At 40.7% G+C, this 144,179-nt stretch overlaps 7 protein-coding genes across 11 annotated transcripts in view; 1 reads left to right on the top strand and 6 right to left on the bottom strand.

Annotated features, from left to right (window-relative positions):
- Positions 1 to 43,703: 43,703 nt before the first annotated feature.
- Positions 43,704 to 68,240, bottom strand: mst1rb (macrophage stimulating 1 receptor b). Of its 3 annotated transcripts, none has more exons than XM_050037893.1 (21): positions 68,042 to 68,240; positions 62,322 to 63,617; positions 57,271 to 57,447; positions 57,016 to 57,138; positions 56,220 to 56,390; positions 55,957 to 56,117; positions 55,523 to 55,658; positions 55,251 to 55,387; positions 54,859 to 55,038; positions 54,641 to 54,740; positions 54,288 to 54,506; positions 54,012 to 54,158; positions 50,366 to 50,519; positions 50,109 to 50,198; positions 49,197 to 49,412; positions 48,995 to 49,075; positions 48,596 to 48,777; positions 48,374 to 48,483; positions 48,092 to 48,257; positions 46,830 to 46,966; positions 43,704 to 45,549 (listed from the first exon to the last, which is right to left on the bottom strand). In XM_050037893.1, exons 2-21 carry the CDS (start codon positions 63,525 to 63,527, stop codon positions 45,318 to 45,320), a joined length of 4,125 nt encoding a protein of 1,374 aa, XP_049893850.1. In that variant the 5' UTR covers positions 63,528 to 63,617; positions 68,042 to 68,240; the 3' UTR covers positions 43,704 to 45,317. The 3 variants fall into 3 exon arrangements, 2 of the variants coding, with proteins under 2 accessions (XP_049893850.1, XP_049893851.1); XM_050037894.1 differs by having other exon boundaries at positions 49,197 to 49,409; XR_007569454.1 differs by lacking the exon at positions 48,092 to 48,257 and having other exon boundaries at positions 45,409 to 45,549.
- Positions 68,241 to 70,194: 1,954 nt separating this feature from the next.
- Positions 70,195 to 78,366, bottom strand: mon1a (MON1 secretory trafficking family member A). The gene is made up of 6 exons (XM_050037904.1): positions 78,212 to 78,366; positions 77,570 to 77,721; positions 73,967 to 74,350; positions 73,085 to 73,850; positions 72,821 to 72,968; positions 70,195 to 71,684 (listed from the first exon to the last, which is right to left on the bottom strand). Exons 2-6 carry the CDS (start codon positions 77,691 to 77,693, stop codon positions 71,544 to 71,546), a joined length of 1,563 nt encoding a protein of 520 aa, XP_049893861.1. The 5' UTR covers positions 77,694 to 77,721; positions 78,212 to 78,366; the 3' UTR covers positions 70,195 to 71,543.
- Positions 78,367 to 79,360: 994 nt separating this feature from the next.
- On the top strand, positions 79,361 to 84,448 carry traip (TRAF-interacting protein). Its single transcript, XM_050037905.1, has 16 exons — positions 79,361 to 79,548; positions 79,780 to 79,898; positions 79,989 to 80,046; positions 80,143 to 80,226; positions 80,331 to 80,370; positions 80,461 to 80,588; positions 80,693 to 80,787; positions 81,210 to 81,323; positions 81,451 to 81,538; positions 81,628 to 81,717; positions 81,803 to 81,891; positions 81,993 to 82,148; positions 82,857 to 82,902; positions 82,981 to 83,085; positions 83,187 to 83,237; positions 83,826 to 84,448. The coding sequence occupies exons 2-16, from the start codon at positions 79,801 to 79,803 to the stop codon at positions 83,931 to 83,933; spliced, it is 1,350 nt and encodes a 449-aa protein (XP_049893862.1). The 5' UTR covers positions 79,361 to 79,548; positions 79,780 to 79,800; the 3' UTR covers positions 83,934 to 84,448.
- A 176-nt stretch (positions 84,449 to 84,624) lies between these two features.
- On the bottom strand, positions 84,625 to 108,794 carry grm6b (glutamate receptor, metabotropic 6b). Its single transcript, XM_050037897.1, has 11 exons — positions 108,434 to 108,794; positions 106,308 to 106,900; positions 100,164 to 100,380; positions 98,159 to 98,294; positions 97,838 to 97,992; positions 95,993 to 96,133; positions 95,669 to 95,869; positions 94,762 to 94,901; positions 92,522 to 93,145; positions 92,132 to 92,443; positions 84,625 to 87,432 (listed from the first exon to the last, which is right to left on the bottom strand). The coding sequence occupies exons 2-11, from the start codon at positions 106,842 to 106,844 to the stop codon at positions 87,193 to 87,195; spliced, it is 2,703 nt and encodes a 900-aa protein (XP_049893854.1). The 5' UTR covers positions 106,845 to 106,900; positions 108,434 to 108,794; the 3' UTR covers positions 84,625 to 87,192.
- Positions 108,795 to 109,415: 621 nt separating this feature from the next.
- On the bottom strand, positions 109,416 to 119,236 carry comtb (catechol-O-methyltransferase b). The gene is made up of 6 exons (XM_050037915.1): positions 119,079 to 119,236; positions 117,755 to 117,926; positions 111,634 to 111,751; positions 111,337 to 111,530; positions 109,820 to 109,951; positions 109,416 to 109,740 (listed from the first exon to the last, which is right to left on the bottom strand). The coding sequence occupies exons 2-6, from the start codon at positions 117,923 to 117,925 to the stop codon at positions 109,561 to 109,563; spliced, it is 795 nt and encodes a 264-aa protein (XP_049893872.1). The 5' UTR covers position 117,926; positions 119,079 to 119,236; the 3' UTR covers positions 109,416 to 109,560.
- A 767-nt stretch (positions 119,237 to 120,003) lies between these two features.
- Positions 120,004 to 134,515, bottom strand: LOC126385875 (SRSF protein kinase 2-like). 2 transcript variants are annotated; one of them, XM_050037901.1, is made up of 15 exons: positions 134,389 to 134,515; positions 132,140 to 132,444; positions 131,952 to 132,060; positions 131,769 to 131,856; positions 129,950 to 130,037; positions 129,574 to 129,680; positions 129,259 to 129,424; positions 129,046 to 129,071; positions 128,874 to 128,930; positions 125,835 to 126,201; positions 125,587 to 125,684; positions 121,079 to 121,186; positions 120,915 to 120,984; positions 120,738 to 120,830; positions 120,004 to 120,496 (listed from the first exon to the last, which is right to left on the bottom strand). In XM_050037901.1, the coding sequence occupies exons 2-15, from the start codon at positions 132,369 to 132,371 to the stop codon at positions 120,312 to 120,314; spliced, it is 1,794 nt and encodes a 597-aa protein (XP_049893858.1). In that variant the 5' UTR covers positions 132,372 to 132,444; positions 134,389 to 134,515; the 3' UTR covers positions 120,004 to 120,311. The 2 variants fall into 2 exon arrangements, with proteins under 2 accessions (XP_049893858.1, XP_049893857.1); XM_050037900.1 differs by lacking the exons at positions 128,874 to 128,930; positions 134,389 to 134,515 and having other exon boundaries at positions 132,140 to 132,453.
- Positions 134,516 to 136,381: 1,866 nt separating this feature from the next.
- ccdc120b (coiled-coil domain containing 120b) overlaps positions 136,382 to 144,179 on the bottom strand; it is a 21,864-nt gene continuing 14,066 nt past the window's right edge. The window contains exons 8-10 of one of the 2 annotated variants that reach the window (XM_050037902.1): positions 143,824 to 143,925; positions 142,450 to 143,487; positions 136,382 to 139,585 (exon numbers count right to left, since the gene is read on the bottom strand). In XM_050037902.1, the coding sequence (XP_049893859.1) occupies positions 139,489 to 139,585; positions 142,450 to 143,487; positions 143,824 to 143,925 (1,237 nt within the window). In that variant the 3' untranslated portion in view covers positions 136,382 to 139,488. The remainder of the gene's footprint in view (positions 139,586 to 142,449; positions 143,488 to 143,823; positions 143,926 to 144,179) is intronic. The other variant, XM_050037903.1, reaches the window with a different exon arrangement.

The following is a 144,179-nucleotide window of genomic DNA, read 5'->3' as shown; positions in this document are numbered from 1 at the left end:
AAGGGCTAACAAGGAGATTGCAGTGAAGAAGACCAGGAGAAAGCATCCTTGGTTTTATACGAGCTTTATGCTGGTTCTTTACTTGTAATGTTTGAAGCTTTTTAATCAAAAAGACTGATTTTCTTGTGTTGCTGCTGTGCACACAGGCCTTCTTGGCTGATGACCTCACTTTGTCTTGACTCATTGTTGATGTATTGTCTCATATTAATGAGTTTCATATTCTGTTTACTGATTAGAACATTCTATTCACTATGTGACAGCTGCTTCTGGATAAATGTTACTGTGGTATATTGTAAAGGGAGCAAACGGCCTTCTAATTGACCATAGCCCCAGGGCCAAAGTAATATTAAGACGCCTACGACTGTGTGTGTATTAGGAAAGACGTCATAAAAAAAGGAAGTAAAAATTGAGAGTGTAACAGTGAGCATGATTGGAAACATCAATATATAAATGTTAACTGTAGGTAAAGAGAAGCGCATGCAAACACCATCCACCCACCTCTTAAATTCTCATGTAACATTTATGAAATCCTCCTGAGTATTTTCACACACTGAGTAAAGTGGTAGCGACTAACAATCAGCCCTCTGACACAGTTTTTTGATAACTGTTACTTTGACCATGCAGGTTATGTTGCTTGTTTAGCTGCTTATTGTGTTCTGTCTGTCACATAAAACTGCCTTTTTGATTGCTTTCAAAAAACACACAACAGGATACCTCTGCCCTGACGTTAATTCTTGACACGGTATAATTATGTATGATTGCCTTTAATAGCCAGTAATGGTACCTCCATTTTTCCACCTGAGCGTACAAATGTAAGGTTACATTACAGTCCCTGCCGTCATGCTGAATATAATTATCGATGTCTTGATCCCATTTAACCTTGCGCACTGTTCCTTCGTGTGCTAAGTGAGGTGCGTACCAGCCTTGTATCTCCTCTCAGTAGAAAGATAAATCACTGAGAGCAGAGACTGTAGCACAAGGGAGCGGAGAACACAATGGCTTAGTTAGCAAAAGCCCCAGGGTGAGCAGTGTCAGTCACTAACTCCCTGTAGAGACCCACTGGACCTCAGAGCGCTCCCCACTGAGAATATCAGAGAAACAGACCTTGTGGCTAGACGTGCATGTACACACTCGCACACACACATACACACACCTCCACTCATGGAAGAGGAATAAAATGATTATTGTCAAGGTTTTGTAAGAAATGGTTTTGGTGAATTTGGGGTGAGACATTTGTGATCTTATTCATCAGAAGGCTAAAAATCATCACCTTTCTCTCTCCCAAAGAATCAAAGGCTGTCTCTGCTTGCTTTCAGGCGATTACCTCAGGATCTTCTAAAGCTACACCGAACAAAACCATTCATAATGCAGGTTGTGGGAATACAGCAATGTTATCACACATTCTTCAGGGAAACATCATCTGTTATCCAGTGTATCTCTTCCTATTGCTCTGCTCTTTTCCTCATCTATTTCTGCCACGAGCTGTGCATGCAACACCAACATACAACATCACCTCACTTATTTTTCTGACTCCGAGCTCCCTTGCAGAATCTATATTAAGCCTCAGTTTCACTACTGTTCTGCTGATATTAAGACCCAGTTGACTTGTGTTCTTCTTTTGCTTTTCGTCTTCTGGTCACAAATGGTGTTAACCCCTCAGGCTGTCCAGCTGCTCTGTGCCTGGTGTTGGTGTTGTGGGGAAAAGAATTGCCCCGCCACTCTCTGCAAACATATTTTTGCTCACAGCACAAGTCACATCCTGTGAGTAATCTGCTGAATCACTGTTTGTTTATTACATTGCTCAGCACTGGGGAAATGCAGATCATGACAGCACACTGGAAACATATTGATGCAAACATTTAGCAACAAATGAACTCAAACATTGCCAATGTTTCACCGTGTGGGACATCAGGAATGCAATATCACAATAAAGCCAGCGAATTAAACCCCACACAGATGCTGACCATGAAATTTTAATGCCAGCGATCACGTGCAATTTCCGTTTTTTGTTTTACCTCAGAGGCAAAAAGAGATGAACTGATGAAAAAGATTAGTGTGGGATGTTGTGTTTCTGTAATCATCACATGTTTTATATGTGTTAACAGAATAATATTAAACCTTGTCTTCAAAGCATGTTGTACTAGTGTTGTAGACACACAGTGCAGACACACCAAACCATGAAGAAGCATCTTATCTCCTTTAACCAACTCTCCGAAATAATAAGCTTAAAGCTGTTAAAATGTAAACCACAAGCATTTATAATGAGGAAAACACAAGTGGCTCCAGATCTTAAGTTGAAAAAAAAAAAAAAAAATCCTGCCTGTTTAATACCTAAGACTAATGGGAAAATTGTTTTCATGAGACAGTGCCAGACTCGTGGGCAGGAGATAAGGATTTGAGCATTTGTTTCACTGTTGCAGCAAAATTCCAGCTAAAAAAAACAGATTTGTTTGAAAAGAAATAGTAAAATATTTAACATAAAATAAATATTGATGAGGCAGGTGGAGGCTGAGTTTAATGAGAGTAAAACAACAATGATTATATCTGAGTCACACGGCACTGCACTAACCTGCATCACTGCATACACCACCCACTCTGCTTTGACCTTTGGGTATAATGTATAATTTCAGAACAGCAAATTTTTATGTCTCTTGTATGTCCACTCTTCCTGTTGCAAAGAAATTACCCGACATTATATTCCAAATCTGCGCTCCATACATTTGTTGACATCAGTGCTGTCACTTTTAACCCTGCAGGAGAAATGCCAGCGACCTATTAAGATGAGCAAACACACAAATGGCAACCACAGGGGGTGCTGTCTTCAGGTATGGGATTTGGATCCTGTGGTGAACCTCCCTGTGTTGAGCCTCTAAGGATGTTTGTGTGGTATAAACTGGGGGCACAAATGTTGACAGACAAATTCCACCAGGAGGTTCTCTTCTTGACAAGTGGACCCCCTACCACCTGTGAGAGCTCTCATGTGCATCAGTGGCTGAATGTTACCAGACCCCTCTAAGCATGGACAGATTATGAGACAAAAGGCCTCCCGTCCTTTCTACACTAGAGTGAGACGCTCAGACTGAAAGAGACACAAAATGACTACAAAGACACATTGTAGCAGCTGTGCATCTCTTTTATGTCTCCTTTCAGTCACTTTGCATCTACAGTCATTTTGTGTCTCTTTATAGACCTTTTGAGTTTCTTTGAGTTGTGTGTCATTGTAGTTGTTTTGTGCCTTGTTGTGGTGTTTTTTTATGTCTCTTTTAATTGTTTTGCATCCCATTTTGTAACTCTCACTTTGTAGTTGTCACAGCCCTGGGTCACTATGTGTCTCTTTATGGTTGTTATGTTGGACACCGTCTTGCTTGTATATAGAAAGGTTTATTACAAGAAGTCCAGCATCAAATCAAGCACCTAGGATTGCCTGAGAGAGGGTTCGAAGCCAATATGAACTACTCTTAATAACAGCTCCAACTACCCTGCTTATAAAGGTTGGTTGTTTTTGTGAACTTTGAGACAAAATGAAACATATAACAGCGAGACACTCTAGTTAAAATTCAACCTTTCAACCTAGCTAATCAATTCTTGACCTGGGCCCCTAACTGACCACATCAGACCCAGGACGTCAAATACCATATGGAACTTCAGATACTACAGTTACACCTCTTTGTGGTTGTTTTACAACTCTTTTTGGCCAGTTTGCATCTCTTTGTAGTCTTTTTGCACATCTTTGCAGTTGTTTTGCTTCACTTTGTTGTTATGTCACATCCTCCAGTGGTCATTCTCTGTCTCTGTGTGGTTGTTTTAGATCTTGTGGTCATTGTACACCTTGTTCTGGTTGTTTTGCACCTCTTTGTGGTCAATTTGCATCTCTCTGTAGTTTTTTGGCATCTCTTTGCAGTTGTTTTGCATTACGTTATTGTTGCGTCACATCCTCCTCTCTGTGTCTCATTTTTGTTCAAGATGATCCTTGTGGTCATCTTTATACCTCTTTGTGGTCAATTTGCATCTCCTTGCAGTTGTTTTGCATCACATTATGTTGTGTCGCATCCCTCTGTGGTCATTCTGTGTCTTGTGGTTGTTTAAGATGATCCTTGTGGTCGTAATGCATCTCTTTGTGGTCATTTTTACACCACTTTGTGGTTGCTTTGCATCTCCCTTGTTGTATTTTGCGCTTCTCAGTAGTTGTTTTGTGTTTCCTTGAGGTCTCATGCCCAGGGGGTCAGTGGCCCCCACACCTCTGGGCATGCACCTGGTAAAACAGTTCAGGAACCATTTACTGCACTGTAAGTGCTCAGCATGTTCACTCCCACTGTAAAAAACAGCTGCAGTCCTGTAACAACTCAGTGGGTGAATGGGTGGGAATGTTCACATGAAATGAGAGGCAGGAAAATTGACATCGTAGGGAGATGAGATACATTGTAATAGTGAGTGGAAAGCGAGCTGGGATATGAATTAAGCCTCCTGAGCTAGCCTGCTGCTCGCTGCACCCCACACAGTGTCTGCATTACAAGCAGCTGGTAGGTGGTGAGATGTGGTTGACGTCTGCTTGTGGGCAGATTGTCTGTAAGTGTTTTTCAAGGAGATGAGAGGCTCTCCATTGACTGGGAAGATGGACTGCCTTACACAGCCAAAAGTCACAAGTGAACATCTGCTGCAAGAAAACATTAGAAAACATTTTTTTTCCTTCCTTACAATAGACCCAGAATCTCCTCAAGACTTTGCGGCTGGTTGCCATAGTTATGGCAGGCAGTAAAAAAAACACAGCTGAATGATGAAATTATTAATAAATGAACAAAACAAGTCTCCTGCGTTGAGCTCGCCTGTGCACATGCACAGCAGAGTACGCTAATAACATCCTGTCTAAAAAAACAACAGTAGACGGTGGATGAAAAAATTACATGGCTGCATGAATACACCACTTGAGTTGTTGTTTTGGATGCTATCCATTTAGTATTTCATTAATAGATTAGTGTATTTTTGGACATGGATGGTGCATTTGCTGAAAAACAAGAACTCTAAATACCCTCCCTCCACTGAAATATTTTGGCTACATTTTTAACTGTGTCCTTAATCCAAGATTCAAAATGGCATGATTCATCACACAGTGCCCAGTGCCTCTTTTTATTTCAGGTTTATGTTTAAAACTGATAACCAAGCCTCATTGAGAACCAATTGTTCCATGTGTGAAATGATATAACAATAGAGGAATCTGCAACCCAATCCTCTTGACACAGATACAACATTGTTTGATAAGGCAGATCTGCAAAGCTGGGGGTGGTCAGCATGAACACACTTGTTCTATTTTTTATTTTATGTTTTTTTGGGATGATGTATTTAGTAATTTAAATGTTTTAAATGTTTAAATGCTTTGAATTTATCAGGGAATCTGGGATTATTGAAGTATCTGGGGGAAAAACAAAAACCTTTTTAACATTTCCCGAAATGAGTGCGTTCACTTTCTTCAAACAGTTAGATGAGATCAATACCTCTTTAATGTCTGTGCATGAAGTATGGAGCTGGTGCCAAGAGAGACTTAGTTCATCTAAGCATAAAACAAAGAAAACAGGCTCTCTCTTAAGTTAAAAAAATGCCTACAGACATCCTAAATGTATTCACGTTATAGCAAAAAAACAATGTTTTCGTGCTGTAGGTTCTGTATCCCTCCTTCATTGCTGGGGGAGCGGGGGACTCTGTGCAGGTAAACAACAGTTTGTAAATACTCTATGTTAGTTTTTTACTATTTGCTGCTCTGTCTGTCTGTCTCAACATGTTGGTGATTTTATTAGTGTATAATTTCGTTCTGAAATGTTGCTTTTAATTTTTCCTCCACTTTTAATTTCTGCGTAATAAGTAGCCCTCAGTCACTGATTGGACTCACAAAGATCAGCACAGCCATGGGTTCGCACAGAGCAAAACCAAAAAAAAAAAAAAATCTAGTCAGATTTTCAGTTCAGGTAATCAGTGTAAATCTACTGTTGTTCTCAGAAACATCACTACAGTTTATATAACTAAAGCTCTACTGTAGCACACAATGACATCAATGCACATACTCTGACCATCATTAGCATCTTAATATCTCTCTGGTTCACTCTGACATCACCACAGTTCTACTGCAGCTCAAAATAACTCACTGCTTTTCTACTGAAGCTTACAATGCAGGCTGTTCTCATTAACTGTCCATATGCTTTCCTGTGAAAAGTAATGCACACAAATTCGTACTTATCCTACATAATCATGAGCCAGTAATTCAGAGACATGTATAACTGCAGAAACATTCCACTTCTACTGTACACAAACTGTGCCCGCCACAAAACGGTTATCTGAACCCTGCAACAACGTGATTCTGTAGTGAATAAATATAAGGCCAAAAGTAGCAATAATCCAATTTGTAATTCATTGTACATTAAGATGTGATTCACTTTATAAGTAACGAGATGTAACCCTTACCATTATCCTTACCCTTCCCTTACCCTCTCTTTAACTTAATAATTCATTAGCTAACTGCTAACTTAGCATTTTTGTCAGGGCTTCCATTTTAAGGTTTAAACGGCAAAGGGGGCTGATGGTGGAATGACGTGTAGGTATGGTAGGCAAGCCATGTAGCTAGTGGGCGTGTCACGTAGCTGCTCCAGCTGCAGCTTTCATAGGATATCATATGACGTTGAACAATGACATCACTAGAGCTCTAGTTTACCTCTTGATAATAGACTACAATTCTACTGCAGCTCTTCGTAACATCGCTACAGTTCTACTTTGGCTCACAATAACTCACTAGTATTCTACTGAGCTCACAACTATGTCATTGATGTTCTAGTTTACCTCTCAGTGACTCACTAGACTTCCACTGTAGCTAAATTCATCAGTAGGGTTAATCTCAATAACTCACTAGTGTTCTGTTGTAGCTCACAATGACATCATACAGCACATTTACATGTACGTAAATTACCCATTTATGAGGCTAATTCCAATTATGGTCATATTCAGGATATGGTGTTTACATGAGCACAGAGAAATCAGGTTATTAGTAATCCTCATATGATGATTTTATGATAAATACTAGTATCCTGGTTACTGATTACTGCATTGTATTTGCAGGTACTTTGCTGTTTACAAAACAAACTGGCAATTTTGTAACTGTTAGTCTGACATTCTTACACCCTGTAACTGTTAAAATAATTTGGCTGTGGCTTAAAATGAATTTACCTTTGCTTTTATCTGTCTTGGCATTGTTACATACCAACAGTGTTGCATACTTGGCTCCTCTACCTGGAAGACAAGACAAGTCCTCAAGGTGTACTGGTGTCTGCCTGTCACTTTTACTTGCACCACGCAGAGCAAGGAAGCAGTGGATGAAGATCCGCATCTGTGACTGGTGGGATGGAGTTGTCATGATGGAGTTTACTGATTCCAAATTGAGACAAAATTTCCACTATAGACTAGAATGGGTCAGCATTTTGATCCCTTTCACCACCCAAGCTACTAACTATATTTAAGTCTTTCATCAAAGAAACACAAAACTCTGTTTACTCGTCGCTGCAGAAGTGAGATACATTTGCCACTTCCATTGCTGTTACCATGTAACCAAAGTAACAGCTAGATTTGTAAACAGGATATGAAGTTGACATGCTCAAACACATGAACAAGATACTCCAACAACCTCTTAATAAACAGGTAATTCATGTACATGTAAGTACACTGATAGAGTTCTAGCTGGCTACATTCATCTTAATTACACCACTAGTGTTTTACTGTAGCTCACAATGACATAGTGTATTTTTAAACCAGTCATATTTATGCTCAGCTAATCACCTTGACTATACGCACAGACATATTCCCCAAAATATTGACCTTTGAGACCTTATTAGACTCAGCGTTGGACAATCTATTTTACCTGCCACTGATTATTCCCTGTCAGATGAGAGACTAAACAAACTGTTTACCACACAAGATACAGTGTGCACCACAAAGTGAAATTCAAAGCAAGGCAATATACATTGCCCTCCTAACCCAAGAGATCTAGGGAAGTAAAGGTTGACTTTGCTGAAGGTTAATCACAGTAAACTATATCAAAAAATGTCAGCAGTGGTTATTGTCCAGTTTTCATTTGCTGTTGCTCTTACAAACAAACATCTCCATACACAGCAGTTCATAATCTCATCAGCAATCACTGACGTGTTTCATGCGTAGGTGAACATCTCATTTCAGGAATGATCATTTATTTTGGACGACTCTTCCAGTTCCTCTTGTGCACACTGGACCACCTGGGGACTCCGCGGCCCTTCACAGTGACCTCTGCTGTACCATTGGAGAGGCATCTGTAATCAAGGGCTCTAAAGCTGCTCCCAAGCATCAATTTTCGGTGATGATTTTCTCAGTTCACAAGAGGCTCTCAGATCTGCCCATAATAAAGTGGCCACTCACAAACAGCAGCAGATGAGTGTCATCTTAAGCCCACATATAGAATAAGAGAAGAGGATGGTGGTAATGATGATGATGAGCGTGAAGATAAATGTGATTGGGATCAATAGATTCCCCAACAATAGATTTCAGGTTGCGTGCAATTTATTGTACGCTGCCATGGAAACAGCTGACATTGGCGAGGTCAAAAATGCAAGGAGGTGTGGGGTGGGTGGGCAGGTGGGTGGGGAGTGGAACTGATGGTAGGCAGACCTGTGGAGCGGAGGTGGTGATTGTGGTGCTAATGGTTTTTCAGGAGGGGGAAGGGTTGGTGTGAGGGCCCTTCATTGCACTTGTGTCAGTTTAATGACTCCACGGCATGATTACTCAGGTTAGTCCACACAGTTACATAAATCAGCACTCAGGTTTTCATGCTAAATGTGGTGGTCCAGTTGCTGTGAAGTCAAGCTGGTGACATGAATTCGATATTAATAGTAAAGTTAGCTAGTACTGTAGCAATACTGCATGACTTTGGAATACATAATCCATTAACTGAAATGATCTGTTCACGAGGAAAATGTCAAAAGCAAAAGCATTTCAATTATTTGGGCAAAATATGAATATTTTTTACCAACTGGTGCTTAATGTCTGGAATCCAGATAGCTCTTGGTTTAGTAATAGGACTATGGTAATGTGATATATGAAAGCCACATGAAACATTCATCTTATTCCACAATATTCTGCATAAAATCTATCTGGAGCTAAGACTAGTATGATTGAACAGGGAGTTTATGCTCCCTTCAGTTCCCCATAATTATTTCCTGCCATGACAGTCCTATCAATCATTTATTTTTTATTTAGCGCCTCCAACACAGCTTCCTCTAATTAGCAAAGTAGCACATATTTGTGATACGTTGTTGCAGTAAAAATGTTTGATAAATGCCTTCCACTGCAACTCTTACCCCTCTTTAGTTACATCCTGCAACCATCGATACCGTTTCAGCCATGTATAGAGATAATAGATGGTATATTGATTTGCCATTACCAGATGGGGTTTTTTCACAGCAAAAATTGCCATTTCATTTGTCTCGCTTAGGATGCTAATTTATGAGCTGTGATTTGTGCTGTTAATGGGTTTTTAAAAGATGTAACCCGGTTTAGCCTTTAGATATTCACTGGATGATGCATCTATCTGTCAATCAGCACTGCAGTGAGACATTGAGGTGTTTTTCTTAAGCTTTGTCTCCCACACTTAGATACATTTCGAGGAATTCAGAAACACATGATTTCAAGTTCCTCTTCAGGTAGGAATTAACATTTTGTCAAAAACCACTGTTACTGTTTCTGGTACCTCCATCAATTAATGTTTTCTGAAAATATGTGCGCTAGAATCTGGTCCTGGTTTAGTTAATTTTATGGTGTCTTGTAAGCCTGTGCAGGCTGGGCATAATTATTTGCATGACACATTAATAAAAACTTCGTCATTCATATCTCTATAAACTATGATACATGGCTCTTTCCAACATGATAGTTCATTAGCCACTCATAATAACAGGATGTATTTTGTATTGATTTTGGCTTTATTCAAATCTTTAAATATAAAACAAGTCTGAAGAAGAGGTGTGTGGCTCGAAACATCACTCTGCATTAAAAGCCTTCTAAACGGAAGCTACTTGTTGTGTGTCTTATATGTTTTTTATTTGCCAGATGTTTCTTTGGTCCAGCACCCACTCCATTAGACGTTGGGATGTATGCGTCTTTTGTACTGTGTTCAAATCATGACCAGGTTTTGTGGTATCACCCGCCCCAACAGTCAGACCTGCACTGCATGCCAGCACCATACATTTCAATAGGAAACTGCATCATGGCTTTAATAGGTACAGATTCTGTTGTTGCTTCATTAACTATTGGTCTTTTTCAGTTGTATTAATGAGGATGTGATGTATTTTTTTCTCTGTTGTTGGGAATGTTTTAATAAATACAAAATAAAAACGTTCATCATCATTCATATAGTTTGTCTACTTTAAATATGTGTTAGGATGGATCTATTTCATCACAGGAAGTCTTGAAAAGATATACTGCCATTAAGGGAATCTAAGGAGGCAGATATAATGGTAGACACAACCTTAGGATTTGCCTTTCACTAACTGTGGGCACATGTGGCATGTCACACAAGAATACTCGGTGTGAGTGGATTCAAACATCGGAGCTGACGGTTAATATGCCTTAATGTAGTCAAGGGCAGTATCCCTCCATGTAATTTTAACAGGGCTGTGAGAGACTAGGCAAGGGGGGACCACTTTGCTTGTCACTCTCCAAAGGTCGACAAGCTGAGCGCCCAGGAAGCTCCAGCACTCTCCACTCACTTTAATTAAAGACTTCTACTGGACAAGAGTTAGCAATTAGAGTGTCTCCTCAACTACTGTATGTCCCCAGGGAGGTGCCGAGAGGAACTCCCACTCACCCATTAATGTTTAAACTGGCCTGATTGTGCTGAATTATTCAGTGAATCGCTCATCCTCTGTGGGTACCTGCTTGTTGATTTGGACCGCAGGCCTGAGTCTATGTGATTATATGGGCAGCTGCAGTAGCTGTGGTTTAGTCAGTGGTTGGTGTTGTCACCAAGGGGTTGTAAACACAGATGGATAATGTGAATTGGGAATCTTTTTAAGCATACACAGTTAAGGCAAGAGTCAAAAGTATACTCCCATATTTCAATGTCATCTCCCAGGGCCCTCTTGTTTTGTTGATTCTCCCGAGAAACTCCCGTAGCACCCGTAGGAACTCAAACTTTATTATGAATAATTATCATACATGGATCCATTAGTTTTGTGTGTATGTCTGACATCACCCAAGTTGCAGGACTGTCAATGAAACACAATCTACTCACACAACCCTCACATTAACTTCAAGCCATCTTTCCCTACAACCTGGCAATCTGGCAACCCACAACCTGATTCAAGCACAGCTGCTCTCTGGGGAGGCAGTCAGATCAGCTAATTTAACTTAGCTGTTAGCCTTGCGGGCAGCACAGTGAGGTGATTAGCATTGTCGCCTCACAGCAAGAGTTTGCATGTTCTCCCCAGGTCAGCGTGGGTTTTCTCCGGTATACTCCGGCTTCCTCCCACAGTCCAAAGACATGCAGGTTATGTTTGTAACTCTAAATTGCCCATAGGTGTGAATGCGAGCATGAATTTCTCTATGTGTCAGCCCTGCGATAGTCTGGCAACCTGTCCAGGGTGTACCATTGCCTCTCACCCATTGTCAGCTGGGATAGGCTCCAGCTCCCAGCAGCACAAAGAAGTCTGTAAAACAATAAGTAAATGATTTAAATCTGCACCATATTATGGCTTCTGGGCTGTACCATAATAAGGCCAGTTCCTTTAATCACTGTTACAATTGTTGTTTTCCTCAGTCCTAATAATTCATGAACACTTCCAGGAAAGAGTGCAACAAAGCAATCATTACATGTCAGCTTCTTGGACTGCTTTGTAATCTTTGCCATTTTCCAATTTATTCTACATTTGTTGGGAAAAATGCATTTCATGACCCAATGGAGCTTATGTAACATCAGCATTTCAGAAGAGGTGCATTTTCGCCAGGGGTTCAGATTGTCCAAGCGCACACAATATACAGTCTCATACTGATCCTAATTCATTATTCACAACATCTCTTCTCACAGAAGCAGCCAGAGCAGCCTTTTTTGATCTGTTTTGAGCAGAAATTCCTTCACAAGTCAACTGACTTGGCTGCATGTCCTTACTATAACTGGAGCCATTTGTAGTTCATATCCATTTTTTACAAATCTGTTGCAATGTGCAAGTAAAGCCTGGGTTATCTATATTGAACCAAATTCTGGCATTGCTTCTGGCATCCTACACATTCCCATTGTGAAAACAGCAGTTACCTTGGTAACAAGCGCACCACAATAAGGGCATCTTGGGAGACAAACAAATCGTGCTATGCCGTGGAGGCTGGGGCCGTGTGATAGATTTACATAATCAAGGACATTTACTGTACAGCCACTCTTACTGTGATCTCGAACATCTCCACAGCAACACCCATGGAGGTTGTTCTGTCAAATGGACACCTCTGTCTTTTCTAACACCTAGCTCACAGAGATTTAATTCTCACCAGCCGAGGCAGCTTTACATCACTGGAGTCTGTCCAGAGTTTAGCAAATAAAAGAATAAATTAATAGCGTTGTCTGTAACACATGTAGGGAAGTTTCCTCAACAATCTAACTGCACATCAGTGTTTTCCCCATGCATATATGCCTGAGGCAATCTTTATGGGGGTAATTGGATAAGTTTGTTCTGTTAAGCCAACAGATGTTCCTCTGCAGTCACAGCTGTTAGCTTTATTTGGTTACTGAAGACTTCAGACGAGATCTCAAAGCTGTTATCCCAATAGAAAAAAAAAAAATCACAAATCTAAACATCTTGCTTTGCTTCACTGGGCTGTGAAGAAAGATGGATCTGCATGTGCAATTTGCATATGTCAGAGCTTGTACTGCTACAGTATGTTTTTGTTTTTGGTGACATTTGTTACATACAAGTAGTTGGAGTTGTCTTCCTAGGTTTGGATCTGTCAGCGTTATCGAGCCAGCAAGCTGTTCTGGTTTCTACTCAGACCGTCTTTATCAAGCTCCAGCTCCAGACTACTGGAACATGTGCTGTATAGTGGGCTTCATTAGAGGCCCATCACATAGTGTGGACTGTGTGTGTGCATGTGTCCCAGTAACAAGGGAGCAATGACAGTGGCCACACACCAAAGAAACAGCCTCGGACAAATGTTGACGACCTACATTCTGTATGCCTGAAGGAACAGAACCCATCCAGTATCTAATTACCACCAGCCTTGTTCCTCTGTGCAGCAAACAGGATTTGGTCTGTGGCCACTCCATCATAGAGAAAGTTCATCTTCGGCCCATTATCATCTTCCTGCCATGAGGAGCAATTTTTCTTTTCTTTCTGAGTTAGAGGCCTGTTTTAACATAAGCTTTGCTACCATATTCATGTTATAACTTATGCTTCCCAAGAGGGCTAAACAGGCATGTTACCATAATGTCAATACATTAGTTCGCTTGCAGTACAAATATTATCTAAAAAAATGTGCATTTGGATATATTTTTCTTTCCATGCACACACTACATAACACCATTTTAAAGGGGCCAAAGATCTGCTGGATGTTACTCATCAAGATCAGTTTACTCCTCGCAGAGTACTTCTCAGGCTATGAAAACAGTCATTGAGTGCCTTCTGTAGCTCTGGAGTGAGTCTAAAAAATAACCCTGAAGTTGTTTGTCAGGGTTATTTTTCATTTTTAATGGCCTCGGAGACTTTAAATTCTTAACAGAAAGCTTGTGTTACAAGGCGGGAGTTTGTAAGATGTAGGGAGATGCAGGGAGAATCACTATTAAGTAGCATTGTGGGAATTGTAGTATCTAGCTTATGGATCTTGACCTATACTAGGGACTAAAAGTCAGGATAATTTTGGCTCTGCTGCACACATTTTTTACTATGCTTTTTTAATACAAGTCTTGTTAGTCCCAAACTTTTAGGGAAGTGCAGGTAAGTGTCCATTTTAAGGAGGAGTAAGTAAGATTTAGAGGGATTTAGTGGCACCTAGCAGTGAGGATTGAAGATTGCAACCAGCTGAAACTTCTCTCTGTTAGAATTCCTTCAGCATTCATTGTTCAGGAGGTTTTTACAAGAAGTGGAATTATCTGCAGATATCCCTCCCTCCTCGAAACAAACAAACCAGGTGATTTAAACATGTAAAAACTCTGAATAAAGCAGTTTTACATTACAAATGTATGCTATTCGGCTTGTCACAGCACTTGCTAATGTGTGCTGACCTTTTTTCTGAGCCAGACGTTCAGGTTTTTAGTGGGAGTCGCTGTAGTATTTTCCAGCGCTGCTTGTCGTGAAGGGGCTGCTAACTGCAGTGGCCTCAAATTTGTACTTGAGTACTTGAGTAAATGTAGGCTATTGGTTAAATTCAACCACTGGTGAGCAGAGGGATACACAGTAACTGAAATGATGGTAATTGGGATCAATGGACCAATATGGTGGTATTTGGTGGGTTATATGGTGGTTTTTTTGCATTTTTTTGGCCCTTTGATTCTTAATTTTAGGTAATTACACACTAAAGAAAACATACTTATTGTATTATATTCCATTTATGCCAATATATCCCCTGAAGTCCTACACACTGGACCCTTTACTGTTGTGTATGAATGTTAATCATTGTTGAAGAACACGTCGCAAATGAATAACCAGTATTTTCAAATAGATATTTATTTGTCTTTAATCATCCAGTGTTAACTACAGACTGTAAAAATAATGGACATAGTTGCCGTGACGTCACCTGTTAGTTGTGGACTCCCGTTTCGAAGCCTCGAGTTCAACATTACAGCTGTTGCCATCTTGATTTTTTGGAGCCAGAAGTGACCATATTTGGGTGGGAGGCTGGCGCTGTGGAGGAGCGAGGGGTGGATCTGACTGAGAAGCTGAGGACACTATTGGCAGGCAACCTGTCAGTCAAAGCGATTCGCCCTTAATTATTCTTCCCTTCCCTGTTGGCTTTATTTTTCAGCCCTTAAGGTTGCCACTCGATTTTAACTATTTGCCAGACATTTCAGTTGAATGTCTGTGGTGTAGTCAATATGTTTTCAATGTGTGACCTTAAATGTGTCTTGTACAAACCACTATGTGATTGCCTACCTGCTGATCTTGTCACTGAAACACACCCATTAAAGCCCAATAGTTAAATAAATAATGTAATTATATGATCAAATACATCGCTATGAAAATGACATTTCAACAGCATTGTGGTCTTAACTCGGGGATTTGTCTCTGACACGGGCAGCCACACTTGAATGCATCTTACAATCCCAAGATGTATCTCAGAAATCAGGAGCTTCCACTCTGAGGAAGTAAAATGATTTACAGTCTGAGCCTCAGCCCCTGAAGACGTGACTAAACTGGTTTTATCACAATGACAATATGTAGAATTACTCGCTGCTAATGCTGTCACATAATGCAATCATGTCATGGTGTGCCCTGACCCCATCTCCATAGGGGTCGCAAAAGCATCATTGAGGGACACAAGGCCTGCTTGAGTTTAAGGCAGGGGTGTCAAACTCACTGCAGTTCATGGGCAACATACAGCCCAATTTGATCTCAAGTGGGCTGGACCAGTAAAACCATTGCATAATAACCTATGAATAAACCCCTACCCAAAATGTGTTCCCCTTTTCTAGTGTAAGGAAGTACAAGTGCATTCTGAAAATGCTCATCCATTTACAAAACAAATGATGAACAGCCCGTGATATCCTAAGAAGAATATGTGCAAATTCAACAGTATGTATCAGTTTTTCCACATTCAGTCAGTCTACAACTCACTTTCATTACATTTGTGTACATAGTATGTCTTCATTGTTATTTCAGGGAACTGTATTCCAGTCTGGGTGGAAAAGCCTCCAAGGCAGCATTTTACATGAAGTATACTTTACATGAAGTTCTGGTCCCCAGGCTGTATGTCCGACACCCCTGGTTTAAGGGATATGAGAAACCTTTTTTTTTTTTAAATATACAGTATATTCATACAGCTTATATCTCAGCATTTCATCCTTTTCTGTGAAGAAAACTAAATTGAATAGTTACTTTTACTTTACTTAAGCTTATTATTCAAAACATAAACACATCAATTTCACAGGATAAGGCACAGTGAAGACCTGAACACAAGCTATATTCACAGCGCCTTCACTCTCTGCTGAACAGCCTTGCCCTGCATTAGAAAAATACCCAGGTAAACAACAAAAGAGCTGGTAGAACAATGGCCAAGTGTCAGGGAGTAGGCAACTTTGTCAAAAAAGAAGAAGGAGCCTAGCAAGTGTGTGTGACAGCTAAATAATGAAAAGAAAAAATACATAATATTGACAGAATCATTTCAAAAGTTCCCACAAATATCAGGAAAAATCATCTCAGAAGCTTAAGATCTGCTTAAAGTTCACCCAAAGCTCTTGTTTTACACAAACTTCCTGCAGCTGTTGCGTTAAGTGTTGGGTTAATAGTACAGTTTTATCAGTTTTCTGTACTGATATTATCATGCACTGAATATATTATAAAATATCCATAAAATATATCACTTCGTGAGGGGTCGTCAGTTTAGTTGGTGGTAGAAAAGGGGTTCCTTGAATGAAAAGATTGAAAACCATTTGTATGCAGCATGTTTGTGTGGTGAAAATACAACATTAGCAAACGGGCCAATTTTATCAAAAAGCATAAGAGTGAGGAGATTACTGAAAAAACTGAATACTATGATTAAAGGTCAGTGTTTCTCTCAGAGGTAATGTTGAGAGAAAGTCTGACGAGATCCTTCAGTGTTGCTGCTGAGTCGATAACAATACAAATCTGCACTGTTTTTCTGTGTGTGGCCCTGTTTTCTGCATTATTCTGTTCTCAGTGTGATCTATTTGTGCTCCTTCCACCAAGTGTCCTGGTGAATCCAACTCAGCACAGCATCTTTTAAGTCACATTTAAAGTCAGGATGTAAATAAATATGCGAGAATTTTTCTATTCAAACTGCAAATGTGAAGAACTCTATAGGCTGTTTGCTATGTGAGTAAACATGGCAGCTGGTGGAAAGGTTGAGTTTACCGGCTGGGATAAAGGCAACATTTTAATTGGCTCGTGTGGAGAACAACAACATTTTGCAAAAGCACAGCAAGCAGGTTGAGCTGGAATATACAAATGAGACCGAGCAGCTCTGTTCTGTTCCTCTGTTTTGTTTATTACCGTCTCATGAGATGTGGAGCTGTCCGCGGTGCTGAACCTGCTGGTGCTGAAAATGAAATCTGTTGGTCCCATTATGGCATTTCCTGTGAGTGCGAAAGAAAAATCATCACTTGGAAAAATGGATCACTGGGCGAAGAGCAGGAATTTCATGAATGTTAATTTAATTTGTACTTTCAGTGAGAAATGTAATTTCTGTTTTCTTTATCAATATTGTGCCAGATGCTCATTGTGGGTTTCTCTGTAATTCATTCATTAGTCCCAATACAGCCTGTTTATGTGGACTCCTTTCGTGCTGGAGGCGATGCACCAGCACTGAGTCTCTAAAGAGACAAGATGATCACCTGAGTAGCTAAAAGTTACAGTAAAGGGAGCATTTAAACTGCACATCTGCACTTTATGACAGCTTATTTTTGGTACATATGGCTCACTGACGCAGTGAGCAGCAGGAACCACATTAAGGTTTAATTAAGAAAATATTTACTGCACACACTTCGTTTAGAAAAATGTCTGCAACTCCTTCAGATGAAAAACTATTCAGGCAGATGCCAAACTGCACTGAAAGTAACAGATGGGGCCTGGAAATAGAATTTTAATCCTTGGCCTGCATGTCTTTCATGTGTGGATATTGTTGACTATACAATTAGTGTTGGACTGAAAGTGAGAAACAATTTAAATAGAACAAAAGAAAAACTTTCAGACATAGTTTCAAGATATACTGAGCACGATTTTCCTAAAAAAACAATGTATAGACTCATACAGGAAGTAATGCCTCTCAGTCATCACTTATGACCCACTAGAGGTGTGTGATGGTGGATTTTGTCTGCAGAGACTCTGCCTCTGGAAATATTTTATTATTTTCTTCTTATTTTATGTGTTTGTGATGTTTATGGGCGTGTACCCCCACAGCGCTCAGATGAGGCTGGGGCTTTATAAAAAGATAGCGACCACGTGGCAGACTGTCAGCAGCAGTCATCTGGGAGACATCCAGAGGACCTCAGACTGTCTGACAATATATCTTTTTAATTGCTTACATTAGTACCTGTTTTTGTTTTTTACATGTTCAGTGATCATGAGTACTTTGCTTTCTAGGTTTCGGGTCTTCAGTTTTTCCTTGTTGCATTCAGTTAGTTATGGAGAAAGAAAAAAATTAAAACAACAAATCAGTCTCCAGGTTGTGGAGCACAAGTCTGTCACCCAGCTCCCTCATTGGACGCCCCCTTGCCTCTTTGCCAGTCTACAACTGGCCTGCAGCCACATGACCATTTATGCTGCCCACCTTTGTAGATACACCACTGGCTATGTGTGTTTCATGATGAAGGCCACAAGCTGAAATGCATTGGTCTTGTTCTGTTGCTGAAATTCCAACGCCTTTGATTTTATCTCCTCTCTCTGTGCACACTGGAAGTAGGTGAAGTTGCACAGGAAACCCTCAGCCTGCTTCTACAGTTGTTTTGTGTGTTTTCCACCACACCTGTGTTCCATGAGTTTATTAGTTCCACCTGTGTCTAATCACCCTGCTCTCTTTGTGTAATGTGCTCCTATGATGGTCCCATTTCCTTAGTAAAGAAGTTGTTTTCTGACTTAAGTCAGAATGTGGAAACAACATGAACACTACAAAGACAATGTGTTGTATATTATTGCTCAGAGCATTTAAACGACACAGTGATAACAGTCCAAAGCTGTATATTACAAAGGGATTTTATCCTAGACTTGTTGCTGCACCACTTTATCCCCCAAACTCCTTAAACATTGTTTTACCAGACTAATGCAAATATAAGACTTAATCTAGGTCATTCTATGTGTACAGCAACTAATGATTACAGATTACATGTGAGCCAAGATCTGACATCCAATTTATGAAATAATAAAACAGATTATCACCATCAATAGATCAAGTATGATGTCAACAAGGCAACTCATGTACCAACATTTTTGCAGACTTTCCAAATTGTCCAGGGGGCATTCTGTTTTCCTGGCCGGGAACTAATTTATTTCGATTACTCCAACACCAGGTGAATGTAGGGTTAGTCCCTGTGCTCCACTTATCTTTTGTCCCCACTCATTGTCAGAAGAATTTCAGCCTGTTCTAGAGTTAGTTTCCCAATGTTTCAGTGTTCCTGTTTTTCTTTTGGATTTGCCTTTGTTGCCTCCCTGTTTTGGGACAAAATGCTGTAAGTTTATTCTTCTACATTAAATCATCGAACTCTACCAGCTGCCTCGTCATGGGTCCAAACCTGCATTCCCAGATTGTGACATTACGAACAAAGGCCACTTGATTATAGGACTGTCCAAAAGCTGACCATTTCCAGTAAAAATATTGTCCCTTCCTAATCTGTGAATACTGTTCTGAACTAAGCGTCTACAGCCATGCAGGAACCTCTGTGAGGATGCACTATCATCAACATGTTAACAGGCTCACAGTGACAATGGTAACACACTGATGTTTTGAAATATTAACCACTTTTGCCATCGTTGTAACATTCAGTGTTAGAACAAAATGATGTGCCAATCCATCTTATAGTTGTTGAGCTATTTCAGGTCTCAACTGACAGACTGACATTGTTTTCCAGAGAGCCATGCTATTAGCATGGCTAAAAACTGACCATTGTTTCATAAAGTAAGATTAATCTAAATATTCCCACTGTGTCATTTTAAATAGGCAAAGCATCATCAAAGATTAGAAGAGATGGATAGAAAACAATATTAGTCAGAAATCAGTGAAGAGGTTATGAAGAATAAGTTGAGATGACATTTCACATTTGCAGACTGTTTCCAGGGAGCAAAGCCCTCTGGGTACTGAGACGCCCGAATGTCCAAAGCTATTCAGGAGATTTCTTCCACAGATCCATCCTGTGGCAACAGGAGACAAGCAGCTCACCGCCTCCCATGATCTCATCTGCCAGTCCATCCTGCAATTTGGCAATGATGAGCCCCAGGACTGATTCCCATGGGCTCTCTGCACAGAGCTTTTTGATTGAATCTATCAGCTTCTCATAGAAATGTCATTTCATGGTGGAACTCATTTGCTTTTTTGTCTGTCTAGCAGCGTCAGGAAATTAAGTCTCATTTTCACTTGTGGTTAATGAAGCAGATTTTCTAACATTAGTCTGCACTAAGCATCCACATTTACAGTAATCATTACTGAATATAGGGCACACACTCCAATATTGTGCAGTGGCATGCTAGATGAGCTGTAACCACATACTGTTATGCAAAGCTAAATTGTGATTCAGAATGACACATCAGCACCAGACTGGCACTGAAAATATTGAAGTTTCAGCTCATTGTTATACAGAGTCATTCACATGTTTATAGGGTGCCACACCTCAATATACAGTGTGTAATATGAAATCTTTTAACATGCATAACGCACCACAGTTTCCAAATGTAATCTCCTTTTTGGCATAATTCACAATAATGCTGTCTGCTAATATTCACTGAAACTTTCTCCAGTTTAGCTCTCAATTTATTACTGACAAACAAATCTAATAATTAAAAGTCAGAAGTCAGATGCAGTTTTTCAGTCAGAATATGTGAATGATAAGCAGTGTGTCTTCAATATTAAACATGCATGATGAAAGTAAAGTAATAATCTAGTAATAATCTTTCTTTTTTTATGTCTGGCATTGCCTTTGGTGTTGCAGTGTTTTGCACATAATAATTGCTTTTGGTGTGGGAATTTGACAGGTTCTTTAGCTGCGAAATGCGTCACTATTTTTACTAGCTATTCGCAAACTTGGTTTTGTCAGCTGTTTGGTGCTGGGCACAGACTGTGCAGGGGGTTTATGAGAGCTTTTTGATGAAACAGGTTCCTGCTGCTGCTGAAAATGAGGCTGATGAGAAAGGTGAGACTGAATAAAAACAGTTAAAGGAGCAGTGTGTAAAAATTTAGGGGGATCTAGTGAGGATTGCAGACCGGCAACCAGCTGAAACTTCTCCAGGTTAGAATTCCTTCAGTCTTCTTTGTTCGGGAGAATTTTACAGGGAGCTGAATTATCTGGTAAGGGAGGGTCCAAGGAAGACTAGTGTCCCGACAGATTCAAGCACAGTTTACAGTCCAATGCAAAAAAGTCTAATGTGGGTTAGCCAGCTCAACTCCTTACCCTTTTAATATGTTCAATAAATGGTGCCCAGATTTTAGAAAACTTGAAGAGGGAGTTAGACGGAGTGGACTGGATTTCTTCAAGATGTAGACAAAAAAAACCATTTCATTTAGCCATTTTTTAAAGCAAGGAGGGGAAGTGGATTTCCATTCTCACAAAATAGCACTTTTTGCTATGACTTTGCCATACATCACACAGCATAAGAGCTTGCTGTAATGCAGTGGAAAAAGTCGAAGAGTGATCAGAGCAGCCCAGTTTATGTGTGCTCACCTATTTTATCTGATAATTCAGGTTTGTTCACCTTTTTTAACTGATTGAGAGGTCTCCTCCTAAAACCAGTAAACTGAATAAAGCAATTTCATTTTACAAATCAGTGTTTCTCTGGTACTGTTTGGCATGTTAGAGACAGGCTACTAGTCCCGCACCTGCTAATCTGTGCTAACCTTTTTTCTCTGATAACTTAAGATCCAGATGTTCAGGAGGTTTTCACTGGGAGCCACAGAGGTGTCTTTGTCTCCAAAACAAACAGACCCAGTGATTAAAAAGGGGGAAAAAAGGAATAAAGCAGTTTCATGTTTTGTTTTTATGGGTGTTTTTTTATGTTGTCGTCGCAGAGGGGATGTGAACTATGGTGGTCTCTAGAGCCAATGTTTGGTTTGTCCATTCTGGGCTACTGTAGGAAGATGGTGGTGCAACATGGTGATCTCTTTGGAGAGAGTCGACGCTCCCTATGTAGATATAAACGGCTCATTCTAAGGTAACGAAAACATGATTCTTAAGTTCAGGTGATTAAACACTGAGGAAAACATACTTATCATATTATACTCCATTAGAGCCAATTTAGCCCCCTAAATCCTACACACTGGACCTTCACATTGTGGGCCATAAAACCAAAAGAAAGAACAGAAAGATGCTAAAATGTAAAGCTGACTGGAAATGCAGAATATTCGACTCATTGTTACAGTAAGAATAATGAGTAGTGCATCTTAAACACCTACCAAGTTGTAAAGAAAGAAAGCCCATGGTTGGAAAGATCCAGAAAATAGTGAATAACAAGCCAGTGTTCATATTCAACATCCACAGTGTGATACCTTTTGAAGGCAGTCCCTCTCAGAACTGTTTTTCCTCCCTTGAAAAATGTATGTTACCCAGCTCTTTGATTTCCAGTTCCCGGAAGCAGAATCCCGAGGCCCCAGTGAAACTGAATTTCTCCACTCTGGAAGAAGCACCGGCAGACGACTACTGCAGCTGCAATGACTAACACGTATGTCTCGAAATGTACTTCAGATAAACTTGTGTCCAGCAGACCTCATCTTCTGACACAAAGACAATACCAGTTATTAAAATTTATGACACCAATCGGCAGTGCCATTCTTCTGCTTCAATGTCTCTCTCTGGGAAGCGTTACCTCATTAATTACATGTATTGTGTTACAGCTGAATTATTATGCCCTTATCCTATAACCCAGAACTGATAGGCCTTTGTGAAAGTGAAGCTATATTACATTCCTCTCCTTCACACCAAGCAATTTGGAGTGTGGTGAGACTGAGAGACTTCTGTGACAGCTCCAAGAAGGCAAAATGAATCATGACGGTGGGGACAGACAACCTTGTGAAGTCTGCTTTTCACTGGTAGTTTCATTTTCTTTTGGTCTTCTGTTACAAGCAGGAGGTAGAGAACTGTATTGCATTATTGTTACACTTATTGTTTTCTTTCTTTTTTTATTTTTTGGCTTATGCAAGAGAGAAGCAGGCAGGCAGATGAACACAAACTCCCAGTGCTCTGTAAGTAACATATCAGCAGCCAGATTTACAAATTGCTCGAGGCATCTTTGAATTAACAAGAGGAACAGGCTGGACTGCCAACTGTAGATGCCTGTTGCCCTGTCTAGACTCAGTAAAATCATTGTTTACTGTCTTACACCTCAGTTTAAGACCGAGTTGTGAGCATCAGTTTTGGATGTGGCAGACAAAGTGGCAGGACTGCTTTTAAACAAGTTGGCAAGTGCTGAGTTGGAAATCTAATAAGCTTCAACATTACATCCTGTGTGAAGGCAGGATTTATTGCAGGGCTGTTGTATTAGACCATTAGACGTAGATTCGTTTTAGCTAGGTGTACCTAACAAACTAACAGCTGAGTGTTCATCTCTCCATTACTCATTTCTTTGTAATATTTGGTTAGAAGGTGAGAAGGAAACAATAATTTGTTAATGAAAAAGCAGCTGCTGCAGTGAGGAATATTACCAGGCTATTTCATAATTTTTACATACTGTATTGATTTAGAAAGCATGACCTGCGCTGAACTCTCTGTTGATATTATAAAAGTCCTCTTGTCTGAATGCCAGTAGGCTATCTATTTCAAACTGTAGTGTTTTCAAGTTATCTTGAAGAATTATTTAGACAAACAAGGCATATCTGTAAACAGCTGGGCCAGCGATGCGGGCAACATGCACATACGTAGCTTTTAAAGCACATCCATCTCTTAGTAAAATTGTTGTATTTAGTGGCATCTATGATTGGACATCTGCATTTAAATTTGGTATTTATTTATCAGTTCAGTCTGGCAGCAGAGAAACAAGCTACGTTAGCATCCATGAATGCTAAAAATAGTTGAAACTGACCCAAACATTAAAGTTGTGGGCATCTAAACCAAAACAATAAGCTGAAAAAGGCTAAAATACACCTTAGAATATATAGCCGTTTTGCTGGCAAGCTGCGAGCGTTTAGACACACAGAGCCGGATTGGCGAGTTGATCTGAGGGGCCCAATTTTCTGCCTTGTAGGGTAGACATATTGGCAGAACCCTTTTAGTTTAAACAGACCGAGGCAGCCCTCCGCAACAGGAGGGGCTGTTGAAGACTTGTGTTGATGACGACCCACGTGCGACCCACTGGCGGTGGATAAACAGGAAACAGCAGGAATTAGCGAGTAGCTAGTAGCAAGAGGGAAACTCATGATGAGCAACTGAGGAGACAAGGAATTAGGCGCCCTCCTTGCCCTCGCAAACGAAGAGGCCATTAACCGTCAGATGACAGGAATGGTGAAGAACGGGCCGACTTACGAGAGAATTGCCGAAGGACTGACTAGCCACGGCTACCCTCCCACGTCATTGTTTACGTCACACGCTGAGCTACATGTTTTGTTACTTGCTCACGTCCCCCATTGCCCTGAAAAAGGCGCATTCTGTATGAACAAAAGTAGGTAGGCGGCATTTTGCAATACTCCCCAGTTTTGTTTTTATAATGCCAATGCTGAAAAAAGACTGATTGGGCTTTCCTGCAAATTTGCACAATTCCTGTTTAAAAAGGGCTTATGAGTGACTCCTTTCATATACAAATAGTCACAGATCCATTGTTAACAATAATAGATAATAGAAACAATTAGTGCTGCTTTTGATAATGTTCACAGTGGCTTTTTTTAAGGCTGCTAATAGCTCTGCACACTAACTTTGACTTTTCTGTCACTTTTGACTACACTGCTTACTGTAACATAATTATACTGACACCAGGAGGGAAAATTACTTGTCCTTCATTATTAAATTAAGTCCTCAGATCTTTAAATACTTTATTGTCGCTTTGTCGTTGAGAAAGTAAAAATATCAGGATTGCACTTTATGAAAAGCCAGAGCTATATATACGTTCCCCTAAGAATGAAACCAGATGAGTCATGGATCAAACACACACATTCAGACAAATCCTCGCCAATTAGCATGACAATAACCATGAGTAAACCTACTGAATAACTAACAACTTCTTTAGCTTAAATCTGGTACAAAAGAGAAAGCGTCTGAAACCTAGATTAGGAGAAATAATGGGGGATTTTTTATTTGGCTGCTGTTGCTGAGCGCCCAGCTCCTCATCCTTTTGTGATGATTGACAGAAGTGGGAGATAAGAGGTGAGACTGTGTGAAGCAAGGTGTTGGTGGAGCTGGGACGTTGAGTCCAACAGAGACGACAGAGGCAACGCTGCCAACGCAGCTCCCACACAGAAATGCAGCTGGAGTGTCTGTCTGTCCTGCTGTGTAGTTAAATAGGTGATGATCATCACCAATTAATGTGAAACCATCTGGTGTCATCTGTAGCTTAAAGTTAATGCTGGTTGACTGCTGTTAGAAAGGGTTTGCTGCACGTGGTCAGTGACGGGAAGACAAAGTTTGCAACTGCATTTTGTTTGTTAAACTGTACACGACACAGGACATACATCATATTTATGTGCTGACTCTCCTTCTTATGTTTTTGAAAATCCACTTTCCCTCATCCTGCCTCCTATTGTTTGGCTTCAGTTCATGATTTTTACCCAGAATGCCTTTTAACAGCCACCAGAAAAGACATGAGTTTGACGTATTATATTTGTTGGATTATATTTGAAGGCGGAGAGAGTGTACGCCGACGGTGAATTGAGCTTTTCTGGTTGTAAACATAAAAATTTGGTCCTATGGGTATGTGGCAGGTGAAATGCAATCTCCATCTCTACAACAATAATCTGTCCGCACCACCGACGACAAGCCTGGGAAGAAGCCATCACTCTCTGATTCTCTACGGCTGATAGGATCTGACATTTACTGTTGATGTTTAAGGTACATTTTTTTCTGTTGTCAGATTTTTTTTGTACCTCAGCTAGGAATACGCGGACCTGACAACATGTCATCTATATGGCATAGTAAACAACAGACCTCCATGCAAATAGCTTGATAATAAATATACGGGTGTTAACCATATATGGAGGGTCTAATAATGATTCATTTGCATTATGGGAAGTGTAGCAGCATTTCAAACCATGCTCTGGGCTAAAAGTCAGGATACCTCTGCTTTTGATTATTTGATTCTGACCATTCTTTTAAAATCTGCTACCCAAACAGTTAAATGCTGAGTTTCAGTCAGAGCCAGAGTCAGAGATTGCATTTTCCCAGTTAAAATTTCCTTCCAATTTCTCACTTTTAAGCATTCCAGGTGCACAATGCCAAACATATACAAAAAATATGGTTGATCGTGACAAACTGTTTAAAAGAAAAAATTGTGAAATAAATTTTGCTTGTCTTATTGAACATGTGACTGCAGATTTGTAAGCTTGTTGTTTCCTGTGCATGCAGCCTGAATTGAATGGGTCCACAGTACTGACAGCACTAAATTGTGCAAATGTAAACGCAAGGTCAAGTTCTTATTATATAGAATATGCATCCCATTCCTGTTTATTTTTTCACATATTTTTCAGTTGTGTCGGAACAGAGAGACAAGCAGACACATGCGCACACACACACACACACACACACACACACACACAAACACCTACACACCTACACATAGACACACAAGCAGAGAGAGTCAGAGCTCTACATGTGACTACAAAAGAGCAGAGGGGCAGAATTTCTTGCTGACCAGCTCGGAGAAATACACTTCTGGCATGAATGACAATTGACATTGGATTGCTTTCATGTCCAATGTGAACCTGGCATTAGGAACTTTTGCCCTTGGTGTTAATCAAAAAGATAGCCTTTTCATTAAAAACAGACATAAATATACCTAATTCGTTCTCTGTGCTCTGGTCTAGCTACAAAATCTGCAAAAGTCAGTAAATGTATATTTCCTAACGTTTTCACATTTTTGGGCATCTTTACAGCCTGTCCTCACTCCTGACCTGTAAAATATCATCGCTTTGTCAGTGATCTTGGCATCAGACATCAAAGCGGTGGTACAACAGGCACCGGGCAGCAGCAATTGTTGACATGGCAGGCGGCAACCCAACTTGTCAAATACCACTGCTTTGCCAGTGGATGCACATGTCAGACACCAACGCACAAAGGCACCATTCACTGCATTAAGATTAAATGTATCGGGCAGTGGCTATTTGTAATGACACCAGCATCTACCATAGTATAAGGAGCACTACATAGGATGGGCTGGAGGAGTGGTGGGTGGGTCAAACTCTTGACTTTTATGGGGCAGCCCGTAAATCAGTGGAATTATTTTAACAACAAAGTAGTGTGCTAGTACTGAGGAAGCACTGATGCTTCCTGCTACCTCTCTGTCAGCTCCACTAAATTTGTGCTAAATTTATGCTCTTATGTCTATTTTGCCAGCCTTGGTGCTTTCTGTGGTTGGCTTGGACAGTGGTGGCGTGTGGCTGCAAGTCACTCATCAGCATGAGGAAATCAGCTTACCAGTTTGTAAACCCTCCTCCTGCCACCTTCTAGCTGACTAGCTGCTAGCTAGTCAGGTAGGTGTTTTCAAATGTAAACATCAGTGAACATCAAGGAAAAGATGGAGAACGTGCAGCAGCTGAACTAGCATTCTGCTAGCCATTGTACAGACATGTATGAGATTATACTTTGATTCATGGAAACTTGGCTAAATCCTGGGGTGTCATTTATAAACATACGCATAAAATAAAGCCTGAAAGAGGCATACTCCAAAAAGAGACTTGACGGGAGAACCTTTGACCCAAGCTTACGAACATTTTGGAGACGGAAAACTGGCAATGCAGATGGTGAGGGGGAAGCCTGATTGTAGAAACTGTCAAATATTTTTTGGCACACGCCATTTTAGGCTATTGTTCGTACTTACATTTTTAGTAGATCCTATGCATTGATTTATAAATGAGACCCCTGGACAGTGCAATTCAACTAGGTGGCTTCTTTTTTATATGCCAATATGCTGGGAAAGAGGACTCTGGTGAGAGGAGAAGAGGCAAGTATTTTAAGGTAAATAAGGACTGGTGTGTCAGCGGGAATGTAAATGTTCCCGGTCCAGCTGTGAATAACTGCTATAAAATTTCACCATGCAGAGGCACTGCTGTGTTCAGGAAGAGTGACCCTGTGGATCGCCTTGATGAGGTAGGGATGTGTGGACAGTTAGATCATTAGAAGACAAGTTAAAGGAGCTGATGGGATCACATTTCACTGAAGTTGTACCTTGTATAATTCCATGTGACAAGTAAATGATTCATTCATTCATTCATTCATTCATTGTGTAGCATGCTATGGTAGGGACATATGTAACATGAACTATGTCACGTGAAGTGACATGGCATTAGTAAGAGCCATCCTTATTTAAGCCAAGCCATCCTGTTTTTATCCAAATCTATCCACATGCTTTTGTTGCTTAAACCTAACCACGGACTTTTGCTGCCTAAACTTAAGGAAACAAACCTAAGAACAAGGTATTTTACCTACATTGTGACTTTATTTTGAAAAAGACTTTATGCATGTAACGAGCAGAGACTGTACATGTCCTGTGATAATAGAATTGTAGCTTGAAAAAACACAATGCATGTAACAAGCATGAATTGACACACCATCACCGAATGTCAAAAACTGATGCAGGAGGGTACTTAGCCCATTATATTTTGATGTGTGTGTCCACTGATAAAGTGGCGGTATTTGGCGAGTTGGGATGAGAATGTGTCGATTTTTAATGTTTTCCCAAAAACGCTGCACAGAGAAGATAACTTTCAGAAATTGTGTAACCAGCTACCAGATAGCACTGGCAACATATTTTGACATAAACTTAAATGCAGAGCTGGTTTTCCAATATTTCTTTTTTTATTAGATACAGGCTAATATACTTAACATTGCCTTTTAGTTGATGGTTTACCATTTACAATGACTGCCTCCATGGGTGCGGCCATTGTTGTGTGACGTCAGACAGCTATGTCTGCATGAAGTTGGGGTAGATGGGGTAAAACTGGAACATAGTGTTTAAAAGTAGAAATTCCGACTTTGGTTGGCGTTCCATTGTTCTTTTTCTACGAGGAGGTTTTTTGTTTTTTTTTATCTGAAGTAAACTCCATAGTGAGATGGACATCCCTTCAGACACTCGTGGACAGCTGTACTATCAAGTAGTGAGACAAAACACGGAGGCCTGACTCTTTTGGGAAGAAGACACAGCTATTTTTACTGTATGCTGAATTATACTTATTCAGATGGCAGGGGTTTGTTTTGCTGTCCTCCCCCACTGTCTTTGCTATGTTGTAATTATTATGCAAATTGCCATGGCAGGGATTGAAGAGCTTCAGGTTTTCATTAGTTTTGGCGATGAGTGCTAATTTTTTAAGGGGTGGAAGTCTCGTATATCTAATCCTGTGCGGATCACAAATGTCTTTTTACAGGAATGTGGGCAGGCACGGTTGCTTCCAAAGAGCACGAACAACATCTATGGTATGTATATGGTCTGTTCTTGAACCTTTGATGATGCAGATGGCTGGTGTTATGAGGTCAAAGGTCAGAGCAGCTTCATTATTAAGAACATAATGACTTTGTAAAAAGATAATGTCCATGTTTGGCCATAGGTTGTACATGATTGTTGCTGTTGTCCAGGTTTACATCACTATGGTCAGAGACAAAGAGGAAACACAAACACACCAGAGCCCTTTGACAGGTTATTGTCTTTATCTTCCTATTCATGCTGCCTGTCTACATCCACCACTGTTTCCATGACTCCCACTGTCGTCTCTTGCGTCCGCAGCATTGGCTGGCACCTACATTTGAAAGACATTCTTTTTAATTACACTTTCTGTTTTGTGACTATCTTCTTCCCCAGTGGACTCGTTTGAATTCTGTCAGAGTCAGCCAGCTCCAGGCTAAATAACAAAACAAGCCTTAATGTGTCCAAGTATCAGTTGATTTATATGGTGCTATTGATTACGTGCATATTTCCCTTTCTGAGCTTTGTTTTAAGTTCCCTATAGCCATCTCCTTAATGTCTGAGTGAACATGAGTCATAAGCAGAGTGTAAAATTAGCATTCAGTCCTAGTTAATCAATTTACATTTTGGAGGATGATAAACTGAGATAGGCTTTAAGAAATTAGTGAGAACAAGGAATTATTAACTATTTTGACATTCATCATTTTGCTGAACTTTTGCTGAAATAACATTATAAATATCTAATAATGAATAAGAAGTAGGGATTTATTTTCAGAAAGGCTCCAGTGTGCCTGGTGCAGCTGTCACAACATCTTGAACTATGTTCAGTGGATACTGGACCTTTCATCAAGAAGAAAAACCCTCCAGAGCATCACTGTGATGTTCCCGGAAACCACTTTTGCAGTTTGTATGGGAGCATTATCATCTGAAAGATGGGACCATCATGAGGGAACAGTGTTTGCACCCCAGGGTGCTACTGCTACTTGTGTAAAATGACCTCATGTTCCTTTGCAGATATACAACCATGCAGTGTAATTATCAGACAAAATGACTCACTAGATGGCTCCCCAAATCATTACAGATCCATCGACATGTTGAACAGTTGGCAACAAACATCGTGGGTTGGAGAGATCACTCTAATGTAAACCTTTATAGTTATTTGAACACACACACACACACACACACACACACAAAATTTGACTTACTGAGGGTAAAGTGACTGCTCTTTTTACCAGCTTTTTTTAAAAAAACTATGCAATCAATCAGTCTTCATCTTCTTTGTGTAGCACTTTGCATCGAGCACTTTGATTGGCTGGTAAACACTACAGGAAACAGCAATGTCACCGCTAAAACAAGACAACAAATTACTGTCTCTACCGCAGCTGCACATATAACAAAACTAACACAGTAAAAACGGAATCGAACGTTTTCTAAAAATCTGTTTTTTGCAGTTGAACCTTCTGCCATTTGAAATGATTTAGATTCTTCATCATGGGTTCGGAAACACAAACAGACAATCAAGAGTTCATTGGAGGCACCACATCAATCACAGGAGAAGAAGAAAACCCACAGTTTTGTTTGTTTAGCCTCACTGAGCTGAAAGAGGGAAACTGCTAGCCTCCATCAAAAGTAAAGACACTAAATACTTTAAACTGTAAATAATCAGTATTTCCATATTGGCAACAGAGCATGTGAATACGTATATGTGACTAGGGTTGCCTGTAGTGATGACCTCACAGAAAATGATCACACAACTCTGCAGTATGCTGAGCTTTGTCGATCTTTCAGCTTAGCTGTCCAGCCCACAACTTGTTTTGGTTCACTGTCACGTCTCCCATAGTGCTCCTAATGTTCAGCCACCGCACCACAGGCAGCTGTTTTCAGTTTGAAAGCTGTAAAACCCAACTGAACACTACCTGCTCAGCACCACATGGCAGAAAGACACAGATAGTAAATTGACTGGTAAACATAGTGGAACATTTAGCAACTAAAGAGCCAAAAAAGAGGGAACAAAAACTGAGCTAAAAGGAGTGAATGTTGGACGTATTTCTTACTGACTACACACATCCACTAAAAAAATCCCAATTGTCACAATTTTCATTTACATTACCCCGTACACAACATTTGAGCTTGAAATTATCAAACACAAACACAGCAATTTTTTCTGTCACAGACCGCAAAAAATACAAAATGGTAAATTGTATCTTAATATTAGTTTAGCAATTGATTTGAATACTGAGACATTTCATATTTACTGTTAAAGAGCTGCGGAGTCAAAAATATGTTAAAATATCTTGCTGCTGTACAACAGAGAAAGTAATTCAATGCAAAACTGAGAAACAGATACCTACATTATGCAAAAACTGCCACAACAAAGACATCAGCCAAAAAGGAAAACTGTTTCAGCCGGAAGAGCTAGACACTGAATAACAAAACACATTTACAGTCATTTCGAGACAGAAATTCAAATTATTTGAAGGACTTGTTAGCATAACGTGGGAAAGAAAGGGCCTGTTGTGAATGCCTTATATAATAGTCACCCAGCACTGCCACTCCACAGATGGTCCAGGAGAGGTAGGCAGTTGTACCAGCACATCTATTTCCACATAGCAGCAGTAAGAGCTCTTATCCCTCTCTGCAAGCCCAAACTCTGACAGGAGGCTGATGTACTTGATGAGCAGCAGCAAGGCCAGATACCATGATTAAAAATGGATGCTGATGCGAGAGAGAATGTCAGCATGATGCTGCCATAACACACTCATATAAAAAAAACGATTTCTGTCACTGAATGTGGTGCTCATTGGTGGGTTATTGATTATGTTGAGTGAGCAGAGTGTGCTAAGAGACAGGCTGGTCCCCGGAGAGGATTTGCATGATTGATGCTTTCTTTACGAGGCTCGTATCCTGTGCTTGTCAACTAGTCAGCTCAGCAGAAAAACAGACACATACTGTACCTGATGATGAATGGGAACTTGTTGAGATGTGATCTCTAAAATATTGAATACCAGTAGACCTACATAAAGTATATGACAGCATGAATATGAAATACTTCCTCATTACCAAATTTTTCCATGTGTGAGATTTGAGGAGAGGACAGCTCCCCATGCATGAGAAATACAGCTGGTGCTAGCTGTTTGTGTATGCAGATCTCACACCCTCACAGAAAGTTGTTCTGATTAGAGGGAAACATCAGAAAATGTGGTGCAATGCTGACTCAGACAAACATTATACTGATTTCTACAGATATTTCATATTTGCAGCACTGGCCTCAAACACAGTGATGACAAGGCTGTGTCATAAATGAAAACACAGACACACCCAGTAGTGAAGAATTTTCCAGATCCTTGCCTAAAGTACAAGTAGGAATAAACAATATAAATTACTCCATCATGAGTAAAAGTCCTACATGAAAATTTTAATTAAGCAAAAGTATTTTTCGAAAATGTACTTAAAGCAGCTATAATCAATATTCTTATAATAGCAATAGATGAAATTACTACAGTATGTTTAATGTGAAAGGGGACACTTATCATGATGATAATGACAATTATCATCCAACAGTAGTTCAGCAGTTCCCTGAGCCTTTACAGAGTTTCGTGTGATAACTTTAAGTTTAATTTTATCCTTTTGGTTTACTCTCACTGCTATTGTCAATGTACACTACCTGCTCAGCACAAGCAGGAGATAGACAACGTTAGTGACTACCTGACCAAAACAGAGCTAACATGACTTGTGTACTTACATTCATCAGGTGGACACAAGCAGCTTAAGATTGACCTGTTAAGTCTTGCCTTTACTTCTATTTTGATTTCTTTCTACGTTATTGTGTTTCTATTCTTCCTAAGTCTGTATTTATGTCCTTCAGGCCTACTTACTCACTTACTTACTTACTCACTTACTTACTAACTTACTCACTTATTTACTTACTTAGGCATACTTGCTTACTTAGCCTACATACTTAGGCCTACTTATTTACCTGATTCGGCCTACTTATTATCTTACTTACATACTTAGGCGTAATTACTCACCTATTTACTTCCTTCCTTACTTACTTACTTTTACTTACTTAAAAACGTACTTATTTTTAGTTGCTACTTACTTAGTACCACTTACTTAGCTAACTATGTATTTACTTACTTACTTACTTACTTACTTACTTACTTAGGTCTACTTGCATAATGATGTAGGCCTACTTACTTATTTACTTACTTAGGCCTACCTACTTACTAATTTAGGTCTACTTACTTACTTATTTACTTATTTACTTAGGCCTACTTATTTGCCTACTTACTGAAGCCTACTTATTTATTTATTCACTTGATTAGGTCTACTTACTATCTTACTTACTTACATACTTAGGCTTAATTACTCACCTATTTACTCCCTTCCTTCCTTCCTTACTTACGTACTTACTTACTTGCTTGTAATAAAAGAGGACCTGCTCTGTATGTAGAAATAAATGGCTCATTCTAAGGCTCATTTTCCTGTGATCAAAATCTAATGAAAACATTGTTATAAATATTATATTCCATTTCTGCCAATAGAAATGCTACATACTGGACTCTTAAACCTGCAATAATTGATAATTGTGATAATTCTATGTAGGTTCATCACAATGTCAACTGTCACAGCATATATTTTTCATATTGTCATTTCGTACATTGTTATTAAAGCCCCTACAAGGAACTTTCATTTTGAGTTGATTTTGGCGACCCTGTGGACAAAAGCGGTAGTGTTTTGCCGGAATGAAGCCTACATTTCCCATGAGCTCTAGCACGTATTGTCGTAAAGATGCTTACCTGGCTCGCGCATGTGTTTGTTTTGGGGATGACTGAAACAACAAGATGGGAAAACTTTGCCCCCACTCCTATCGGGGATCCCAGCTCACCTCTGCCGCGCCCCAGCTCCACCTCTCTGGCGTAAGCGCCACTGCCGCCGGGGTAAACGCAGCGGTCGGCTGGTAGGGCTGAAGGGCCTGTTTGGCGAGCACTTCCACGGCTTCTTGGACTGAGTATGGAGCGGTGCCTCGCCTCTTTATTTCTCAGCACTCTCTGGACCCCGTCGACGCCTGGCTGGTATCTGTTGTCGGCCCAGATGAGGTGTTCCAGCCCCGCGGCCCTGCTCTCCTAGTCCCCGCTGGCGCGGGGTGAATCTGAGCAACCTGCGGCCTCTGTGTGTGGCTCCCCGGACAGCTAACGCCGTGGACCCGCCGGCTCCTGCCAGGATTGGGCTGGTAAATGCTAGATCGCTAGCGAACAAAACGTTTATCCTGAAGGATTTCCTGACTTCCCGAGGATTGGATTTTCTCTGTGTGACTGAGACGTGGCTGACTGTTGGTGAGTCCAGTGCTTTCACAGAACTTTTACCTGATGATTGCTGCTATTTTAACTCCCCGCGGACGTCGGGTCGAGGAGGAGGAATAGCAACTATTTATAAGAGTCACTATAAATGTAAGCAGCTAGGTAAGATGACGTGTGCTGTCTGAGTGCCATAAATTGTTTCGTCCTGGAAGCGACCTGGGGCGGACCCAGAGACAGTTTCCTAAAGGTATGGATATACACTATATAGACATAGCTTATCTTCACACTGATGGTCTCATTTGTTGTTGTAGGTCACGCACAGACATCAGCAGAAATTAGAGACTTTTGCATATCCAGTTAAAAGTTCCTTGTAGCGGCTTTAAAGAACAAAAATCAATTATAGCCAATACAGTATTTATGTTCTTATCAAACACTTTTCACTGCTGAAGTCATCCTTCTCCAAAATCCATGCAATCCATTCCAAGAGCTACAATTTGATATGGTGTGCTTTGCTATTTCCAGACAATTTCATCCAGTATATTTTGAAATGCATGTACAGTACTGTATGATGAGCAAATAGCATATTCCAATTTCTCAGCCCCATCACACCACTTTAAACAAGTCATTACCAAGAGGCTGAATCTCATCCAATAAACCTAAACCAGCCTAATAGCTTTACACATGCACCCTGCTGCCACTGATTAACTGTTATGATGATATGATTACTGGGGAAAATTGGGCTCTCTATCACACCATCAGTTCCCTATAAGATAAAGGGTGTAGAGTGAAAAGAAAATTTAATCAAAGTAAGCAAAGAAGCACAATAGCTGAGAACTTCCATTACCAAGTGTGACAATTATACAGATGAGCCAAATATGTGCTCTCTCGTTTCCTATTGTGTTGCACTGTTATCACCCTGTGCACCCCTAGGCACAAATTAGTGACACGGATGTCCAAAAAGATGGGTTTATCATTCATTTTGCTATGTAAGAAGAAGAAATACAATACAAGACTCAAGGAACAGGACACACACAAAGCCTGCTATAATTGAGCTCTGCCTTCGGCTGCTGGTACCAGACTATTGTCCCACTGGAGGCTATTCTCGGTGACTCATTCCTATATTGATGGCCAAACAAAGCACATTTTAGCCGATTAGAGTTAGTAATGGTGAATGGCTAAATGTTTAACACAGGGAATATTTCTGGATGCTGCTGGGCTTGATACGCAGCTCTTACACTTCAGTGTAGCTGCAACCAGCTTTGTGTCTTTAAGGACACAAAGCAGAGAGACAAGGAAGCAGAGGTTTCTTGAGATGAATGTTGATGGCAGTGTATTTTGAAGAAGACATTATATGTGCAGTTGGAACCAAGGGGCATAACAATTCAATGGCCTAACTAGTAATGAAAATAATAAGCTTTAGCATGAGGGGAGAGGTTGAACTTTCCTTGACCCTGGAGATGGGTGTAATGAGGTAAACACAGGCTGGCAGAGGCTGTGGAGAATTAAAGGTTTAAATTTTCTGTAGGTTGACCAATTCATTATCCTGTAGCCTTCATTTTTGTTTTTGGGTTGTTGTTTTTTTTTGTTTGTTTTGTGAGTCCTTTGCCGGTAATGATGAGTTTCTAACCTGAGCTTTATGTGACATTCTGTTTCTTAAGAATAAGCAGGGACTTTTTTTATTTAGTGTGCCGCATTCAGGATAAGACAACCAAATGAGATGAGAAGATGAGCATGCCTTAAGCCAAAGTCGAGGTGATCCAAGTATTGTTGAAAACAGAACTCTCTAAACATCCTCTGCTTTGGGCAAGGTATCATTAATTCAATATGCTGTGAAGGCTGTGATGTATTATGTGAACCCTTTTGTCAATATTTATTTGCTTGGGGAAGATTTACTGTAGATGTTTTTCAGCATCTCCTTGCATCCCACTGCTTCACCCCCCATATAGGCACAGGCCGGCCCTGCTGAGGTCGGCATTGGTCTGGTAGGATTACCCACTGAGCACCAGCGCTACAGCAACTGATGTTAACCCTCCAAAAGACTACTTATTTCAACCAAGGACAAGGACATATGCTAATATTCAGCAAGAAATTCACCTTTGACCACAGTTCAGGGTTTTTACACTGCAGTGAACTCCTCTTTATTAGGTTCACCTTGGGCGTACTAAGTAGAGGCTACTTTTGCCCTCTGAATTATTTAAAACCTGGATTCAAGGAGGTGCTAGAAACAGGGATTTTCAGTCTACTCGAACCTAATGATCACACTTTTTCCCAAACAGGACACAGGGGATCGATGACTCCCTCTCTGTGTATAGCACAGACTGTATGAATAATGGATGTAGCCACCGTGACGTCAACCATTGGCGTGTGGACTCCTGTTTTGAAGCCCCAAACTTAGCATTTCCCAGAAGTGACCATATTTGAACAAGAGGGTGGAAACCCAAACACTAGCTGCTAGCTTAGTTAGCACAGTGCATTTACAGCTATAGTTACCTGTGATAATGCTAATGGTCATGATTATTTTCACTAACAAAAAACAGGTTTAAAATCACTGAAACAAAATTCACTTACCAGAAAAACTCATACTCTGTGAATCTGGGATTACAGCATGTTACATGACTTTACGAACTTTGTAGCTCTCAAAGGTGCCCCACTCATAGTTGTACATAACTTTAGGCCTTAATAACATTTTTTAAGATTTTTTTTGGGCATTTAATGGACAGGACAGGTGAGCGTGAGAGGGGGAGAGAGAGGGGGGGGGGATGACATGCAGCAAATGGCCACAGGCAGGATTTGAACCCGGGCTGCTGCGGCAACAGCTTTGTACATGGGGTGCCTGCTCTACCACTAAGCCACAGATGCCCCCCAAAACCTTTTTTTGTACCAGGCTGTAAACATGTTTATTTCTGCTGTAAAGTTTGGCATTTGAACATGGTGGTCTGAGGGGATTGACTCATTTTTGAAACCAGCATCAAGTGGCCATTCAAGGAACTGCAGTTTTTGGCACTTGAACGTTGGCTTTACTTTTCAGCCCTGAAGGTTGCCGCTTGGTATTTACACTTACAACTTTTCAGTATTCTTCAAGCTATTTTTTTTCTTTGAAGGACAGCTGTGATGCTTTTGGATATTAGGACATGAAGCCCCTAAAGACTGTTTTGTTGACTCTAATTAACATCAGATTCAATAAATGTTTTGCTTGGGGCAATAAATTATTCAAATAATATGCAGTTATACTAAACCCCATATGGACTTTGTCATGCTTTGCTTACTACTTACAATGCGTTTTTATAGACGTTTTGGGTTGAGAGTAGACGTAGCTTTTCCACTCTCTTATGCTAGAAACCATTTTTGGACATGATATCACAGCTTGGTTTGGAACTCTAGTCCATACATCTAAAATCCAAAATGCTTTAAGGCAGGTGCAGACAGCTCTGCAGGTTGTGTGAGTTGGGCTTATTGAGAACATGGTGACTTGCTTAGTAAAATCACCTTAAAACCATTTCACCCAAGATGTGAGCTGCACAGGAAACCATGTCAGGTCACCAACCACAAGTTGAAGCACATATCAATACCCTATATTAAATGTTGAGAATAATATTTACAGTCATTTGTTCATCTTATCTTTTTTTCTCTTGTAAATCATAAGGTCACTAGTTTTGTCTTTACCAAATTATTATAAGCTCAGAGCATCCATCTACCTGGCATTTGAAACATGATTCCGCAATAATAAATTAGCTGAATAAAAGACAAGGTAAACAGCTATCAGCCTTTCAGCTGAAGTTAATACAGCAGCTGTTGCAGGTGTCTCACTAGAAACAAGATTAGACTGCAAATCCTCAATTATTAGAATTAAGTCAGTTCAAATTGTAGTTTGAGCAACACATTATTGTCATGTTTTTATGGCCAAAGGGCGTATATTCTTGACTGGCCGTGTTACCTGACCTCAACCCAACTGGGTGTGTTAAGGGAAACCAGACTGAAGGCAAAAAGCCCTCAAAGCAAGTCAGACGTGAAGGTTACTGTACTATGGCCATGCAGAGCATCACCAAGGAAGATACTAATTTCTAAGAATGGTTGGCAACCAAATGTTAAAAATGATGACTTTTTATGTTGATATTAATTATTCGAATGAGTTCTGGTTTATGTACAAACAAGACTGAAGAGTCTACAGCCATGCTAGCGGTTTTGTGAGGCTGGTAAACAGTAACACCAGAAAAAGTAAAACTGAAAGCCACCCCCTGCTTTGTCTACTTGGAGTTTTGCCTATATTTGGGCCTCACTTGCATGCCGTGCCCAGGAACATCCCAAACACAGCAAACTAATTAGAAATTAACCAAAGGGTCTCTGCAGATAAATACACAGCCACATACTTCTTGTGGTTCATAAGTGATGATTGAGGGGGATTACTTTTGTATGATGCTACACTGTTTTTTAGGAAGATCAATAAGAAAGAAAGGAATTCTCTTCTATTGTTGGTGCAACCAAAACTGTAATGGCAATCCAAGCCAGTATGCATTTATCAGTCATTTCTGTATTCCAGAAGGACCCCTGACTACTTTAATGCACAGTTCACACTTCAATGATTTAATACACTCTGCACCCTGGCATCGAGGTGTAAATGGACCTGAAGGACTCTCTTCTTTGCTGTCCTGTTTACAATTTACTACTATCTAGGGACAACTGAGAAGCCTGCCACAGCTTGATAGAGATTAATGGGGGCAGGAAATCATTAATCCCCTCCTCCATTTTCGATCAGGACATAGCTGTGAGTCCCACAGAAAGTGAGAAGTAGGGGGCGATCCAATCTTATTTTCAATTATTTTGATTTGTAATGAAAAAGAAGAGATTAGCTGAAAACTGCTGAAGGGGCTCAGCACATTTTTTCCCAAAATATGATGTATACTTACAGGCATTTTTAAAAAGAAAATGATGACCACAAGGAAGAGATAATTTACTTGAACTTGGGAGCAGACAAAATTTGCTTGTGTTTACATTTTCTAATATACCCCTTTTTGGCAGTGGTGACTGAAGTTTGTTTGGAATTGAAAGAAAGATCTTTCACACTTTTCACACTAGTTTCTTCCTTCACCTTCTTCAAATTTATGCAAAGTCCCCCCAGATAAAAAACAAAAAACAAAAAAAACATCAGTATGTCTTGACATCATACTCTGCCTCCTGGGTAAAATAAGTCAGGCATGATGCTGTAAAATCAATAGCTTTTAACATCACTATATTTCAAGCTCAGGTTTTGGACCAATATCAGCTTGATGGAGCGAATCTGCTTTCTGCTGTCAACATAGGCTGAAGAGGAAAAAAAAAGTTTGATTTCTCCCTGTAAAAAAGAAAAGATGATGTGTAAATTATTAATGACTTGTATTACAGATGCAGGCCAGAACTCTCAAGGGAGTGAAGTTTTTCCTCCTGATACAAAACTGACATTGGCCTATCAACAGTTTTCATTCTTCTCATCTGCTGCAGCTTGCAGGGCTCCATTCAGCAGAGCAAGGCATGGCCGCTCAGAGGCTGAGGCTGCTCATGAAAGGCTCATATCTACACTGCCAGATTGTAGGCAACATAACAACTGCAAGTCGCTAGCAAAGTGCTCATGTCGCACAGATTTATATCAAACAGGTCAACACTAAAGGTCAAGTGGGGTTTTAAATGGCTAAGACATTTCAGGAACAGACAAAAAACTGTAGGGTTTTCAATCAAGTCAGCAAATACATTGAAATCCCGAGTTCCCTTATTCTACATTTATCTTTTCAAACCAACTGTTGTATTAATATAAAGCTATTTAAAATGTTGGTGAGCATCTTTCAAATACCCATTTCATATGGTGTTCCACAGGGTTACTTACTTGGTCCCTCCTTTTTTCATTACACATGCTCTGCTTGACAATACACTGTATATTTTCACAGCCATTCAGGCAACACTTAAACTACAAAAACACTTTTATCCAGATTTTCATAACTTTTGTCTTGTACATTTCTTTCTAATATCTCATTTAGTTGAAAAATACATATTTAGTCTGTCTGGTTTTCTAAGAACAATAGAATTTAAAATCTAATTCTGAGGTACTTAGTGCAGCTCATCTTCCCTCCACCATTTTGAGTTTATGCTGTATTATCCCAAAATTACAAAGAGATCCAAAGATAGTAACAGAATGTAATTGTAGACAACACTGGGGGTCCGTCACCTGATGATTGGGACATAGCACTACAACTTAAATGGTTCTAAATGGCTTCCAAATATGTGCGACAGGGCTAGCTTAGAGCAACATCAATAATTTGAATTATCCCACCCTACCCCCTAAAAATTTGTGAATAGACTCTGCTTTGTACAAAACTCAGCTCCCAAAGTTTTACCATAAACATATGAGAGACATCCATACTGTCTCTCCCTCTATACTCAAAGACGCTGCCTTAGACCAGTGGTTCCCAACTGGTCCAGCCACGGGGTGCAGATATCTCTTTAGTCATTGGTTCAAGGTCAACACAGTTTAATATATTCACCATCATACTTGTGTAGGCCATGTTGTGGAGCTAGTTTGCTGTCTCTGTTAAGTAGCTGTCCATTATGCACTTTAAAATAAAAGCTCTGTGCCAGAAATTCATTGTACTTCAAAATAAAGTGTATTTCTTACAAACTTGAAACGTCCGCGACCCACCAGTTGGGAACCACTGCCTTAGACTGTTGAGCGCAATATTAAATGTATGACCAGTAAAGACCAATGATAATTTATTGTTTTGTTTTTTTAGTGCCATTTAACGTGAAGCACTTTGAGCTGCATTGTATGTATGAAAGGTGCTATAAAAACAAAATTTATAATGATTATACTATGAAGAGGCAATATGTAACAATTAACTATGAAAATAGTGCTCTAAACCATAAATTTGCTGCAAGTGAGAGGAACAGCCAAGCCCGCTTACTGGGACATACATTAACCTCATTTAGTGTAATTTACAGAGTGTAGTGTATGGTCCCAGGAAAACCTCTCGGCACACAGAAAGTTGTAAATTGAAATATAGCAATAAGTGCTCAGAGCAGGGAGAGCTGGATGCACCAATTATGGTTGAACATTGTACAAAAATATTTTCCTCTTAACGTCTGCCTCTAACAGCCACTACAAAAACATTAAGGCCCAAAGGCTATGCAGTTTAATTATGCTGAATGATTTCTGTGCACCTCTCATAAATTCACTTATTCACCACGAATATTTGAGGCTGAGAGTGCAAGGTTGTGAAATTCAACAGATAAATTATTTGGGATTATTTTTGCAACGTATTAACCAGTTTAAAGGAGAGCGGATCTTCAACTGAAACGTTATCTAAAAATAGCTTTATCTCACCAACTTAACTGTGATGTCACAGTGAAACCTTTCTGCACAGGATGGATAGATTCAGGATGAATTGTTAAAGAAAAGTGATTCTGACAGTATTCAGGCTGGGTTTCAGGGTTCATGAGGGTAATACCACTCATGCAAAATAAGCTTATTTGAATGCAAATGCTGAATGTGTCAAAAAGAATTCTATTTCTTGTCATTTAAGCAGTCTCCTGCTGCACTGTGCTGCACATATGATGAGAGTCTTGCTTCACTGGTTCCATAGGGTTTTGCACAGGACATCTTTTATGCTGGTTTCTACTGGAACAGATTCCAAGAGTTCCCAGTTCGGTTCCAGCACTTATTTGTGAGGGTCTGCCATCGTCACATAGCAATGGAAATAATTAGCCTACCGCTTTCAAAAAAGTCTTGTTCAGATGGCCAATCTCACAGATTGCTTTCCCTCTCTCCAAACTTGACACAGCACTCGAGCAATGGTTATTCATGTTCCCTCTAATGAGGCTGCCATATAACACATGCAGTTTACAGACATAAATCGCTCACACTCTCTGCATCATGATCAACCAGCATCAACCGTCTTATCTCTGTATTTGAAGTCCACATAAACAATCGCAACAGAAGATGGGAAGGAGAAAAAGAATATGTATGTGTATGGGATACATTAGAAGGCCAACAGTATGGGACCTAATGGTGAACCCAGCTCAGGAGAAAAGCTATGGTCACACAGCTGACGGCAGCACTCTTCACAGGTCTTGCACTTTTTATAGCCCAGATAATACAACAGGGAACAAGAGACACGGAGAGGAGAGAGAGAACGGCAGGGGGGATCATGGCTGTCTTGATTCTTCTCTACTGTGGACTCTGCACCCAGCAAAATGTGGCCTCACACACACACACACACACACACACACACACACACACACACACACACACATTTTGACAACGAAAGCTGGGCTCACTCTCTCTATATCAAAGACCCCACCTCACGGGGATTGACTTTTGTTCGTGGCAACATGAAAAAAGAGAAAACTTTATGATGTTTATTTCGTTTTATTTGACTCCGGTTTTGTTGTGGGGGAAGTGTGCTTGTTGTGTGTGACGTCTGTTTACAGCGCTGGGGGTTGCTACTGTATGTTGGTGAAATGTTTGTTTGGTTTGTTTGCGAGATTGACAGATTGTTTGTCTATGTTGGCTGTTTCTTCAACTCGTTTAATTGAAAAATAAAGTAGTTTGCTCCTGCCAAATGTCTGAAGGCAGAACAAATGGAAGAGGAAGAAAAGAGGTAAACATACCTGCCTGGTCTGTTGTGTTGTTCTGGTCTGTGTTTAATATCTCATGTGGCATCTCGAGGGCTTATTAGTTGTTTTTCAGAGCTAAGGGGAGAGACCTGGGTCATTCATGTTGCTATGCTACAGCAAAAGCAATGCACACATAAAGACTGCTGCATCCATGTTGCTAGAAACATCTTCAGGAGCAGGGCAGTGGCAATGAAGAGGACTTCTAACAGAATGCTGACCTCTAGTGGAAAATGCAACAAAAGACAAAAAGTGTCAAAAATCAACTGCAAATGGTTTGCATAAATTCCCATATTTACTCCAAGTCCACAGCATGAGATAAATCTATAAACAAATAAATATTTTAATTTATTACTCTATCTCAAAGACATTGTGACAGAAATACAAGCAACAGGGTGTCTTTCAGAACATTGTGCCTTCAAGAAGAATGATCCAAAATATACAGAACAATCACGACACTGCAAAAGAATTAAAAGCAAATGTGGGAATGTCACACTCAAATATGGGCTCTGCTGCTGAAACAGTGCACTGTGTTGCAGGTAGCACAAGAAAGCTTATGTGAATTCATTAGATGCTCTGCTTTTTGTGACTCCTTTCCAGAGGTGGGACCAAGTCGTAGGTGTCAAGTCTTTGCACTCAAACCAAGTCCCAAGTCCATAACTTTATGTTTCAAGTCCTGAACAAGTCGTAACACATTCTTCACCAACTGTAATGCCCTTTTAACAACAGAGTAGTGATACATTTACAACAATTGTGAAAAAATAATGACATTTTGTATTTATTTGTATAGTATATGATATAGTTTTTGTTCTCCAACTATGTTTGGTGTCATTTTCTCCAACTGGGGCTAAATAATACAACATTACTCCTTCATGGTTCTCTCCTGCAACTCTTATGGATGATGTCAGACTGGCTCAAACAAAGTATACCTGGAGAACTAAGTGTCAGCTTGCTGGGAATACATGGTGTTAACGTAAGTTGATTCAGCAAATGAAGGGAAATATATTGATTGTGGCACATTTTGTAAATAAAATATGGGCATGGGTGGATTGCTCAGGGGCACAGATATGCAAAGGGCCCCATTACCTCTCCTACATAGGAGCAAGACACACAGACTTCATGGTAGTTAGTTGTAGTCGTTCTGCATCTTTTGTACGTTGAGTGACACTTTGCAAATAAAGGCCCGGGTGTCCCCTGAAATTTTTTATTTTGGCGAGTCAAGTCTAAAGCAGACAAATTTGTCACTCAAGTCCACACCTCTGCTCAATACTGTAGCCAACACTGTTTAGACATGAATATGGAAGAACAGACTTTGCATTTATAATGTCTACAGTAATACCAGCTGAGCAAGAAAGAAACCTGGTATCTGAATAAGACTCATGTAGTGCCGGAACAGGTTAGCTCAGCAATGAGTACGATTTGGTAATCTGGCTCTTGCCTTAGCCTGGGCCTTTATTTGTACAGTTCTTTGGTGTTTAAAAACACTTCAGTTAGCCAAATATTAACAAACTGTTTTTATGCCATTGCTAGCTAGCTAGCTAACATGCAGGCTGATTTAGCAAAACAGTGTAGGCTAATGCAAATTAGCTTCTGATGGATACGTTACAAGTGTTGACTTGTTTCATTCTCTCTAGCTAACACACTAGTGTCTGTAGCTGTGAAAAATAACAGAAAATAAATGTCTGTTAAATACTTTTAAGATGACAGAGTTTGAAAACTCAAACAGCTAGTGACGGACCTCCAATATGGCTGCCCGAGGATGTGCTTTTTCCAGCTGAAAACATCTTACTACCACTTTCATGCACACAAACAGTAAGCAGTATCTCTGTTTCAGATGCTTTGTGGTAAGAGTCACTGTTGTGACCTGGTCCAGTTTTTTTGTGCTCCTGCTGTTAGCACCAATACCAGTTTTAAGTCGAGAGAGGAAGAGGAATGTGGATCAGGAGGAGACTGAGTCCGAGTCTTCAGCATCTGTGGAGTCGTATTCGTCAGCAGACTCTGTGAGGGCAGGGTACGGCCGCGGCTGGTCCAGGTTGACGTAGGTGATATTCAGACTGATGTAGTGTTCTCCCTCTAGGCTGGACAGGATGGTGGAGACAGCCAACACCAACGTAGCAAAGCTGGGCCTCAGCTCTGGATCAGGGTCCCAGCACTGGAGCATAATGCTATACCTGGGAAAAAGAACATGGACAGAGTCTGAGTCTGAGCAAGGAGGGGATGGCCGACTCAGTCCAGTCTGACAGGGAACTTCCTATGATACACTGAGACATTTCTTCTGTCTCTCTTCATTTGCTAACATTCATGTCCTATTCTGCATATCACTATCACACTATAACTGCAGAGATCTGTGTTTTTGATCTGTCCCAAGGCTACTGGACGTTAAAGGCCCTACACCCACTGTCCACCTACCTAGGTGTCTTTACTTATTACACCTGATGAGACTTCTCCTGCATGATTGACATCTGTCTGACCCAACAATTATTTTTCTTGCACCAGAATAACTGAGCATAAGTGAAGACATCTCTGTGGGGTAGCAGCTACCTTACCCAGAATTTTTAGGCAGATTTTGTTACCTTTGGGCATAGCAAGGTCAGCTGTTTCCACCTGTTTACAGTCTTTATGCTGAGATAAGTTAACCAGTCAGTTGTCTCTGGTTTCATTTAACTGTCAGTGGTATCAATCAAACTATCATCAAGAAAGCAAATAAGAATATTTCTCAAAATGTCTGACTATTTCTTTGATGTCCCGTGTTGGCGTTCAACATGGGTCCGTGAGTGACACTTCACCATGAACTCTTAACCCCTGTTGAGGGTACGACAAAGCCTCATGGACATGGGGTATGAATGGTTGATTTATTCTCCATCAATCTTTAAGTTGGTGGGAAGAAAACTCTGTGCAGGGGATTTATCATTAAAAAAAACATGGTGGCTTTTATTTAAGTCATACCAGTGTGTGTGTGTGTGTGTATGTGTGTGTGTGTGTGTGTGTGTGTGTGTGTGTGTGTGTGTGTGTGTGTGTGTGTGTGTGGTTTTGNTGTGTGTGTGTGTGTGTGTGTGTGTGTGTGTGTGTGTGTGTGTGTGTGTGTGTGTGTGTGTGTGTGTGTGTGGTTTTGTGACAGAGGAAGTGTTCTTTTAAGTGTTTTGTAGACATATTAACTCCCAAACTGAATTGCATAACTGTGCTGGAATACCAAGTAGTGGACAATTTACGGGTTTCACACTACTGAGTGACCACTTGTACATCTCGTTATTACTACATGGACTTTGTTCTTCCGTTTCGCACTTGTACATCTGTGTTATTGTAGTATTAGTATTTATCCTAAAGCAGCTATTAATTCAGTTAAGCTTTAAGATAGATGTATGCAAACTATGCAACAGCAACTGATTTACAATTATTCCTCAGATTAATTCAACATAGTGTGCATCATCATGCTATAATTCTTACTACTTACAAAGGGTCAGGGCAGTACTGAGGTTGGGGAAGCCTCCTGCCCTTCATTAAGTAATGTGTCACGTCATAAGGGTCCACCTCAGGGTAGGGGCTTGCTCCTCTGGTCAGCATCTCCCACATTAGCACACCAAAGGACCACTGTATCAGGAGAGGCAAAAGTTCCAGTACACTTATATAGACCAGAACTCCTGATCACACATATTAAGAAAAGGTTAAAAACTTATAAACAACTTTAAAGGTGTTAAACTGAGTGATTTCTGTCTCCCCTACCTGCAGAAGTTTTTGTGCATAATCCAACCAAGTGGCAATCAATGCAAAATACAGTACAATGTAGAGCAGTGTTTCCCAAACTTTTTGGATGGTGACCCCTTAAAACCAAAGCTATGTTAAACTAGGACTCCTCATCGTCATGTATGTATACTGTTTGTAACAATTTTAACCACTTACCCTTGTTTTATTTGAATATTTTTAAAGGCCTTAAGAGCTCAAATTATCAGGTAGTTGAAGAGAGAGAAAATTCAAGTTTAGAAAAAAAAGTCAGACAAAATAAATAAACATTTCTGCAGCATTAAATGTTTGTTTTTCTGCTTTCTTATCTCGTAAATTATTTTGTGATCCCTCAAATTTACCTTGCAACCCAATGGAGGTTCTCAACCCCCAAGGGGTCACTGAGGACAGGGGATCACAGTACATTGATTATAACCATATATTCACACAGTTTTCAGAAACATACAGTATGTTAGTGTACTGTTTAGCTGTAAAATAAGAAAGTTTATGATCCAGCCAGCACGTTGGACATAGTCAAACATAGCACCAAGCGCTGCCCACCAGCCGGACCAACTTTCTCATTTTACAGCTAAACAGTACACTGAAATATGTTTCTGAAAACATTTGAGGAAAGAAATAGGCAATACAGTAACAGAATCTTGATTGATATTTGATCAGCACTAGTCAGCCTAGTTGGATAGTTTGACCAAAGATCATCAAGATCATGATTGACAGCTGCATTAGTGACTCCTCGGCTCTGATGTTTGTTTTAATTCAAGTGCAGTAAGGCCATTAGAAGCAAATCCAGGGGGCAGAGGAATATGATTCCTTTCACAGATAATCTGTCTCATGTGCTTTAATCACATGACACAAGATAAACACATCATGCATTAAACACTGAATTTGACCCCTAGAAACATTGATAAGTGTCCCTCAAAACTTTGATGGATACTGCAGAGATCTCACTTATGCTGAAGTAGATGTTTACTTGCTCACCACATCAGATTTGGAGGTGAATTTCTGTGTCTGCAGACTCTCAATGGCCATCCACTTCACAGGCAGCTTAGCTTTCCTGTGATCCTGGACACTGTAATACTCCTTATCAAAAACATCTCTGGCCATGCCAAAGTCGGCCACCTTGACTGTATACGACTCATCCAGCCTAAAGACAGAAAAAAGTTGTACCATGAAACATCTCCCTCCACTAAATCAAAGAGAAACTCTGGCCTAATGGCAGTGAATAAAGTGCTGATTTCCCCGCACATCTCGGTGACTCACATGCAGTTGCGCGCTGCAAGGTCTCTGTGCACAAACTTCTTCTGGGCCAAATACTCCATCCCCTTGGCAACCTGCAGCCCAAAGCCAATCAGATCCTTTACGGTAGGGTTCTAAACACATAACAAAAAAAACACTGATTTAAAACAGTTGGAAATGTACAGTTTGTTGGTTAGTAAACAGATGTCTGTACATAAATCAGATGATTTAATGTTGCTGTCACACCCTCTTCTCGCAGCGTATGAAGTGCCGCAGGTCCCCGTGTTTCATGTATGGTAGCACCACTAGAGGGAGCCCTTCCTGTGGCAGGAGGATGCCCAGCAGAGACAGCACATTACTGTGGTGGAAACCCTTCATTATGATACCTTCCTTCAGAAACTGCTCCACCTCCTCCACATCTGTTATTCCTGATCACACGCACACACACACACACACACACACACACACACACACACACACACACACACATAAATATTATGGATTCAAATCTAAAGGAAGAAAAATAAGTTTTAAAAGCTGCTTTTAAAGGTACTCAGGAAATATCCTAAATCCTGTGGCAATTTCTTCCACATCAGAGAAACTGAGAAGACTTTCAGGTGCGCTCCTAAAGCAGATATTACTCACTGTTCAAAGACTTGACAGCACAGTGGATTTCTCTGTTGTTGTGGTCTGTGAAGTAGCCATGATAGACTGTGCCAAAATGACCTACAGGGGAAAAAAGGCAGAATGTCACAGGACTATTGCTCTTCCTTCCAGGTAGGACATAGCTTACACAAGGCTCAATAACAAATTTAGTGTTTCAGACAGAGGCAGTGGGGTTCCTTACCCTTCCCTATGATCCGGTGGTGCTGCACAATAAGCATCTCAGCAGGAATTAGAACATCCTTCACCTCCTCTAACAGCTCTGGCCTAAAACTGGAGATGGAGATCTTCTCTGCAGGCATAAGGGGAGTGAGGGTGGGATCTATGCTGCCTGCAGCGTAGCTTAGGCTCGGGAACACCACCGGTCCCATCAGCGGGGTAGGAGGACTCAGAGATGCTACTGGTAAAAGTCCAGAGAGAGGGGTATATTAATGAGAGCGACGAAGGTAAGTGTGTCAAGAGCAAATTTGCTATAGACCAAATCACTGTGACGTCGTGCTTACAACAACAGTCACTTTTGGGTGGACAACTGGTTAATAATTCCAATAGCGGAGATATGTGAAATTGACAAACATGTTTATATCTGTTGTCATTTCAAGCTGTAACTGTAACGTTTAAATATATATAGTTAAACACCGTGGTTCGAACTATGCGGACAGGAGCTGCAGCAAAACTTATTTTAGCCACCTAAAGGCACACTTTGGAAAATTCATTATCAGTTTAAGTGCACGCTATATTTAGAATATTTTCTCCGCTTTCACACTAACCTACCATGTCAGTTGTAGATCAGCAACTCCTGTGTTCTGCGAAGTAAAATTACTGTTTATATCAATGGAGTCTGGTGGCATAGAGATAACGGCTCCAGTTCAACTGTTAAAAAGGGCTGTCTGACAGCAAGGTAAAGCACTTTTTTTTAAGTGGGCCTTTTTTTAGGTGGCTAAAAATGAATCAGTGGAGGCTCTGTTTACTCAGCACCATTTAATTTCATGTACGTGACGTGGAGGTTTTCTACTAAGAATTTATTGTAAACAAACATTGTGATTCGGTCTATACAGTACTACAGTGTAATATGATAAACACTTAGCTAGACAGTCACCTCTCCTGTAGTCCCCAACAGGCGACAGATCCACATTATTAGTAATAGAGCGGTTCGCACTGTGGGCCAAACGGGTCTCTACCATGGAGGCTGAAAAAGATTTCACAACACTTTTTAATCATCAACACATGAACACATGTACATCCTTGGCCACACCAGGGATGTTCCAGTTGAAAGACTGCATAATTCATCCCCACAGCCAGTAGCCTCTGCATAAACAGGTCTGACCAAGGTCCATATGACAAAGAGGAGCCCACCTTTTTTCTTCTTCCTTAAGTGCTTCATGACAACAAAGGCCAGCACCGCCCCGGCCACCAGAGCCGCCAGGATCCCCAGAACAATGCCCACCATGTAGTGGTTGCTGACCCTTACAACCGTGCCAACGTTGTGGACCTGCCCATTGATGGAGATCTAAAGAACAGAGTCCGTCATACACAGTGAATTACAATATAATAGCTTTATTATCTTTTTTCTGTTGTAACCAATGGGAAAACATACAGTACATTTATAAGTTCAAGCTATTTTCACTGAGACTGGCTGTATTTAAAGAAACTCTTTGACATTTTGGTAAATGTGCTTATTAGCTTTCTTGCAGAGTTGAATGAGAAGATCAAAACCACTCTACGTTGATCTACACTCCAACCCTCACCTATGGCCAAGAGCTTTAGGTAGAGACAGAAAGAACATGATTGCAAATACACGTGGCTGAAATGAGTTTCCTCCATAGGGTGGCTGGGCTCACCCATAAAAAGTAGGGTGAGGAGCTCAGACATCCAGAGGGAACTTGGAGCAGAGCCACTGTTTCTTCGCAACAAAAGGAGCCAGCTCAGGTGATTTGAGCATCTCATCAAGATGCCTCTTGGGCGCCTTCCTTTGAGGATATCCTGGCACATCCAAATGGTAGGAAAGCCCCGGAGTTATGACCAAGAATATGCTGGATAGATTATATATCTCATCTGGCTTGGGAACGCCCATGGATCCCCCAGGAGGAGCTGGACAATGTTGCTGAGGAGAGGGATGTCTGGATAGAAAACGGCTCTCATACTTGTCCAGTAAATATGAAGCTACCTGCAGCTCACTAATTAATATGTTATATTTCATTTGTTTAGTCCTCTCAGTCACTGAAGTGTAAAAATGAACATTAAAAACGTGGTTTTTCGAAGGGTTGTGTGCTGGACGCAAATTTGTGAATCCTAGGATAGCAAAGGAATAGCCTCTGATTTAGGGCTGGGAGATATGGACAAAAATTCATCTCTGTATTTTCAGGCTGAATGGCGACAGACGATGTATATCCCGGTATTTTCTACTAAGCGGGCTACATGTTCAGTTGCAAGCTGATCCACAGCTAAAGTCCCCTGTTATTTTTGCACGTGTTTTTCCACAGCAGGGCATGTAAAAGAAGTTTACGCATTGGATGTGACCTGTTGCAGTAAGAGCCTATTGTCTGCAGCTCCTCATCAACATCTCACTGTGGCTGTTTCTGCTTTTACTTGAAGAAAAGGCGCTAATAAAGTTTCGCTAACTCTGTAATAAACATATTTTAATTCCTATAGAGTCCTAAAAATAAAAGTCCCCCCTTAATTTGTTATGTAAAAACTTTTATTGTGAAGCAGCAAAATTAGGAAATGCTGAGTTTTTGAGCAGCAACTTCTAATACGGCTGATAGCGAACATGAAACAGTGATATGAATCAGATATCTAATGTAAAAACAGGACGCAGGAGAGAAACTAAACTAACAAAAAATCGATATACCGCCTAGCCCTACTCTGATTGGCTTACCCTGACATTCTTACCAACCCTAACCAATCCAACTCCTCTTGCCTATACCTAATCAATTCAACCAAGGCAACGAGTACTAGCTAGTCAGAGTAAGGCGGCTCATTCCTTCGCTATCCTAGGATTTCCAAATTTGCAGGCTGAACTACTTCTTGGCCAGGCACAGTAAATTCCTGGAGTCTGACAGGGAAACTATGAAAGAAGGAAAGGACATGACGTCAGTGACAGCGTTCGAGGAGCCAGACTTTGGTGTCAGTTCTATTGAAGTCAAATCAGACTATAACCCATCATGTCTTTGTAGACTCATCTTTGACTAAAAAAACCTTTCCACCAAATTAGAAAACATACATTATGTGATGCTTACTGATGGTTTTTATCTCAATGTGCACATTTGTTTTTCTTGTTATTGGTCTCCAACTGACAGGCCATATCATTATATCCAGTCAGAGCTATTAAGAACGGATCTAATTATAACTGCAGTCTGGTCAGCGATAATAGACCGGACCTGCCTCGTTTGTTTATGTATCCTGATCTAACATTCGCTATCTTGGACCAAACAGGGGCTTGAGACAGAGCCATGATCTGTTTGGAGACCAATAACAAGAAAACAAACAGTCGCATTTAGATATAAATGTCAGTAACCATCACGTAATGTGTGTTTTTTAATCTGGTGGAAGGATTTTTCAATAAAGTTGAAACAACAAATAACATACAGAACATAAGGTGATTTGCCATGCCCTCCCCATTAACTCAAACTGAACTGACACCAAATCTGGCTCCTTGAATGTCGTCACTGATGCCACAATCTTTCTGTCTTTTAGAGTCTGGTCCCAGTGAGGTTGCCAGGCAACCAGTGGAGCACAAATAAAGGCCAATTTCCACCAGATGCGTGTTGGTTGCGTCTCCGCTCCGGCACGGCAGCGGAGCCGATAGGATTCCATTCTAGTCAATGTGTGTGTTTCCACCAGCTGCGGCTGTGCTGCGTTCCGGCTCCGTCTCAGCTCCGGCACTCCGGAGCCCTCCGCAACAGATACGCAGGACTTCTATTTTTGCCGGACGCCGGAGCACAACGCAGCAATTCAGCACAGAGCAGATTGTGCGGGGCAGGAAGTCGTGCACAGAAACACATTAAAACATCCGGTTAATTTTCAAAATGAAATACATAGTGTTCACGGCGGATCATATTTCCCTGCACTACACCTTGAAAACGTCATAATGGGCAGAGGCAGGCCTGAAGTCAACAGGTCAGAGGTTTTCAGACGTCATTTCACCCCGTGAACACCATGGACGAGGAGATATTAATCATGGCAGTGCACCGAGATGTCTTCCGGCGGAGCTGCACCGCACCGCACAGCAAACGCAGCCGGTGGGTATTGACGGACGGCGGAGCACGCAGCGGATAACCAGCGCTGCCGTTCCGCAACGGAAACGCATCCAGTGGAAATCCGGCGTAAGAAATTGTCTAGATTAGTAAATTTTTAGAGGTGCGATCGGTGGTTATTGTTATGGACAGAACCAGACTAGCTTTTCTAAGGTAATGGAAGTAAAACTTAAAGTGATACTACATTTTTGAAATCTGCTTATTTGCTTTCTCGTTGCAAGGGAAGGTAAGAAGTCTGTATGAAAGTTTCAAGACTGACTTTGATTGCAAAAACTAACTGTCAGAATTTCCTGAGTTTGTGAATACTAGAAAATGAAAGCTTTGCAATTAATTCAGCATAATGCCTCAAATATACGCTGTACGTTTGTGTAGTACATTCTAATGTTTTAGGTTATATGTTTAGGTCATTGTTTTATTGATAGTGCTTAATGCCTGTGTGCCTTGTTATGTGCTTTTGACTTCTGTGTTTTTGTATGTTAATTTGTCTTTTTCTTATATACACTTACACCATCAACCTGCCAGGGACTGCAGATGAAAATTAGCCTGTATGGCTAACTCTGGCACATTTACATGACTTAAGTGATCATGTTCATTAATGTGTACTGTCCCTTTCTACATAAAATAAACATAAATATCTTTAATTGAAATATGTATAAGAATGGTTGGTGGTCACTGCACCACCACGTGTGATGTGATGCTCCATCAGTCAGTCAGTTAGTCATCATCAAACCTCCAGCCTGACTAACCTTCACTGGCAGTCCCTCACTGGGGATGGTCATGTTTTTGGGGATCCTGCAGGTGATCTCATTATCCAAGACTTTAGCATCACAGTCAACGCCTGCCACCGTCATAATGATGGTCATACAGGAGCTCACCAGATTCAGCTTTTGATGCTGTGCACAGAGAGATCAAATCAAGATAAGAGAAGACATGAGTTATTTAAAGGTTTGCAATAAATTTTATAAATCCACATTTATTTTGTCACTGATTCAAAAGCCAATATCCTCGGGGCTATCTCTTACATGGAGTGACACCTCGTCAAACCCTGGGTACAAATTCAGCACGTGTCCCTCTGTTTCAAAAGGAATGGGCTCGCCGTAGGGGTGGTAGGAAAACTCTTTGTTCCAAAGTCCCAATGCTCCGTCCATGTCGAAGGAAAGCTCTCCTTCCTCGGTCTCATCCCTGGGGAACACAGGGGAAATACACTCCATCCTCATGGGCAAGGACTTGCCTATGCACTCCTGAAACACAACAATGTAATCATACTTAAATGCTCCGTCCACAGTAAAATGCAAGCATATAACATTCTAAAACTGTAGACTAACAGAATAATGTTTCTGTATGTATCTACTGTACATTATGATGAACAAATTACCGTTGTCACAGGTTTCAAGTGGCTCTCATTGGGTTTGAAGCGGATGATGGTGCGGTAAACGGAATCCAGGTTCTCCCCCCTGATGACAATCTTTGACCCCCTACAATTCAGACAAATGTGAGACATGGATATGTTTTCATAATGTCAGGGGGAATAAGAATTTCTGTTACAACTGACGAAGAAAAGGATGGGAAAAGGAGGAGGTCTCACTGGCCTACCTGTCAAAGCTACAGTCAGGCAGGACAGCTGTTATCCTCGGGTTTTCTCTGTAGTAAAACACCTTTGTAGTGAGGACAGGAGACTTGTCGATAAAAACACTCAGGGGGACGTCCCTCACCTCTGAGATGGGCTGGGACAGACAGATGATGGAGGACACATTGCCTTTGGGCTTTGTGACTCTGTAGAGGCAGAGGTATGTGAATTACATGCCATAACTGGTAAACTGTAGAAGATCAAAAGGCTTCATGCAACATCTCCAGTAGACAATAGTTCAGTTATGAGTCAGTCTTTGGCTGTCTGCCTTCACAGCCTGCAGTTTCCCAAACCATAATTATACTACAATCATTTTGAGGTTAGTGTGATGAAAACAGAAAAATAGATATTTCCAGACCTCTTTATAGGGCAGGGCATGTCATTGAGGGTGACCTTCCTGGTCTTCCCAGCATCCAAGTGAGGTCCAGTCACGGTGATGAGTGTGCCCCCAACACGGGGCCCATAGTTGGGCTGGATTTCTGTAATGTTGGGAATCTGGAGGGACAGTTTATTACAGTATTTTGATGGATGAGCGTGTTTGAAAAGTGGTTCCATAGAATTGTGTATTAAATTATTCATAGTTTTGATGATGTAATGAGGGTTTCAGAAGATGATAACAGCAAAGATTACCACAAATGTGAATCCTGACATTTCTGCCTTCCCGTCAATAGAGTAGCGTCCCTCCACCTTACCCTCATGCACCTCCACTGTAATGTTAACAGGTTTGGACAGCTCTGTGGCCCCAGAGCGAATCTTACACACCAGGCTGAAGAGCATGCACCACAAAACACTTGTGTCAGTAGGTCAGTGGTAAATACAGTAATTGCAACACCAGTGACAAATCTGATGAACGAAATTATTAAACTGTTGAATTTTAAACAGCATCAGGAGACAAAAGCTCCTAGTAGGCTTTCCTGCTAGAATACAGCTTTCAAGTTGAATCAATCCACTGCTTGTATCTGAGATTGTCTTTATAGAGTTAGTATGTTGGTGAATCTATCAAAGAAAAAAATACTGTAACAGATTGAACCTGGAACCAGTACAATGCCTGCATGCATACTCACTGTGTGTTATTGCTTTTGACTGGAAGCACAGTGCAAGCAGTCTGTCCCAGTCGGACCTGGTGGGTTCTAGAGGTGATGGCAGGTCTTAAGGGGGACTGGAACTCCCATCCACACACTGTTAACTCTGTTTGACCATCAGGAGGAGCAGTCCGTGGAAAGAACTGCGTCAATAAAGCAGAATATATAGTGCCACCTTGAAATGAAATGTTTTTGTTACATGCACAAAGAGATGTCTGTACCCTGGATTACAGAACAAACCTCACCCCAGTGATTCCTGGTGGGCAGGACTCGTTCCTCCAGCGGCTGTGACACTCACTCTCCCACGAGCACACCCCAGAGCACCAGCCACAGCCCATGAACTTAGGGGCTGTCAGGCACATGGCACATGTCAGGAAGTGTTGACAGCCCGGCCCTCTCTGGGGTACCTGGATCATCTGAAACAGAGATAAAATTTTAAAGGTAACATATTCAATCTTAGGCGTGTGCTGATCCATTATTAATGAAGCTATTAACATGTAAACTGATATGGGCCTCATTCAGCACAAGGCTGTTTGGCAGTCACATTAACAGCTCCTGGTGCTGAAATGAAGTCCAATAAAATGTCCCAATCTCAGCAACACAACATAACACTCCTTACGTCCCATAAGACCCATGTGATGATCCAGTGCTAGCTTCTAATATCCACCTTGCTCCAAACTGTTAAGCAATATCAAGTTTATTGATTTCCTTTAGCCATTTACTCATTCCCAGGGTCACAAGGGTCGCAACCTATCCCACAATGCACTGGGCAGAAGGCAGGAAAACACCCTGCACAGGTCTCTAGAGCACTAGGATCAATGACAGACAATCAGTCAGAGGCCCAGCTCATTTGTAATTGTAATGTAACCTGACCTGCATGTCTTTGGTCTGTGGAAGGAAAAATGACTCCAGGAGCATCCTGCCATCAGATGACAGTAAGATCCACAGAGCCATTGAACACATTTAAATTTATATATATATATATATATATATATATATATTAGATTGTTTTACTCTCATTTCATGTGATTGCTCTTGTACCTTGTCTCCAACCACAAAGAGAAGATACTCTGATGAGTAAACAGCAGCAGTGGACGAGACCCTCTGGTTCTCTACCAAAGAGTAATTGGCAAAGATAATAGGGCTGGATCTTGTCAATACAAGCTGCCAACACAGACACAACATATAGTTATTAGTAATGGAGCACATACAATGGTCAAGTGAAGACAAATGGCTGTTTAAACAAACAAACAAACAAAAAAAAAAAACAGTCATCTTTTTAACCATGCTGTATACCTGCAGCAGGCGTCCAGTAGAGGTGCCAATATGGGCCACAGTCTTGTTCTCTATGGTTGTGACCAGCAGAGATGTGAGCAGGACATCTGTCATCTGTCTGTTGAAGAGGTCCACTCGGTAATAGGGTTTTGACACCATAGTAGGATGGTCTCTGCATGTGGCATTGTTCTCCATGCTCTAGTATCAAGGCCACAGGCAGCAGAGGATATGAAAATGAGACAAGGAGGAAGAACATGAGTCAGAAAAAAAAGAAGAGTGAGGAGTCTGACCTTCTGTAGTGGCTTTAGTGCAGGGGTCTCCAACATTTTTAAGGCCAAGGACCCCTTAGATGAAAGTACAATGGAGCAGGGATCCTATGATGCGATGTGATGTGATACGATAAGATAGCTTGTAGGATGGCCTAAATTGCCACCTATAAACATACCCTTTCATGGTACATACAATACTAATCTATTAAAATAATAATTGGTGTCAGATTCACATATTTACATATCACGTTTGTTTCTGAGGTGGATGGTATTTCAGAGTCTCTTGCTCGAAAAGGTACAAAATGATCTACTGTGGCTCCAAGAATGTTCGTACACTTGAAATAATAAAACAGTGAATTGGCCAATATGTTTAAGTAGTACGTAACAGTTAGCCAACCAGTTTTCAAGAAGTATTCATGGGTAACAGTTAGGCTATCATCAGTGCTGTGTACTGTAAATTAAATGTAGGCAAATTTATCTTTGCTAATACTATGCTGGATTCATGTTAATGTGTATTTTAGGACTTATTTTAACAATAATTTAAAAAAAAATGCAAAACATAAATAAAATGATCAAACAATAATTTGGCAAGCCCCCTACAGTAACTCTGAGGACCCCCTAGAGGTCACAGACTCCATGTTGACGACCCAGACTTTATTGTATTTAAGGATTAGCAATTTCTAAGGTCAAAAACATAATTTATATTAAACATGAAAGTTTATTCTTGACCTTCGATAAAGTACTGAGACAAAAAAATTAAAACTTTAATCGCACAGCAGGTCCCCTTTTTAAAGCTTTCACAACATCACACATGGTCAGTTGTCATGATGATGGATCTGTACGAATAAGCCAGTAATTGAACCTTAAGTTGTAATTGTTTTTTACATATTAAACCATGACCGATCAGGGTGTGTTTATGTGCTCTGAAGAGTTCCACATTCTCAGAGAATAATACATTACCTTCTAAAAAGGTACAGATGTAGTAAGACAGGCCCAACTGTTTGCTTGTAAGGACGTGCTACGAGCTGCACTGGTCACCAGGTAACCATGAGAAACAAAGTCCCTGGCACGCCAGAAGCACAGGGTAAATCTGTCATGATAATATGATCATTTCATAATGTAACAGGCCATGATAGATGATTGTGTGTTGCATTACTGACAGAAGGATTGCCTTGGACACGGAGCAGGGTGGATCACTGTTTGATTAAAGGGAGTCTTCAGGTACACACAAGCTAATATCTTAAGGCCAAGATATTACTAGAATTACCGCCATTAGTTTATATGCCTCCACCAACCAGTCAAGTTGCAGTTTACATCCATGTCTGCCCAGACTTACATAGCCATGACAGTGCTCATGGGAATAGGACAGACACACAGACAATGTGAAAACATAACTCATAATCCTCCTGGCAAACAGACTTGCGCTTGTATAGCGCTGTTCTAGTCGTTTGACCACTCAAAGCGCTCTCACCCTAGTTGTCACATTCACCCATTCACATATACATTTTCACATTAGTGGCTGAGGCTACTGTGCAAGGCGCCACCTGGTACTCAGTATTTATTTATACATTCATACACAATCACGCACCAATGACACAGCCACTGGGAGCAATTTGGGGTTCAGTATCTTGCCCAGGAAACCACCAACCTTACGTTTAGAGGACGGCCCGCTCCACTTCCTAAGCCACAGCTGTTCTACCTCCTGAGCCAAAGCCTCCCCAACTGTTTTCTTGGCATATAAAAATATTGGAGGAAATGCATCCTCTATCATCCTGTCTCATCATGTGAGCCCTGAGCTTAAGGAACAAACATAAACAGCATCGCTATTGCCTGAAGTCATTCACATCCAAACCCCTGAGGAGCATTAAACCTTGGTTATAATTCAGTGTCCTGAACCCTAAACCTCAAATTCCAAAAATACAGTACATTACTTGGGAAGTTTAAGGACACATACAAGGGGCTCAAAATGAGATGGCATTAGCTTAGTCCATGGAGACTTGGCTTGGTAGCTGAAGGGTCGCTGATTCAAGTCCCGGTAATGCTCACGTATTGAGTGTGGTGAACTTGAAGGGGAACTGGACCCAAAAACTGCTCCAGGGATGCCGTACTATGGGTGACACTGTGCTCCCTCCCCTTCTTTAATGTATATGTGTGGTTTGTATTAAAAAAAAAACGAAGGAAACTCCATATGTACATTTCAACTGCCAATTACCTGATAGATAGATAGACAGATAGATAGATAGATAGATAGATAGATAGATAGATAGACAGACAGACATTATTCAATTGATCAATGATCAATTCAATGATCCTCCAATGTCTAAATAATTCAATGACGTACTAAGTAGCAGGAAAGCACAGTGTTTATGAAACACAGATGACGCTGCTGGCGCAAACGGTATTTTGACTTGCTGAGAAATGGAAGAATCAGAATTCCAGCTTGTTGGACAATCCCACTGGCAGGTTACTCAATATACAGACCAGCAGCCAAAAGCAACAAAACAGAAGAAGCCTCAGGAGAAAGGTTCACTAGTCCAAGTAGAAAGTTCCTCTGAGGACAAATAGAAGAAAAGAAAGATCATCCAAAGGAAACATTCCAGCTTAATAAAACTGTTTAACTAAACCTCTTCCAAGTTTTCATCCACTGTGAATGTAACGGCTGAAATCAAATCCAGTGCTGAACAACTTGCATCACCTCAGAGTGTTGTTTCTGAGTCACAGCATTTCCTTTCTACTACTCAACATCCAAATTATGATATCATGGCTGCAATTGCAGTAATAGTAACAGTTCTGGGAATTTTACGTTGTTCTAATAACTGGCACTGACTTTGGGAATAGGAGTCTTAGCACACACACACTAGAAATTCACTCAACTGACGCAGAAAACAAGTTATACCAGCAATAAGCCCTCACTCCCACCTGTCCTCCATCTAATTTACATTCCACTGTGTGTAGGATGTCTTTTTCCAACCTTATTTTCCCATCGAAAAAGCTATTTGTATCCCTCTTTTCTTGGATTAAACAGTGAGTGCTTACTGAATGCTGATGCAAGTGGTTCTGGTTGCATTCCTCTGCCTGCTGAGTTTCAAAATGACCTTAATGGGAGTCTACTTCACAGAAATCTCTGAAAGTTTGATGGTGACAATGTGCATACAACAAGGAATTATTCCACGTCAAACAGGAAATAAAAAGGCCATATGTTTGGATAAACTCAGTCACCATATCAAATGGATGACCACAAAGATTCGCGGTTGTTTTCATGTGTGTTCATGACCTACTCACATTAAATCAGCCACTTTCATCACTCTTAAAACCTCCGCCCCTTCTTGCCAAGAGTAAGATTTGAAGATCTATGTTAGATATGAAGCTAGAGCCAGCAGAAGGTTAGCTTAGCTTAACACAAAGCTGGGGGAAACAGCTAGCCTGGCTCTCCAGCTTCATATTGGTTTCACATTCATTTTACACAATAATCTTGAGACAGATGTATCTTGGAAAACAAACAATAACAACATGCAGCTGGAGCTAAAACAAAACTATGACACAACCTTTTTGCAGTTCGTTGAATTTCATTAGTCATGTGTGGCTCAGTCCTCATCTAGTAATCCTGCTCCTGCCAGTAATGTCAGTAAAGTGTTGCTTTGTTTGGGGGTTTACATGATTTCATACACTGGTTTCTCTAAAATAATCATGAGAAAACACAGGGTGAAGATATGTACTTGTCTTTACAATTTGGATCTCGAATAAGTGCTTATTTACCTGACTCATTTTCCTTGCTCATGTACAAACAAGCAAATTATGGTTTTCATGCAGGCACAACAAGCTCTCAGTACCCTTAGCATCTTTTCAATATTTATGTACACATTAAGACAACAGCCACAATTTACAGCTCCACGACCACATGGTAAAATTTTACCAGGCCCTGTCAGGATACCTTCACCATGAGTAAGCAAACTGTTACCCATATGAATGTGTGCCGTTTGGGGAGATACCTTGGATGTTTTTTTTATTTTGAGTTCTCTGAAAGTGAGTGATGTATTGCATCATCTTATCCTGCAGACTCAACATATGTTCCAACTTATCAGCCCTGCATGAATTGGAAACACACAACTGAGTTTACCATTGTTCCTCACCTGCATCTTTACTACAACCATGTGGTAGTTTTTATATGTTGCAATATCATGAGCAAAATATAGAGTAAACACGTTTGTAAACGTTTGTTACATCACAAACCTTAGGAACCAATCCTGTCAACTTACTGGGTGGAGCTTTCCATAATGCTACAGCAAAACGAGGAGAAGCCAGATGTAGCTAGGTATCATGTTTTGCAAGTTAGGTTTCACTTTCACTTCAACTTGTCAGAACTGGCGAGATGAGATACGTTTTTAGGGGTTTAATCAGTAACCAGAGAGGGACTTTAACCCTTTGAAACCAGGGAAAATTGGGCTTGATTTCTTTTAAAAACATGGGAAGAAGGCAAAGAGCAATGAAAGAAGAAATGACCCAAAAAATTAGCAAGACATTAGGAAAAAAAAATCTAAATCTATTTTTAGGCATTTCTTACAAAGTTGCTCAATGCCTTTTCCCCATGTTTTTGAATGAAATTGCACCAATTTGCTCAGGGTTCAAAGGTTTGAATACCTGCAAAAGGCGTCTGAAAGCAGCACAAGAAAAGTGATGTCGCTCCAGGTTTCAAAGGGACAAAACTGTATCTCAAAGAAAATCAAACAGGGGCTCTTTCAGTTAAGCAAAAGTGGACTTGAGATTACATTAATCACCTTGAATTTCTGTGTGTTTGTAGCTCACCTCATGTGGACAGCTCTCACAGGGCTGGAAATGGCAGAGCCCCCTGGAGAGCTGCTCTGGTCCAGACTCACAGCAGTCATCCACCCCATCTACAATTGCTTTGTTCACATTGTCCATTGGAAAAGCACACAGGGCAGAGTCGTGCTCTGTGACCCCGTTGTCATCAGTAACAGCAAAAACCCCATAGAGGATGTCATCTTCCTCCTCCGCCCCTAACTCCTCTGCCAGCTCCCTGCCTGCCTTGCCAAAATGGGCTGCCTGGACCACATTATACACCACATCTTTATAGGGTTCGCTGGCTACATTTCTCCTCCGGCGTTTCGGTTCAAACCGACACTCCAGGATCAGCTCACGATACCTCTTCATCTCCCATTCATTCCGTGGGAGACGGCCCAAGCGAGTCTGAAATGGAGATGATTCATGATCTGGGCTCTCTCTCTGAACGGAGAGGAAGTAGACAAACTCCTGAGTGAAAAAGCTGTAGACATATTCAATATGATAAGTCCTCCGCAAACCCGGGAGTACAGTCAGTCCGCGCACATCATTGTAGAAACCATCTTCTGTGGCCAGTGGTCGCCGCACTGATAGAGACTTCCTTCCGTAACGCTGGGTCACGCTGTCGTTGACAGTGGTGGCAACAAAGAAGTAGACAGTATGACCCTCTTCGACCATGGTGACTTTGGTACCAAGAGGGCTCGCCACACAGTCAGGACAGTAGGCGGCAGAGTTCGAATCCCTCCTGAACAAACACTTAGAAAGAGAGGGAGACTCTCCATTTGCGTTAAGTTCGTGGAAATAGCATACACCATACTGAGAACTTCCACAAGAGTATAAAGACATAAAGAGAGTATCCAACAGCAACACCTGATTGTCCGTGTCCTCCAGGAAGTTGGGGTCTTTGTCTATGTCACACAAATTGCATATCTGACACTCTGGGCTTCCCACCGGCCCAGTGCGGAGCTCCCACACCTTCTCTAAGCTTCTGTTGACAGCTTCGATCACATTCTGAGAGGCAACATACACCTCCTGGTAAAACGAATTGTTGACTATGTTCTGTATGGGGCCCTGAGCCTTGAAGAAAGGCATGGTGTAAACCACGGAGAAGTTGACAGGGCTGGGGGCAAGTGAGGGACAGTTGGCTGAGGCAAAGGCCAGCAGAGTCTGGAGCCAGACACATGTCCCCCACTTTGTGGTCCAGCGCACCATCTCCTCTCCAGGGTGCACCACACGACGACGCAGGGTTACCTCCAGGTCTGATGTTGGGACCAGAGCATTCTTAACACCAGCCGCTGATACCTGAACGAAGAGAGGAGAGTAAGTCATTAAAATATTGACACTTTCCCCAAAATACAAATGCAACTGAAACCACAGTGTACACAGTTCATTCTTGACCCTGATAAAAGAAATTTACTAGCTTTTTGCCAAGCCGCAACCTCTAGAGCTGAAAAATGAAGCCAACGCGGAAGTGACAACAGGTGCAGTCCTTTGAATGGCCACTTGACTCCAGCTCCAGAGGCCAGTCAATCCCCACAGACCCCCATCTTAAAATGTCCAACTGTACAGCAGTAACAAACATGTTTACAGCCTGGTACAAAAAACGTTTTGGCCTATATAGCTAACTTCCCCCTTTATGACAACTGTGCGGGGGGGTGAATATTCAAATAATTTACCATTTACATTTTATTTAGGCTTAAAGTTACGTACCATAAAACTTAAATTAAAAGACATTAAACACCCAGTCCCTTTTACTAGCCCGGTATGGCTACACATTTTGACAAATATACACCTTGCTCAATTAAACGTCAGGTCTGGTTGCCAAGTAATTCATTGTTTTTACAGATGTTCTTTGCATGTATAAAACCGGGTTGTTGGCTACCTCAAATTATATGTTCATTACTTAATTACCCTGTAAGTTATTCTTATTCCTTTAGTCCGTGAGGGTCCTTAGATCGAAAGAATCAAAAGGGTTTCTCATAAAAGTTAATCCAAGTTGTGAGTATTGTTTTAACAGAATAAAGTGGTGTTGTGTTGGTATGCAGATACCGTAATTCTCAAGTGTTGTAACTCTCTCTGTGATGCTGTGTCTGTCGGAGCTAGACCAAATGAATGATTCATAATTGATATGTTATCTGAAGCCTACTTTTTATACAAGTAATAGTCATACTGGTTTAAATAAACAATTCACTTCGCAATCTTTGCTGAGCAACAGTTTTGTGTGAAAGGAATTAAAAGCCAGTCCCATGTAGACTAATAAAATATATTATAGGCCCATTGATTTCAGTGATTTAAGCAAATAATAGCCCGGGCTATTAATTGAAGTTTTATGGTGTAATTATGGGCAGGCTCCTCTGAGTGACAGGCTGTCTGCTGATAGTGTCCTTAGCTTCTCAGTCAGATCCATCGCTTGCTCCTCAACAGCTCTACCCTCTCCTCTAAGGATGTTCACTTCAGGCTCCTAAAAAACTAAGATGGCAACAGCCAAAAAGCCGAACTCGAGGCTTCAAAACAGGATTATTATAAAAAAAAAAAAATTTTATACAGTCTGTGCTTTTTACATAACTGTCAACCTCATCTTGTGGTCTTCCAAGGTAAAGGAATTTATTTCAAATGCTGAAAAGTGAACCCTAAGGTTTCTTTTTCTTTCACTGACTGAAACAAATGACTGAAAAAAATAATTCATTCAGAACTGATGATTATATCAGTTGTCGTCAGTAATACTAAGCCTCCTGCTAACCATAAAATCATAAATGGTGGCCTGTTACAAAAAAAAACTGTTCCATGGAAGTGAAGCTCAGCATAAGTTAATTCAGGAAGACTATATTTATGCTTCATTCATTCACAGTTATTGCCAATCAGCCAATCAGCTGATTATGGACATTTACAATCTCTATCAGCCACTGATGTTGCTACTGTCAAGCTTTAAATCTGTTCTCCTCTCTGTAGCAGCCAGCCCATCAAAGGTCCACTCCTCATCACATCCAAATCCCCAGCATCCTCCACATCTCACCACCACCACCACAAGCGTCTAGACTCCATAGGGAGGTTCCCCATTCTACTGTGGCTTCACCATCCCCCTTAAAATATGACATCACGAGGGGTCTTATTGCCAGAGACTATTCACATTATTCATACTTCTGTGCACATGTAATGTGTGCATTATTTGTAACTGATTAAAGTTAAAATCAGTGTCAGTCTGCTTAACTATGTTTTGCACTGAAGCCAAACAGAAGATTTGAGGTGACAAATATCATCATCTTGGTTGAGCCAGATGATGATAAAAGTGCTTGTGGTCATAAAGATAAAAGCTTCCTCTGACTCACCACAAACACAGAGAGGAAAGGTTTACATAACCAAACAAAGAGCTATGTTGGTCAGCATAGTGGACAGTGTATAAAACTATTTTTATTGTGACTTCCTGCACAACTCATTCATATCTGTCTGGACATGTTTACTGTGGTTAATCCAACATCCCATCTGTTTTTCTCCCATTGTGAGTCATGTTCCTTTATGCAGAGAAGTGGTAGAAACAAAGCAAGTTAAAGTAGAGTACCAAAACTGAGCATTTTTCTTTGGCTCATCTTGATCTTCAATTTCCTAACAACAACCAACCAGATGGAACCATGTTTCAAACTCTGAGCCTTGTCTTCATTCTGAACAGACGTTGTTGGGTGGATCATTAACTAGAGACATCACGGTGAGGCTGTATTCAAAAACCCCGGCCTCTCTACTTTGGATTCCTGTCACAACCACTACGTGCCTTCCAGTGGGAAAGATGTGCACGGGCTGATGGTCATAAGACGACATGCGCCTTTTTAAGCCCCAAGTGGAGAAAGAACGGCTCGTGCACTCGTGCCACAGAATTTCATCAGCTCTGATTTTTAATTAAGCAGCAGAGAAACTTCATTTTGACCAAAATTCTTACAAGAAAACAGCACTTATTTTTGCAATAAGCAGTCATACGGAAAAGTTTGAATTCAAGTACGGTGTCTTTACATTAATAATTCATGGAATCCCACTAATGTGGTGTTACATTTTAACATGTGCCGCTCCATGTGAAACTGAGGTTAAGGTTCGAGGACATGGGCATACATAGTAATGGCACTGATTGACTTTCTTCATGTTCATGGTTAATAAAGCAAATGGTTGAAATTGAGTTTCCATTCATGGCTCTATAGTGCTATTTACAGGCCGGTCAGCATGCAGGTCTTGGCTGAAGGCTGCAACGGTGTATTTCCCTCACTGATGAATAAAAGAGGCAGGATTTGGATTTATGGTCAGTGTGTGAAATGTACCTTTTCTAGCTTGTGTATTTTATCTTTGCATTAATATGAATTTAACTATTTTATTTTCCAAAAATACAACACAAAGTTGTTTTTACTGTAATTTAAATCCAACAATGACCTGGGAGATTACAATGAGAGGGGTGCAGACATTACATTGGCTGCAGCATATGCAGTACAGCTGGGCAATGTATCAATAATATAGCAATGCTCTAATGTAAAGGTTTCATCACAGTAAAGTGATGCAATTTTCTGAACTTACTGGACTGTTTCAGCTGTTCGATTATTTGCTTTTTCCAACTTAGTCATTATGTCCACAATACTGATGATTATTTCTCAGAAATTGTGTTAATATTTTTTTAAAGGACAAAAAGTTAACCTACAGTACTGTTGCAATATCGATATCAAGGTATTTGTTCGAACATATTGTAATATTTGATTTCCTCCATATCGCTCAGCCCTAATATGCACCAGTTTTGTTGGTGCCTTGCTCACAGGCACAGATCCAGGGGCAGTTAATTAGAGAAAGAAAGAGCACCTCTCTTTCATCAATCACTTGCACAGATATCCACGGGGATTTCAGGAGGCAAGCTGCTGTGCAACAATCAATGGCCCAAACCTATTGGACCCCAAGGACACAGGTATCGATTCAGTGGCAGGGAATGCATTCCTAAACAGTACAGTACCGCCAAAATCCACCAGCTCTGCGTTTACTTTATTTTGATACATTCAGGTATGGATGACTTGAGTTTATTCTTCATAAAACAATGTGAGATTAATCCAAATGGTCACGTCAACATGGCACCCAAATCAATTCTGAAAACTGCACAGAAGCAGAATCATTTTTAGACAGTGCTTATTACTTTCATATTCATGTTCCTCTTTCTTATCCAAACTTAGCCTGAAGTTCAGAGGAATCATGCCAGTAAAGTCTGGCTCCATTCCACATGTAAAATGGCATTGAAATACAACACACAAAACAAAACTCTGCTCTGTGAGCTCTATGAATGGTTATAATCTGGTACTAATATGTACACAAAGTAATTGCAAGTGTACATTTTATAACATTGGCTAAGTCTCAAATTATAAATGGAACAGTATATGCACACCCCCTATATTATTATCAGTGTTCACAACTTTTACACTCATCTTCACACACACACACAAAATGCCATCGTTTTAACACCTCAGACTATATTACAATAAAAACTCCTGTTTAAAACCACTAAGACTGATTTAAATTCCATAAGTGATAGACAGTAATATGTTTAAATTGACTTTAACACGCTTTATTACAACCATTATCTCCTGTTTTAGTATCACTATGATTTTCCAGAGGAATCGTTGTTAACACACAGAGTGGCTGAGCGTTTGCTATGATACCTGAACATGTGCCTACTTACATGGTGCCTGCAGCTGTAAATGTTATGACAGGCTTACCTGTTGTGCACTGTCCGGTTCAGGGAAGCAGCCACTGCCAGGTTTGCTCCTTGTCTTACTGCAGAACAGCGCAGGGATGACTCTCTTTACTCAGGTATATTCAAGATTTCACCATCAAGCTAGACTGATGTTTTAATAAAAGTTAAAGCCTGGTCATCCTTACAAAGAGCTGGTACATCTGACGGGTGTTTGTTTCGGGTTTAACTTCAGCTCTGTGTCTGAGTCGTTGCTCTGTGCCTCTCAGCGGTGCTCCGACTCGCTCCTCCCCTCCTCACTCTGACACCAGCGGCAAAACCAATTAATCCCCATTGCCCACGTACGATGTCATAACATGATGCATGCCAGTGTGTAGTTTAGCACTAACTTGTCTTTACATGTTTGTTACATAGTGCACATTTATCCCCTGATCCATTATTATTCCTCATTAAAACAGAGCATCAGAGACACATGTTCCAGTACACTTTGCTTACACGCTGTTTAGCCAACACACCAACATGTCTACGGGTCTTATATATGTCCCCAGATACTCATGATGGTACACTGTGGAAAGAAAATTCCAAAATATACAGTGTTGAGTTACATGTGACTAGCCACAGGAAATATAATGAGAAAATAAATGCAGGCCCAATAAAAATCAGTTACAGCTCCTCATATTTTAGAAAAGTAATCAAATGTATTATTGTAGTAGATATATTGTGAGATACGCTGTGATAATCATAGCTTTATCTGTGCAGCACTTTTCGAGCTGAAAGAACAAAGTGTTTTCCAGTGTGCAGAAAACACAAAACAAAAGTGACACCAATAAAACATAAGCAATGGCACTGCACTAAAGTTACAACACCTTGGTATGATTTGTGTAACACACTCACTGAAGTTATGGACACACCACTTCCGTTAGATCCAGGACTTTTTCTCCTGGGAAATGTTACAAATTTGAAACTAAATCAAAGCTCCCATTCCCAGGAATTGAATTGCATTAACCTGGAAGTCAGATTCCCCCCTCTCTATATCAAAGTGGACATTAGAAACCATGATTTGTAATTTGTATGCCTCTAAAGAAGATCCTCTATGTCCTGAAAAACAAATATAATGCCATTTTAAACATTTGGCAGCCTTTCATTGAGTATATAGAAACATTACCTTTATCAACTGTAAGCTAATAGTAACATCCAGGTACAATAGATAGATGTGTCCTTACATTGATTTTTTGGAGGGAATAGTTTGTAATGTTTATGCTAAACTGAAAACATAAAATAGAATATTCATAAATAAATAAAACATAAGCATATACGTACACCTACATCAACATATACACTTCAACACATACCTGTAAGCATGCAGACATATACACATGGCTGCAAATACATACATACACTCCCATGGACACAATAAGTCTATCAACTGTCAGGAAAGACCAATCTGTAAAAGTAAGTTTTCAGATGACGTGAACAGAGTCAGCTGATCTAATGCTCAGTGGGAGGCTATCCCAAAGCTACAGAGCAAGAACTGAAAAGTCTCGATCACCCTTTGTCTTTAACCTGGACTCTGGAGCAGTTAGAAGACCCAGACTAGCAGACCTGAGGGGCCTGTTGGGACGGTACAGTTTGAGAAGCACAATTATACTCTGGTGATGCATGTGTTATATGTGCTGTATGTGGATTGTGGTTGTGCCTTCTGTGTTTATAGTGTATTGTGTTTGTATGATGTTTGTGTTTTAGGTCTACATGTAAAAGCCCAATAGGGAAAAGAGTTGAAAATTAGCTATAAACCCTCTGTGCAACACATCAGTACCATACTCTAGTCTGTAGTGGAACTATGTTGAATTGTACCGTCCCTATCAAATAAAAATAAAAATAGATAAATAATAATAGTAAAGAGTAAAAAAATAATTGCATCATTTATACTGGGACAACAGTGGGGTTCTTTAAAAAAAAAAAAAGGTTATAAGTGGAAATACATACATTTACTTAAGTACAATTTAGAGCTTAATTGTGAAATTTATACTTCTACTTCACTACATATCAGAGAGAACCATTGTATTGTTTACCTCACTGTTTATTTGACAGCTGCAGTTACTAGTTACTTTACAAAATAAGAGTTTAATAACAAAACATATGATCGATTTATAAAATCTGATACTGTGCCACAGATTAAACTTTCCAAATAGTATACCAAGTTTTTAAATTGTGCTCCAGTAACTGTAACATTGAAATGCTGCTTATGTGTAAAAGAATCAGTATCACTATTCCAATAATACATATGATCAAGTACTGTAACTTTAAGAGACCAATCTGCCTGACAAGCACTTGTTACTATTAATACTTTTGTACTTTTTGAATGAGACTTTTATATGTAACTGAGTATCTTTACAGAGCAAAACTGCTACTTGAAGTTAACTTTAAGTAACTTTTACCATATCGTACCTTGTACTTAAGTAACTCACTTAAGTTAGAGGTATGAGCACATCTTCCACCACTGACTCTTAGCTCACTTAAAAAAGCAAGAAACACAAAGGTCACAGGCAAACAAGACAGAATCTAATAGGGAGTCTGTTTTATTATCAGCCATAATTTTATTTCTATCTAATAATTATGGAATTGTGCAGCAGCCACACTGGCTTTGTACAAAGACCATTAGTTAAGGCATGATTAGTGGAGGCAGAAATGGCAACTTTGGATTCCCGAAGCAAAGCAGGATCCCGTGAAATACAGTGAACCTTCATGATTAGACACAAGCAGGTAAAATCTCATACAATACTTTTCTTGATTAATATGCATGTTAAGGCAAATTGAGGAAAATTCTAACGGACACTGGAAGATTAATGGACTGAAATTAAGATTCCTTTACACTGACATAAACAAAACATGTAAACAAACAAATCACAGCAGTAAACATACCCATGAACACATTTCTTTTGGAGTGCGTTTTGCATAAAGAAAATGCATCGAGGTAAAATGATGATGGTTCTTACAGTTATTGGTCATCGTGTAAAGATAAAACACAACAGGAATGTGGTTAACCCATATGTTGAAATGAGAATACATTCTACTGCAGGTCCTCAAAAATTCCAGTTTTTAATTCAAATTTTATTCTTGATTCTTAAGAACTGAGCATCTATAAAACAAAGACAGTATTTTTCATATTCTCAGAGGCATAATAGGTCTGTTACAGTAAAATAATCATTTATGAAACAACTTCAGCTGCATACAAACACCACCGCTCATGTTGTTATTGTGTCATTGATGGTGCTGATGCTGCTTTCATCTGTTGTTGTTATCCAAATTTATAAAAGTCTAGCCAGATAAAATATAGTTTTAACATACCTTTATAGCACAATCTCCATCATCGCATATCTGTCAATTAGATCAGAGCAACCTGGAAGCAAAGGGGGACAATCATTCGTGAACGCTGAACTGCATCATCTGCAGATGTTGTTAGCACCTAGCCAGTGGAGGTTCAGGGTGATGCTTTTTGTTTCAGGAGGTCAGCCAGCAGCGAGGGCTCAGTATGTGAGAGGACTCAGGATGAAGAGGCGATCCTCCTCCTTCCTGATCCACTTCAGCAGTTTGTTGACAGCAGACACAGCCATAGCCTTGGTTCCCAGCGGACTGAAGCAGAGGTAGAGCTCAAAGCCACTTGTCACCTGCAGGGAAGAAGGTAGAGCAGTTTGAAGGGTGTGACTTGGTCTTCTAAATGAGTAGTTTAGTACTTTCTGTTTGCTTTGGCTCAGTTTGATATATACAACTCTTAAAGTGAGGAGCCAAATTGACTCGCTTTAAACAAAAAAAGCTGTCCTTTTACATCACCATTCTACCAATCTACATGAATCGCCATGCAGACGGGAAGTGTGCATCTACTGCCTCACTGGCTCACTGCCTTGCTTGTGACAAGGCAGTGAGCTAGCAGGATATGCATGCTTCCTTCTGCTCAGTGATAAGCTGTGCATTCCCTAACCCATACTACCGTACTACTTAGTATGCTAGAAAAAGATTGTATGATAGTAGTATAAGATAGTATGTCCCAATACATATAATGTCAGATACAGTATGCCAAATATACCAGGATGTTCTACTGCACCTAGTCGTGTTTTGCAATACACAAGCCAGCATGCTTTTCTGGCTATTCTGACCCACAATCCTCTGTGCAACAAAAAATCAATCAATCAATCAATCAATCAATTTTATTTATAAAGCCCAATATCACAAATCACAATTTGCCTCAGAGGGCTTTACAGCATACGACATCCCTCTGTCCTTAGGACCCTTGCAGCTGATAAGGAAAAACTGCACACAGCTAAGTAACAATACCAGAGCTCTTGGGTAGAGCTCCATCTCAAGCAAGGTCAGCAAATGCTGTTTTGTTTTATCTAGAAGGAAACTGATAGATGAGCAAGGGGGTCAAAGTTCAGGGCATAATGTTATGAAGAAGTGGCATGTCCCAATTGTGTGCATACTGCATGGAACGGTACCTCCTTTGTAAGGGCAGCAGTTGTAGTTTAGTAGAGAGAAATTAGCTCCTACATGAAACTTGCTACTGATAGAATCTCAAGGAAATGACCACTGCAGACATTTTGGATGACAAGTAGCTACTCTTTGACAACATTATTTTATAACAATGAATGCAATGTTGTGATGTTCTGGTGAACTTAGTAGTTAATGTATTTCCTTGTTTCACGCTGTGTGAAACAAACTCTGTTGTGAAAACTGAGCCAGAGCAATTGTGAAAAAAAAAAATACAGTGGAAGACTACAAGCATCTCATCTCACAGTGCAAGGCTTACCCATGCCAGCAGGTTTTCAGTTTCGCTGCAGCGGTAGAAGGTGCGGAGAGGTCTGGTTGGATGATGCAAGCAGCTGTGGAGGTCCTGGTACAATCCCATCACCCTTTCCTGCTCTTCATCAGACTTGTACACCTCAGGAAACTCTGGACTGGAGGAAAGGAAATAAGAGTATTTTTACACTCCAAGATGTAAATCTGCCAAGAATTTGGCGTGTTTGAGACATAAAATTGACGAAAGTATAACTCCTGCAGACGTCCTGCCCACCTGGTGTACAGCCCTGAGCTCTTTGATTTGTAGAGGAAGTGCCTGAGCTCCGGTATGCCGACCTGGTCCACAGAATAGCTGGGACTTTTAAGTGCCTCTTTCAGAGCCTGGTAGGCACTGCGCTTGCTCAACCTCTCCATGAAGCGTTGCTTGCAGTCAGACATGTTAAAAAAGTCCTCTCGGTCAGTTGAGACCAGGATGAGGCAGACATCAGAAGCATGCTCCAGGTAAGAAATGTGAGCATGGAAAAATCCTGCAGTGTTGAACTTTGGCAGACAGATAGGCGTCCAGCCTTCACCTTCTCGAAAGGACGAGGAGGAGCCGACGAGGTTGAAGACCAGGTGCAAGTCTATGTGGTGCAGGAACTGGTCCTTTTTCCTCACCAGAGTAACCAGGCGGTCACCCGCCACCAGGATGGAGAACACCAGGCTTTTGGATTTGGCGGCCTGCAGGCTTGATGAGACCACGTCCCTGGCAGAGCTGGCCAGAGGCAGGCAGGTGACAGCGCTCAGCAGCAGGCCGGGGTCTCGGTCCAGCCGATGCAGCAGGTTGTCAGTAAGGTACTCAGAGCCAGCCAACAGGCGGCGCAGGTCGTAGTTCTGCTTGTGCTGGAAGATGTGGTTGAGCTGGGTGAGGGTAAGCAGGCTGACGATCTGGTAGTAGATGTACTGCAGCTCCCGCAGCAGCTCCTTGTCTGTCTGACAGGTTCGAGACACACCCACCAGGACCAGAGGGCTCTTGGTGAGGAAAACCACTTTACAGCCATCTGACACACAAAATGTTCACACAGTTAATACAGACTCAACAAAGTTCATGAAATGCACTTTTAACCCATTTATTTGAAACTATGAACCATATCCTTGAACCAAAATATAATCTTACCTGCATGGATGGAACGAATGATGTTCTTGTCGGCCTCAAGGACGGATACAAGGGCCATCATCACCCCCATGGTGCTGGACAGAGCCTCCTCCGTGCCGTAGCGGGTGTAGATTGGCTTTCCAGCCTCGCTCAGCACAAACACGTGTTTTTTGTGGCTCCTCCATGCCTCACTGCACACGTCCTCCTCCTTAGCCCTACTCTCTGATGTTATGTCATTGTTGTGCTGCTCCTCTATGGTTTTCTCTCCCACCAGCGCTTTGAGTTCCTCTGCACAGTCTTCCGATTTGTCTAGTTCAGCCTCTCTGTGAACCTCTTCTTCAGCCTCAGCGGTCAGATCCTCGAAAGACTGTGCATGGACGAACATAGCACTCTTCTGACCGGCACCTGCGTTAATGTAATGATAAATGGTTGTCAAGTGTTTGTTGGTACAACGTATGGAAGGTTGAGGAATAAATACGTAAGCCTTTAAGATAATTAACAGCGTGGGTGACAGTCCCCAATGGTTCCCACTGACATGCTCTGGGAAGTGGCTGTGTGCTGCCATTCAACAGAGGTGAGGTGGTTAACCAGACACACACCTGTCGTACTAACCACTCAGTCCTCATCCTTTAAGACTTTTCTCTTGTAAAAGTAAAAAATACTAAAGTATATTTCCTATATTATTTGAGAACAAATTTTGACACAAAGGTGAGATTTCTCCTCTATCTTAAGTGTTTTTAAACAATACTTTTCTAGTTTATAGGAGAAGGAAAAGACTTCAAGGATGAAGACTAAATGTATGATCGGCCAGATTTACATCTAATTAACCCCCCACCCCACCGAAGGGCACAACTGCTTTCCTGAGATTTTCGATGGGAACCATTCAGGACTGTTTCCCACAGTCGGTGAGACGGTCCAAAAAGGGGCTAATGTTGACCAAAAAGTTGGCAGAAAAAGCTGGCACATGATACAGAGATCGAATGTTTATCTTATGCCATGTCAGTTTGTAAGATATCATTTTACTGAAGAAGAAAAAAAGAAAAAGAAAAACTTCCCACAAGGAAAAAATATTTTTGAACACTGACTAATATTACCCCAGTCCTGTAAAAGCCTCAAAAGATGTATTATTTGGTTTATTAAGAAATATTTCTTAACAACAAAAGAAGTATTGTGCTACTTTAGACCCTCTTTTCAGAGCAACCACAATAAGAGGAATGAATAAACCCTGCTCACAGCTCATTGGATTTAGAGAATGAGAAAGTCGGAGAAAAATAGGAAAAGACTGATAATGAGTCAGTGAGATAAACTGCAAAAATGTCATGTTTATCTCAAGAGTCAGTAGAGAAAATCCAGGAAAAGTTACATAATTTCTCCTGTCAGAGTTGGATTTGTTCAAGCTGGATGTGACCTGCTGCCGACATGCTTTCACCATGACACTTTTTTTTAAGTCAGTCAGGAGACACCTGTCACAGTAAATGTCTTATGCTGTTGGTATGACATGGTATTCATAATGTGTTTAAGTTATTGCAAAAAAAAAAAAAAAATAGACAGAGTATGATTCATATTACAGTGTACTCTAAGAGAGCCCAAAACTAATGGTGTTCAGGAGATTCTGTCAATGCAGTCGTTGTCATATTTTATTACGAAAGCATTCCCCTCAAACCGCCAGCAACGTGGCGTGAAGATTACAAAAGACACATAATTGTGATAATAAGTTCAACATTTCTTTGCACAACAGGATGTGCACACTCATGCTCTCTCGCACACACACACACACACACACAGTCCTTCCCATAAGATTGCATGATAATAACAATGTCAAATGGAGAACTTTGCCTGCACCCAAGTGTTGCCAAAGTATTACTGTCATGCTTTGCATGTGTTTTTGTCATGCAATTATATATCCATTAAAAATCAGTATTATTGCAGGCACAGTGTGCTGCAAACTCTTTCTGTTTTTATTTTTCAAAAACATGGCCGAACTAAGCAGCAATCATGATCAGAATATCCAAATGCCAAACGACAAACGACTGCTTATCCATAGACTGATGAATGACCAGCTCAAATGGAAGTTGTCTCTTTGTATAAGGAGCACTGGTGTACTTTAAACATTACACTCGTGTACTGTAAACATTTTTGATGTTTTGTAATATAATCCCATGGGGGATTGGATGACACATAAAGGAACTCTACATGAAATTCGGAGCATGTTTGCGATTCAGTTGGTCTGCACACAGCTCTCAACATAGAGGTGGCTGTGGGGCCGTTAGCAGCTAATGGTGCTAACAGCGCAAACACGGCCAACAATGGCAACAGTGCTGACAGAGCTTAAGGTGTTAACAAGGGGGAAACCAGAAGGTGGACACTACACTTCTACAGCGAGTAAGATATTAAGCTTATATTGTGACTTTGCTGTTTTAATATTACTGTTGCTGCTCTAGAAACAACACAAATACAACAGTTAAAAAATACCAAGTTTTAATCCTGTTGTGTATTTATTCTTTTTTTTTTTTTTTAATAATTCCTTGGAAAATTTACAGTTTAAGCTCTCTAAGAATCTCTTTTACATTCTAGCAAAAATTGGTATTGTGACTGAAACATCCCTAATTTAATCGATATAGAATCAAATAGAATCAGAACCTTGTGAATCAAAATCGAATCGATTCAGGAAATCCATGGCGATACCCAGCCGTAGCAACAACGCCACCCCGATATCAGCGGTAACCACTGTATGAGAGCAGTGCAGAGTGGTACTGATTAGCTAGTCAGTGAGATACACACATTTGTTCTCACATGCACTACAAATGCACGTGCGATCAGAGAAGCTCAGACTACAACACACGCAGAGGGAGCATGACATAATTTTCTGCTCAGGCCACCATTACTCCACTAAATCTTTACATAGCAAATGCAGGCAGTTGTTTGCTGCTATATTAGTGAATGTCACATAGAGCTTCTTTAGAGGAAAAATTCACCGACTAAATGACCTTTGGATATCCATTATACACGACATGTTACCTTGAATTCACAAAGAAAACCTTCTCACATGCCTTCACGAAAAATGGCGAACATATTTATTTATTGATAGATTGGTGACCATGTTCAACAGCGATGAAACTATATCTTAACATTCATTTACAAACTCTCACGTACCTTATGCAGTATAATCCAAGTCTCATTTATCTGGTCCTTTGCTCAGAACTTCCAAACACATGTATTTCACTTAAAAACCTTAGTATTAGAGTCTGGCTTTAAATAAGACATGGAAATGTTTCCCTATCGGTTAAATAGTATGATTTTAGTGAAAATACATGTGTTTGGAAGCACTGAGCATGTGGCTTGATAAATGAGACTTGCAAGATTTTTCATTAAATTCATTCATCCTCTTATCCAAGCCTAAAGATTTCCGGGCAGGCCTACAGTTTTATGAGAAAGCAAACGGCAGACAACAGTCTCACTGATAGTGGCTAATTGCTGAGATATGTTGCTTCAAGTAAAACCATTACATCAGGTTGTAAACAGTTCACACACCACACAGTTGACCCCTCTGACATAGTTCAGATGATCAACATTTATATGAAACTTCACTGTAGGTGTGTCTGACTGAATGTGGACCAGCCTCACCTGGTTCAGTTCCCTCCACCAGACCTGGTGTGGGGCTTTCCGCCCTGTCTGTTCGAAGGCGGTCCCCAGGAGCCAGGGTACCATTCTCCCATGACACAGTCGGCCTTTGGACTTCTCCATCCATCACTGCTACTTATGGCAGGGACACACACCTGGCAGGACAGACAGAGAGACAGAGATATAGGATCAAAGGTCAACAGCTTCGTGACTGAACTTATGGTTTAAGATCAAGCTGGTTATAATGTGTTATTATTATGACATGACCACCAATGCGCGAGTCATTAAAACTTTATGGTCTGACTTTAACCTTCATAGTTTCTGACGTCAGAGCTGAGTATCAATCATGTTACTACAAGCAATGGCTCGTGCCGTGCTTGACTGGAAGACAAAATAACAGACTAACATTTCTCCTTCGTGTTTACACCCTCCTTTAATATGAGTCATAGGTCTGTCCTTGCTTCACACCCCTCAGTGTGAGAGAAACGCCTGATATGCTGATGAGGAACTTCAGAGGCTAACTGTCGCTTTGATGGCTAACTTTAGCAGATAACCAACAGTATCTAAAGCTAGCTGGGTCTGGTTTACCGCCTTCATCCTGACAAAGAGCTCTCGTGACCCGTTCAGTTATTCTCAGATTATTACCTTTCATTTCCGGAGCTGTCTGCATTTGATGTTGTGCTCCACAACTCGCTTGTCACATTTACTGCAACCAGCGAACAAGCAGAGACAAGACTGAAGTACTTTTTCTTGCTAGTCAACATGCCCTGCTAGCTACGGAAGTAGGAATTGTGGGATATGAAGTTCTCCTCCGGCGAATCGCTATGGAGCAGTGAACAGGCCGATTTGTTTTGAACAAAACTAAATTAATTTTTTGAAATGTTTGTGAATCAGTGTGTTAACTTCTTGATGAATTATTGCACTATGTAGTTTGTGCTGTTACGTAGTTCACGTGAGGTCCTTATTTTATCTTGATGGTGAATTCACTGTACTTCGGACATCAAGAAACTGCCCTTACTAATTATTAAGATAGTTAAAAAGACGCTCTGTTATTTCATATAAGATAATGGATGTCAGTCAGGAATTACCCAAAATGGTGAATTCGTCTCTGTGGAATGACGGAAAACCTAGAAACTCTTTTGCCTTGGAAAGAAGTGGAAATAAAATATATATTTCCCTTATGTTCTTAATATCTTCTACATCATATCTATTGATATTATATATTTTTTCTTACTGAGGTAGAAAAACATGCCTTTAATAAAAAGTTTCTAAGAACTCTTTTGTTGTCACAAAGTCATTTCCTCCGATGCAAAGCTGCTTCAGCCAGTGAGAGTACAGAATATCCTCTTAAACCATTTATCTCAGAGAGATTGGTATGGTTTACACCTGGAACATCAGTTTTCTTTGGTCTGAAAATATTCTGTGTATCAATTACACAAATTTTCATTGACGTAAAAAGCATGTATCTATATACTGATATGCATTTCACAGTGAGCGTGAGAGATATGGATAGAAAAAGAAAAATATGTAATGAAAATAAGTGGGGAGGGAGTTTATCTGTTTGGCCCTGTTGAATTTTAGCTTTTCTGGGAAATATATATACATGGTTTTAAACTGAAGGCTCTGTTTTCACTTTGTGCAAAGTTAATTGTAGTAAAATACCTCGCAAGGTAGAAAAATGGTGTACAACTACTACATTTACCCTTCTAAAAATATGGCAAGTATACGAGCAGCACTTGAATGCAGCATAGGGGGCGGGGCTTGTGTTTGAACGTTCAGCGGGGAAACGGAAGAACCATTGTGTGTGTGCGTGTGTGTGTGCGTGTGTGTTAGCTAATGATAACTGCACCAGCAGCTAACGTCAATAAAAGGGGTCTGATAGTCACTAAGTTATAACTTGACTAAAATGTCACATTCCCCATAAGTTTAGGATGCTTGGTTTCGTTACGAAGGACGTCGCAGTAACTTAACGTCTTCATTTTGTAAGTATGGTAACTGTTAATAAGGCAGCTAACGTCAACAGAGCTAACTGGTGTTAGCCTAGCGACATGTTACGAGTGCAGGGCCAGTAACGTGTCAATGTTAGCTGATAACAGCTAGCATTACAGCTTCAGACAAGCAGTTTTTTTTACACACGATCACGGTTATGCTGAAGGAAAGCAGGACACTGTTTGTAAGTGAAGTAATATGGTTTTCTACACTCTTCATAACAGGGTAATCCTTGTGACAGCAAGATGCCTATCCGAGCATACTGCACCATTTGCTCCGACTTCTTCGATCACTCTAGAGATGTTGCTGCTATCCACTGCGGACACACTTTCCACTATGAATGGTAACCTGATATCGCAAGTTAAATCTTAAACCTCCACGTTTAATGATACGTTTTAAGTGGCTAATTGTTACCGTTCGCGTCTCTTCTCAGTCTTCTCCAGTGGTTTCAGACAGCACCCACAAAAACCTGTCCACAGTGCAGAAAACAGGTACAGTACTTCACACCTCCAGATGCCACCAAACTACCAAACTGCCAAACTAACCTGCCAAACAGAGGAAAAACTTCTGTTGTGCTTTGTGTGTAGGTCAGCACCAGACACATCATCAGCAAGCTGTTCTTTGACATTGGTGGAGAGGATGAGTGCACAGCGGACCCTGAAAGCCTGCAGGTACCAAGCATATAAGGGAATCTTTTGCTTGATAGTCCTTGTCATTACATCATCTACATTTGAATTACAGAGTCATATTTTTTGTGTATGTTTCTGTTTCTCAGAATGAGCTTGATCGAATGAGGGCACTTTTAAGCTCTAAAGGTAAGACCCCTAGCTATGTTATGATTCAGTGATGCTTTGAGTGTTGAAAGTAGACAGCACAAGCTCATCATCTGTCTGATTAATTTGTAGAGCAAGACTGGCGGGACAGACAGAAGATGGTGGACGGTTTGAAGGACACTGTGGACAAGCAGAGGAGAGATCTGGACTGTGTCCGGAAAGAGATCATGGAAAAGGAGATGCTGTGTTCTGCCCTCAGAGTAAGCCGTCTGCTCTGTTGTTTAAACCCATATTCTGTACTGACTCATACCCCAAATTGTCCCTGCAATACCTTTTTGTTTATTTGTGTAATTGTTTGTGACAGAAACAGATGACATACCTGGAGACACAACAGAATGAAACTCAGGCTGCCAAGGAGGAAGCCCGGAGACTCAGGACCAAGATGAAAACATTTGAAAGGTATCTGCATTCAGATAAGTACTGTCACATTAGGCTTCTGATTAGGGTCCCACTTTATTAATCACAATATTGACTGTTCTGCAAGTGTGTAAACATTTTTTGATGGTCGTGAATATCTCAATATTTATAGTATGATGCTGTTTTGGGTATGTCTATGAACTTAAACTTATATAAATTAAATTAGGGGTGATTGGATCACTGAAAAAGTCATTATGAGTAATTTGAAGATACTAAGTTTTACACATATACATATACAAGGTATTTAAGTTTATATATCACAATAATGATAACAGGACAATCAGAATTCTTAAGATTGAGTTTTGTATGATGGTATTTTAAAATATCTAAAAGCTTTGCATAGTCTTTTATCATTGTTGATGAAATAGTCATGCTGTGCACTAATACTACTGGTTTGGCCCCAGCCTGGATGTGTTGTTGCAGGGCCAGAGAGCAGAGGTGGAGTCCATGATCACAGATATGGGTGTCAGCCAGGCGGCGGTGGAGCAGCTCTCCATCTATTGTATCTCGCTCAAAAAGTAAGAAGGATCACAATGAGGGATCATTTTCAAACTACATTGTTTTAGAGCTTCGGTCCTAATGAATGCAGCTTCCCAGTCGTCACTGACCACACACTCACCTTTATTCCTCCCTTTCCTGTTTTAGAGAGTATGATAATCTGAAAGGAAGCCTGAAGTCTTCAAATGACATGTGTGAGAAGCTGAAGAGAGAAGTGCTCTCCTCAAACAACAAGGTAACTTTATCCTAGCAGGTCACCACAACCAGATGAATCCATTCTTGATCGTGGAATCTCTGTATTAAAGGTTTTATGTGTCATTTTAGTTACACAAAGCCACAATGGAGGTGAATCAAACCAAAGAGGACATGAAGTCTCTGCAGAACGATCTGGCCAATGCTGACAAAGAGATCTCTGTAAGACAAATCCACCAAATCTACTTTTACTTCCATTATCAGAGTAAGTCATGGTCTTGATTCCTGCATGTGTGTCTATCCACAGAGTCTGAAGAAGAAAGTGGAGTTTCTTCAGAGGACTCTGAGCACCCCAACGCGGACAAATGAAGCTCTCAGTCGACTTGTCTTTGAAAGGTGTGTCACCACACCGCTGGACTGAAATCTCTACAGCTTTCCCCTGTCTAATCTTAAACCATGTGTGATTTACCAATGAGGTTTCTGCGCTTATCTTTCAGCCCGGCCCCAATGGAGCTGAAGCAGCCTCACTTCCACCAGCCTGCAGACAGCGAGGACATTGACCTCAACCTGACTTACGACGTCACTACGCCAGATGATGTGGCCAAGAAACCAACACACTTTAAGTCAAAGAAGATGCGGCTCGATCCACCAGCGTACGTTTGATATAGCTCATTGTGGAAATGTGTGCGTTGATCTGTTCTGAGGCAGATGTATAATCTGCTGCTGTGTGAGCCATGTCAGGGCTCGACAGTGACGGTTGCCATTGGCTACCAATTTGAGAAATTGGCAACCAGTTCTTGGCCTCTGGCAACCACTTTTTAACACATAAAAGATATAGACAGTAAACAACAAAACATGCATGTAAAAAATAAATAAATTTTCAATATTAGTTACATAACTGATATTTAAATATTGCTGTAACAGCTGGAACCTCAATCAGACAACGCTACATGTTAATTTACTCACATGTGCATCTACTGTGATTTTATATACCAGGGATTGAGGGTGGACATGTTCACTGATAACAATTAGGATTCAAATTCTGTTTAGTATCGATGAAACAGACACTACACAGAATTTTGTTCAGTTTCTTCAATAGTTTTTTAATAATTATTTATGTCCAATTTTTATTATTAAGCGGATGTACAACTGCATAGTTTCTATTACTCAAAATATAAGGTGACTAAAAATGGCAACCATATGTTCAATTTCAGCAACCAGACGATGCTCGGTTGCCAGTCTGCCAGCCCCTTTTATGAGTCCTGCATGTGTTCAAAATATAGTGTTTTGCAATCTGAGTTTTTGTGTACTAAATATAAAATAGAAATGCTTTAATGTTATGTTAACGCTTTATTTTTCAGATCATCTGTGCCCAAACACACTGAGAAAAAATCATCTCTAAGCAAGGTAGGTTTGTAAATGTCTCTCAGCAAGGTCTGTTTTAAAATCAGTTGCACATATCTCACTATATTTTTCTTACCTCAGGCTCGAGATGAGGACGTATCTATGGATCCTTTTTTGAGGAACTCCCTTCTCTTCAGAAAGAAGACTCTCGGTAGCATGTTGGACCCTCAGAGGAAGATTGGCGCTGTACGTACAACACAACCATTTCCTGCATTTCAGGTGGAAAGTTTCAGTGTGTTGTTTAGTCATTTTAAGTTTTTTATTTAAAAAAACATTTCTTGTTTCAGGTGAGATCTGGTTATGATGGTTTAGGAGGACGTACTAAATTCATCCAACCTGTATCCTTTTTGTCATGTGGAATGTACGAGTGTTACTTGATTTGAATGAGTTCGTCTGATTGTTGATGGCGAGGTGTTTAGTAGTTTGGTGTTCAAACTATTTATCTTGGCCATGTCGATGCTTACTTTTGGTAGAATGTTATCCCAAACAAATCAAAGCAGCTTGTTTAAGGTGTATTGCAATATTCAAATAAATTAAAGCTGCACTAAGATTTTTTTAATGTAACCTGCCCTGCTTTTAACAGCAGACAGACACAGATGTGAACATTCTATAGTGGAGCATTTAGCAGCTTAAGAGCCAGATATATTTCTCATGGGTTGGTGGGGATCAAACTAGAGTTTACATATTGGACTTTAAGTGCATTCATCACATGGCCATAAACCTGGCTTACGTTGCTAACATGTTTCCCATAACAACTTTATAAAGTGATATTATGTCAGTGTTGTGTTTTGGGGACATTTTTAGATGAATATCCATGGAAGAATTGAAAACTCATTGGCAAATATACTGTACATACCAGGAAATGATTAGAACAGATAACAAATCAGTGTGTGAACTACTTTCCTTAACCAAGTGCTCCACTGCAGTCTCCTTTATCAGAGATTCGCCCGCTGATGAAAGCTAAAAGGAAAAAGGTAACCAGGCCTCAACCCAAGATTACAACTTGCCTGACTCTCGACGGCTTCCTCGAGTAAATGTTAACCTCTCCATCCCTGGATGTGGAGTCTAAGGTCAGGATTCTGTGTGATGTAGCGTGTTTGTGCTGCTCTGGCACACAGAACCAGTCTGTCACTCAGCACCAAACAGGACTCTCTGATTGAACTTATTTAAAAGCAGTAACGGATCCTGCACCTGACGACGGATACTGAGCTTTTGGTGACATCAGCAAAGCTGCTGTACATTTTTGTGTGATGACTTGAACTTGTATGTGGAGATTGTGTCCGGACCAACCTCTGCATTAGAGCCTTTTCTTGTTGTTGATATGTGGGTGTGTGTATGTGTGTGAGACTAACTGACTTATTTGCGGACCAACCAAATGTCAGTGCTCTATATAATGTCATTGGTTATCACTGATGCATCTTTTCTCTACTCCGAAAAATAATCAGTTATTTTTCACACTTATTTAAAACCTGAAACACCAACATGTCGATATACTTTAGGTATTTTTAGTTTCACTGGTCCTGCCAGATGTAAATCAACTCAAATAATAAACAATATTTTTTTTATTAAGGTTTGTGTGGGGTCTACAAACAATTCTCTCTTGGCTGTTTTTTTTTTTTATTCACAAACATTTCACTGAGGTGTGCTTTCCTGCAGAGGGCAGTACAAACAGTCTTGTCTCACATGAGGACATGAATCTTTCAGTCCTCCTGTGCCGTGAGGGAAAATGTACTGTACATGGTAACTGCTGAAACCATTTGTATTGAAAAGGCTGCGCCAGCACAGAAGGAGCTCCTCCAGAAAAACATGATTTAAAACACCTTCAGTAAAACCTGAGTTGTACATTGTGATCAAGTAACAAAAAGTAGACTGCAAATGATATCCTGGCAATGAAGGGACGGTTGTTAATCTTGGGAGTTACCTCATTAAATGAATGATGCTTGTAGAAATGAGAACTTGTAGTGAAAGAGGACCTTTCATGGCACAAAATTAATAAATAATAACTGATGACATGAAGTCAGAAACAGAATGAGAGTAGAATGGACATTGAACAGTTTGCCATGGTCATTTGATGAACAAAAGAAAACGTTAATTGATGTTAGTGTTTATTGAGAAGACACACGTCAGTGCGTCACACTCATTTGAGAACTCTGTTTTGGCCTATTCTTCTTATACCTATTTTTCATCACTAAACAGGAAAATAAATTTGTACACCAATCCAAGTTTGTCTCTTTTAGCAAACTAAACGTTAGCTTAACGTCATTGTTAACTCTTCGTGGAACACACTTCATTCAAACTCGACAAAAGCAAAATAAAACTCACCAAAACCATCTTAGTTAGTTGAAAAACACCCTAAATTCACTGAGTTAGATGAGATAATATGCTGATCTGCACAATGTTTTCCCCAGGGTCTCATTCTACCACCCAGCTGTCCACTGAGCAGCGTCTTTTTCTCGTACTTTTGAGGCAGCTACAGTACATATTGTTTCAACAGTCATGCAGTCAATGGCAACAAAAGAAACAGGGAAATAGCAGTTACGGAGTTGAGTCATGGTTAAGTGACGGATTGCTTATTTGAAAATGTACCTAACTGTTCATTTGGTCCTTACTGCAAACCTCATAAGAGAGCTCAGAAATTGCTGCAAGTGAGTTTGTGTATAAGGAAGTTTATATAGAAGGTAGCCCACTACAATTTGCAATGGCAATGCATCCACATAAAAATAGCCACCGCTCTGACCATCCTCAGGGCTATTTAGTGAATTCTGGGACACGCTCTTTGACCCCATGAGAGCTATGGAGTATGACACATGCACAATGTAACTAGACCCACGATGTTGGAGGGCTACAGCAGACAGCACTAGAAATAGAGGGACGGTGTCCACTCAGGTGCTCTTTGGGTGCGCTCAGCCTGATGAACTTTTGGTTACACTCAATTCAATGGCAGCCCAAATACAATATAAGGTTTGCATGAAAGTATTTGATTATGGTCTTTTATGATTGACTTTTTCAATAATTACAGAATTGTAATTCTCACCCATATCTTTATTTTTTGTTCAAATATATTCCAACCCAAGGCCGACTGCGGACACTTCAATGAGCTGAATCAATCATCCCCATGTTGAGCTATTCAGCAAGTGCAGACCAGATTTCACCGCGCACGTGTTGTACCCATTTGGTATGACGTGATATGACACCATGACTTCTATTTTTAACGTCCTTGACCATCTTGTGATGTTGATTTCAATGTTAATGTCCATTCTACTGTCATTCTATTTCTATGCACGGGGCTTTTTGACAGGGCTCCCATGCATGAAAAAAACAGTAGCTTGCCCATGACTTTGGCATGTTGCCTTACCGGCTGACGTTCGAGGAGATTGCTTGATATTTTGACAAACAATATAGGGAAATGCCAAACATTGTTTTCCACTGCGGAGAAGTAAAGTACCAGGTAGAAGATAAATATCCTGCTCGTAATCACTTGTATCCTGTTTGCACACATGGATCTACAGCTTCCACAATGAAAGCCAGATTGTACCTTAATACATATACAACACTACTTTAAATAAAATGCTTTGTTGCATTAGTGATTGGACATTGAATGATTCTGCTGTGAGTGATTATAGTAAAGTGGTTAATTATACCTCCCCAGGGGACTTCATCAGAAATAGTAACAGGACATGGTGGTGCATTTTAAGAACTGGTTCCTTCCAGTGCAATCAGAAGAAAAAGTCACGACACCCCTTATGAACAATATTTCAAAACACTCATGTACACATAAAACACACAATCCATGCAGTGCTTTTGGAGCCAGTTAACAATGCTTCGTTGACCCCGAGGGATTCCACATACATGTACATCTTCCTGTAGGGTAAAGGTCGCCATTTAAACGTATTTTTTCCTAATCAGTATTTCCCAGGGAAAGTTAAAACTAACAATACCTCCTCATCCAGCTGAGGTGTATATGTGGATGTTGATACAAAAGAAGAACAAACCTTACGTCAGTGTCCTTTCAGTTCTTCTTAAAGTGTACTAAAAAGTTGTTAATTTTAAGTGTGAGCATTTTCTATTTCTTTCTGTGTTTCATTCCAGGTTCAGTAGATCTGAGTTTTCTAAATAAGTGTGAAAAGAAATAACATCCAGGGATGTCTTCGCTGTTCTTCAATCCATAGTAAAGGGGAGAAGAAGAAAAATAATCCGGCCAAAACTAGGAAAAAAATGCTGATTTTTCAGCAGCTGTCTCAGTCTGTGCTTGAGATATTAGGTGATAGAAACATGGACCCAGTTTCATTTGTTTCACTGTGATCTGTCCGGCTCAATCTTGGACTCTCCGTTCTGTTTGTCGTTGGACTTCTGGGACAGGTGCGTGGACACAGTGGCAGCCTGCACCACAGCTTTGAAGCTGCGCTTTCTCTTCTGGACGTTTTGCTCCGGGTGGAAGATTATGACGTAGACCTTAGGGATGTAGAGCATGCCCAGGGACACGGTGGCACTCAGGCTCATGGACACTGTCAGGGTGGTGGTCTGGATGAACATCTGCAACAGAGACATGGCAAGTCAGAAAGATCCCTACACACATACCTGTGCTAACAGTTGCTGAACAAATTATTGATTAATTTCCTAGGAACCTTTAAAGGTCCAGTGTGTAAGATTTAGTTAATTTAGTGGCATCTAGTGGTGAGGATTGCAGATTGCAACCAGCTGAAACTTCACTTAGTTAGATTACAGTGTTCATTGTTGAGGAGGTTTTTACCGGTCTCTTCCTCTCCAAAACAAACAGACCAGGTAATTAAAACAGGTAAAAACACAAGGTAAAGCAGTTTCACATTACAAATCAGTGTTTCTCCTACGCTGTTATGCTCGTCAGAGGCGGGTCGCTAGACCTAAGGTGTGCTCACCAATTTTCTCTGATAACTTAAGACCAGACATTCAGGAGGTTTTCACAGGGAGCTGAATTATCCACAGAGGTCTCTTCCTCTCCAAAACAAACAGATCCCATGGTTAAACCCGGAAAAAACACTGAATAAAACATAGTGAAGCTGCTTTTAGTTTCTATGCTACTCAAATTGCCAGAAGAGCTAAGACTTGAGACAGTGCTGAGCACATTCAAATCCAAGTTAAAGACATATCTTCTCACCAATGTGTTTAATTAATTCTCTTTTAAATAAATTTTTATTTGTTTGTTTTTTTGGTTGTCATTCAAACAAATGATGACAACAATAAAAGCAAGCACTCAAAAGATTTCATAGAAACAAAGGCAAACAGGCGAAAGCACGTAGAGTGAAACAATAAAAAAAAACATTAGAACATACAATCAAAAGCACATAGTTTTTGACTGTTTAATTGTTTTACTTTGGGTGCTTTTACCCGTTTGCCTTTGTTTCTGTTCTGTGCTTCTGATTGCTTTTATTGTTTGTATCATTTGTTTCTTGTGTTTTTACCTATGCCTACCTGTCAGTTTTTTGCCATCCAGTAGTTTGGAATAAACGTACGAACAGCTGAACGAGTCATAATGACGATCTCACCGTATATATGTTTAACCATATTTTAGCAGAATAACACTACTCAAATTCACAATGTGTTAAAGCTAGATACGTTCTTTTTAATCATACACACTCACTTGACAATCAACAGGCAACTGAACTGAGGAAGAAGCCAGTTAGCAGCCTGTTAGCTAAGCTAGCACAATGTCATTCAGCCTCTCCGAAATCCACTGCAAAAGTTTTGCAGGCACATCGGATATCACAGAGATTCCCATAGGAATGAATAGACTTCCAGATGCCTCGTCTTCATACACATACATAAGTGGAAGTGAAGCATTAATGATCTGTGTTTTTCTGACACCGCTTGTGAGAACGTGAATGGCCCTATATAGAGCCAGTATTACATTTGTCCTTTCTGGGCTACTGTAGGAAAATGGTGGTGCAACATGGCGATCCCTGTGGATGAGGACCTGCTCCCTGTGTAGCCAGAAATCGCATATTCTAAGGTAACAAAAACACCATTCTTAGTTTGAGATGATTATACACTAAAGAAAATATTATTATATATTCCATTTCTGCCAATATATCCCCCTAAATCCTACACACTGGACCTTAAAGTACCTGTCCGTTTGCTGTTAAATATTGATTATTATCTTGCATAAGTTCAAGAAAATAGGCTGTCATCTCATAGGTTGTCACAATGCAGTTAACAGTTTTCATCTCGAAGCACAGGAGGCAGGGTTTTTCCCCTGTTGAATGATTTATGACCTGGTATATGTAGTCAGGAAAGGAAGCTCTATTTATGGCCTTTGACCACGTCTACTCTTCACTGCTCTTCCTCTTATTGAAAATCCAACAGTAATAATGAGAAGAGACTTCTCCTGAGATCTGCCTCCAATAAATTATGAACTCATTATTCAAGGAAACTCTACAAGTCATAAATAAATCAAGCCATATGTGCCATAATAAATAAGATATATTTGTGCTATAAATAAGTGATAAATTGTACACTATCCCCAGCAGCCGCCGCAGAACATCCTGGTGTCTCACAGGCTGATGTCCATACAGTATAGTTTCTTTTATCATCTCTGTCATGCTTTTCATGGGTGACCTCTGTGTTTGTAAAAGCAGCTGCGGTGATTGTATTCATGTGCTTGGCCTGAGGCGAGACTGGCTCAGGAACAGTGAATGGTTGTTCCATATGTACAGACATGAAGCAGGTAAATCACCTCCTCCTACACGTGGTCTTACATATGATGGGAGAGTAACAGCCATTATTTTCATGCGCCAGACAAAAGTTAGCGTCTATATTTAGCTCTTTTCCTAAGTGATGATTAATTGAATTGGATGGCTGATTTGGTCTACGAGGGGTCCCTACCGTCCCTCAGCTCATCTGACCTCCTTTCTTCCCTCCCTCCTTTTCCTTAATTCACTTCATTTCCATTCGGAGGAGGTGAAAAGACTTTGAAAGCACCTCAGGCTTTAATTGTTTCAGCCTGACTGATTCATAATACAGCTCTCTATTAGTCAAAACCTATCTCTGTTTTTCAAATATTCCCCCAACAGCCTCGTACTTTGTGACTGCAGAAATAGCCCACAAGCTAAATTAAACTCTCAGTACAGTGGAGGCAGGATGTCCTGTGAGTACAGCAGGAAGCAAATATGATATGACAGGCAACAAACTCAGATTTCACGTTGAACATCTGAGGGATTCATTTACTCTCTTACTATTAGTGTGTGTTATTGTGTAGCACATCATTTAGATTCACCTCATTATTTAAGGTACTGCCATTAATATATGCGATTCAAGAGTAAAGAGACTCGAGGGACATTTAATCTATCTGTGGGGGATTAATAAAGTACTTATGCTTTTTCTTAAATTACTTAAACAAAAATGAATGTACAGGGTTCCCATGGGTCCTTGAAACCTGAAACATTTGTGAATTTGACAAAAAATTGAATGTTTCTGAAAACAGACATCAATACACACAGTTCATCCAAACTACTTAAATATATATATTTTGTGCAAGAAAAGAAATACACTGTATCAACTGCTGAACTTACACAATATATTGTTTTGTTGTGCTGTTAGAGAAGATAGGACACCACACTGTCTGCCATCACTGTAACACAGCACCACTGAGAAGTGTTCACACATTCAAGCCTCTCTTTTTAATCCGTGTCTGTGTGCTTCTGTAAAGTCCGCTACTTCTCATTATAAAAATTCTCAATCTTGTAACGGTAATTCACCTTGATCCGGGTCTCAAACCTTACAGTGTTGGGTCCTTGGATTTCAAGAAGTTGGGTCTAAAAAGTCCTTGAAATAGCCTGAATTTGATGTTGAAAAAGGTGTGGGAACCCAGAATGGGATTGATCTTTACAAAAGAATCTATTAGATGATCAATCAATAGATAATACTATAAAGCAAATATTCATGTCATTAGTTATTGCACGGTAGCCAGAATGAATGAGAGTTTGTTGCTATGATCTTTAAAGTTTAAACATTCAGGGGATGAGAGCATTTGTTTTATTCAACAGCAGAGAAAATAACATGCACAAATTAAAGCTGAGAAAATATTTCCTTTTTTAATTTCCTTTTTCAAAACAGTGCTGCAAAACATGTTCTGGTGGCAGCCCCTCAAATGTGAATATTTGCTGGGAAGTTTCTGCTTATCAATTGATAATGAATTTATTTGGGTAGAAATTTAATTCTAAGTAATGCAGGTGCCTGCAGGTCCTTAAAACACATTAAAATGTCTTAAATTCAATGTTATAGATATTAGGCCTCAAAAGTAATTAAATAGTCTTAATTTGTGGGTCTTAATTGCCACGAACATTTTATCTTATTGAATTTGTCCATCTTTTTTTTTAAGATATTTTTTGGGGCATTTTTTAGCCTTTATTTGACAGGACAGACAAGTCTGTCTTTTCTTTTCTTTTTTTGGTCAAAGTGAGTCAAGCTCTTCTGCACTAAAGTCGATTAACCCAACTTACTCTAATAACCACTGTCTAACATAAAAACCTTTATACTTACCTTACCTGCTATGCTTTATTTGGAAAAAGATGATTTGTCCAAACATTTGTACTGAATTTGGTAAAGAAAAATATTTTGAAAAGGTCTTAAAAAAACATTAAAGTGTCTAATATTTGTAGAAACCTCATAATAGTTGCAATATCACACTATAAAAATACTATAAAAGTGTTAGCTGCAAAATGTACTACATCACTTCTGAAAGTGGTGTCCCCCACTGTCAATTTAACACTTCTTTGCTGTGGCCATGTCTGCTACCTACTGGGAAATGTGTGCTGTTAGTTAGCCGTTAGTTTGCTTGTTTATGAAAACACATTGGTTACACCTGTGTAGTTCCTTCTTGCTGCATGTCTACAAACTGTATGGTAGTCCTTGTGTGGTGGGCCACAGTATATTTTGAACAACAACCCAGGGACTGTTAAAAATCGGTCTGTGGACCACGATTGGCCCCTGGGCCAGACTTTGGACACTCTTGCCTGAGTGTGTGTAAGCAGCATTTAATGGTTTAGCTGACTGAGGTGGAGCTAATTTAAACTACTTTATATACTGTTGAGTAGTTCAGTCTGTAGTTGATAATGTTTTATTGTCAAAATCTTGATCTTCAAAGTACCTGCTAATTTCCCTCTGAAATGTAGTGGGGTTGAAGTATAATGCAGCGTAATGTTAAGTACCCCAGTGCCTCTACTTCCAGGAGAACCCACAAAATTGTTAAATGTCCCACCTTCTCTGTAGACTGTGCAGTGCCAAAGAAGATTGGTACAAAGGCCAGCCAGATGATGCAGGTTGTGTACATGGTGAAGCCAATTGGTTTGGCCTCGTTGAAGGTCTCAGGAACTCCTCTGCTCTTGATAGCGTACACAGTGCAGGTGATCATCAGTACGATACTGTAGCTCAGACACAAGATTAGGGACAGGTCGGACATGTCACACTTGAGGACCCCACGGGCGAACTCTGGGTTTGGGGGCTTCTGCTCTTCATAGTCGATGATGGTGTGCGGAGGCATCACACCAAACCAGATGAACACCCCAAGTAACTGCAGAGAGAGGAGCGTTAGTCAGAGTGCAACAGAGAATCTAGGTGATGTGTATAAAAGAAGCATCCACATTCATACCTGCACTGAGATGAGTATAAAAGTGATAATCAGCTGAGAGGTGGGACTGATGAATTTGGGGGGCGTGACCGACTTCTTGCCCTGTTCGAAGATTCGGTAGATCCGATTGGTCTTGGTGAGCATGGCGGAGTAGCTGATGCACATGCCGAGCCCCAGCAGCAGCCTACGAAAGGCGCATACGGCTATGCTGGGCTCGGCTATCATGAGGAAGGTGATGAAGTAGATGAGGAAGATGCCCGTCAGCAACACATAGCTGAGCTCTCTGCCTGAGGCTCGAACAATGGGCGTGTCGTTGAAGCGGATGAAGGTGATGATGACTCCACTGGTGGCCAGGATGCCCAGGATGGCCAGGAAGACTGGGATGATGGCCCAGGGAGAACTCCACTCCAGCTTGATGATGGGTGTGGGCCGGCAGCCTGTGCGGTTCTTTAAGGGCCTCATGTCGAAGGGGCACATGTCGCAGCTGAACTCATCCAGCAGGTACTGGTAGCCATCACAGAGCTCGCAGTGCCAGCAGCAGGGAACGCCCTTCACCATCTTTTTTCTCTCTCCAGACTCACAGGGAAAACTGCACACCGACTCCGGGATCTTACGGTCACCACCTGACCACTGCATCTCCTCCGACTAGGGTGGATAAGTAAACACACCAACTAGTAAGAACTGTCTGAGACTTTGTATCAGGCTAAAAACTGCTGCCATGAAGCTGGGCGGACACTGTTCAGATCAAGCTCGACAACCACTAATCGGTTGTCCCCAAATAATTTTAGAATCGCAACTAATGTCCGCTGCTTAATTGTCATTTCATGTGCAGTTCGAAGGGATACTTCACTTACAAAGTCACCATTTGTGTATCAGTTAGTCATGCCATGTTACCTTGAATTCATTAAGATAACATTTTTTTCGCATGCATCCACTATGTCAAAACATCCGTTAACAAACTCTCACACAATTAATCCAGTATAATTCAAGTTATTCACGTCGTATGCTCAGTACTTCCTAAACACATGCATTTTTATTCAAAACTGAGCTGAAAGTGAAACTTATCTATGCTCTCTTTGCAGCCAGACTCCAACACTAAGGTGTTTTTTTTATGTTTAGCTATAGCTTTGCTGTTGTTAAACATGGTCCCCAATAAATCAATATGTCCACCATGACACATGTGAGGAAGAGAAAGTTTTCTTTGTGAATTCAAGATAACACGTCATAATTGATACTCAACTGTGGGTGAAGTATTCCTTTAAGACACCTCAATGATCAACAGTGTGGCTCTGAGAAGATCAACTGGATTTCAGGCAGGTCAGAAATTTTGGTGCTGCCCTGCCAATTTGAGCAATTACATCATCTGGATTGTCAAAAGATCCATTATAAACTGTAGTGAGCTTGTTTTATTATTATTATTTTACATGTTGTGGCTGAAACTGGGGTCTTGAGACTGTTAAAACCAAACAGTGTTTGCCCAGTTACAGAGGAAGCACAATCCATGAGACGGAGGGATATGATACATCCAGGCAAGTCGATATGGAGAAAATCAAATGTCGCAATATTTTTGACCAAATAACTCAATATTGATATTGCAATGATATTATAAGGTTGACTATCGGTGCTTTCACAAAATATTCACACAATGAGATTTTAGAAAAATAATCGTCAATAATGCGGATACAACAAAGTGGGTAAAGGCACAAAAAAAAAAGCTGGAACAATCTGGTAAATTTACATCACTTTACTGTAATGTAGCTTTTATCAAATCAGGAAAAGACAAAAATATATTACAAAAGCCAAAATCTAAAACAACACCACTTTCATGTTTGTATGCTAACTATGTAGCTAGAGCCAGCAGCTGGTTAGCTTAGCTTAGCACAAAGACTGGACACAAGGAAATTGCTAGCATGGCTCTTGTAAATTCCAGAAAGTTACTACACTTGGCCAGGAAAAATCTGTTGTATAATCCACCATGTGACATTTTTCTACAAATTAAAAACCAAGATATAATGTAATAATTAGTGAGCTATATATCGGTGCTGGCAGGCAGTTTTTTGTTGGGGTGTTTGTTTGTTTTTTACCTTTGGACTGAGCCACACCAGCTGTTTTTCCAGTCTTTATGCTAAGCTAAGCTAAGCTAATTGCCTGCTGGCTCTGGTTAGCTTACAGACATGAGAGTTGGTCCAACCTTCTCAAAATGTTTAATTATTAGTAGGACTTTCAGTTGTACCTAAAATGTAACAAAAACGAATATTTACATTGAGGCGGAGGTGGTTTGTCCACTGGCCGATAACCTTGTAGCCGGGGTTGCTGACATTAGACAGTTGGTACTGGAAGATGTCGTAACGACCAGGAGCGTCTCCGTTCTCATTGAACATCACTCCAGTTCCTGCGCTGCCTGTTAGATGGAGACAGAGTTTTAATGGCTTGTCTGCTATCAAAAAAGCAAAGTGAGTCAAAGGGGAGGAGGAAGTCAAACTCTCTAAGATAGAGATACACACCCCCATCTTTAGTGGTGAAAACACCCACACACTGTTAAATACAGCTAATGTTTGCTGCCTTCAGTTTTGTGCAATCATGTGAAAGCTGAGTGCAGGATGCTCTTTGGTGAAGGCTTTCCTCCATGCATACCATCTTTCAGTGCACTCTGCTCTGTTGCCCTAACGCGATTGAATGTTCCTCTCGGGTCCCTGCAGGCGCTCAATCAGAAAATCTTCCATACAAGCTAAGGTCATCCAGCAAGAGGAGAGCAGTAAATAGGATGCTTTCATAGAACACTTTTTTTTTTCTTTTTAAAAACTGTGACGTTTTTATGAAAGACGAGGATGAAAAGCCGGAGCGTTGTGTATAGGGAAGAGCGAGGAGGCAGCCCTAGGGAGGGGACGTGCTTTGAAGAAATGTGCTATGCTCTGTAGCTAGGTACATTAGCAGAAACATCTCAAGGCTTCCGACTTCAAGATGACCTCCCTTCTACTGTTTGCTTTTTAAAATGTGCCTCTTTTCAAATCTGCAGTGACACTGAGCAGCCGTGGAAAAGTTCCTCCAGCATAAATCTCCCTGAGGGTTTCTCGTCAATTTTGATCAAAGAAATAAAACCACTTTAATGTAAACCATCACACGCTGCATGAGAAAGGAGAAAAAACAGATTGAAAGTCAAAAGCTCACCATTGAAGTTGACTGAGCGAATGTATTGGAGCAGATTCCGTCCTTCCACGGGGTCCATCTTCTCACAGACACCCATGTAGCCAGGACACAGGTCCATGTGCATGCTGTGTAAAGCGTGGGCCATAGCGTACACAGCATCAATCACAAACTGCACCTTGCCCTCCTGTTCATACTGAGAGTGCTGACTGATCCTCTCCTCACCTGAGGGGTGACAAAAGAGTCGAAAAATGATGAAAACACAAACCTGCTCATAAACAAAATTAAGATATGTTTAAAATGTCACTTTAAAGCACTTCCCTGTACGTTAAATAGCAGCCTGCTTACCTGTACATTTTCTTCTACCAAGTTCATACTTTACACCAGGGCGGGTTAGTTTACACTTGAAGTCGTCCTCCCAGAATTCTGCAAACCAGATGTTTCTTCTGTTGTTTTCCAGAGATCTTGAAGTGAAGTACTGGTCGAACCCTGAATCATTTCATAAAGCAGACATGTTTGTGTTTTATGAAAATGGCATGCATGCTTTAAAACCACAGCACTCATATTGATATCAGTATATCAGTCATTTTATTGTGCTGATATTAGGGATTGACATTTTAAGTGATTTCCATATTCGAGTATTCGCATTAAATTTTCAAGTACCCGAGTACTCGCAAAAAAAATAAATCCAACATAGAAAAGGGTCCAAAATGAACACCCAAATTAAAATGCAGGTGAGGGTTAGGGTTAGCCTACCTATCTGTGCTGCACAGACTATAGAGATTAGCTGTGATTTCAACATTACATAGCTTGCACTGCACATTAAAGTGTATGTATATATATATATATATATAGATACATACATATATATACATTCACCAGCCACTTTTTTAGGTACACCTGTTCAACTGCTCATTAACACAAATAGCTAATCAGCCAATCATGTGGCAGCAACTCAATGCATTAAGGCATGTAGACATGGTCAAGACGACCTGCTGAAGTTCAAACCGAGAATCAGACTGGGGAAGAAAGGTGATTTAAGTGACTTAACGTGGCATGGTTGTTGGTGCCAGATGGACTTGTTTGAGTATTTCATTGCTGATGCACACAACCATCTCTAGGGTTTACAGAGGATGGTCCCATAAAGAGACAATATACAGTGAGCAGCAGCTCTCTGGGTGAAAATGCCTTGTTGATGTCAGAGGTCAGAGGAGAATGGCCAGACTGGTTCAAGATGATAGGAAGGCAACGGTTACTCGAATAACCACACCTTATAACCAAGGTATGCAGAAGACCATCTCTGAATGAACAACACGTCCAACCTTGAAGCAGATGGGCTACAGCAGCAGAAGACCACACCGGGTGCCACTCCTGTCAGCTAACAACAGGAAACTGAGGCTATAGTTGGCACAGGTTCACCAAAGTTGGACAATAGAAGATTGGAAAAACGTTGCCTGGTCTGATGAGTCTTGATTTCTGCTGCAACATTCAGACGATAGGGTCAGAATTTGGTGTAAACAACATGACAGCATGGATCCATCCTGCCTTGTATCAACAGTTCAGGCTGCTGGTGGTGGTGTAATGGTGTGGGGGATATTTTCTTGGCACACTTTGGGCCCCTTAGTACCAACCGAGCATGGTTTAAACACCACAGCCTACCTGAGTATTGTTGCTGACCGTGTCCATCCCTTTATGACCACAGTGTACCCATCTTCTGATGGCTACTTCCAGCAGGATAACGCACCATGTCACAAAGCTCAAATCATCTCAAACTGGTTTCTTGAACATGAGAATGAGTTCACTGTACTCCGGTGGTGGAATGGGATATTCGCATCATGGATGTGCAGCTGACAAATCTGCAGCAACTGCGTGATGCTATCATGTCAGTATGGACCAAAATCTCCAGCACCTTGTTGAATCAATGCCACCAAGAATTAAGGCAGTTTTGAAGGAAAAGGCGGGTCCAACCCATGAAATGAAATGAGTTATGTGGACTCAGTTGGCTCATTTTTTAGTAGCAGGGTGGAAATGTCACTCACAGACTTATCAAACATCATTCATTTCCTTTATTTATTGCATTGGTATTAAACTCATCTATCAGTGTCAAATGTCTCGGGCTATCTTAGGTGTTCATATTGCATTTAATTTCATTGGAGCTGAATATAAAATTTTGATTTAATAAATTTGCCGTACCATCAATAGAGGCTCTTTTTGGCAGGATGGTGACAGCACCCTCAGCCACGTCCTCCTGGTCTTGAATGGGGGAGCTTTTGGCCCCCCAACTGTCGGAGCCAACAAACAGGAAGTGGCCTGTCAAGTTGGCCTTTTTGGCAGACTGTAACACCCGTCTGAAAGAGAACAGATTATTCTTCCTCACACACTTTCTACTTTACTCCTCTGCTGGTGACCAAGTGTTATCAAACAGGACACTTGGCAGTTAAATATTAAACAGTACATTTTATCATCTGGCTGTTTTTCTTTCTCTAATATGCCGTGCAGCAGAACTTGACTCACTTGATATCGTCCTCGTTGGCAAAGATGATGACCCCACGAGCATTAGAGGTCTCCATCAATCTCTTGATGATCTTCTCAAACTCCCCGGGTCTGGGCTCTCTGGGAATCTTTATGGACTGTGCGATACACAGCCCCCCTGTGTCAGACATATTGGAAATGTGTAAGCAATATTTGTACATCCCTGTGTTCTTCCCTCACTGCACAGTAAAATTAGGTAACACTAATAATCATTATAATGACTGAAACCTTTAAAGAAGTATTTCAAATTGCAACAAGGATGATATAGCATAAAGTGATATTACGTAAACTAAGATATCCTTGTTTTCCATCCTATTAGCCTACTTGGGTAGGATATTCCTGAAAAACAACAATGTATAGACTCATGCAAAAGTAATCCTTCTCAATCATCAGTTATGATCCACTAGAAGTGTGTGGCGGTGTATTGTTCGCAGAGACTTAGCCCACTGCTTGTATTTTCTTATTTTCTGTGTTCAGAACGTTCATGGGCGTGTTCCCCCACAGCGCTCAACTGAGGTCGGTGCTTTGTAGAGGGGTAGTGACGAGGTGTCAAGAGAGTAAGTAGTAGACATCCAAGTGTGTGAGCATGTTGGCCTGCTGATGTTAGCAGTTAGCTCAAAGCATTGCTGTGTCTAAATCCAGACCCCCAGGGAAGCTGCTCAGCCTCGCAGCAGGTTTTTCCCAGTGGCCACTTGCGGTATTGCAGCGAAAAAATTCCCTGCAGCCCAAAAAGCATTCTCCTTACAGATCACCTGAATGTTTGAGCCATGGTGGTTTTATATATTTAAAACTTTCATTAAGCCAAGTAAAGCAATTTTAAAATCACAACGTAAAGTTGATAAGCCGAGCAGGAACTCATGGGTGGGGCCAGCAGGAGAAACATTACTGCACATATTCAGTGGGTGGCATACCGCAGAAGTAAACCCAGAAGCTAGAAACTTTTTTGGTGTATGCGCAAGGCAAGCAACTCCATTGGAATGAATAGGCGCCGTCTTGGTGTCTGGTATCTTGTTATTATTAAACTATATGGCCTAAGTGCAGCATCACAGAGAGTGAGTGTCAGTCTAGATGAAGAGCACATCTAAGCCAATATTGACACTAGGAAACATGTCTCAATTATTTAATAATTCTGTGAACCTGTATGATAAATTATTACATTGAGTAACATTAAATAAGATACAAAACGAGGAGTCTACAGCCACACTAGCAGCTTTGACACTTACTAATATCAGCATCCTTACTTGTTCATAATGACAGTGCTAACATGCTGATGTTGAGCAGGTATAATTTTTACCATGTTCACCATCGTAGTTTAGTGTTTTAGCATGCTAACATTTAGTGCTGAGGACCAAACACAAGCTACAGAAGGAACAGATGGCAATGTCAGTTTTGTAGGATTTGGAAAATGAAATTTTGATCTGATGATAATGTTTGATGACAAGTTAGGAGTCAACCAAAGATAATACATTTCATCCTGATGGGAACTTGAATGTCTGTACCAGACACCAATACAACTAATGAATAATAATGTTAATAATAATAATGATAATAATACAAAAACCTCATGGCAGCACTCGGTAAAGGTCAGGGAATCACCAATGTCATCAGGATTCATCCTCTGGGGACAATTAATGTCCATATAAAAATGAATGGCAGTCCTTTCCTAATGAGATATTTGAGTCTGGACTGAAGTGGTCGAGCGACCACGGTCAGCATGCTGCTACAGCAGTGATCTGTCCAGCATTTTCAATAATTGATGTGCAGTATGTGTGTGATACTATGTGAAATCTGAACCCTAGTAACATCATTTGAGCCTTTAAACCCATGTAAGGTGGTGACTCCTATTTGCCCTGTTACATCTTGTGTTTTAAAGGATTTTTGTTTCCTATTTTAGTCTTTTAATGAGTGGGAACAACGCGGCTCGCTAAATGAGTAATCCCTTATTGTCACAGCAATGAATTCACATTTCTACAGCCAGACACACAACCTGCTTCTCTGGATATCTGGAGAAAGGCGTCGACGCCGCTCTCTCCGTAGTTGCCCTCAGATGCCAGCGTGGAGACATAGTTCCAGCCCATGGCTTTGACTATGTCCACCATAGCCTGGGCCTGGTAGGAATCAGGAGGCACCACACGGGAGAAGAATTCATAGCGGCTGTTGTCGCTCAGCTCCGGGGCAGTGGAGGCATAGCTGATCTGGGGGATCTGAGACACGAGGATGGGTCAGTGATGACGAAAGGGTCGGGTCAAAGGGAAAACAAGAGCAGTGCAAATTAGGCCAATATGTGATAGCAAGATAAAAAATAGAAGAGGCAGTGAACCATAACAGAGGATGATGCACCACTTACTCAGACAAAACCTTAACAGAATCTAAATGGAGGCCTTCCACTTTTATACTAGCAAGTTGTAGTGCATTAAAATCCCAAAATTGGACCATCATAGAGAGCAATCATCTCTTGAACAGCCTGTGTTCTCAGTAATTCTCAGAATTGACGCAACTTCACAGTGTGTTCTGTCTAGAGCTGGTCTGTCTATATAAATATATATATATATTTATATAGACAACGTCACAGTGAAATACAGATGGTTGGAACCACAGCTGTAAAAGCATTTGTTTGGGGAAAAAAAGGATGAGAAGATTAATTTACTGGTGTGCTACTTCTTTAATGACACAGTTTATGTCGACAGTCTCAACCCTGACCCTGCTAATGCCGGTCCCACAGCGTGGCTTAACGTTGGGCCGAGGAGAGAAAGGTAGACACAAGGGGTAGTGAAGGGAGAAGGAGAGAGGAGCGAGAGAACCATTTCACAGATTATCTGGAAGGATTATAGGGGTTTTAGTCAAATTACGTTAAGCACAGAGGGAGAGACAGAGATCAAAAGACTAGAAAAAGGTTAGCATTTCTCAGCTGTAAGCCATACAATATATTTAATTCTGATGGCCACATGCAGCTTCAATTTGCTGCTGTGTGTTAACGCCAAGCTCGAACTCACTGGTCAGCCTCCATGTCACAGACAACATCTTCAACCAGGTGCTGACTCCCTCTCAAAAAAAAACACTACTGTGTGTTGGACAAGTTTATTAGGTGATATTTGGCATCAGGGTCCAGAGAAGACTGAGCCAGTGAGGTGAATCAATTGTGTGCATGCAAATTTGTAAAGAACAAGATGAAACGTAATCCCCTCCAAATTAATCCGATAAAAGCATCTGCACCAATTCACTTTCTAAAATCAATGAGCCATATCAGTAACACAAGTATCCACTTACAGTCCCGTAGCCTTCTGCTGAAGTCTCACTATCAGTAAATGACTGAAACAGTCCAAGGATGGGATCCAGGATCCAAGCCAAGGAAATATGATGGTGGTTTAGTTTGACTTAATGGTCTGATTTAAACACAGAAACAAAGTTTGTGCAGGAACAGCCTGAGTAGCCTGATTAAATGTTTTGCTTTGTAATGATTTAAATCATCATTTCTTTGCAGCAGACTTATTGAGGTTTAAGAAAATGTACTTAAATCTGCAGTTGCAGACTTATGATTCAGATTGCACACAGTGTGTTGAAATATTGGATGACACTAAATGAACTGCATCACTATAAATAGGGCTACAATTAATTTAATTTTGTTATGTTAAAGGTCCAGTGTGTAGGATTTAGGGGTATCTATTGGCAGAAATGGTAAATCCTTTTCATAACTATGTTTTCATTAGTTTACAATCACCTGAAGATGCTAATCTTTGTGTCTTCATTGCCTCAGAATGAGCTGTTTATATCTACATATGGAGCGGGTCCTCTTCATAGATGTATAATAATAAATATATTCTGGACCCCAAGATGGCGCCTATTCAGTCCAATGCAATTGCTCACCACGAACATACGGCAAAAAAGGTTTCTAGCTTTCTAGCCTGAAAATGCACAGAAGTGTTTCTTCCACTAGCCCCACTTACAAGTTCCCGCTTAGCTCGTAGACTATACATTGTGATGACGTCATGGAGTTTTAAACCGCATTTCTCAACTTGAGGAAAATCTGAAAAACCTTAAACCTCCGTGGATTCATATTTATAATAGATAGAGTCATAATTAACCTTGTTTGAAGTTTGAGGTGGCGGTCTATGGAAGCAAGGCTGAGCTGCCTTCTTGGGGGCCTGATTCCAAGGGTGTATATAGAGACCTGGACCCAGCATTGGAGGCAGGACCTGTTCATTCCTATGAGAGTTGTTCAGTGGCACATGAAGCCAGAATGGGTCCGGGGATTACAGGCACTGCTTCCGCACTGTGCAGCACATAGACCAGGTGCACTAGAGACTTCCGACAGCCAAGCTGGCTACTTCTGGTTTAGCACTCTGTTGACTTAAATGGCAATAAAGTTCTAACTTTCTGAATGTTATCAGCCAGAATGGATTAAATCCCGACAGTGACACAAGTCATTTTGCAGGGTTGTGATGCTAAAAAAATGTCCACTGATTTACAGACATCTCCTTCACCATGTAAGTCAAATTCTTTTTGGGCTGCAGGGCATCACGTGATGGAGCAATTACACTGCTTAGCCGTTATGAAAAATGGCTTCAAAGCCCAGCACAGTCCGCCATGTTATTCTACAGTAGCCCAGAACAGACAAATCAAACATTGGCTCTAGGTAGGGTCGCTTCGGCCACCATAGTTCTACACACTTGGCAGACAGGAGAAGTTTCAGTTCTACAGCCTCACTGCTAGATGCCACTAAATCTTACACATGAGACCTTTAATACAGATTATTTTCTGATTAATTATATCAAAATAAATTAGTGACAAATATCTTTTGATATGACCATTTGATGTTTTCAAATTGCACATTTTTTGTGTGACAAGTGGTTCAGAACCCAAAGATATTGCATTTACAGTGATGTAAAAGAGTAAAGCACTAAATCCTCAAATTTATAATGCTGTAGTAATAATCAGTTAATTATCTGTCAATTGACTAATCAGCTAAATATTTCAGCCCAAAATGAACTGTTGAGTAAAATACAAAACTGATGTGATTCACACCTTGTAACTTGTATTATATAAATGTGACCTACACTGACAGTTTTCATTTACTGCAAAAGAATAAGCAACATTAAACAGAGTGTGTGTGGTTGATGCTGAAACCTCTCCTGCTCCGGCTGAGAGCAGATGTTCGATGTATAGTGACCATCAGTCTAGAAGTATCCGCGGCGTGGAGAGCAGCACATATGGACAGTAGGAGGAAACACACCATTTAGCTAAATCTATTCCACGCCGTCCAGGCTACAAATTGCTGTTATCCTAGAACCAATGTCATCCCGCTGCCCTGATGCTCTATTTTCAGCCTGGGGTCCTGAGCTGCTGAGAGGGGCTTAGTGGAGGGTGGGATCTGTAATTCTGTAGTTAACATCTGCCCTGTATGCAAGCTGACCCTCCTTGGCTCTCATATCAACATCCTTACTATAAAGGATGTTGTAACAAGGAGAAATGTCTGATTTAATTTTTTTATCTGATACAAATTCAGCCAATTTGACAAAGACTAGTGCTGCTGTTTTTTTTTATTTCATTTCTAGATTTCTGGCAGACTGCCGGTATGTCAGTAAGTCAATGAGAACATGACATCATGTGGGATTTACACAGACTCAATGTCCCATCATCGTTATAAGCAGTGTAATCAATTATCAAAGGTCAATCATCTGTAAAAGAAAAAAAAAACTACAATGAACACATAACACGGATTAGTCTGCGGAGGCTGCGCATGACAATGGATTCAAAATCCTGTGAAGTGAGGAGACTCATTCAAATTATTCATCGTTTTAACTGACTTGTTTCAAAGTCGTATCAGATGAAATGCGCACTGATTATTTGTCTGTGCAGCAGCAGTGAGGGGATATGTGAAACAATATCTTATCAAAATATCCACTGAGGTAACGTTGATAATTAAATGTGAGGAGTACTCTTAATTAGGTTTGTAAAATCCATAAACCAACTGCAATTAAAGCTCCCCGTGTTCGTGCTGCAGAATGAAGACACAATTAAATGATGACCCCATTCATCATCTAAGAGCGGATAAAATGATTAAATGAATAAGACCATTGTGTGCTCCTGTACATCTTAACTAGATCAGCAGTGAGCTGATTTAACAGCACAAGCATGAACAAGTGGGTTCATTAAAATAGAAGGTACAAGTTCAGCTACTCTGAGCCTTAAGTCTACATCAAAAGCAAAATTATCTGTTTGTGTTTATTCAGACATATGTGAGGTCCTGTTCCTGAGCACAGCTGATCACTGATATCACTGACAGATCTGATATCAGAATGCTCTGCTATGATTAATACTATGTTTAACAAAGTTTCCCAACATAAACAGCAAGAAAAAAATGGGAGAAGGGGCTGAAAGCACATTTGCTTTCTCCCTCAGTGTGAATTTCAGGATCTGGTCCCACGTCTCACTACCGCTGCTTGTGCTAGGTCAACATATTTTTGTACAACAGTTTGTATGATTTCTAACAAATTAGTGCCCCACAAATGACAGTCAGGTCAGGTTTAGGCAAGTGAAGTTTCGTAGGTTAGGTTTAGGAAAAGAAACATGGTGACGACTTATCTGAAAGTGACTCAAAGTTCATTTGGTTTGGGGCGTCGGTGGCTTAGTGGGTAGAGCAGGTGCCCCATGTACAAGGCTGTTGCCGCAGCGGCCCGGGTTCGAATCCAGCCTGTGGCCCCTTGTTGCATGTCATCCCCCCTCTCTCCCCCCCCCCCCCTTCACTCTTACCTGTCCTGTCCATTAAAGGCAAAATGCCCTAAAAAATATTTTTAACAACAAAAAAAAAAAGTTAATTTGGTTTCACATGGTATCAAACACCAGTCTTGTGTCATTTGACCCATCCACAACCCAACATACATCCCTATGCGTACTACTACTTTGCTCTTGTCAGTGCATTTATCATGTGATCACAGCTTTCCCTATTACGTGGATTATACATAAACTAGTGGCTCATGATCACATGGGATTTATATATAAATTGTGGTGCATTACTTTTTGAAGGTATATATACGAACAGTGTATGAGAACAGCCTGGCCAAACTGACCATCAAGATGGCTAGCGTTAGCATTAACATTGTAGAGATTCAGCCATATATGTTTAAGCTTCAGTCAGACCCAAACTCAGATGAGGAGTCAAAAATATCTGCTATGATGTCACAGTGTGTTTACGTTGTTACATTGTTATTATTATATACCAGAGATCTAACCAAAATTTGTATTAAGTTACGTCTGGTTGAGATTTTTATATTAGGTGTAGTAAGTCCACCCTGCGCTGGAGATTTCACATTTCTATGCTGGCATTTGCACATTAGACAGTGATTGGCTTTCGTATTAGTGATGTACATAATCTAGTCTGCCTGGCCTGTGTACATTTAAATCTCAGATTTTAGGTGTGCACAGCTATCGCCCACACCTCTCTGGTGACAGACACAGGTCAGTATAGTCAAGGTCAGATGTGTTCGGTGACATTAGCATAAGAAAAACACATTTCTGAGTGTAGAGGAAGTTTAAAGATGTATTCTGGATCGCTGGACAGTTTTTGACAGTTACTCTTAGTTTGAAAGTCACTGACTAACTTGATAACTTTTTGGCTCATGACCCCAAATCACTTGTTTCATCTGATGGATTTTTGAGGCCTAAAGTAATGAAAGTATCCAGAACATATCACGTTTTACAGATTTATAAAGAGACAGAAGGGAGAGACAGGAAACACAGGGAGAGAGAGGAGGTTCCTGGCTGTGATGAAGCATGTAATGGTGCAGGCATGTGACACATGTCTAAAGCGGTAAACAACCAGGACGCCTTAAGTATCCAATTCAAAGAAAAAATAAAAGAGATGTTTGTTTGTTTTCTTGACCCTTTAATCATTTTGGACCCCTCAGATTTACCCTGGGACCAACTGAGGGATCCCAACTCCCAGGCTGGGAACCTTTGCTTTAACTCATGTGCCTCTTTTTTTTCTCCTTTATGAATAGATTAAAAACGGAAGTGAGTACAGGATAATGGCTTTCACCTAGATCTCACCCCATCAGCTTACTTACTGAAAAGAGAAACTGTCCCAATTATTTTGCCCTTTCAGTGTTTAATGGAGAAAGGTGGTGAAACTCACCGCAAACAATCTGAGCACATTGGCCACCATGATGGACACCGAACTGCCAGACGCCCCAATCACCCCAACCACCCTCTCCGGTTTGGGGATGATGGGAGGCTCTCCGTTTGAGCAGCGCACATCTGAGGTGTCCTTCTGGATGAGTGCCTGGACAAAGGTGAGCGACTGCTCCAGGGCGTAGGTGTCTCTGGAGCAGGTGTCAAGGATCCGGGCCCCCAGAGTGATGTTAGGCAGCAGGTCCGGGTCACTGTTGATCTGGTCCAAGGCGTACAACATGGCCTCCAATCGATGGATCCCCTTTTCTTTCTTGACCTCCCCACAGGGCACCCCAGCAGGTCCCCGAGAGTGCACTGGGAACAGCCCGCCCAAGGTGATGTCGCCCTCGATTTTGATGGACTGTGGCTGGGTGCCCTGCTGGGCCCCTGAGCTTGGGCTGATACCCACCAACAGCGCCCACATCAGCTGAAGCCATGTTTGGTACCTGAAAGGTGAAGTGAGCCGGCAGCACTGATGGGATGAGCGGGCCTCTGATGTCATGATGATGACCGGCAGAGGTACTGACAGCACCAGGCCACTCCCTCTACCTCTGACACCTGAGGGCAGTCGGAGACGTCTGATTATCATCTCATCATCATGACAGTGTGTTTCCAAAGTCTCAGTCTTCTTTTGGAGAAGAAGAAGGCTGCAAACTATCAAACTACTACTGCTGCTTACCTACTTGGATGTTTATGTCGGTAATATTCCTTCAGTTTCAGAGCTTGATAAATCAGTTATTTTAACTTCATCACTTTATATTCCATATTTTGTTTGATCTGTCACTTAGTCAGTGTGAAATATTTAAATAAAATATGCATTTTTTATGGTTACAACATAAAATGGAAAATTCTAGATGTGTTTTGCATCATTTGATAAACACTGTCTTGTAATTTAGCATGCCAGGTTTTGTATCTTTGGAGACTTGAGATCTTAAATAGAATTTAAACATTTTTATAGGTTTTCAGCTCTTTAGGTTTTTGAACATTGCATTGATCCATATCAGATAACACTGTGTTTAAATGCAGAGAGCCCACAGGAAGATTTTTTTTTTAAATGTCTGACAACAACCAAAGCCCTAACCTTAACCCTTTTAGACACATTTTCTGCTGCAGTCTGTTTTCGGGCATTGGATCCAAACTGAGAAAATTTGAGAAAAGAAAATATAAACTATACTCCATTTGAAAAGCTGTAGCTGAGGACAAGATCTACGACAGCATGCATGATGACACAAAGTGAATATTGGAAGCTTTTATCACAGAGAGAGACGATGATGGAAAACATTATAAATTTTGCAAAACAGAAAACATCAACTGAACCGTCGCAGCATTTCATGCTCCAAAAGTTGGAGCAGGTTAATTTTATCAGCATGAGCATCACTGAAGAAACCCACAGTAAACAACTGGGCTAACCGATCCCACAGACTATAAAACTAAATTATTAAGAGTGTAAATATATTAAATATTTGCAGGCAGGATTTGAACAATAGAAAATATGAATTATGGGAGCTTAATTTTGGTAAATTTAGTATTAAATCCAAATGTCTAACATAAATAAATAACAGTTTTCATGCTTACAGAATAACTGTCTTTCAAAATCAGAATAAGATTTATTATCAAGTAGATTTTCACTTACAAGGAATATGCTTTGGCTTTTTTGGTGCATAGATTAAGCATACAATAAATATACGAAGAGGAAATAAAAATAAGGCAAAGCACTGCAACTCTCAAGAATCAAGCACTAATCAAATTACAATAAAAATATCATACTAAAACTACCATAACATAAAAAATGTACAGTGTAGCTGTTTCAGAATTAAAAAGCTGCACGGTTTTGTGCAGGATGTGCAAAACTGCATTACCATACAGTTGCAATACATACTTATATTCATACTCAAACTTATATCTACGATGCCAAATCTTTCTATGTTTCTGTACTGCACTTGTCAAGTTGATTTCATGGATGTTAGTTGAAAAGATTCCCAAAATAAGAGCATAATGTGAAACTGCATAAATCACACAACCGTTTACAGAGAATACTGTCACAGGCACCCTGCAAGTAGAGACATTCCTTCATGTAAAGGCGCTTCTTACCTGCCCATTCTTCATTGACCAGTCTTGATTTTATCCATCACATGAGCTCTTCCAAACAGGCCTCCATCCATTGTCCGAAATGTGATTATATATCTAGAGGCTCTCCTCTCCTCACCAAAAGTAAATCCCCTATCATCTCAGACCGCCGCTGTGCACTCTCAAAAATAACCACCACACAGAAAACAACTGTCTAAAAAAAAAAAAAAAAAAAAGTAGTTGTGATATATGAAGACTAAATGAAAAGACTGACTTTTGAAGCTTCAGTTTATAGTATCATTGCAGAATCAGAGAAAAGTGGAGGAAACAGCACAACATTACAGCAGTGAGAGTCTACAAATCACTGCCAAATCCCTTAAAAGCTCTCCCTCTCTCTCTCTCTCTCGTTCTTTTTCCTCTGTGTGCATCTCTGTCCAGGCACTCCCCCCCCCCCTACTCTTTCTCTCTGTTGAACCCTCTCCTCGCTCGCTCTCTCAGCTCACTAATGGCCACAGATTGGGATTATCATGCAGGCGTCTGTGAAGAAAGCACTAGGTGGACTAGCCCACTTCTTTTTTTTTCCATGCAGCTGAACCAAATGCAGAGCCCCCTCCCCACCCCCTCCAGCATGATGGAACTCACTTTGAGAGATTAGATGAGCAGCGATTTGATTCATACTCTCACAAACACACACACACACACACACACACACACACACACACACACTCTACTTCACACACCTGTCAACACTGGCACAATGGTGGAGAATGCCAGAGCAGAAAATACATTTCTGCACCACAGAATGCAGCTGGATTAGATTTATTATTGATTTGAGTTGATGCTCTGGGAAAAGCAGCCCCCGGATCAGTTTGCAGCTCATCATCTGTCAATTAGATGCTTGAATGTGGTATCACTACTGCCGCCTACTGTACCAATATACACACAGCGCATCACACATTTAAACTTCCATCATGTGGTGTTACAAAAAATAAACCACACAGCATAAATTTCTTCACATTACTTTTAATTTCAATTTAACAGACTCTGTGAAATATTAGAAAAACAGATTTTCAGACTGCTCATTGAACCCAAAACAACAAGGTCTAAGGTTTGCTAGTACCTCTGCAAAACGTGACACATTTAGTTACAAACTACCCTAAGAAGACAGACTTCTCCAAGCCATCCTCAGCTTTGGTGTACTCCAGGTGAGATCTGAAGTACTGGCTCTTGTACCGCGGGCTGCTCCGGACAAATTCAAGATAGTCAGGAGTTCCTGGGCAGATCACGTTGTCTGCCAGTAGGACGCTGCCTTTCCTGAGGAGGTCGCAATCCTGATGAAAAAGCAAAGAGCTCCATGCATCATGACAGAAAAGAGTTTGATGAATAGAAAAATAAGCACGACAAACTTGCCTCCATTAGTTTTGCATCCGGAAGATAGCGATCCTTCCAGTGATCCAGGAAAATTAAATCAAATGTTTTCACCCCAAACTGCTCCTTCATTTTGGGGATCCAGTCACCAGATGCTCCTTCAACTAATTGGACCTAGGAAGAAGAAACACATCCTCAATACCAATTTTTGGCCTTCAAAGTTTCATTGATAACTACTCACAAATATTCAACCCTTTGGCGGGATTTGAAGACACCTGGGGGTAATCAGTCACATTCATATAAGCTAATCAACCACCATACCCGGCCTAGTCTCGCCACCAGACAATCAGAGATCTCCGCCTTCTGATAAGCGTCTAAAGACTGACTTGTGAGTCTATACCCGGCCCAACTTTTGTAGGAATTAGCCTTGCCGTGTGTGTGTGTGTGTGTGTGTGTTGTGTGTTGTGTGTGTGTAAAAGAAAGAGTGATAGGGAGGGGAAGAGAAGTTCAAAGGGGGACTATTGCACACAGTGTTCCTGTAAGTTATTAATAACTCTAACGCCACAGGTCAGACCGCATCACTAGATGCACAGCAAGTCTTCACTGCAGTTGCAAGCCGTGGATAACTGTCAACAATTTCTCTAACCTGTTCCTTTTCCTTGTCGGACAGCCAATTTAATAACTTGAAGTGGGGGTCAATGACTGCACTGAGAATAGTGGCCTCATCTGTGTCTGACACTTACCACCTCCTTTCAGTTTCCTCCACCAGTTTACTGGTGATAAAACAAAACAATATACAAAGCATTCGAATACTAATTTGGATGCGAGTTACCATGGCAAGCTTCGAAGCATTCTGGTCAGCACTATTGTCATCTGACCTGTGCCGAACATAAAGCTGAGTACCACTCAGCACCTTTAAGTACCAAGTAGGATTAGAATGTCTCCTGTCAAACGATACATGCGTTCATTTTGCACTGGGGGCCTGATCCTTGACTTTCCCGACTCTCTGCCAGATAATCAAACTTTTCAAACAGTTTAACATCTGCCTGGTTAGCACAAGCTAACAGAAGCAACAGCAGCCCACACCGTTTAACGTTCCCAACAAACACACTGACACCGCAACGGTTTAACTCTGGCGTTGAACCCATTCATAACCGTTAGGTAACGTTAGCCATGTAATGCTAACAGTTAGCTCTGTCACTGTGTATGTGCAGCCAGGCAGACACTCACCAACTAGCGAGGAGCTCACACTCCGGCAGCAGCAGGTACAACTTTTACAGTCTGTGGTGTGGTGAAGCCGAGTCAAGTGTGTTTGACAGAGTTGGCAGTTCAGCATGCCGAGATGCTACCAAAGTATTCAAAAAGTATATAAGACTATACTACACGCCTCTCTAGTCACATTATGGATACTGAATGAAGTACTCTATTGGTATTGGTATCACTTTCAGGAAACCAGTATTGGTACTGGTATCATAATTGTTTTAAACCATACCCAGCCCTGACTGCACACACTATGTAATGGATTGTTTTTCAGTTTGTATGGAGACACCTGGCTTTACCTTATCCTCTAATCCTGCCCAAGCAATGACTTGACGAGCAATTGCAGCATAGTCTGGGTTGAATTCAAGAGTGATGAGCTTGCCGTGAGGGGGAAGCAGGCTGGCGATCCGTACCGTGGAGTAGCCACAATAGGTTCCCAGCTCCAATACAGTGGCTGGGTTTACCTCAGACACCACTGAGTCAAGAATGCTGCCTGCGGCAATAAAACAAAAAGAAGATACCAAAACACACAGGTGGGTCAAGTGAGGTAATGATGTCCACATGAAACACAGAGTCACATGGTGACAAATCAGTACCTTTCTCATCCCCCACATTCATGGCCCATTCCTTGTTTTTGCAGAACTGATCAATGGCTTTCACCACGCTGCGAGGGTCCCCTCTGGTGGCGTTTTTCTGTACTGCATCCAGTAGCCTCTGAAGGGAGAGAGAAAAAAGCTAGACATGATATATCTATAATGGAGCATTTTTTAATATCACTGTGCATGTCATAATTATTCACTCATTAATACTTTATAGATGATTAATAAGCAAACATTAAAAGAATTTGGGTTGCCAGTTGTAACCATGCATTAGAGCAACAGACCCCATGTGTTGGTGTCTGTTCTCTTGTTCTTCAAATTCTTTTATTTGGAATTTTTCTCCAAAACACAACATCATTAATGTAAGACATACATTTTTATCCTTTGCAGCTCAATACCCCTGAATGAATGTGGCTTGTCTTACCTCTGGCTCACACAAAAATGTCTCAACATCAACAAACTGTAAAACTAACTGTTGAACAGACGCTAAATGATCAGTTTATACAAAAGTCACAAAGTGAGCTCAGAAGTATGACATCTTGTGATATACATGTCGAAATTGAGTTTAAACTGGAGAAGTATGTGTGGCATGAAAAACAAAAGTACAGAAAGGCTATTTGTAATTTTAGAGTAAACAACACCAGAATTCCTGAAGTCACTGGAAAATATAAAGGGCTGGACAGAAACCAGAGGATCTGCAGCCTCTGTGATGATAATGGTGTGCGAGATGAGTATCACATTTTGTTTGAATGTCAGAATGTAAGCCAAATGACGTACAGAGAAAGGTATTTGCCAAAGTATTATTTAAACCGTTCATCTATGTTTAAATTAATTTTGTTATTACAATCATATAAGCCAATATTTTGTAAATAGGCACTTTTTTTGAAGAATGCAAGTAACATTGGTTGTAATTTAGCCACCTGTTTGCCATTGTTTCGTTATTGTATGTAATGTTTGTACTTCATACCATGTGATATGGTCAAAGAGATACAAAATGACCACATAAGACCCAGGTATACCCCTGAGAGATGCAAAATGACCTCAAAGAAATACAAAACCACAAAAGATGCTGACAACAACAAAAAGAGACAAAGCTTGCACAACATCTGTGTGTCTTGTTCCTATGTGAGAAGTGGTGGGGCTTTTTTATGTCTGTCCCCCAGTACCTATTGTGTCAAAATCCACCAATGATAATACTGTTGAGAAGCATTACATCCATTTTTACATGTTTCATTGATCATTCCTTTATTATTATTTCATTACTATGTAAGTTAGGCCTAAATAGGAAGCGTCACTCAACATAGTAAATTAAAGTTTTGTTTTTGTCCATTTATTAAATTTTTTATAAAAACTAATCTAAGTCAGCTTTATATAGACTGGAAGTAATCTGATGATCAAGACTTTAAAGAGGCCAGTAGTTTAAAGTAGAGTTAGATAGGTTTAAGGAGAGGCAATATCCTGACATGTTGACTGAGGTATATAATATAAGGCATCTGTGTATTTATTTTTTTAACAAGTGTATCCTCAGCATATTTTCTTCTCCTGCACTCCTGGTTGCTATCAGCTGATCACCACTATGACGTGTACAGCTGGTTCTTGTTCATCTGTACTGTATGTGCAGCACCTTCTCCAAGTTTTCTGACGGTTTAAACCCCTCTAGGTAGTTGTGCTTTTACCTGTTGCTGCTTCACTGTTTGCTTAAAGGTAATGCTGAGCTTTCTTTGCTGAACCTGTTCAAGTGTAGTAGAGTGTCTTTTACTACATCTGACTTGAGTTAGGACTGACTCTGGCTGTCTTAAACCAAGACGCTTTCCTCAGGGACGTAGGTTAAGTTTCAGGGGACACATATGAAACAGGTGTTTTGGGGGTTCACTGCCAGAAAATTTTGAGCATCAAATGCATTCTGGTGAATTTTTATGCAAGTGTTTCTGCTTCAATTTATGGTGTAATTGTCTTTATTTTGTCAAAATAAAAGTAAAACTCTGCCACTGTAATGTTTTCACTGGGAGAGACAAAAGCCCTGCTCTAAATATTGAGGGGGGGGTGTCCCCTGCACTCCCCTTTTCACTCACCTTTTCTCAGGACTTACGTGGGTGTGTACAGACTAGACCAGACCTGACTGACTCTCTCAGTCTTCTGTAATTGTGGAAAAACTTGCTAGGAATATGTACACAAAGTTTCACCTCAGGATTATTACAGCGGCAGAACATAGCTAGAGTTTGGTGTGTAGACCGTAGCCTCATCACCCTCACAGATATGTTTAAATAAGATACTGAAGAGTGATGATTAAATATCTTCCCACACAGGCGGAGTTCGCAAGTGGGTGCTGGTTTGGAGGCAGACCTGAAGGAGCAAGCAGCAATACTGATGCAGAGCAACAGTGTTGACAAGGCAGAGGGAGAGCTGGGAAATTTCTGGAGTTTAAATAGACAGCTAAATTGGGAGGGTCTGTTTTGTAGCTGTTATATGGAGAGTGAGGTATGACGAGCTCCTTAAATCCAAAAACAGAAAACTAGTTCATGGCAAACTGTGTATAAAATGTTCGCACATGTCAGCAACCCTGCCTACAAAAGTTAAGAAATCAGGCTCACAGAGTTCTCTAGTATTTCATGTACGGAGAAAATATGAAATGTGATGTCAGGGAAAGCAAGCAGGTTTAAATTAAGCAGATATGGCAGCCCTTCCTTGACCACACCACAGAGAGAGGACCCTCATGAACACTAAGTAATTCTCTATTCTATATGACCATACTAACCTATGAAGAAGAGCACACTAACTGTTTTTGTTTGTTTGTTTTTTGCCTTCTCACATCTGTAGGGAGGGATTGTTCTTGTTGTAATGTTCTTTTTAAACTGCTTTAAGGATTTGTCTCTTTTCTTTCTGAAAAAGTTCTAAATGAAATATATATTTATTAAAAGAAGAGTTAAGATTTGTCTCTGCTGTTATTGTCTGTTTGTTTACAAATTCACATTGTTAACACGCCGTGATGATCAAAAGAAAACAAGGCCTCAGGGTTTTGTTTTTTTCTTTCATTAGGGACAGACAAGGAAGCATCAGCCCTAATTAATTAGCACAAAGAAAACAAGGAGCTCTTCTCAAGAAACAATCAGCTGAAATCACACATTTGTACACATGCATACAAATCATGATGTAACTTAATGAAAGGCTTGGCTGATATCCATAAATCCACGCATTGGTCACAGAAAGATATAAAATGCAAAAATTAACTTCAGGTTTTGACCGGCTACTTCAGCAGTCGTTGTTAATGAGAATAAATGTTTTTTTTATGTTAAAGACTTTTGACTTGTCACAGTAGGAGAAGCACAAGTGTCACTACTAACATCAACCATGGCTCTGTTGCTGTAAAGTGTCCCAGTGAACCAGAATGCACAATAGCAGAGCTGTGGGACACCTAGTATATAGACTGCAGCTATTATGAATGGTATTAGTTACATCTGTGAAAGGACTATTGTTTCAGGTTGAATCTATTCCTGAGCTGCAGCTGACTTGTTTTCTTAAAAGCTTAGTGAACCCAGGAAAAAAATAGAATTACCACCTTGTGGTTGTTGTATGCCTCCACAGACCCGTCAAGCTGCAGTTATAGTTTATATCCATGTCTGTCCAGAGTCACACGTCACATGCTATGAGAGTTAACAATGACTCAGATATGGATGTTAATACAAATTCTAAAATGTGGATGCTTCACACACATCTTCAACCCAGCAGCACAGAGGATCTATACAATGGACACCCAGGATTAGTGTCACCAGTTCAGTATCTGACCAAATGTCTCCCTTTCTCTTCCTGAGTTACAGCGTTGAATAACGGCCAGAAAAGTGTTTTTGCAGAACATTACGATGTCACAGTGAGTTGACCTATTTTTGTCAAAATTTGTTATAATTAGCATATACATTCTTTCATTAAGGCCTAAATCAGGATTTGTGAGGTAACAGTGATCTTGACCTTTGACCACCAAAATCTAATCAGTTGCTCATTGCTGAGTCCAAGTGGACGTTTGTGCCAAATTTAAGAAATTTCCTCAAGGTGTCCTTGAGATATTGTGTTCACGTGAATGAGACGGATATGAGACCAAGTGACCTTTGGCCTTTGACCACTAAAGTCTAATCAGGTCATCCCTGAGTCCAAGTGGACGTTTATGCCAAATTTGAAGAAATTTCCTTCATGCATTTTTGAGATATTGTGATCAAAAGAATGGGATGGCCCGACGTATTTTTTGCAGATTTGTACTGATGGACATTACATAGATGGACTGTCGTGGAGGCATAACAAAGATTTGATTGGGGGTTTTTACATCACTGTGTAAAAATGGAATCAAGTTCAGCAATGTCTTCAATGTCTAACAAGAGATTTTCAGTACATTTATGTATTGAGACAAAAAACATATTTTTTAGACATACTAGTAGCGTGGCTCTACAGATGGTAATGTCAGTCCGTCTGTTTGCTCACCTGTATTGGAGGGATTGCCATGAAATTTAGTACATTGATGGTCCACAGAGAACAAAGCCCACTGACCTTCATGAACCATCAGGCCAAAGTTTTATTTTGTCCAATACTTTGGTTTATGACCAAATATCGGCAAAACGAATGGCATTCTCATCAGCTTCAGCTGTGCTTACTGCTAATGATAGCTAACACCCTAACATTATACCTGCTGAACATCACCACGTCATCATTGTTATTAGCATTTAGCTCAAAGCACTGCTGTGCCTGGATCCTGAATACAGCCCAACAGCAGCATAGCTGTAGAGTCTAAGTCTTGTTTACACATACCTTATTGAGCCATTACTGTAGCAAAACTATTTGCAGACGTGTGGAGAGATGTGTTGATGTGTAAAGAATCTCTGGATGCGCGCTTAGATTTGTGAAAGAGTACAGGAACCTGCACATGTGTATCCAGAACCTGTTTGTGCATAATAAGATTTGTAAATGTGTAAAAAAAAAAATCCAAATCTGTATTCAGATTTGCAAGTGTACTGAAATTTGTAAGTGTGTAGACAAATCTGTAAATGTGTACATATATATTAATGAGTGTTTTGCTCCAACAACCGAAATACAATCATCAGTTACAACTCAGGTGGGCCTCTCAATTGGCTGCCTTTATACGTGTGACTGTTGCCACACTTCTGTCATGGCAGCGATCTGCTAATGTATGTGGAGATTTGTCTGCACCGCTCTGTCTGCACTGGGCCTCAGTAGCTATACAGCCGATATACCAGCAGTCGGCAGTAGCACTCAGTGATTTAAAGCTTAACCTTACTGTATATTCCATACAATTAATACTGTTTTTACCATATTTCAGTTCATGAAAGCCTTATGTTGATTCATACTGCAGCGAGGAGACAAAACTTTTCTTTCTACTCCACGCAGATCATTAACCCTTGAAACAACTAATTGTAATCAGTTGATAAATTTAAACAATATTGTATTCCAGAAAAACTGCAGCTCCCTTGTTTACTTGTTTTTGTTTACAGACCAGTCCTGCCCAGTTCAATATGGTGGTAACACTGACATTTTACATCAACAGGCCAAAGCAGTCAGTGCACCAACTTTGTACAATATGTACTGTACGTCAATGATCATAACCACTACTTAGTCCAGTGATGTCACGCTTAAAACCACGGGGATGTAGGCTGTATACTTAATGAGGCACAGAGCAAGCAGAGTGTTACAGACAAATCTCCACATGCATTTGCAATTGATGATCTGTCTGTATTTCCAACTCTTGGAGCAACATACTTTTTCAGCCATCAATATCTATGTACACATACAGATTGTCTACACATTTACAAATCTGATTCTGATTATGGGTTGAGATACAGTTACCCAGCTCTCCACACACATTTGCAAATAGATTTGCTACAATAATGGCCCCATAATAAATCATTTAAGGTGCATTTTATTTGTGTTTGAGAATGTATGAACATGCTTAGTTTATTTGAACTACCCTTACAATGCACAACATACATGCACAAACGTATTTTAGTTTTGACATTTGACCTACAGTGTGTGTGTGTGTGTGTGTGTGTGTGAGTGAGTGTCTTTTTCTATTTACAAAGCCTTCTGTGTGAATTTCATCATTGCCATATTGAAGACACACCTGAGGACGTGTGGACTGGGTCACAGTGTCCAGTATCCGCTCCACAATAACATCGTGCCACATCAGCGCCAATCCTCCATGATACTGCACAGCAGCGGGGATCACCCATCTGTAAAGAGCATACAGGAGAGCTGCTCCACCGGTGCAGCTGTAAAGAAGAGTCAGCCACATCCTGCAACCAAAACAGAAAGCATCAATTCAGCATGGTAACATTGTGCTGCACTGTGGAGAGAGGCTGTGATAAATGTTCCACAGACACAGAGCAATAACAACACATCTGCATGAGATAAATGAAAGCTCTCATATCTCCCCTCACTCCACCTCTCCCTTTGTGTAGGGATAATGAGATGGGTGTTTACTATGCAGTGTACAATACTGCTACTGCTCCTGTTTTCATTATCAGCTGCTGCTGCCAGGCCCAAGCTGCACACCCACACACGTCTCACTGTGGTAATATCACTGTAGGATATCATTTAATATCAACTGCAATAAGCACTGGTAAACACATAACACAGTCCTTTGTGTGCAGCTTTCTCCCTCACAGAAGCAATTAGTGTGCTCTGATATCTCAAGCACAGATGAATTGGGATGAACAGAGCAAAAAGGAGGAGAAAAGCACAGCCAGAATCCTAAACAAGGGCTCCTTCTGTGGGAAAGCAGTGGAGAGCATGGCTGGAAGCGGCATTACCTTGCACTAATAATGCAACTGTGAAAGACCAGTGGTGGTTGAGGTAATTCCTTTTGATTTAGAGTTTGAGTTGCATGGCAACTGGCTGGAGGTTAAGATCTGTGTCAGAAAAGGCAGAGCACTGGGACTTTAACCTTTACTTTGGATTCCGTCTAACATACACACAGCCAAGAGATTCACAGACAGAAGAGCAGAATAGTCCTGGCATGGCTAGATAAACACACACTTTCATCTTTTATCATCATGTAGAGAGATAATTGCACAATACCAAGTCATACGTTGTGCATATTGTCCAACATAATTAAATCTCTATGCAAATCACATCATTAAAGTTTTCTATTTAAGAACAGGAAGAAGAACAAGAATATAAACGTTATCAAAATATTTTAAAAACTTATTTGTTGAGAAATTGGCATGACTACGAGTATCACCAACAATGTCAGTTACACACTAATCGCCCCAGTTTCACATTACTATGAGAAAACACACTCTTCAGTCCAAAAGAGGAACTACCACCAGACTGAGCCATAGTCTCCCTTGAGCAACACAGGAACAAACACTTGTTAAGCATAAAACAAACACCTCATGCATCATTAAAGGGTGTCTCATTAAAACCTAACAGAAAATGAGACTTACGTGTGTGGGCAGGCGGGCTCCCTGTCCTCTTCTCACCTCCTTGCTGCTAGAGGAAAATTTCTGAGTTTTCTAGCAGGCGGACATATGCCAGCATTTATGCGAGACTAACTCCTCCCTCTTCTGCCTTCCATCCCCCTCTCGGTGCTCTGCTGAATGTGAGCATGCAAAGAATGCACAATGGATAAAATCTCAACGGTCACATGCACACACACACACACACACACATGCAAGCACACTCTCTGGGATTTCTAAAAAGGAGGGGGTAATTCCTGGTTGGCATTTAAAGGAGTACTCCACAAAATGATCATTTCTCAGTTATTTTTTCACCTCTTGTTACCTTGAATTTGTGAAGAAAACTTAATTTATCTCACATGCCTCCACAGTGAAAGAATAACCCAAAAGTAAAAGGAGCCCACGTTTAATTACACGAAACCATCTCAAAACATCCTTTTACAAACTCTCGCATAACGCGTGCAAAACCTCTCAAACACATGCATTTTGGGAAAACCCTCCTATTTAAACACTTCTGCTTGAAAATTCTCACCAAGCGACACCCTCCAGGGCTGAAAAATGAAGCCAACATGAAAGTGCTAAAAACTGCAGTTCCTCAAATGGCCACTTGAGGCTGGCTCCAGAAGCCAGTCAATCCCCATAGACCCCCATGTTAAAATACCCAACTTTACAGTAGAAATAAACATGTTTACAGCCTGGCCGTGGTGTAGAAAACTGGTTTGCTCCCTGTAACTAATTTTAACATGAATGACAAGTGCACAGATGGTGGATTTTTATATAACTCAACCATTTACATTTGATCAAGGCTTAAAGTTATGTATAATTCAGGGTGTAGGTGCTTGAGTGACAGGCTGTCTGTGAGGCGTCACCACAGTCTATGAGTCTTGATCTAGAATAATAGATGAGTCTAGAATAAAAGCAGTGTTAAGTCAGTTTATTGAAATTCAAGAACTTGGTGATCACATAACAATGCAGTCTTCCAGTAAGACAAAACTTCTCTTTGGTCATTGCTAGGCCTGAATTAGATGTGACTGTCATTAAAATACTAAAAGACAAAGCAACCAACTGGGAAAAGGTTCTTTCTCAGACTGTGCTCATGATGCCAGCACCAGACTACCGCTGTTTTCCCACAGCTGTCTGAGTCCATGTCATGTGCAATGTGTGCGAGCCTGCTCCTAAGAGCTAGTCCACTGGGCTCTGAACAAGACAGAGCTGATGTGTCTAGGAGTTAATCCAGGGGTGTTTCAGACACTGGGCAGCTGTGGCTCTTTTCTCTGGCAGCAGCTCCAACATGGTCAGGAGGAAAGAGCTGAATTGGGTGGCTTCCTCACGCGGCCACTCGTACTTATCCAGCAGAATCTCAAACAAGCCCCACGGCTTCAGCTTTGAGATGTGTCGCAGTAGTCCTGCACAGGGTAAGAAGTAGACTAATACACTGCTTTTATCTACTTTGAATTATTATATACTGTGTTTGCAAATACATTTTTAATATCAAGCTTTTACTTTATCCCAAACTTTCATCAGACTGTAAGTTGCTCACTGTTGTGTGCCACTCAGAATATCAGATGCAGGTAAATTGACTATACACTTAGCAAAAAAAGCATTTATTAAGTATCACTGTATATGTAATAATTTAGTTAATTTTACCTTTACGGTTGAAGTATCGCTTGGAATTTCTTCCTGACAGAGCGAACTGGCATGGAAGTGATCCCAGCAGCTCCATAATGTGGGCAATGTGATCTTAGAGAACACACAGCACACCGTATTATAAGCACATTTAGTTTTTTAGTCAAAGTCAAAAGGGATGTGGTGAACAACACAAACCTTCCTCGCGGGAGAACGTGGCTCCTGATTGGGGGTCAAACAGGTAGTCCCCAGTGGCCAGCTCAAAAGCCTGCAGCATATATAAAGGGATAGAAGAACATGGCTGTGACACATCTAGAAATCTTAAGAAATACTGTACATATCTATAAAGGTGCTCGGCTCACCATGCAGGCAGTGCTCCAGATATCAGCCGGTGTGCCGTAGTCAGCACCAATCAGAACCTCCACAGAGCGATACTGACACGTCTGGATATCTTCAGTAAAGTGTTTGTGCTGACGACCAGACAGATGAGATTTTAATGTTCCACCAAAAAAATGACATGCATCTATGACTATTATCTTATCCTCACAAAAACTTCTTCTTCTTTTCTAACTCTACATGAAAATGCTAAATGCTAACATTGGCATGCCGACATGTTTACAATGACAATGCTAATATACTGATGCTAAGCAGGTGTAATGTTTATCATGTTTACCATCTTAGTTTAGCATGCTGACATACAGATTAGACTGAGCAGAATGTATGGCAATCGATCCAAAAGGTGTCAGATATTTTCATCTGGACAAAAGTGGCTGACACTGCCATCCCTAATGCCATGCTGCTAGCATGGCTAAAAATGTTTTATGAAAGGTAAACATCATCAGAGAAAATAACATCACCGTCTCTTTCTCTGACTCTGCCAAATGAAATGAGAAGCATAACCACCACCAGCGGGTAGTTCTGAAATGCACAAGATTATGCTGTATGTCTCTCTCAAGCTACATCACCAGCCCACTCAGTCTTGTCTCACTCGAAACATATGGCAGCTCTGTCTTTCACTGGAGGGCACGATAAACATGGCTGCTGTGCTCTACAAAAAGCACCTGTCGCATTTGGCTCTGTAAAGACAACGTGTTGGAACTGTTTTATAAACTAGAAATGTGGTGTCAGCCACATTACCCCTTCACCAGCCCCCTGCATTACCATTCTCCATCCATCCACCGCATGCCCTCAGACTCCCCCACCTGTCCCAGTCACCTTACTTTCACTACCACCTGCTCACTTGTTTACACTTTCCCTCATTAGCCCTTTAGTAGAATTTCCAGCCCATTTTCACTCATTTCCCACCACATCATCAGTGTCGTTGTTCATGCCTTGCATTCAAGACACCAGAACCTGCATCTATAACTGAATCCGTACCTGTGCCTGTACCTGAACCCATACCTGTTCCTGTACGTGCCTGTACCTATTCCTGAACCTATATATGTTCCTGTACTTGTACCTGTTCCTGAACCTATACTTGTTCTTGTACTTGTACCTGTTCCTGAACCCATACCTGTTCCTGAACCCATACCTGTTCCTGTACCTATACCTGTTCCTGAACCCGTACCTGTTCCTGTACCTATACCTGTTCCTGAACCCGTACCTGTTCCTTCATCCTTACCTGTTTCTGTTCCTTAACTCGCACTTGTTCCTGTTCCTGAACCCGTACCTGTTCCTTCATCTGTATTAGTTCCTGTATCTGTACCTGTGCCTATTCCTGAACCCAGACATGTTCCTGTGCCCATAACTGCTCCTGAACCCAGACATGTTCCTGTGCCCATAACTGTTCCTGAACCCGCACCTGTTCCGTCATCTATACTTGTTACTGTTCCTGAACTCGCACTTGTTCCTGAACCCAAACTATCCCTGTATCTGTACCCATACCTAGCCATGTTCCTATATCTGTTCCTGCAGTGGTGTAGTCTACGTGATACGCAGGTATACGCCGTATACCCACTAAGAAAGCTCCAGGATTTCCGTATACCCACTTAAAAATGTGCAAAGATCCGTAACAATATAGTTTTGTGACAGAACTTTAACTTCCGTGATTTTGTTTCGCAAATACCGGGTAAATAACTGCAATAAATTACATTTTGCAGGGGGAATGCGTCTCCTCTTTTCCCCTCCATTCATAAAATTCACCCTGTGCTCTCTGTGCTGTTGGCTGTGATACCAGTCGACAAAGAAACCCCGGACTGCAGTTTTATTCCATCCCAAAGGATGTAACGTTAGACCGGCGGAATAAATGGTTGGCTGCGATAAGAAGAGACCACTGGCAGCCAACAGCTAACGTTAACTCCAGGTTGTGCAGTCAACACTTCGTGTCCGGTAAGTCCTCAACTCTATTTAATTTTTATTTTAGTCTTTGAAAACCCCTTACAAAACACGCGAAACATGATTAACTTCAGATGCCATATGATTAACGCCGACAGCCCGACACTACATTACCTAACGTGATGTTAGCTTCCTCAATGGAGATTCACATTGTCTTATGCTAACATTAGCTAACGTTATCTGATTACGGTACACTCAAAAGCTTATGGTTTGAGCTGATGTCAGTCACTAATTAACTATTATTCTTACCTACTCTTGTCGTGGTGTGGGTCCTTAAATATAATACACAATACGCATTATATTGTGCGGTGTTCTCATAATTTTGCCCAATCCATTAACATATATTGAGGGGGACAAAATATTAGGAACACTTCAATATATTACAGTCCAGTACGCCAGCACCACCCAGTACAACCTTAATAATAAACATAAAGTTTAATTATCACCTTTCTGACAATGTCAACAAAAACTGAAAATGTAAAAAGCTTCATAAAGTAGAATGTATGACAGAGCTGTTGGATTAGATTGCACGGGTGGGCCTAATGAAGTGGCCGGTGGACGGACGGACACACACACACAGCATGTTGCAGAGGTTAGCGGACAAAATACTGTTGAGGGTACTAAATATGGGTCGCAACCAATAATGGAAATTTTTAACAAATATCGTTGTCTCTCCGTCTCGTTTAAGTGTGAGGTGTGTACTGCCAATAGTGAAACTTAGGGGTACGGTCAAATCGGACACAAATATGGCGGCGGTCTCGTCGACATGACGTCACTGGTACCCATGAATAGGTCACTGTCAGGCCTCCCTACGAGGCTGGGAGGGAATCATCACAGTATACCCACTACAATAAACTAGACTACACCACTGTGTCCCTGTCCTTGTATTCGTTCCTTTATCTATACCTAAAGCTGTCCCTGTATATGTTCCTGAACCTGTATTTTCCTGTATCTGTATCTGTACCTGTTCCTCAACCTGTACCTGTTCCTTTTGTCTGTACCTGTGCCCAAACCTGTACCTGTTCCTTTATCTCTACCTGTTCATCTATCTGTACCTGTACCTGTACCTGATCCTGTATAGCCTTGTTTCCACCAAGCCATACATTTCAGTTATATTAAGTTCATTACACATTACAATGGTTATTTTTGCATTTCCATTGTCAAAAGTTGTGTATGGTACCCCCCTGCCCTGTTTTTCCGTTAGTTGAGGTAACTACTACACTGATCTGATACCAAAAGGTGGAGCTAGAAACACTGCAGTCCTTGTGGTGGTGCTTGGTCAAGAGAGAATCATCCCAGCAAGCATTTTTTGGTTTAAAAAACGTCTAATAGCCGTCTACATGAAGACCTAGGCTAAATCACGGCTGAATTTGGGCTGTCAGTGAAAATTTGGTAGACGTCTAACCATAACCAAAGTGTAGACGTCATCAGTAGACGTCTAACCATAACCAAAGTGTAGACGTCATCAATTATACAGCTATGTAGAGACCATGTCCAAAAAATGGAGATAAACATATTTTAATTACTGTTGACTCTCCATACGTGATTGAATATCATACCGCACGCCATCTGCAATGGCGAAAATTACATTTAATCAATTTCAAATTTAAATCGGCTAGATTTGGGTTACATGTAGCTAGACTAAATCGGAGCTAAATATAGCCAATACGTTTAAATCACGACTATTGCTTGCTGGGATCGCTCTTGCTCAACAAGGTCTCAGTGTATAAACTCGCTATCTTTAAATATCCCATTAATTGCAACAGAGACTCTAAACACAGCCTGTTCTTTTTTGTAAGGAAAATTTCTGCGCTCTTTCCGCTCCATGGACAATCAACAAGGTAGAGCTGGATGGACTTATCTGTACCTGTTCCTGTGTCTGTACCTGAACACATACCCGTTTCTGTATCTGTATCTGTTGCTGTACCTGTTCCTGTTTCCTCATCTGTACCTGTCTGTCTGTAACTTTTCCCTGCCTCATTTCTGTTCACTGGTGAATTCTTAGTAACTCTTGTTCAGACTTGCTACTCGCCAGTAAGCTTACGTAGCTTCACTTTTTTTCAGTAAATCACTGAACTTTTCCTGTCAGCCTAGATTGCAATCACCTGCCTGACAGTGGCCAGTCATAAAACACCTCACAGTTTCCTTCACAGCTCCAACAACTTTGAGGTGCAGAAGAAAAAACATGTCTTGATTTAAGACATACCTTTACAGTAGGCCCCACCAATTTCTCCCTTAACATATTTTCATTGTATTTTTATTTATTATCTTCTTCTTTTTTGCCACTGTTTTCACCACTCTACAATTGTCATCAAATCTTCATTTAGTTTGGTATGTATCATATTTTGATAAACATGAAGATATTTCAGTTATTAAATCCAGGTATTCCTAAAAATCCTGGCCAATCAGTAGGGTTATCACTGTGTATTTTGATGCATAAATAAAAATCCAAATTAAAATTTAAAAATGCTAAATGCACCTCTATTATCAAAATAAACTGTGGAGGATAATGCAGCCACGGAGGATAGTCACTCACCACCCAGCAGGCATTGCCCAGGTCAGCAATCTTGATGAGGATTTTATCAGCATTCTGAGGCTTTAGTAGGTCTGGAACAACATCCGAATCTCTGATAACTAAAAAAATATAAAGGAATGTGATAGATGAGAAGACATGGCCAAGATAGACTGTACTGACAGACAGAGTGTACTGATGAAAGCTAGGTAATGTTTAAGCTAACATACTGTGTAAATATTAGCTCATGCAAACACATTCATGAGACTGACCACGGGGATTGGATGGCGAAGGAGGGGGCAGCTCTTTGTCTGCAGTCTGATGCAATAACACCGACCTAGAGCCAGAGACAGGACCATCTGTGTTGAGGTCTGGCCACGTGCATATGGAGTGTCTGTGGCTGCGTGGAGAAGTGTCCAGTCCATCTTCCAACAGCATCGTCTGCCTCCTTAAAGTGAGGTTAGGACCTGAGAGCTTAGAGTGACGGATGGAGCTACTGGTGCTAGAAGGAGCAGTGGCATCAGAGAACGACACATGAAGTTGGTCCTTTTGATTGTGGCCAGACACACTCTCCTGTCCTCGTCGACTCCTGTCTTTTCTTGTCAGTCGCTTAATGGGGCTCCTGGAGACCTTGCTGGACTGCAGGGGTTTGATCAGTTGTGGGAAACAATCAAAGGTGAGCGCTAAGTAAAACAATGGATTAATTATTTGATGGATTATCACAACTTCATGCCTATTATGGAAGTGAAGGAAATCGTGCAAATTAAAGCCACTATGGCTAAATCCAAATGTCCAGACTTCACCGCACTAGCAGACACATCCAGTCCACAAGGAGCCTCAAACTGACTTTTTCCAGACTGCCAAAGAGTTTGCTTGGGGTGCAGACATAACCAGACTCTACTGATATAATTACCCATAATTCATTGCAATACGGATGTGAGGTTGTAGCGTCCAATTGCCAACTCAAACAAAACTAACTTATTATGAATCTTTTAAACAATTAGTGTATTAAATCATTACTTGAATCATGTAGGCCAGAAATAATAGTCAACCACATCTTGATGCAGACACATGACATTTGTCTTTTTAATTGTGATATGTACAAGTATAGGCTATACAGTTTATAAAAATGCTTTTTATTATGCAGCCTACCCAAGCAGCAAACTCCAGTGTTGAAAAGCCATTGCAAACAACTGTAGTTCCTCAAATGACCATTTGAGGCTGGCTCCAGAAGCAAGTCAGTCCCCATAGACCACCATGTTAAATTGCCCAACTTTACAGCAGAAATAAACATGTTTACAGCCTGGTACAAAAAACAGTTTTGGTCTCTATAGCTAATTTCAACATTCATGACAACTGTATGGGTGATGAATTTTTATATAACTCACCCTTTGAAATTTTATTAAGGCATATGCATAATTAAGGGCACTGCCACTTTGAGTGACAAGTTGTCTTTGAGGCGTCATTACAGTCTGAGTCAGATCCACCCCTCGCTCATTCACAGTTCCACCCACTTGTCAAAACATAGTCACCCAGATGGCAACAGCCGAAATCAACCAAATTCAAGGCTTTCAAACAAGAGTACACAAACCAATAGGTGACGTCACGGTGGCTACGTCCATTATTTTATGAGCCTACCCTGTAAAAGCTGGGCAGTGTAATGCCAAATATATAGACTAAGACATTTGGCCAAAAAACAACCAAAGGACTTACAATGTCAGTAAACCCAATTTATTTAATCATAGTCCAGTCCTTATTTACAAATATTTCAGATATTTGAGTATATGTAGCCTAAATGTTGTATAAAAATATGAGTATCATTTTGTTAAGTCACAAAAAATGCCTATAAATGGGATTTATACGTTGTTATCTGCAGGGGCAGATGAGCAGACACTAAGATTCATCATTTTGTGTGAAGAGTATGACCAGGTGTGGGGCATTCCTCAGCTTCAAGTGCTGCAGCAATCACCCTGCGCAGTTGTTGCTCAAACGTTTCCACAGCAACAAGTGAAAAAGAGTTGAGGCCCTTATATCACCGGCATTTATAGCCTTATTACCTTGACGTGATGATGGTGAACATGTCACAGTAGGCCTACATGCAAATGAAGAACGGTGTTCAGCCTTTGTGTAGGATTTAAATGTCTGACTTTGGTGCCCCCCAATGGTAGGATCAAAAACACTCAACATAACATTCACATGATAAAATTACGTATTCTGTGACCATTTATCAGCTACTTTCACCAGTATATCTGCATCTGTATGCATATCGTCTGTAGTTTCCATGAGCCTATAGAGATGACATCCATGTATTAATATCTCAAGAATAAATTGTGAGGATGTTACTCTGTATGTTGTAAAACAGTAAGTTGCTAACAACAACCTATTTTGAAACCACAACAGTAGATGTTGGAAGGACATCAAAATCTGCAGTTGTGTCATCTTACAGAAGCTGACATCAGGAAACCCCCTCCACACCCCTCACGTGTCCCATCTGTTTGAGCTGCAGGAGCCTGTTAGTTAGTGACACAACAATACCACAAGAGCAAGCTAGCAAGTTTGAGCAGAAGTTCAAGACAACTGTCAACATAAGATATAATCTGGGGCTATTTCAGTGTTTCTCTCTTTGGCTTTTAATTTTGATAGTTACAGAAATGTGTTAATTATGAGATATAAGAGCTGTGCAGTACAAATATATCTTGTTTTCTACCCTGGTCATCTCCTCTTCGCCTGCCTTGACTGCAATGCAGAAAGTGCTTGTAAAAAATATGTTTCTAAGTTGAGTTGCAATCTGTACAATATTGTTAAGGGATTTCCACTGCCTCTTTATGGTCAAGTGTGATAAAAAGAAAAGTACAACAGAATGAGTGTAGTAACACCTATTATATCAACCGAACTCCTTAAGAGCAAAAACAAAGAATTCAAAGAGCTCCCTGTATTTACAGATCCCAGTGCAACCCTGAATTTAATCGTGGCAAGCTTTTTTGATTAGTCAACAAGGCTTTTTTGCTTAAATTATTTCTCAAAATTAGTGGGTTAATATTGCTGTAATATTAACAACATAAATGTGTGTATATAAAGGATTCATATCTCCTCCTCCTTGAGCATCACAGTCATGATTATGTAAGAATCGACAGAAATCTCTATGCAGTGTGCTCATCTAGGGCAGCAATCTGCCAAAATCAGTTAGTATATGTCCGATGTCCTGCCTTTTCCTGATTTCACATGTCCTATAGCAAGTTACAGGCTCTAGATGTTGTCAAGATGCAGTTAAAAGGCTCAAGCACAAAAGCAAAACACAGCATTCATCTTACCCACTCCCCAAGAGTGTGGAAAACCCCAGTCAGCTTCCCCAACAAGCTGGACAAACTCTTCAGAAGTCATAGGAGAAATGAACAGGTCATAATATAATTATGAAAAACACAACTGTCCAAATGACAAGAATTAAATAATAATGAACAGAAGAATACATTTCAGGTTGCACACCTGTTTTTCTCTGAGGCTTTTGTTCACTGGCAGGAAGCAAAACATCAGCAGGGCGAAGAGGCACAGGATGTGAAAACAAGCGAAAAAGGAAACACAGTGAACATTTTCCTTGCATTTAATCAATAACACCTCCATCAGCCTGGTACTTAAAGTTTCCCTTGACACATGCTCCTTTATACTTGAAGCTAGACATACTAATGCAGCATCACTAACCTGTGGAGCTGGTGAAACCGGAGGACACTGGCAGCTGCCACAGCTTGGTGTCGGCCGCCAGGTTCTGAATGTAAACCTCATCCACTCGCAGGAGGATGTTTTCTGGCTTGATGTCTGTGTGGATAATCTTGCATTTAGTGTGCAAGTAATCTAAACCCTGCAGAACCTGTGATAAGGAGTGAAAATACAGTCACTGTCATTGCACCCAATGTCAATGAGGAGCAAAAATAGAAGATAATCTGTTCAAAGAAGCGCTCAGCCAGTGGTGAAATACAGAGAGGATTACTTAAGAAGGAATAAAAGGTTGCACAGCACCTGTCTGAGGATGCTCTTAACACAGGGCAGGGGGAGGCCGGTGTAGTTGGATTTGACAATCCACCTCAGCAACTGGTGGCCCAGCACCTCCAGAACCATGCACACATCTGGTAAGACATTAAGGACCTCTGCAGCATGGGTGTTGAGAGTTTCTTGGGTATTTGGAGAGGGGAAAAACACACTGACATAATCTTTTCATCTTGAAGTCTCGAAGCCTACCACTATGACACAAAGATGTTGTCACAGTGCCATCTGTTTCTCTGAGTATAAGCACACTTGTAAAAAGCAGAATTTAAGAACAGTATTTAACAGAAAAGTCAGACCTGCACCACATGTTACAGAGTGGGGACGTACAGTATGTTTCTGTAAAGGATACGCTCTCCATTCACTCCAGTGATCCTGAAGTCATCAATGAGGTGCACAATTGTCTCACGTTTTGGATCTTTGGGGTCACTGTCCCTAACCTGATGGTCATATAGTACACATATTAGAATATCAACAAAAATGTATAAGTGTAATAAAGACAATCACATTGTGATTACATGACTTTCTATCATCTATCAAATGCAATAACATAGTGCAAGATGCTGCTGCTTTCCTGTTGGTGTTTATGTGAAAATAACAAAATCTGTGCAGGCAGGCTGAGCTACAATATTAATATTATCATGAGCTGCTATGACATATACATTTTTTATGTCAAAATGTTGTGCACTCCCTGTCTTCCTCACACATACAAACAAACACACACAAAACCATCACAGTTTGTGATCATCTTCTCCCCATAATACACTTTCAATATCAAACATATCTCAGAGATCCTGAAATGACATCAGACATTGTACTTTATGCCACCATAATCAGTCTCACTCATTAGTAAATCTTCCTACAGTGACTCAAATGAACTGCAGGTCCAAACACTTTGCGAATTTAAAAAAAACACAAGCGCATTAACAGATAACAGAAGAAACAAATGCAAAAGTAAGAACAGAAATGCTTTTGTTTTTTCTGTCAAAGCCACAGTGGGAAACTTTTCCAGCAAATATGACCTGACCGTAATTAAGCTCTAGCGCAATTCAATACTTTTCATGCTCAGACTGTAAGTTGTCTCTCTCATCCTGCCTTTCACTTGCTGCACACACACTCACTCTCTATCTAGCTGTCACTGTCCAGGGCTGTCAACTGAGTCTTCGCTGATTCACAATCAGCCAGTAGCACAGCAACACACCTTCTCTGTCAGCCTATCATCTCACTGCTCCTCGTTTTAAATATGGTTCTTTCTTGCTGCATTTGTGTGCACCCTCCACCTCCCCATCACCACCCAGACTTTACGCATTCATCAGCCTCATCTGCCTCAGAGTCAGCAGCCACCACCACCAGTGTCTGGACTCCATGGGAGGATTAACTCTGCTGCCGCTCAGATGTCCCTCAATCACAAAATATCTCCCTCTGGTTTCCAAGCACCAAAGACTTCTGGTAAATCTTAATCAGCACAAATTATCTGTTAATTTATACACTCATATCCTGTATCAAAATTTTATCTCAACTTCAGTCTTCTGTCTCTCCTGATTGAAATACACGAGACAGATAATCAGTACAAAAAATAAATAAAAATCAGGTTTCTCTGGCTTCTTGTGTTCCTGGCGGTGTTTGCAATAACCCACTACGTCCGATGAAAGCAACCAAAGCCAGGCGGAGTCTAACATGGTGTCAATCACTGCTTGTGCACATGCTGCGCTGCCAACAGCATCGTGCATGGCTAAGACAAGTGAACAGAAGAAGACTGACAATGAAAAGCTTTCTTTCTCTTTCACAGAAAAAGACCGACAGTCATATTCTGTAAGATATAAGCCGAGCCAGAGGAACATGATGTTTTAACAGATTATCTACCTCGTGTCCTACTGTCAGGATATAGTGACAGTTACAAAAAAATAACTTTTGTCATAACATTACTCACTGTAGCTTTAATGCATTTGTGTTTTTGCAAAGTGTTCTGGATATGCAGTTTGCTCAAAACGTCTCAGGCATCGTATCTTCCTGCTCCACAGCCACCACAATGGAGTCAGTGTGTTCTTTATGGTGACCAGAAATATTAACAACACTCTCACCAGATCCACAATTCGTGTATTGTGAGACTACACATTATTAAAAACTACTGAGTACGCCTCTTAAAACAAAAGCCATGTGGTCACACTGACACATTTCAGAAGTTTGATCTCATCCAGTGCCGTCTCTGTGAATGTCTGAGCACTCTTCACCACCTTCAGAGCCACAAAGCGGCTCTTCCTGCATGCAAACAATTATGGCAGTTAGCTACAATTATGTTTGATTATCTCTAGGTTATGTTATCATGTTAAAGTCAAAAAGTCAAACCTACTTACACCATATCCCAGCAGAGCCACACAGTAGAGAAGTGGCCCCATCCCAGCTTTTTAACCACTTGGTAACGGTCTACAAAAATGTCTCCAATCTCTACAGGGTAGTAACCACCTGCAACACAATGAACCACCTGCGTTAAAGAGCAGATCTCAACCAGTGTGTTGGATTTTGGTGCTGCAGTGCTTCGTACCAATGCCATAGTCAGCAGGATTCTCCTGTTGCTCATCGAACAATCCCACAGGCTCAGGTGAACGGGGACTTGTCTGTACAGCTGTAGGGCAGTGGGCAGGTCTGCTGGGCGTGGGGGAAGATTTAGGACTCCCTGCTGTATCTGGGGAGGGGTGAGGGCTGGGTATGACGGGTGGATTGGAAGAGCTGGCTGAAAGTAGGGCTGATATAGCAGCAGCATATGAAGATGACATGTTTAACCGGAGCCTGAAGAGTTCGAGTACAGCTGAAGATGGGCCCAGATGACAGCAGCACCCAGGAAAAAAGCTGCAACAAAAATGCGTTTGCATACTTGGAAGGAGTTCTTCAGTCATGCTTACATCTCTGAAACAAGAGTTCACCAGCTGTTTATCTCAGGCAGATAGCTTGTGCTTTTCGTCACTGATTGCAGGAGGTTGTGTGCAATGACATTTCCTAGGGGCAGTGAATGTGTGCATTTATTTTTAGCTAGATGAATGGCATGTCAACGTAAATAGCTCCTGACACCGGCCCAGCTGCAACTGAACTCTTTCTGATATTACATGGACTACTACAGTGAGGCCGCCAATGTTGTAAACATGAACGGCTGGCAATTCAAATGTTTTTTCAGGGATATTTGGCTAGAGCCATTATTTTGTTAAGACAGTAAAATGATTAGTAAAACACAGTGTTTCACACAGCTCTCATGGTACTCAGTGGGCCTCATTCACAAACAGTAGGTACGCACAAATCTGTGCTTAAATCATGTGAACCAGCATTTTATTATTTTCTTATCTGACTTTGTTCGTACTCTGCAAACAAAATAAGAATTGCCTAAGACCATGAGTATTGAGCAGTTGAATTAATTATGTTTTAATTTTGAAAGATAAGTCAACGTTGATTTCGCAATGTTGTTTCATAAACTTTAAACAGCCTTCCATTCTCATTAACTATAGTCATAATTAAACATTTTATTATAAAAAACTGAGTGTCCCAGTCCTAGCTTACAGTGGAGTATATGAAAATGTCCAAAACTCTTAAATGTAACAGTTTTGTTTTCCATTGATATTATTGAATCTGCCTCCAATGATGGCTACACCCACCATCTTTAGTGCCATGGAATTATTAGTATTGTTTTTAACAGGCATGCAGGGTATATAAGAGATTCTAATTTACCTCCACACAGGTGCTAAGAAGGCATACGTGGCACTAATTTTCTTTCGTACCTTTTCACATAGCTGCAATATTTAAGTTCAGTTCAAACTCATGAATGTTCATGTAAGCTAGCTTTGTTTTTACTTCTGCAGCTGTTAGTTTTTCTACAATGCATGTCACTTTACTACGGAAGCGTATTGCTGCCACATCAGGAAAAAATAATGGATGAGTATTACGTTATGAAAAGTTTATTGTTGTTTAAGAAGTTTTTCACATTATAACAATGTATTTTCACATTATAACAATGTAGTTTCATGTTAAAACGTGATAACTTGTATTGTAAAAATGTAAAAAAAGTTTCATGCTATAACGTGATAAATTTATATTGTAAGAACATGAAATGTTTTACGTTATAACAATATAGTTTCATGTTATCCGTGTTTTGGGCCATGTTGATGCCTGTTCATCGCAAATAGCCAAGTGTCAAATCACAACCGGAGTATATGGGTGCACCTCCTCCCGAGACCAAATATTGCATTATAATGATAACGTGAAACTTTTTACAGTCTTGCAATATAAATTATCACATTATAACATGAAACTTTTCATGGTCTTACAATATAGATGATCACCTTTTAACGTGAAAATATATTGTTGTAATGTGAAAAACTTCTTGGTAGAACAATAAACTTTTTACGTTGCAACGTAATACTGACCCATTATTTTTTTTCCTGGTGTGGCAGCAATGGGCTTCCGTACTTTACAGATGTAGGCTATGTCTAGCTAAACTTTTTACATTCTTCTGCTCTGCGTGACAGTTACAGCTCACGTTTATGTGCCTTGTTTTATAAAAGTAATTTTGTTTACAGCCTTTAACTGTCATTTGTTTACATTATGTTGCTATTTGGTCCCACAGCGACCAAGTCCACCTGTTTTATTGTGAAGGTTTTAGCAGGAAGTTAAATTGACTCTCGTGCTGTACTAATCGTGTCCAGTGCGTGTTGCTGGTCTTAACCATCAGACATGGCAGTATAAAAACTCAGAGAGCTGTATTCTCCTCATAAATAATCAACAACACAAGAGGAGGAGTCTACTTACCGCTGTGTGTGATATATCCAGTTTTAATATTTTTATCGCGGGAAATAAACCGAGCCTGGCACGAGGACTGTGTGCCCGCGTGCTCTCCTGCTCACTGTGCTCACACTGAAAGTCACTCAGGTCCAGGAATAGCAAACTGCTGCTGCTGCTACTGCTGCTGTTTCTGACAACATGTAGCTACCAGTGCTATTTCCAGAGAGGGTGAAGAGGTCATTATCTTATTTATCTTTGACTTTCCTATCATCCACTTACAACTTTTAGAAACAGGTCACCATAAAAGAAGAAGAGGAATAGTAATGCTACAAGAGATTTAAAAACAAAAACATAGAATTAACTTAAACTTGTGTACCAATATCACAGTCACTCACTGCAAGATTTTTTTAATCATCAGTTGTTGTAAATCAAAAGAAAGAAGAACATCGACCCTCCCAATATAAACACAAATTAGCAGAGGACATTATGACAAAATTAAAGAGGTTTACACCATAAATTGATGCAAAAAAGGTTCAAATTGGTGCATAAAAATTCATCAGAATGTTGACGAAAAGTCTTTGATGCTCAAACTTTTCTGGCAGAGGAACCCCAAACCATTTCATGGCAATGTCTCCCCTCCAGTGTTGAAACTAAGATTATAGCAGTTTTACAGTGTGGACTCTGTATGGTTTTGTTGTTACAGGAAAAATTAGACCACCATCATTTTTTCAAGTACATGATGTTTGGTGGCATTAAGTAATTCCCAGAAAAGGCCATTTTCTCTTTACTTAAAGGGACAGTTAACCCCAAATCAAAATGTTGTGCTGTTTATCAGTCTAGATTGTCTTGGTGTGAGATGTGTGGAGATATCAACTGTAGAGATGTCTGCCTCCTCTCTAACATGGAATGTGAAGTTGACGTCATGCTGTGTACATTTTCTGGACAGGGGCACCATCTTGTGAGGATTGTGTTATTGTGCCTGCTGTAGTAGTCAAGCATCAGTATTTGGACAAAATAATCATGATAAACAACATTGATCCATATGACTTGGAAGCCAAAGGCTGGATTACAGACCCAGACATACCTGGACATATATCTTGTTTTTGGACTGAGTGTATTGGTAACAGAGTATCACAATATGGCGCCCCCATCTCACACGATGTGAGGTACCTTCACATTCATAAGGGAACTAGAAGGCACTCAGCTTGTGGTGGTCAAAGAAAAAAAAAGTCTCTGCAGAGATTATGATCTACAGACTGCTATTACAACTCAGATTATGAACTTTGAAATATATTATGATACATAACTTTTCTGATATTAAAAAATGTTCATTTACCAAGTTACTCAAAATAATCCACAGACCTTGTTGTGAGCAGTTTGATGTACAAACTATTTTCTTTCTAGCCTGCCAACCGTATCGCTGCATAGAAGGAAACATGCATCTACTGCTAGCTCACCTAGCACCACTGAGCTAGGTAACATTATAGCTCAGCTAAAGAGGACGCCAATAATGTTTACATCACAAGCATGAACCTCACGTCCATGAGTAGATGCATGCTTCCTTCTGCATTGTGATGCATTTGGTGGGTGTAGCTTGCCAGAAAGAAAATAGGTCCTACATGAAACTGCTCACAACAAGGTCTGTGGATTATCTTGAGTAACCAGGTTATGATTTCTGGAAAGACACATTGCTGATGAGTTTTTCAAATTATTTTCTTTTGAGCTCCACAAGCTGAGTGCCATCTAGTTCCATTATATTAGAGAGAAGGCAGACATCTCTACAGCTGATAATCTCTGACACTTGGCAACTCACACCAAACCAATCTAGACTGATTAATAGCACTACAGGTAAGAGGGAAAATATTTATTTTTGATTTTGGGGTGATGTGTCCCGATAAGGGTTTTTGGGGTCTTTTCACGTGCTATATACTCCAATGGTTTAACTAGTTTCAGGGCCCTGCAAACGGTGTATGCTTCCACTATAAATAAACATGTCAGACACATTCTGTATTGAGTTCAACATGACACTTTATTTAGTAGAATGAATGCACAATCTCATACATACAGTATAGGGCGGGCCTATAGCCTTATTTCATAGGCCTGGTTATAAAGAGAAAAGGGAAAGAGAAAACAGCTGCATTTAAATATCTAAATAAAAAAAAAGAAGAAGAATCAAATATTAACACGTCACACTGCTGAATGAAGTTTTAACACACATTACCAATTCCCGCACTGATGAGAGAGAGCTACAGTAGATAGCTACAAAATGTTATAGGTTCATAAATATAATATAGTTTGAATAAATTTGCTCTGGAGCTAAATTTATATCATTAATTTTCTTACAGAGTACATTATATGAAAAATACATTTACGACCCCCAGTGCACAGCAGTTTGGTCTTTGATTTCAGGTTTTAACCAGCTGGAAGAAGCTCTATGAAGCTGGATACTGAGAGGATGTGAACACATCAGACAGCAGAGGAAACCAGGTCACATTCCACGGTGTGCTACAGTATGTAACAGAGTAGAAAACAACATCACGTATGACAAAGAATTACATTCAGATGAGTCCGAGATGGCCAAAGGTCAAGAACATTAAATGGAGGGGAAAATGAAAAATGTTCTGTGTACATTAAGACATATATTTTCAGTTTCCTTGAGGATTTCATGTATTATTCTGATCTTTCTGTAGATTAAATTGCAGAATGCTGTTAAGACTCTGATTACAAACTTTGAAATTTATTATGATACATAGCTACTCTGCTTTTAAAAAATGTAGTTCATTTTTTTTAAACAACACAAAACCAAGCACGTGAAATGAGTTGAAAATATTACAAATACAAAAATCAGCCAGCATGAATTCTCATTAACAAATTTACTGGTATGAGACCTGCTCACACCGTCATTCAAAACTGCAGCAGCCCTATTCTGTTCACACCACCAGCCTCACTTTTTTTTTTTTTTAACAACCAATTAAATAGTGCTCACTTGGGGGTGGAAGGGGTGGGAGAGGTTATTTTGATTAAATACTTATCATGTGGTTAGTTTAAAAATTACATTGTTAGTACGGGAATAAAACAGCTTGAAACTCATCAGTACAATCCACACTATATACAGACTAACACTCCGATAGACCTTCAGTGGATGTTAACAAAACTCACTCTCTTACTCTCACTTTTTCCCCAGTTACAAACCCTGTCAGGACCTTCCTACTGCCTGTCATCTCTCTTGGTGACAATTTCTTAGGGAATTAAGGCTTAAGATGTTCATAAAGTGCTCCATATGACACTCAAATCCTCCACAACTAAATGCAGAAAAAACAGATCAGATATGAGTAAATTATTGTCATACAGTCATGTGCTACTGCCATACAGTAGGTTTCACAACAGCCCTCAGGTTTTTCCTAAAACTGGTCTAATTTTTCTGTCAAGGTCGGCACAGAGAAAGCTACATTTATTGGCCAGCACTAAGCTGAATCTAGAAAATATACTGAAAAATCACAATATATATGACATCATTCCAAATACCGTAATTTAGTGACATCGTGAACTGCTCTCAGGTTTTGATTAGACTAAGCTCACAAAGGCTTAATGCTAGCATTTCAGATTATTAGAAAGCACTTTAAAAGTTTTCTAACCAAGTTTTAATATTAAAACATTTAGGCACTCCCGTCCGCTACACCAGTACACTACAGTTCATGGCCCCTTTCATTTATCAAACGTGAAAATTCAAATGGCTGTGAAATTAAAGGTCCAGTGTGTAGGATTTAACAGGGATATATTGGCAGAAATGGAATATAATATAATAAGTATGTTTTCTTTTGTTCATAATCTCCTGAAAATAAGAATATTTGTGTTTTTGTTACCTTAGAATGAGCTGTTTATATCTACATAGGGAGCGGGTCCTCATCCACAGAGATCACCATGTCGCACTGCCATGTTTTTACAGTAGCCCATCTGACAACCCAAACAATGGTGCTAGATAGGGCAATTCAGGTTATTGTGTGCCACCATAGTTAGCAGCTGTCCAGTGTCAGAAAAACACTGATTTTTAATGTGAAACTGCTTTATTCAGTGTTTTAACCAGTTTTAATCACCAGGTCTGTTTGTTTCGGAGTGAAAGAGACTTCTGCTGATAATTTGGCTTCTGGTAAAAACCTCCTGAACGTCTGGACGCTAAGTTATCAGAGAAAAATGGTGAGCACACATTAACAGGTGCTGGGCTGGCGGCCCATCTGTGACATGCCAAACAGCGTAGGAGAAACACTGATTAGTAACGTGACTTGTTTATTCAGTGTTTTAAGCCGTTAAAATCACCAGGTCTGTTTGTTTTGGAGTGAAAGAGACCTCTGAGGATGATTTGTCTCCCAATAAAAACCTTCTGAATAATGACAGCTGAGGGACTAATAATCAGGAGTTCATGCTTGGCACACAGGAGACGTTACATCAGTCCTCACCGATAGATGCCACTAAATCCTACACACTGCTCCTTTAACAGCAGATGGAGACTGAAGCATGTTTTTTTTGCGTTTTATATAGTTTACAAACACACATTCACTGGCATGTATTAATACTTTTCAAATGATATGAGCTCATATAACATCTTCGTATATCACAAGATTAATGAGCAATAAATTACCTCTTTAATATAGCTGTTCTTTATATCTGAGAAGATACAAAATAGTAATTTAGAGTTGTATATATTCTGTAAAAAAGTATATCTCAGGAGACTTTTCAGGGTTATTAGGAAGGAGTTTACTGCTCGAGTTGGACCAGAAATATCGATATATTAAGTACAGCATGACCATATTGTTATTAGATGAGTCAACTCCAGTGCACATCCACATGAGAACACTGGGTCTGATGAGTTCATATACTGGTGGGATCAGTTAGAACACGGGGAACTTGCCAAGGCTTTTTCACACTGTACAGCTACAGTTTGTCATTATTCCAGTCTCTTTCTGCTGAGGTTGCCGTGTTTTGCTTTGCTGTTGAGGTCACATTGTATCAACTTGTCTGTGTACGTGTGTGACTATGTGAGTCTGAGCGAATGTGTGTGTGAGGCTACAGTGTGTTTGCTCAGATAATGTAGTGTGTGTGTGTGTGTATGTGTGTGTGTGTTCTGCTGCTTCAGACGAGGGTGCCTGGGTCTGCACTGGGTTCCTTTGGGGTCACCTCTTGCATCTGTGGATGAGGGGTCTCCTGATACAGAGAGAACTCCATCGACCTGTTGGGGAGGCAAGGATCAATCAATACAGCACTCCACAAACAAGAGGCAGGAAGTGGAGGGTAAAATTACAGTCACAATACATCGCCATGAAATAAAAAGTATGAATCATGGTGAGAATAAAACAGAGCGTGGAGAGGGACGTCCCTGGAGGTTCATGAAATCACTGTAAAATTAAGGAAGGGGGGAAAAATCCTTGTCATAATTAAAGGGGCTCATTAATGCATGTTCACATTTTATCTGTTGAGTTGTCAGTTTCATATGTAAATGCGGATTCTGTCTCTCATTTCACTGCTGGAAAGATGGCTTGTTCATAAAACTAGGCTGTTGAAAGACAAATACTGGAAAATGGTGCTGCATGACCAAAGCAATGGGGAAAAAGGTCTGTGGCATTTGCTTTTGTTCAAGAGGTAGAAAACCTACAACTACCAGAATGCACTGCACCTCATCAGACCATATAGATACGCTCCTGCTGGTGGGTAATTCCAGCTTGTCCATTTCCACACAGGAAACAATATGGCAGCTGGCTGGTAACAAACAATCTTGAACAGGCCCACAGTAAGTGTGCCAGGCTTTGAAGCCAATTTTTGTAGCAGCCAAACAATGTCCTGTGGCCCAAAAAGACTTCTTCACAATGACTTACATGGCAAAAGAGAAAAACTGTAAATCAGGGGATACATTTGAGCATCACAACCCCCACAAAATGACTGGTTTCACTTTCAGAATTTGATCCATTCGGTCCAGTAACATATAGAAAGTCTAGATGAAAATGCAGCCCCGCCTCCATCGCTGTATCCACGTCTCATTATCCATTCATGATCTTGAATTACAGTTTAACAGTAAGCTAAAATATGTTTCTGAAAACATTTAGGGGTGAGAAATAGGCAACTACATGAACGACGTGGGCAATGAGGGTCCCTGGCTCAAAGCTGGGGTCGGGGAGCCCTTCTGTGCGGAACTTGCATGTTCTCCCCGTGCCACCGTGGGTTTTCTCCGGGTGCTCTGGATTCCTCCCACAGTCCAAAGAAATGCAGGTTAAGCGGTGACTCTAAAAGGTGTGAATGTAAGGAACGTGAGCATGAATGGTTGTCCGTCTATATGTATTAGCCCTGTGATGGTCCCGCCTCTCGCCCTATGTCAGCTGGGATAGGCTCCAGCCCCCCTATAACCCTTAACACGATAAGCAGCTACAGAAAATGAACTAATGAATAGGCAATATAGTTAAACAATCCTGGTTCATATTTAATCAACACTGCTTAGTTTTAGAGTTTGATCAGAGTTTGATCTGACGGCCTTAATACATGGGACACGGACACGTTGCAACACGTCTGCCACAGCATGCCCACAGCAGAATGTGTCCAGTAGAATCAAATGAACCTATTACACTGACCACAGAAGCTGCACTTGCCCGCGTAACCAATACTCTTTCAAAACCTCCTTAACCAACTGCGTTATCAGTTGGTAAAACTTAATACACTCACAGTGAAGCTGGCAGCAACCACACACAACAAAGACTGATTCTGTGTAACAGGTAAGAAGCCCTGCTTCGGCCCACCAATGTGACGCGATCTCTCTCTCTCTATCCGCTTCTAAAATGTGGAATTACAATCGTAAGTTTGAGCAACCGCCCTAGAGCCAGTGAAAATCCGTCATCGTTGAGCTGAGAGATGAGCAGAGAGATCAGTGTGCTGCAAAGATGGAAGTTTACCACAGTTCACACAGAGTACCCACATAGTTATGAAGCTGGTTGAAAATCAAAGTATCCCTTTAAGGCAATTCGAGGAAGCCTGTGAGTGAGAAAACGTGAGTGTTTTTGATCAGCAGAAGTCCAAGCGCCCGGACGTTGGCAGATAATGCTGACCATGCAAAATACAAACGCAAACAAAAATAAAACAGCAGTGGTTGTAAAGGTCACAGGATGATAGATGGATTGGCTGGGAACAGAGTGAGAGTAATAGCACCATCCTCTGCTGGGAGACCTGCTGCCAGATTCCAATGAGAAAGATATTTAAAGCTGGAGTGCAGGACTTTAACTTATAAATGAACTTCTGTTACATTTAAGCCGTTGCCAAACTAGATCCCTCACTGCTGATTAAGTCTATCGATGCCAGGGAAAGCTGTCTGTATGTCACAGTGTGCCAGAGTTTGGTGTCTGAGGAAACTTTGCTGCACAGTAACACTGGAAGTGATGTGTTTTATGTCAGCCAGCCAGATTCATTAATTTATTTCACCTTAGCTTTGTTATTATTTTGTTGTCTTTTTCTGTTTGGCTATAGGTTTTGTTTTGATTTCTCAGTGCTTCTCTTGTATATGCATGATTTTGATGTTCTGATACTATGTATGTTGACAGATTTTCTAAGAAGCATTCAGCATGCTCCGGATAAAAAACAATTAAACTGTCAAGAAGAATTTAAGTTGAAAGGCTTGAAGAAAGTGGTGGGAGGAGATGCAGGGAGCTCACCTGCATGCAAAAGTGTTCAGCATTTGCCGACAGTGTTAATATAATTACTCTCACTGCCAGAGGGGGGAGACAAAAGTTCCATACTCCAGCTTTAAGCAAATATGGTAAATACTGATTGTATTTGCAAGCACGCATGTTATTATTTGTATTTTAATAAAATGTTTTCTTACAGAAGAAAATGTCCCTTGAAATCAGATAAAAGCGTTCTTCTGCTTTGAGTGCCATGTAATCTCCAAACACAAAACAATACTGACAGTAAAAGCTCCATTCCTTTAGGCTTGTTTCTTTTGCAAGTTTTTATGGTGTATGAATTCTTGCCCACAACACTGATGATGATTTCCACCAATAGATATACAGGTGTGGCAGACACAAAGCAGTACAATATAAATATATATATACTGACCTTCCATGCAGTGGGTGACCATGGAAGCTGACTGACTGGGGTATCTGAGACCTGTGGAGGTTGCCTGGTTCACCTTGAACAGACTGGGCCTGGTGCACCAGCGGGTGGGGGTGTGACAGGCGTGAGATCCCTGCCTCGTGGCCCTTTGAGGCAGCAGGAGGATAGCCAAGGGCGTTCCTCAGATACCAGTCCCTCAGTCCTTCCAGAGCCAGGGCTTTATGCAAGCTTCGCGTTGAGTCTTCTGGGGTTGGGAGAGAGAACTGTGGGGGTCTGCGGCTGTAGGAGGGGCCAGAAAGCTCGGTCTGGTAGGGGTGCAGGTTGGGAATGGAGGATGTGGTGGTGCCCGAGGCAGGAAGGGGAGACTCGTACGCTGACAGCAGGATGGCATCCTGGGGATGTTGCTGCAAAGGTATAAAGGGTCCACAAGATTTGGTTCTGGTGACTTTGACCCTGCGCAGCTCAGCTTGGGACCCTCGGAGCACCATGGGGCTGTAAGGAGGTGCAGCACTGGGGAGGTGCACCTGGGAATGGGAAAAGCCGTTGGCATGTGGAGGCACCGCCGCAGTGGAGGAGCGGGGAGAGGGCCCGTCCTGCCAGATCCTGCCTGTGGACTGGTACAAGTGGTGCTGCACCTGCATCCTCTGCTGTTTCCCCCAGATATAGTCCATCAATAGCTCATTGTAGCCTCCACCAGCCGCTCTGTCGCCCATGGACAGACGCATTTTGGCCTGGTCCACAGAGCCATCGGCAAGTCTCTCAGGGCTGCCCAGGTGAATGTGTCGCAGCTTGCCATCAGTGAGTGTCTCTGAGCTCTTGTAGGGCCCTCCTCTAGGGGGCATCCCGTTTCTGGGCGCAGGATCGTCAGGCAGGCTCGATCTATCCAGCAGGGCCTCTGAGCTGTTACTGCGTCTGGCCCGGGAGCTGTAAGGGCAGCCTCTGCGATCAGAGGAAGAGCCCTCCTGAGCCAGTGGAATCATATAGGGCACATCCAGGCTGCCAGACCACTGCTTCAACCCATTACCACCCGATGCATCCGACCTAAAGCAGGGATGAACACAACAACAGCTTGCATTAGGAAAGGAATCTGAGCAACTATGGATAAAGAAAAGTGAGTGAAAGACATTTTAATCAAAACCATGTCACTAAATTTCACAGAAAATCACTTAAGAAGTGAACACAATTGTTTGTTTAAAAACCAAACGATGAGCTTGAGCCCTTGCTGGTAGCTAAATATGACACTAATCTGTGTTACAACCCTGACTCTGTGTCTGCATTAACAAAGTCATTAAGCCATTTCCAACCACACAGTTATCACAGTGGGAGGGAGCTGTAGCTTTGCTGCATCAGACAGGAGCTGCACTGTGGACAGATTACCTGACGTGAACACTGATTGGAGCAGTTCGAGCCAACAGAGGAGTCGCTGGAACGCTTCTACCTTCAGTGTTAGATGTACTTCTGGGTAGAGAGTGAGTTGGGCTGTGAGAGGCAACACAAGAGGACGTGTATGTAATATATATTATGAAAACAATAATGGTTATAGGTGCACACATATACTATAGTATAGCATAGTATTGTAGTGTATTGTATTGTATTGTATAGTGCACTCTCAGACAAGCAGACTGCACAGCTTTCACTATGGGTCACTTTAAGGGCCCTAACACTCCAAGCCCAAAGTCGGCCATCTGTCAATGTTTGGCTGTCAGTGAGCGTCTGACACCCTTGTTTTTGCA

This window comes from Epinephelus moara, chromosome 24 (assembly GCF_006386435.1).
Source record: "Epinephelus moara isolate mb chromosome 24, YSFRI_EMoa_1.0, whole genome shotgun sequence".
NCBI lineage: Eukaryota > Metazoa > Chordata > Actinopteri > Perciformes > Serranidae > Epinephelus > Epinephelus moara.
The sequence above is the reverse complement of the archived record's forward strand: the minus strand, read 5'-3'. Positions and strand labels throughout refer to the sequence as shown.

What these genes read in the sequence shown, in the direction of transcription:
- mst1rb (XM_050037893.1), bottom strand. Translation starts at nt 63,527, where the DNA reads ATGGTGCGCTGGACCACAAAGTGGGGGACATGTGTCTGGCTCCAGACT. An exon ending in GTGAGAGCTGTCCACATGAG is followed by an intron (nt 57,448 to 62,321) that starts GTGAGCTACAAA and finishes CCTTGATACTAG; the next exon opens with AGCATGGAGAACAATGCCAC. An exon ending in TTGACGAGGTGTCACTCCAT is followed by an intron (nt 54,159 to 54,287) that starts GTAAGAGATAGC and finishes CTCTGTGCACAG; the next exon opens with CATCAAAAGCTGAATCTGGT.
- mon1a (XM_050037904.1), bottom strand. Translation starts at nt 77,693, where the DNA reads ATGGATGGAGAAGTCCAAAGGCCGACTGTGTCATGGGAGAATGGTACC. An exon ending in CATTCGTTCCATCCATGCAG is followed by an intron (nt 73,851 to 73,966) that starts GTAAGATTATAT and finishes TTTGTGTGTCAG; the next exon opens with ATGGCTGTAAAGTGGTTTTC. An exon ending in CTGAAAACCTGCTGGCATGG is followed by an intron (nt 71,685 to 72,820) that starts GTAAGCCTTGCA and finishes TCTTCCCTGCAG; the next exon opens with GTGACAAGTGGCTTTGAGCT.
- traip (XM_050037905.1), top strand. Translation starts at nt 79,801, where the DNA reads ATGCCTATCCGAGCATACTGCACCATTTGCTCCGACTTCTTCGATCAC. An exon ending in TGCTGTGTTCTGCCCTCAGA is followed by an intron (nt 80,589 to 80,692) that starts GTAAGCCGTCTG and finishes TGTTTGTGACAG; the next exon opens with AAACAGATGACATACCTGGA. An exon ending in ATGCGGCTCGATCCACCAGC is followed by an intron (nt 82,149 to 82,856) that starts GTACGTTTGATA and finishes TTTATTTTTCAG; the next exon opens with ATCATCTGTGCCCAAACACA.
- grm6b (XM_050037897.1), bottom strand. Translation starts at nt 106,844, where the DNA reads ATGACATCAGAGGCCCGCTCATCCCATCAGTGCTGCCGGCTCACTTCA. An exon ending in CCAGATATCCAGAGAAGCAG is followed by an intron (nt 98,295 to 100,163) that starts GTTGTGTGTCTG and finishes TGTCTGACACAG; the next exon opens with GGGGGCTGTGTATCGCACAG. An exon ending in CTGCACAGTCTACAGAGAAG is followed by an intron (nt 87,433 to 92,131) that starts GTGGGACATTTA and finishes TCTCTGTTGCAG; the next exon opens with ATGTTCATCCAGACCACCAC.
- comtb (XM_050037915.1), bottom strand. Translation starts at nt 117,925, where the DNA reads ATGTGGCTGACTCTTCTTTACAGCTGCACCGGTGGAGCAGCTCTCCTG. An exon ending in CCCAGTCCACACGTCCTCAG is followed by an intron (nt 111,752 to 117,754) that starts GTGTGTCTTCAA and finishes CTCTCCCTTCAG; the next exon opens with AGGCTACTGGATGCAGTACA. An exon ending in GAATGTGGGGGATGAGAAAG is followed by an intron (nt 111,531 to 111,633) that starts GTACTGATTTGT and finishes TTATTGCCGCAG; the next exon opens with GCAGCATTCTTGACTCAGTG.
- LOC126385875 (XM_050037901.1), bottom strand. Translation starts at nt 132,371, where the DNA reads ATGTCATCTTCATATGCTGCTGCTATATCAGCCCTACTTTCAGCCAGC. An exon ending in TCTGGAGCACTGCCTGCATG is followed by an intron (nt 120,985 to 121,078) that starts GTGAGCCGAGCA and finishes TATATGCTGCAG; the next exon opens with GCTTTTGAGCTGGCCACTGG. An exon ending in GCGATACTTCAACCGTAAAG is followed by an intron (nt 120,497 to 120,737) that starts GTAAAATTAACT and finishes TACCCTGTGCAG; the next exon opens with GACTACTGCGACACATCTCA.